The 126,956-nt window shown below is 35.7% G+C and overlaps 1 protein-coding gene and 2 pseudogenes across 5 annotated transcripts; all 3 read left to right on the top strand.

Moving 5' to 3' along the window:
• The first annotated feature begins 7,084 nt into the window (after positions 1–7,084).
• LOC109008597 lies at positions 7,085–9,546 on the top strand (annotated as a pseudogene).
• Positions 9,547–25,828: 16,282 nt separating this feature from the next.
• Positions 25,829–26,980, top strand: LOC109008592 (annotated as a pseudogene).
• A 15,151-nt stretch (positions 26,981–42,131) lies between these two features.
• On the top strand, positions 42,132–95,954 carry LOC109021023 (very-long-chain 3-oxoacyl-CoA reductase 1-like). 5 transcript variants are annotated; one of them, XM_035689970.1, is made up of 3 exons: positions 42,132–42,904; positions 44,739–44,808; positions 46,079–46,611. In XM_035689970.1, the coding sequence occupies exons 1-3, from the start codon at positions 42,264–42,266 to the stop codon at positions 46,340–46,342; spliced, it is 975 nt and encodes a 324-aa protein (XP_035545863.1). In that variant the 5' UTR covers positions 42,132–42,263; the 3' UTR covers positions 46,343–46,611. The 5 variants fall into 5 exon arrangements, with proteins under 5 accessions (XP_035545863.1, XP_035545862.1, XP_018844306.1 ...); XM_035689969.1 differs by lacking the exon at positions 46,079–46,611 and adding an exon at positions 89,748–90,133 and having other exon boundaries at positions 42,220–42,904; XM_018988761.2 differs by lacking the exons at positions 42,132–42,904; positions 44,739–44,808; positions 46,079–46,611 and adding exons at positions 87,408–88,092; positions 89,208–89,277; positions 89,748–90,129.
• The last annotated feature ends 31,002 nt before the right edge of the window (positions 95,955–126,956 follow it).

Genomic DNA, 126,956 nt, shown 5'->3' with positions numbered 1-126,956 from the left:
AAATAAATATACTTAAACATTAAGGTGATGTGTCCGAACGGTATCCGTAAACCGTTCGAAAGCTATATTTGCGTTTGAACTTATGAAATGCACTTGAAACAAAGTGATATGTCTGTTTGCATGCCAATTGGGTGATATACATTGTCAAGGAACGAAAGGCTACATTTTGTGAGTGGTTGTAGAAGATTAAATTACCGGATGGGTATGCCTCGAATCTAACAAGGTGTGTGCGATAAATGACTGAAGAATGACTGGACTAAAAAGCCATGATTGTTATGTGTTTTTACAGCGTATCTTGCCTGTTGTATCTGTGGGTTCTTGACCAGAGATGTGCAGGTTGCGTTAATTGAGTTGGGTGTATTTTTTAAAGATTTATGTGTTAGAACATTGAATGTAGAAACTTTGGATCGTATGGAACAAGAAATTGCACTAATATTGTGTAAGTTGAAGAGTATTTACCCACCGTCATTCCTTTACTCAAGAAGCATACCAAGAGAGTCAACCTTCTTTTAACTTATTTGTGAATTTGAGCTAGTATAAGATGATCCCATTATATAGGGAAGATATTGAGGCTGAAATAGTTGAGGTGACAATTAATCAAAGTGTTGAGTGATCTAAAGTATCTACAGATTATGAGAGCGAATTTACAAATGAAATTGATGCAGATGATTGACCGGTTTTATGTTCACATTATACAGTATCTCACAATTATGCCACCAAAGAAGAAGGAAGTTCACATCCCATCTCCACTTGTCCCTAGCTCTCCGTTTGACTCACCATTAGAGACTGATTCTATGGAACAAGGTAAATAGCTAATATTCATTTTTTCAATTAAGATAATTGATAATTGATACGAGGTAAATAACTAATATTATTTTATAGAGATAACAGTACAATCTTGTTAAGGACAAGGCTCTACTAGAGGCGTGACGTTGGAGAAATAACGTAAAGTAGGTAAGATTAAGCTTAACATTCCTGACGAACATACTAAAGGCGAGGGACAACAAACAGTTTGGCTTACATCGCATGTGGGTGCTCTTACACGGACTTATGCACATTTGGTTACAAGTTCATAGCATAAAGTCTCGCAAGATGTGAAAGAATTTATAAAGAAGCGTTGTTTGGTACGTAATATTTAAATAATAAATTTATATTGATATTATTTAATATTCTAAATGATAATATCTTTGTGTATATACTTTTTCAAATATGACTTCAAACTAAATTTTGGTCGAAGAGAGAAGCGTAAGACTGTAGAAGAGCTGATGTGTACCGCAAGTATAAGGCGATGTGTCATGAGCATTACAAGAAGTACGAGAACAAGGAAGATGCACGCCAGCATCCTTTTCAGGATGTCCGACCTGAAATTTGAGAAAAACTTTGCGACATGTTTGATGATCCATCATATAAGATAAATTAAATGAATTCTTTGTGTGTCATATTTGTAATTTTCACTTATTAATTTTTACAACTTCTATACATGAGCGAAACTTAATAAACAAAACAAATTGATCGAAGTTGAAGATTCATCATCATGTAGATTCAAGATCTTTCCATCACCTTTCTCAGAAATTAGTAATGTACTTTTTTTTTTTATTCTATATAGTTTGTTTTTAATATTGACTTTATATCTTAATAAAAACTCTTGTAGAAAAAGTCAAACATCAATTATGATTTGACAAAATTATATGATAAATCGCATACTAATGGTAATGGAGAGTGGACTCATCCCAATGCTCATGAGAATTATGTAAGTATTATAATTTATTTTAATTAAACATATTTAAATTATTGTGTCAATATTAATTTATATGTTTTTTGTAGGAAAAAAAGGTTGCCCTCTGTGCTGAAGCTAGATTAGATCAGAATTCATCAATAAGTGATGTTGAAATTTTTACACAAGTTCTGAGTCAACATTCAGGATATTTGAGGGGTTTGGGTCGCTGTGTAAAACGTTCAGGCTCTTCATCAACATCAAGTATTACTACCATTGTGTTAGAGAATGCAAATTCTGTGATCGAAAAATTGATTGCAAAACAACACGAGTTATAGGCTTAATTGATGAAACAAGCAGAAATGAAGATGCGCATAAAACAACAAAAAGATCAACAAAGAGAGATGCAACTCCAAATGCAAGATTAACAAAGACAGATGTGGCTTCAAATGCAGATGTTTATGCAACAATTCAGGCCTCTAAGCAATTGATTTTCGTTAGAAGTGTTTTGAATATTGAACAATTATATATGTACTGATAATATTATTAGTATTATTACTATTTTATTTATTTAGCTCTGATTTATTAGATTTGTTTTATTTATATTGAACAATTTGTAATGTGTTTTTGAAATATAAATATCTATTTGGTTTTAAATTAATATTGTCCATGAAAATACTAATCCTTCGAATTCTCATCAAACGTTCGAACATATATACATTAGACACAACCGTTCGAACCTCTCAAGTTAGAGTTCGAATGGTAAAAAAATTTACGCCTTGTTCGAACACATTTGAAATGGAAATTCACTCTTTCCGTCTCAAACATGTTCGATCGGCTTAATTTACGTTCAATCATCAATTTGTTTGTTCGAACGTTTCATCATGTATATTTGGTCAAACGAACTGGTATTGATCGACCGACCATGAAGTACCCGTTCCAACAAACATATTGTTCGAATGTTATTTCTACCGTTCAAACGACTTTCCAAAACGAATTTCAATCGTCCCAGAAAAAAAATTCCATTCGAACGATCCAGCTAAATTTCATCCCAAAAGATATTTTTTAGGACGAATTTATAATTTTCGTCTCAAAATACCTTTTGGGAAGTTTTATTGGGATGACCTTGAGACTTTTTTTTCGTCTTAAAATATATTTTGAGATGAAATTCTAATCTTTTGGGACGAAACTTTTCCTCTCAAAAAATCTTATTTGCTGTAGTGGTAGTCACTTCTTTTTTCCCACGTATTCAATATTAGTAAGCTAGATTCGAATTAAAACAAAATAAAAGTTTGGCCACCACTTCAAAATTAGTGTAAACTTGATTGATTTCTTCAGTATGAAATTAATAAAGATATTAGCTAAAAGTCAAAACTTTTTAATTAAAGTGTTTAGGTAAAGTTATAAAATACAATAGGGAAAAACTTCCAGTCGGATGGATTTAAAACCTAATTTTACACCAACTAATAGATGAATGACACGTAAGCACTTCAAGAAATGCTTAGCTGAACCCGCGTCCACCCAATTCCCCTTCTTTTCTTCTGAATCCATCTCCCTCCCTCCCTCCGAATCTCTCCCCATCCCCCATCTCTGCACGCAAGCTTTTCTCAGACACGCCCTCCACGACTCACACCAATGGGAGACTCTTTATGGACATTTGCTTCACAGGGTCTCGCCTTTCTTGACAGTTGTGACAATAAAGTTTCAAGTATGATCCCAGCTTCTCCTACCTTGTGAACAAATCTAAACAACCAAGAAGAGTAGACATGCTACTGTTTCCATCCGGTTTGATAGGCTTGTTAGCTATATTTGTTGGAGGGAAATTGCTTGTGTCTAGGTCAAGTGAGACATCCACACATGGGTCAAAGGTAGTTGAAGTGAATCCACAGGTCATGCAGGTGACATCTAATCTCAGGAGCCCAGACAATACCCTATGAGCGATACATTGGCAATTCTCCATTATCTGTAAAAAATATTAATGATTTATATAAGAGGCATAACCACTAAGAACCAAAACAAAACTATCCATCTTCTTAAGTTATACCCACATTTTCGCTGCACTACTTCAAAAAGTTCAAGGAACCTTTTTGTTTATGTCCAAAAACTTGTCTGTTCATTCATTTAATAGGATACTTCCAGTCCAAACTCTCAATTGTAGATACTACATGACTAAGAACCAGACAAGCCTCCTTTTTCTTGGGAATTACATAAACCTAATAGATGTCTAATTTTAATTACCTTTGCTTTGGTTCCATGATTTGCCCTCTTTCTCATGGATCCCATCTAAGACTGAAATGAAAAACTCATGAGCATCCTGCTGCTCATGACTTGCTAGATTTGCTGAATGCCGCCACCAACTTGAAACGTAAACAAAGTTTATCATTTCAAAGTAGTTTTATCTCCAGAAATTAGTTACGGAGAAAAAAAAATTAAAGAATTAATAAAATATCCAGATCCAGGATCCCATCGAACAAAACCAATGACATCATAGTAAGTGATTCCGTGCGACTTTCAATTCAGCGTCGAGTGGGGCTTCCGTCGTGAGTTGTGGTGGGCGTTTCATCGTGAGTTTGGTTCGTCGTGGAGGAGGTGATTTTTTCGAGAAAAGCTTAGGACACGTTTGGATTCGTAGGACATCTCAGCTCATCTCAACTCATCTCACTACTATTCATTATTATTTAGTAACTTTAACTCACAAATCTCACTACTATTCACAACTCATCTCATTATTATTCACAATCCATTTTAACTTATCTCAAATCATCTCAAGTCATTTTCGAATCCAAACGTCTCCTTAAGTGCAAAGATAGGGGATGGAGAGAGCTTCAGAGGGAGGGAGATGGAATCAGAAGAAAAGAGGAGGAATGGGGTGGACGCAGGTTCAGCTAAGCTTTTCCTGAAGTGCCTACGTGTTGTTCATCTATTGACTGGGTGCCAAATTGGGTTTTAAACCCATCCTTCTGCAAGCTTTTCCTAATATAATATAAATAATATATTTTGTTTAAGTGAAGTAGCACGGAAGAGACTCGAATTCAATCGAATATTAAATGAGTTGTTAATAAATTTAAAATTTAATTCGATGAAATGTTCCGACTCGATCAACTCATTTTTGAATAAAATTTAGAATAATATTATATATAATTGTGAAGTATATAAGCATCATGTAGTTGTTTTGAAAAATAATAGAATTTACTGTTAAAAAATTAATTTTTTATATAAATTTTGTATTCATTTTTTTTTTTAAGGTGATTATGTAACGTTTATATATTCACGACGATAATTATCATTCTTCTAAAAATTAAATAAACGAAAAGTTTTACCACACACTATTCACTCGTACCTAACTCGTAATTTACACCCCTAGCCACGTAGTCTTGTGTAGGTTCTTAAATTTGCAACTTATTATTCTAATCTCCGAAACCAAACCTTAATTTAAGATCATGATACGGAAAGTGACATTTGCAATGTAAACTTGATCTAACCAGAAATATGGAATATAAGGTGATGTTTGAATTGTGAGGTCATTTTATTTTATCTTATTTTATTTTATTATTATTATTTTTTTAATTTTTTATATAAAATATAATAAATAATTTAATATTTTTAAATATTAAAATAATAATAATATTAAAAAAATAATATTTTATTTAATTCATTAAAATTAATTTATTTTTAACTGAATATTCAAACGGCACCTAAAACATAGCAATGGCAGATGGCGGCTTGTTTTTATCGAACGGAGTAATGTGTACGTACGGCGTTTCCATTTTTGATTGGTTATAAGAAAAGAGTATCCGAGCTTGATGGCTAGCCGACCTAAAGCTCCTAGGGGTGCTACATCCACCAACACTCGGGAAGGTAAATTATTATTATTTATTTATTTTCAAATAATTTTTATAAATTTATTAAACATTTTAATAAAAATAAAAATTACAAACTTAATAAAAAATTAATTATTAATTAAATTAAATAATAATAAAAAAATCGGTGAGATACTCGTTGAGCCCAATATTATTCTTTTGGTATTTGCTTGAGAATCCAAATTGTTAAGATATTTTAGTTATTGAATGTATGAGATTAATTTAGTTTAATCTAAGTTTAAATTGAGTCTAATATCTAAATATTTAATTTTTAAATTATTAAATATCATTTAAATCAAAACTTCTTTACATATGAGATCCACAATATTTTTTAACTCAACATCTCTTTATACGTAGGATTTACAATCTTTTTTAACTTTTTATAAATACATCTAAACTCATCTTAACATCTAAATATATCTAAACTCATCTTAAATGAGTTCTATAAAACTTATTCTACCATCTCAACTCACTATTATTCATAAAAAATTAAACTATTTTTAACTTAATTCAACATCTAAATAAGACTTTAAATGTTAGAAAGCGATGTGTTTAGTATGCAAAGATTATACTGAAAAACAAAATTATAAAATAGAAAATATATATTATATTTTAAGTTATAAAATATATTTTAATATAAAGTACTAAATTTATAAACCTAATAATTTAAATTACCTAAGCGCATAAAAATTTATTTTAATAGATTTATCACTTCTCTTGTAAAAAAATACAATTAGACAATTTATCAAAATCAGATTCTTTAAAATTTTTTTTTTTTTAAAACAGTCTAGATCATAAATACGATACAATATAATTAAAACTTCCCATCTAAATGTATTTCATCTATTGATCATTAGAATATATTATTTTAATACAAACAAAAATTAATTTCTATGATAAATGTTTTTTAAAATTTGTTAATCTAAAATAATAATTTAATCTCCCCTCCATTTCTTTACTATTGGTCAAAAACTTGTTAACGTTTTAATCAAAACATTCCTCAGCATTACCTCATTTACACATCTCTCGCATAGTATGTGACAAATTAAGCAATTGATTGTATCGACTTCCGTTGTGGTACTATGTCATTGGGACCTACTCCCAAGCTTTAATTATCAGTAAAATAATATTTACAGTCTTAAATTATGTAAGTTTCGCATATTATTTTAAAAAAAAATGAATAAATTTACGATTCACATAAAAAATCTTTTTTTTTAGTGCGCTCAACTTTTTTTCAAAATAAAAAACGTTTGAGATTTACACACGTTAAGATTGCATCTAATATTATTATTTTTTTTTAAAATGATATATTATTAAAATGATATATATCAACAACAAAAATTTAATAATGATGATACCTTTTGTGCTAAATGACATGACAAGTTTTCGCATCAGTGATATATTTAGTGTATAATAAGAAGTATATAGATTTTCTTATCGACAAAAAAATGCTATCATTTCAATTATTCAATCATTTGACATCGAATCTTTGATACATTCTTTTGTCTCTTGCTCATCAAAGATGGGAGAAAGGACGACCCTCCAGTTTGGGGTTATTGGCGCTCTGTTCCTTTCAGTGGCATCATCCGTCTCCATTGTTATCTGCAACAAAGCTTTGATGAGTAATCTTGGCTTCCCTTTCGGTAACTAGCCCATCCTTCTCCTGACCTGGATTGTAGTTGACAATTAACAGAGGTGTTGAACATAAACAAGAGTAGTCCCCTTGTGATTTCAAAAGCTCTGACAAAGTACTAACAAAATTTTAGTTTCACAGTAATTCCTATAAACTGATCTACTTTTCTTTCCCATTGCTATCTTATTTTGACAACATTTTCCTTTGCTTCTCCCAATGTTTTCCTTGCTTTTGTTCTTGTTGCAGCTACTACGCTCACTAGTTGGCATCTCATGGTGACATTCTGCACCCTACATGCGGTGCAACGCTTGAATTTTTTCGACTCGAAGTCAACTGACACAAGGACTGTAATACTCTTTGGCCTTCTAAATGGGGTTTCAGTTGGACTTCTCAACTTGAGTCTTGGTTTCAACTCCATTGGATTTTATCAGGTTAAGTTCAATTATTCTATTTAGAATCTCATATATGTATATAGGATCATAGAGCTCTTATTTCTGGTCCCAAGATTACTAGTTAATTAAGTTGGGTCTGAAAGACTAAAATTACAAGATGAATCCTAGTTTCTTTCTGCATGTTGTCAAATATCAAAATGAGAAACTGAAAAACTTTATTGTATATATATTGTATAGCATGGTGTTAATGGCCTGGTTTACAAATTACAGAATTGGATAAAAGGGTAACATTAGAAGATATCTTAGGACATGTAGCTTTCTACAACAGCAATAATAATAGGCTTTAAGCAGCAGATTAAACTGCCCTCTTCATGAAATGAAATAGAACTTACTGTAGATTATGGAAACTCAACCTTAGAGTGTGATTTATCCATCATCTTCCTATTGTATAAAAGTCAGGGGATTCACATGTTTTTTTGTTGGTTTACCTGTTGGCAGATGACAAAACTTGCAATCATACCTTTCACTGTATTATTGGAAACTATTTTCTTGAAAAAGCAATTCAGGTATTCTTAAGACTTTGGGGACCTGTTCCTTACAATTTTCAAACAGGATTCTCAAAGCTGAAAGTAACCTTTCCCATTCTAATTTGCAGCCAGAAGATAAAGTTCTCTCTCTTCCTCTTACTGATAGGAGTAGGGATTGCCTCTGTGACTGATCTTCAGCTCAATTTAGTGGGGACTGTTATCTCTCTTTTAGCCATCATAACAACCTGTGTTGGGCAAATTGTATCCTTTTGCTTCCACTATTCTATATATGGTTTTGTGGTATTTTAACTTTTAGTGGTTTGCATTTGCATATTGAAATATATGGGCATTCTTAACCTCAAAATTAGCTGACAAACACAACACAAAAGAGGCTGAATGTCTCTTCAACTCAGCTGCTCTACCAGTCAGCTCCATTTCAGGCAGCCATTCTCTTTGTCTCTGGCCCTGTGGTTGATCAGTTCCTCACCAAGAAAGTGTCTTTGCCCACAAATATTCTCCTCTAGTTTTGGTAAATTAATGCCTTTCTTTCTCTTTCTTCATGTCTGCCATGCCTAACATACTATAGATATATCAGCAAATGCTACTCTTTATCCTTAATTTTGTCCTTCCCTTCCCCGTCATACCTGCTGATGTAGCTATCATTTGTTAACCAACTAAAATGGGCCACATCAACATTTATGACTAGAGATGACAAAATTTAGGATGAAGAACAGAAATTTTCAATATCATAATATGGCTGACTTCGAAGTGAACATGTGAACAGTTATTCATTGCTCTTTCGTGCCTCATAGCCGTGGCTGTGAACTTCAGCACCTTTCTGGTTATTGGCAAGACTTCCCCGGTTACATACCAAGTGCTAGGCCACCTAAAGACATGCCTTGTTCTTGGCTTTGGGTATACACTACTCCATGATCCGTTCACAGAGAGGAACATCATTGGAATCTTAATTGCAGTTTGGGGCATGGGATTATATTCATATTTTTGCACCCAGGAGAGTAAAAAGAAACAATTAGCTGATGCTTCAATGGTGTCTCAGGTACCCACCATCTCTCCCTTTCTTTCTCATCATTCGGCAAGTTTTTTACGAGAACTGGAATTGAAGGATTAATCTTTCTGTTTTGTTTTGTTTGTTTTTTGTGTTCTTATTTTCCAGATTAGAGATAAAGATACAACACCACTTTTGTCTGGAAAGAGCATGGGTCACCAAGATAAGGAAAGTCAAGAGACTAAGATATCAACCAAGGACTCTGCTGTTTAAATGATAGGCAAATATTGTTACCAAAGTTTCTATGTATTATGGTTCTTTCCATATTCAAGACATTTTTTCCCCAGATAAACTCCAGACATTTTGCTGAGTGTAAATGGTTTTGATTCTTTGAATAAATTCTCTCTTTCAGTATCTCTCTTCTTTTTTGCATTATTTCCATATTGCAAACTTTCTGAGCAAGCATTTCACCTTATTCCCTATTTCTTCAACTTTCTGAGCTAGTTTTCTCAAATTTTCTTTCTGAAATCTAGGAACTAGAGTAAAAAGAAAGATAATCATACGTTTTTTATTGAACATTTAATATTGTCCAAAAAACTATACACGGTGTTATAATTGATGTGGATGATGTGCTCTACACATTGGCTCGTTACAAATCGCATTCCAGCAATCATGAAAATCAAGTATGATCTCAGCACCACAAATGCAGCCCAAAATGAATCTGCTGAAGATATGACTCAAGACTCCCAAAATCGATGGCATTGCTTTACTGCATTATGCCATTATTCACTGCTGTAGTTTTCCTTTCTTTCCTTAACTGTTGCATTATTTTAGCATTATTGTACAGTCCCAGAAATTGGATTGAATATATTATATATCCTTGTAATATCCAAATAAACAAAATGCAAAACGTACTCTATCTCATCTCCTGAGATAGGAAATCCTCAAAAGGCTTTATGGTATCAGAGACATTGGCGAGATAGAGAGCTTTTCACTCAAACATGATGGAAATTTCTTCTAACTCTTCATTATCTTCTATTTCATCCACTACTGACTACCCACACCTTGTTACACAAAATGTTACAAATTCTTGCCTCTAAAAAACACAAATGCTTAACACCCTTGAGGGTTATGATCTCCAAGGATTCATAAATGAGAAAAGTCTAGCACCTCCTCAGCTGTTTGGAAGTGATGATTCCAAATCTTTGCAAAACCTTGCATCTGTAAAATGGCGGTGATCATATCGCCTCATTAAAAAATGGGTACTGCTACTATGCCGCCAAGCTTTAATTATTAGGTGCACCCCCTAGTGTAAGTTGCACTTTTTTTTTTCTTTTTTTCCAAACATTTTTTAAATATCTTTAAATATTTAAAAAAATCAATACACTAATAATTACTTCCTTAATCATTAAGCAAGAAATACAATTAAAAATAAAATAAAATACCTGAGAGATCAAACTGAATGGGCAAAATTAGTAAAGATATTAGCACAAAATCAAAATTTATTAGTCAAAATGTTTATCTTACATTATATATAATTTATTTTATTTAAGTGAAATAGCTAATGAATAAGTTCGAACTCACTCGAATATTTTTGTGAACATAAAACCTAACTCGATAAAAAGCTCGAACTTGAGTCAGTCAAGTTTGAATAAAAGTTAAACGACAGAGGTTTGACAACCCACTACTAGCTTCAACTAGATTCGTTTACACTCCTAACCACGCATGTCCTAACCGACCATGTGTAGAATTAAGTTTTCTGTAAGGTTTTCTTAAGTATATTTAACATTTTTCTCTATATATATATATATATATATATATGATATGCATAATTATTTTCTGCTCTCGATCCATGGGTAGAATACTAAGGCCCTGTTTGGATATAGAGATGGTTTCATCTCATCTCATCTCATCATTACAATTTTATCAAATTTTCATATAAAATATAATAAATAATTTAACTTTTTCAAATTCTAAAATAAAATAATATTCTAACAATATTTTATTCAACTCATTTTAAACTATATATCTCATCTCATCTCACATTAAATTAACTTTAATGTGGCAGGATAATATCATGTTTTGCTGTTGACTGTAGTTTTGTTTTGATGTATAGTTTGCTGTACTTTTAATATATTTAAGAAAATATAAGCTGAAAAGTTTTGCAAATACTTGACTTGTAATGATTTGGATTGCTAAATCCTGAAGATGTTATTAAAGTTTGTACTTATGTAAATTTGACATTAATAAAGTTATTTTGTTCGAAATGAATACAACTATTTTATAGCTGTATTGATTTAGGTTGAGATAAATTTATTTTATATCAATTTATTTTATGTTACAGCCTAGTAAAAATGTAGATAAAAAATAATAAAAAGTTGATGGGTAATACCACCTCAATATAGCGGTCGGGATGAAAATATGATGGAGTATGGTACATAGTTTTGTTGAAAATTATGAAATTATAATTAAATTTAAAAATAATTTTAAAAAATAAAAAATGTACATTAAAAAATTAGATAAAATTAAATAAGAAATAATATCTTATTATTATAGAGAATGATATGACTAATATAATGTAGAATTTAAATTTTAAATGGATAACCAAAAGCGAAAAAGTGACATATTAACCCAAATTTTGCCTAAATCAATACTAATGCTCTTAGTATCACTATTTGTACACTAAAGTAAATTTGACTTTTAAGGATGAAATTATTTAGGGATGAACTAAATTTCTTCCCTACAAGTAATTTTTTGAGATAAAATTTAAATTTCATCCTAAAAAATTGATGACTTTACAAAACCATTCGATCGGATAAATATCCGTTCGAAAAGTATTTTTTATGACTAATTAAATCGTCTCAAAAAGCTTTTTTCGTTCAAACGGACAAAAATTCGTTCGAACAGTAAAATCTTGGCAGTGAAGTAATATATTATGCTGAGGAAAGTTCAAACCCGTTCGAACGATAAATTTGTTTGTTCGAACGGAAAATATTTGGTGGCAAAACCTGGTAGGAAGGTTTCTAAACCATTAGAACGGAACATATTTAGCTCGAACATATTCAAACACCACATTTATACATTTGAATGTATAATATTAATCTCTGTACATAACTCAAAATATAAAAAATATATATCATATATACAAATTCATAAATTAATTTTATGTAATTAATTTAAAAATATTTTAATGATTTATTTTATATTAAAAAAGATTTTTAGTTAAATAAATATTATTAACCATACACCACATAATATAAATCAATAATTATTCCAGAAAAAACAAAATATTTAATTTATAACTAAAGCAAATTATCAAAACACCATATATACTGTCCATAACTATAACAAAAAAAAAATATAAATAAAAAATAGAAACTACTGTGATGCGAGGTCTCTGCACACATCCTCGACTGCAGCTAATCATGTCTCTACCTGTGTCAGTCGAGTATTGAGCATGATCTGAGTTGCATTACTGGCATTAATCTCTATATATAACTTATTAATCTATGTACATAACTCAGAGACGCTAACGGTAATCTCTATATGCAACTCAGACATGGCAATATGCACTGCATCGATCACCGCTAATGTGTGTATGCCGATCTCAGCACGTAGTATGTTGGCCATCTCCTCACGAGTAGATGTGAGTGATGCCTCAACCTATGTAGATGCCTCACTAGCCGATACTCCGGTATCTCCCGACTGTGCATCTCTCTGAATATTAGTCTTGTCAGGAATAGGTCCACGAGAACGAAGTCTCGAGTGTCCCGTGCTTCCTGACAGGGTGGTGCTGTTGATCGGTCCCATTGGCTCCCATGCACGTTCGGCAACTTCTGGCACGACCTCAGAATGTAGCAAAAATAGAGTGATTAGGATCCCAAACGACTGTATATCTGTCGTAATGTACCGAGCTTCTGATTGAATCCTTTCAAATATTTACCCCACGAGGTCGATCGGAATGCCACGAGCAGCCCGTATCATAAATCTCCCTCGATTCATGCCAATATTGGTCTTGTTTTTTTCTCACCATTTAGCAAGTTTTTTAGGAGAACTGGAATTAAAGGATTAATCTTTCTGTTTTTTTTTTTTTTTGTGTGTTCTGATATTCCAGATTAAAGATAAAGATACAACACCACTTTTGTCTAGAAAGAGCATGGGTCACCAAGATAAGGAAAGTCAAGAGACTGGCCTCGTTTGTTTTGAGAAAACATCTCATCTCATCTCATCATTACAACTTTCCCAACTTCCAATACAAAATAAAATAAACAATTCAACTTTTTCAAATCTCAAAACAAAAATAATATTAAAAAATATACTCTAACAATATTTTATTCAACTTTTTAATTTTAATCTTATCTCATCTCATCTCCGAAAATAAACGAGCTATCGACCAAGGAATCCGCTGTTTAAATGATAGGCAAATATTGTTACCAAAGTTTCTATGTATTATGGTTCTTTCCATATTCAAGACATTTTTTCCCCAGATAAACTCCAGACATTTTGCTGAGTGTAAATGGTTTTGATTCTTTGAATAAATTCTCTCTTTCATTATCTCTCTTCTTTTTTGCATTATTTCCAAATTGCAAACTTTCTGAGCAAGCATTTCACCTTATTCCCTATTTCTTCAACTTTCTGAGCTAGTTTTCTCAAATTTTCTTTCTGAAATCTAGGAACTAGAGTAAAAAGAAAGATAATCATAAATTTTTTATTGAACATTTAATATTTTCCAAAAAACTATACACGGTGTTATAATTGATGTGGATGATGTACTCTACACATTAGCTCATTACAAATCGCATTCCAGCAATCATGAAAATCAAGTGTGATCTCAGCACCACAAATGCAGCCCAAAATGAATCTGTAGAAGATATTCCTCAAGACTCCCAAAATCGACGGCATTGCTTTACTGCATTATGCCATTATTCACTACTGTAGTTTTCCTTTCTTTCCTTAATTGTTGCATTATTTTAGCTTATTGTACATTCCTAGCAATTGGGTTGAATATATTATATATCCATGTAATATCCAAATAAACGAAATGCAAAACGTACTCTATCTCATTTCCTTAGATAGGAAATCCTCAAAAGGCTTTATGGTATCAGAGACATTGATGAGATAGAGAGCTTTTCCGTCAAACATGATGGAAAATTCTTCCAACTCCTCATTATCTTCTACTTCTTCCACTACTGACTACCCACACCTTGTTACACAAAATGGTGCAAATTCTTGTCTGAAAAACACAAATGCTTAACACTCTTGAGGGTTATGATCTCCAAGGACTCATAAATGCTTAACACAAATGTTTGGAATTGATGATTCCAAATCTTTGCAAAACCCAGCATCTGTACAATCGTGGTGATCATAATGCCTCATCAAGGGTTGGCTTACAACCACTCTTTCTGAAAAAGTTTTAGGCATCATTGTTTTCACCGGAATGGATCATTCTTGAATGATAGGACTGTTTCCCCCTCTTCACTATGCTTGTCTCGCCTAAGGAAAGATACAACAAAACTACTGCAACAACTTTCGATTTATTTGTTACATGGTGGTGGAGTGATGGAATTTCAAATCTCTCTTCGAGAGTAAGGACCTCCAGAAAAAGAGAGAAGAGAAATAGAGAGAAATTGGTTTTGTTGTATTTTGGCATAAGGGAATAATTTTCACTACACTGTGAGCTATAGGCTCTGATTGTAACAAACTCTATGAAGTAAAGACAAGGTTACTGTGCTAGGTACCAAATAAAAACAACAGATACCCTCTGAAGGCCCTACACTAATGTGGACTGAATTTAACCATGGGCCTAAGCCTTACATACACAACCAAATGTAACACCCCGCCTAATTAATCAAGATTAACCCTTAAACACTCTAGATTAAGTTTTTAATTTTGGGTTATTATTAACATCAATGTTGATAGTCAGGTTATCTTTAACCTTGGCACTTAGCATCATTAAGGAAATGATTAGAGAAGCAAGCCCATTTTAGTGGATCTTGAGGTCACTTTTCAACCCTCAAAATCTGGAAATGAGGCCCACTCTCATTCAAGGTCAAAAGCTCATAAGCTATCAACCCACACACTTGGCCCTTTTAAGCCCACAAGACTCAAAGCCATGTTTGGGTTTATTTTACTATTCAAGTTGAAAGTCCAATACACCATACCATGAGTTTCCTTAAGCCCATATCATACCCTAAATGCCGAAATTAAGTTTTGAAAGTTGGCTACAACCATTAATCAACATACATGACATTAGTGATCTTTAAGCCATGCTTTGAAGCAAACCACCTCATGAGACCCCTTCAAACCTAGAATAAGTTTTGGAAGAAATTGGTTTCACAAACCAAACCAAAAAGCCAAAGTGATTGCACCCTTAGTCTAGTTGAGTGGGAACCAGTTGGGTTGAGATTTAACCAACCATCTGCTTTGGTTGAGCCACCACCCCATGCCACCTCCATCACCACCCAATCCCCAAGCGGTCCCATGGCCATCATGAGAAATTTGGCTCAGTTTTCCCCCAAGACCACCAAAACTGAAGCTCCAAAACTGCTTAAGTAAAACCACTTGAACCTGCAAGTTAGCATTGGCGGTTTTCTTGACCTTATGTCAACTAAACCATACCCCACGACCTGGACACATCCACAGGAGCAATGTAGCCACAGTAAGGAGGAAATCATGGTAGTTTCAAGCCATTATTCCCCCTGCACAAGGTGACATAAGTCGATGGAAGAAAATTGGAAAATTTCATACTCTTGCACACCATCCACTTCACCCAATCACCTTGCACCAAAGCCAATGTCTCCATCCCTTTGGCCACCTATAAATACCTCCCTCACTTTCTCATTTCCTCCACACCTCAGCTTCAAGCTTTCTCTTGAGTTTTGAGAGCACTTCTCCCCCTTAGAGAGCAATAGAGTCAAACTGAATAGGTTTTTGGTGAGTTCTTGAGTGTTCTTAAACAATGTTGTTTTGAGAGCTTTGAAGTTTTCTTGACTGTTTTGAGAGTCAAACAGTGTTCTTAAACAATGTTGTAAGTTTTCTTGCTCTTGATCTTAGTTTGCATGTCAAGCTTTGTTTTCAAGTGTTGATTTGAATTTGATATGATTTATTATTATCTTAGAATGATTATGGAAGGCTTAATTTTCCAATAAAAGCATGCCATGATAGGATTTAATTCTATCTTGTTTTGATAATCAAAGCATGTATTGGTTTTGAATAAGTTGGTGATTAAGGATTCTTAGCCATGATTAAGTGTTTGGATGAACTTGATTATCTAAGAATTAGCCTTCATCATATCATTAAAAACCTTAGTGATTGTTTGTGATTAAAGAAGATCTCATATGCATGCATTCATAGGGATCAATAATTGAAAACACACTTAAACATAAAATAGAATGAATGCCATGGGTTGGGACTATTTGAGCAAATTCCATTTTGATTTTTAGAAATCCAAGGGTATAAATGGTTTTATAATGCCAAAAATAAAGTCTATCAAGTTTGGTTAAATTTGGAGTTCGTATGCAATTAGTAAAAAATTAGTGCCTTAATGGCAATTTTTTAAAGTCTAGAGGCATTATTATAAATATATATTTTTGAATCCTTTGATTTTGAACCTCATCCATAGTAATATTAATCCTAACTTAGTATGCACTTGATTTCAGCTGCTACGACAGTTTTTTCGATTACTTAGGAAGTTTGTAAGTTGGCATCTAACTTACACTTTGATAGATTATTTGTGAATTATTGATAAATATTTCATTCATATTTTAATTATCATTTTGAACATAAAATATCATGTTATATGATACATCGAGTGCATACTTACATGACATGTGATTTTTTTCACCATTTTTTACATATTGCATCTATAAATGTTATTTTTACATGAAAGCTTGCCACATATGCACATGTCATGAAAAACATTTTTCAAGTATAGCATGAAAATAATTTTGTCATGAATCCAAAGGCTAGGATGGATAATTATCCTAGTGGAACTCTTTTGTCCACTCTGAAGTGTTTAAGAATGGAGTGGTAACTTCTTGGTTGACAAAGAACAGTCAACTGTCTTCGAATGGTTTATTTTTAAAGAATGCCGGAGCGAAATCAATATGTTATGACACTTAATGCTTGTGGGTGTACACGTTATGATGCTATGTTATATTTACCAATGCATTGAGAACGAATTTATAGATGACGCAATCTCAACATGAGTTGTACTGCAGTCACCGGCAAGTACTCAATGCATATGGGGAACAGTGACGTTACCACACGTTATGATGTTATATGAATTGTTACTAATTTTTATGATGAAATTATGTTTTCAAAAATGGAAGTAAAATTGTTCATTGAATGAAAACATGTGTCTCCATTTCTCTGAAAATGTTAAGGAATCTAGATGGGAAATATGCATACTTATTTTTTCTTCATTTCATGCACTGCATATTTATTATTCTTCGTGCTTAATTTATCTTTGTGCATGTTGGTTGTTTAACTTAATAAGATTTCGAGTAAATCTCACCCTTTATGGGACTACTATCATTCCACTCGGAATGGTAAAAATTGTGTTAGGTCTCGGGACGAGTTAGATGGAGCGCTGGATCCAACTGATTGAGGAGGAGCCGGACCTTGAGAGGAGATTGGATTTAATTATGATGTTTATAGCCTAAGTCCTTCATGCTTTAGAACGCATGAAGCAGATGATTTGACTTTGACCCTTAGTTATACTAAGATTATGTTACATTTGGTGCTTTGAACTTGATGATCACTAATGAATTTGGATGTTTTTATTTATTCTGGAATAAGTTATATTTTCACCTTTATTTCCGTTGCGATTATTGCATACTGCTAGTTGCATACTAGGATGTATTGTATAATAATTGTCATGTACGTGAGTATGTAACCTTGTGTTATATATCCTGATGCTCTAAGTCTTTGTTCCATCCCAAGCGGAGGTTGGGGCATCACACCAAATGAACTGACTCTTTATTTCTAATAGACTCAAATAGAAAAGGGCCTAAGCAGATGGAAGCCCATAAGCCCACAACCACTTGACCTAAGCACATCGTCCTTAAACCAACTTCAGTTCTTCCTTCTTCAACCCCAAGTCTTTCCACCTCTGGCAGTACCCTGGTAACCTCCATTGACGGTGGATTAGAGTGTAACAGTGCCCCTCCCTTAAAACACTTTGCCCACAAGTTGTTGGAAAGCATTTTTCAGTTTATAGTAGTTCTCCCAAGTCTCATCTTCGTTCCTTTGACCTTGCCATCACACCAATAACTCTGTCACTAGACTATTATTTAGGGGTCGCATCCTTCGATTCAACACTTCATTTGGCTCCGACTGTAGAATCCAGTGGGGGTTTACCAGAGGCAGTACCATTGCTGTCGTTACCATCTCTCCCAATTGACGCTTGAGTTGGGAAATATGGAACACTGAATGGATCTACAAGGTTGGTGGCAGATGCAGTCTATAAGCTACCTCCCCTACATGTTGTTCCACCAGAAATGGTTGCTAGAACCATGGGGCTAACTTCAGATCTTGTCAATGAGCAATCGAGGTCTGTCGGTAAGGCTAAAACTTGAGGTAAACCTAATCCCTAACCTTAGATTCCTGTTCTTTCCTTTTTACGTTTGCATAAGTGATCATCCTTTCCTGTGCCTTGTTAATATTGTGACAGAGGAGTTGGGTGATGTAGTCTCTAGATCTTAGTTATGTTTCCACTTCCTCTGCCCTTGTAGTCCTTAGTATGTAAGATGTGATTTTGGCAGGGGATACCATTCACATCCTCGAAATGAGTGAGCTCTGTTGCTAAGTGGTTGAGTGGTATTGTACCACCACTCAGCTAGAGGCACCCATTTCACACAATCATTGGGCCTATCCCCCACGAAACACCATAGATAAGTCTCCATAAATTTGTTCACCTCCTTAGACTGCTCGTCAGTTTGTAGGTGGTATGCAATACCAAATTCCAATTGTATGCCTTGGGCATTGAATAGTTGTCTCCAGAAAACACTGATAAACGTATTGTCTCTATTCGAGACAATGGATTGTGGCAACCCATGTAACTTAAATACATGTTTAATAAACAACTGAGCTAGTGACTTAGTAGTGTCAGGGTGCCCAAAAGCTATAAAATGGTTGTACTTAGTTAAACGATCCACTACCACCCATAGGTTACTAAGCACATTAGAGCTGGGTAACCCCCCTATGAAGTCCATGGTAATATGGGTTCATGGTTGAGAGGAAACTGGCAGGGGTTGCAACAGCACATTGGAAAAAGAGTGGTATTATTTCTATTGCTGACATATCAAACAATTCCTTATAAAGGCCTTTACTTCAGATTTCATTCTTGGCCAGTAGAATTCCTTTTGGGCTCTTTGAATAGTTTTATCACCCCTTGAATGTCCCCCCATGTACTACTATGTAGAAATGGTAGTAACTTGGCCCGGACACCTTTGCGGGTGTTTGGGGGGGGGGGACCAGGTGGGCCCTTGTCTGCATTTTCCTCGCCCTTCCCATGTATATATATATATATATATATATACATACAACAAAACAACGTTGTTTTGTTTCATGCCAAAACCTCCTCCCTTTCTCGTGTAACACACAGTTTAGATATATGCCAAAAAATGACATATGTCTAAACTTTTACCTAAACCAACGCTAATGCTCTTAGTATGTCCCATTACGTAGGAATGCAGATTGGTTTTGGAGTTTGAAAAGTGCTAGAGATGGACACTGATGGCACTGGCAGTGCATGGGGGGACCTTTCTTATGTATGAAAGTGATGTTGGATATCACAAGGCCTCTAATTCGAGGTAGGACATTGAAGATTGATAATAAGCAGATCTGGTTGCAAATAAAGTACGAAAGACTCCCCTTTTTTTGCTTTCAATCTGAAGTCATCAAACACAAGGATGGAGGCTGCTCGAAGGGTCCTCGAGGAAAAAGAAATGAATATGGCCCTTGGCTTAATGTTAATCCACCAAAGGCAGGCAATATTGCCAACAAGAGGTATGAGGGTGGTGGCTGGAATTCTGAGCCGTCGCAACAGCAACAACAACAGGCAGAGGGGGAAGGTCATTTTGGAAATGTTAATCAGTTTCTTGATTCTCAGGAATCTCCTTCTGTTAAGCCAAAATGCTCGGTTTCCAAAGAGATTCCTTTATAGAAAAGGAAAGTTGACTTGCCATATAAAGAAAGCCTCGAGGATAAGACTGGAGAGATTTTATTTCTGCTATTTGTTAGGAAGGGTCCTCAAGTAGTGGAAAGGTGATTGAGAAGGAATATTTTGAGGGAGGAAATTTGGGAGAAGCCATTACAAGATTGAATGTTGTTGATAAGGGTAGTGGGCCCTCGGGTGATTCTGCTTATGTGGTTATGTTATCTACTGGTCATAAAAAAGATTCTCATAAAGTGGCACTTGGGCCCTTGATAGCCTCTCAGGTAAATTATTTTAACCAGTTTATGTCCCATAAAATTTAGCAGTTATCTCTGGCTAAGAAAAATTCAAAATGGAAGAGAAGGGCAAGGGAACATCACTTGCAACTAGTTGATAGTGATTGTGATGAAATAAAGAAGGGTCGGAGCTTAACTCCTTTGAAGAGGGAGGTTGAGACTACTTAAGATGTATCAGGTTTTCCTGAACTTCATAAAAAGAAGAAACTTAATGTGCCTTCAATGAGGGGTGTTAAGAAAGAACAGTTGGTTGTGGCTGCTAGGCATCACCCCCGACAACCATGAATTGTATAAGCTAGAACTGCCGAGGGCTTGAGAACCTTCGAGTAGTTCATGAACTTCATCTTTTGGTGAAGTCTAAGTTCCAAAGTCTCACTTTATTAATTGAGACTAAATGCAACATGTATAAGGTGGAGAAAGTGAAACATAAGCTAGGCATGCCACATTATTTTGTTGTGGATGGCAGGGGTGCTAGTGGTGGACTGGCTTTCATGTGGACTGATGTAGTTAATGTGGTTTTGACATCTTACTCTCAATTTCACATTTCTCTCAAAATGAATCAAGGGGGAGGAAAGGAGGAGTGGATCCTGACAGGTTTCTATGGCCATTCGATGGCCTCATAAAGGAAAAATAGCTGGGAGTTATTACAAGCAATCAAACCTGAGGAGAACTTACCATGGTTTTGTGTAGGGGATTTCAATGAAATCTTGCACAATGGAGAGAAGTTTGGAGGTGGGGTCATACCTTACTTTCAAATAGAAGCTTTCAGACAAGCTTTAATTAATAGTAGTTTGAGTGACCTGGGCTACAAAGAAGACAAATACACTTAGTGCAATAATCAACAAGGGTCTCATTTCACAAAGGAAAGGTTGGATAGGGCTTGTACCAATGAAAAATGGATTGAGATGTTCTTGAGGACCCTAGTGGATCAGAAACTGCCCACAAATTTGATCATAGACCCTCAGTCATTTCCATTTCCTCAGGGTGCCAATTTTTTGTTAAAGGGGAGAGGTCTTTTAGATATGAGGCTTGTTGGGCAAGTAGGGAGAAGTGTCACAAGGTAGTGGAGCAAGCCTTGAAAAGACCTTGGATGGCCAGGAACAAACTAGAACTAGCAATGACAGGCTTGATTAGATGCCAAGATAAGCTCAGAGTTTGGAGTAATGCACCAGTTGGGGAATCTAAAAAGATGATCCAAGCTAAGATGAATCAATTGTCTTATTTGCAAAAGTCTAACAATGGGGACTTGACAGAGCAATTAGGGCCACAAAGCAAGAGTTAGATCAGCATTTTGAGGAGGATGAAAAAATGGTGGCAAAGGGCTAAGCAGAGATGGTTGAGGGAGAGATAGGAATACTAAGTATTTCCACCAGTGTGCAACTCAGAGAAGAAAGAGGAATTTCATAAGGAAGGTAGCTTATGAGACTGGTGTTGTGGCAGTGACAAATGATGATATCAATGCAAAATTCCAGACTCTTTTCAAGGAGCTATTCACGACTTCCTGTCCTGATAACATACTAGTTTGCTTACAACATTTAGGAAGAAAGGTTACTGATGACATGAACTCTAAGCTTCTTAGAAAGTTCACGAGGCAGGAAGTTGAAGAAGCTATCTTTAGCATGAACTCTCTGAGTTCTCTAGGGCCAGATGGTTTCCCGCCAGCTTTCTATCAAAACCATTGGAGCTTAGTTGGTCAAGAGGTACGTGAAGCTGTCATTTTCATTCTCAATTCTGATGGCTTGATTGATGATATAAATGCTACTTATATTGCACTCATTCCTAAGATCAATTGTCCCTCAAAAGTGTCTAACTTTCGACCTATAAGCCTATGCAATGTCTTGTATAAGATTGTGTCCAAAGCAATTGCAAATAGATTGAAGCTTATCCTACATGACATTATTTCTCCTACACAATCTGCATTTGTTCCAGGCAAATTAATATAAGATAATATCATAGTGGCCTAACACTTCATGAGTAGTAGAATAAAAGGAAGAGAGGGTTACATGGCATTAAAGTTGGATATGAGCAAGGCATATGATAGAATTGAATGGGTTTTTCTGAGAGAGGTGATGAGAAAAATGGAGTTTGTTGAGGAATGGATCGGGCTTGTGATGAAGTGTGTGGAATCAGTGTCCTATTCCATCTTACTTAATGGAATACCTTAGGAACCCTTTAAGCCTACTAGAGGGATTAGGCAGGGAGACCCATTATCTCCATACCTCTTCATCCTCTGTGCAGAAGTTTTGAGCTCAATTCTGAATCAGGTTGAAAGGACCAAAGCAATCTCGGGTGTTCCTATTGCAAGAGGCATAATTCATATCAATCATCTGCTTTTTGCAGATGATTACCTCTTTTTTTGTAAAGCAAATTCCCTAGAATGGAGTAGAATGATTTTCTTGCTGAATACATATGAAAGTGCATCAGGCCAACGTTTGAATAAAGAGAAGACCTCTATACAGTTTAATAGAAACACTTCAATGGAGAATCAAGATATTATTTTGAGTATTGCAGGGGTAAGGTCAAGTCAACCTTATGAGAAATATCTTGGCCTTCCTGCCTTAATAGGAAGGTCAAGATTTCAATATTTCAAGATTATTTTGGATAGAGTTAGACAAAGATTGAGCAACAATAAAGTTAAGCTTTTGTCTCAAGCAGGAAAAAAAATATTTCTTAAAGCAGTGGTGCAGGTAATGCCAACCTATTGTATGACAGTCTTCAAGCTCCCTATGTCCCTTTTGAATGAAATAAACAAAGTAATGAGGAATTTCTGGTGGGGCCAGATTGAGAATGAAAGGAAGATCCATTGGATCTCTTAGAATTCCATGGGAAAGTCTAAAGAGGTAGGTGGGTTAGGCTTTAGGGATTTACACAGTTTTAACCTTGCAATGTTGGCTAAACAAGGATGGAAGTTGTTGCATCACCCTCAAGCTCTAGCATCTCAGGTATTGAAAGCAAAATACTTCCCTCATAGTGATTTCTTTCAGTTCAAATTGGGAAGTAAACCTTCTTTTATTCGAAGAAGTATTTTGGATGCAAGAGAGCTATTGAATATATGGCACCAGATGGAGGGTAGGGAATGGTGAATGTATTAAAATTTGGAAAGATAAGTGAATTCCAAGACCGTCTTCTTATAAAGTTCCGAGTCCAATGAGTAGTTTGGGTCTTGAGGCTACTACCAGTATCTTAATTGATCCAACCACAAGATAGTGGAAGAATCGTATGGTGGAGGAAATGCTCTCACTCGAAGAGGCAAGGTTGATCATGCAGATTCCCATTAGTTACAATAACAATGCAGATAAGTTAATTTGGATAGAATCAGCTCAAGGGTCCTTCTCTGTGAGAAGTGCCTATCACTTGCATAAGAAGATTATGGATGCTAAGAGAGGTCAGACTTCAAGTAGCACAAATCCAGGAAGGTTTTGGTCAAGAATGTGGCAATTACAAATTCCACCTGCAGATAGGATGTTCCTTTGGAGAGCCTATCATGACGGTTTGCCAACTTACCAGAATCTTTACAAGAAGAAGGTAGTAGATAAGCCCCTATGCCCTATTTGCTTGAAGGAAGAAGAGTCTGTGATTCATGCTATATGGAATTGTCCTGCCTCTCAAGATGTGTGACACTAGTGCTCAAGGCAACTCTAGAAATATTCTTCTTTCAAAACTGCTATTAGGGACCTCATGGTAGAATTGGATCCAGCAGGTGGTAAAGAGCTCATGGAGGAATTTGCAATGGTTGCAAAGAGAGTTTGGATGAGGAGGAATCAATTTTTATTCCAGCAAGAGTTCAGGTGCCCTAATTCAGTAGTTAAATTTGCCAAGGATACTTTGCAAGAGCTGAGGGTCTCTTCGATAGTTGCATCAGATCAGCAAAGTTTACTGCAGAATGTGATCACTACATGGAATCCCTCCCTGTGAATGTCTATAGACTCAGTTGGGATGCAGCAGTTGACAAGGTACAATGCATGATTGGCATAGGCTTAATTCTCAGAGATTGGAATGGGAGGACTTTGGCAACATCAAGGATACTCATGCCTCTTTTCCCTGATCCATTACTGGCTGAGGCACTTGGGGCAATGGAAGCTTCATGTTTTGGCTTGCAGATGAGGATTAAAAGGATCATATTAGAAGGGGATTCAAAAGAAGTCATAACGGCTATTAGTAGGAGGAGTGAAAACTGGTTAGCCACAGGTATGAGTATTAAAGATGTAAAGAACCAGTTGAGCTTTTTGAGGATTGGTCAGTTCGCATGTTAGAAGAGAAAGCAACAAAATTGCTCATGCGCTTGCTAGGGATGCTTTGTTAAATTCCATTTCTTCTGCTGATGTGGGGGATGTTCCCACTTGTATTCTTGACCTTTGTTGATTTATGATTAAGGGAAATGTTTTCCTTTCAAAAAAAAAAAGTAACGCCCGTCTCCACCATTAGTGCGTGCTTGATTAGAAAAACAAGAATAAAAGTTTATCCACCATGTCAAAATTAGTGTAAGCTTGATTAATGTCTTCACTATTATTATTAAAGATATTAGCACAAAGTCGAAATTTATTAGTCAAAATGTTTATCTAAAATGTTTAGATAAAGTTATAAGATACAATATATATATATATATAATTTATTTTATTCAAGTGAAAATAAAATAAAACATAGACTTATCTTTCAAAAAAATGAAAATATTCTAGCAACAAAGGAATTACATAAAAATAAACTCACAACCTAACATGATTTGATTTTGTGTGTGATATTGTAAAATTAATTTCATTGTCAAATAGATTTAATAGATCTCATTAAACCACATCAATTTATAAATTTATTTTTATATAATCTCTTTATATCTATTATAATTTTTTAAAAAGGATAAAAAAATAGGAGACAGCTACACCAACCTGAGACCGAACAACAGCCTATCATAATTTCAAGGGTAACTTAGGAAGCTGTCTCCCTCTAGTTGTCGGGCACTTAGATCCACGCTCTGCTTTTAGCCCATGTTTGGATGTAGAAGTTAATCATGTAAACGATAAGTTAATTTCCACCTTTCAGAGGTGACAAATTATGCAATTATTGATTGTATCTTTAGATGTCGTATTCACTGGGGACCTACTCCCATCCTCCAAGTATTGTCAAACTCATTTTTATTAATGTGATAATAGGTGTGGACCTGTGTTACAGAGGTCCTTGTTCCCTTCCAAAATTCCGGGCTACCTTTGGTAATTAAGAGATTTTCGCTATGATCTTAAGTCGATCAGCAATGGAGTCTCAAGATTTCATCCTGATAGTGGCATGTTCTTTAGGCTTCATCTCTCTCTGCAAAACCTTCATCCGATTTCTGAAATGGGTCTGGGTTTCGTTCTTCAGGCCTGCAAAGAATCTCAACGAGTATGGCTCTTGGGCTCTCGTAACTGGCTCCACCGATGGAAGCGGAAAAGCCCTTGCCTTTGAGTTAGCTTCAAAGGGCATTAACCTAGTCTTAGTTGGTCGCAACCCTTCAAAACTCGAAGCTACGTCGAATGAAATACGAAAAAGGTTTGCAAGAAAAGCAGACGTGAAAGATATTGTTATAGACTTAGCAAAATTCAGCGGGGAAGAGTATCAAACATGGTGGAGGAAGGGATTAAAGGATTAGATGTTGGAATTTTGATAAATAATGCTGGGATGGGACCTGATCCTTATCCGATGTTTATTCATGAGGCTGAGTCTGAGGTTTTGGAGAGCTTAATGAGGGTGAATATGGATGCTGCAACTTGGGTGACGAGAGCTGTGCTTCCAGGCATGCTGCACACGTTTCGCCTTCCTTCTCTCTCTCTCTCTCTCTCCATTCTCCTCTGTTCTTCACTTCAGTAATGTCGATTCTCGTTCTCTGCTCCATCAAATTCCATTTCGGCAAAAGTTAGTATGCGGAACCAACGAGAGCGAAAAGGACAGCACTCTCAACTCTTGGGGAAGTTTATTCAGGAGACAAGACAGGTAGAATTTCCAATAAACACAGACCATTGAAAATGCAAAATGAGACTATCCAATTTGGAAGTGAAAAAGTATGAGTTCCTCAACATAAACCCCCAAATTGACCTCATAAACGGTGACACTAAATGAAGATCCCGACTCAACATCCTCCACAGTTTACAATTTACTAGCTTTCTTCTTTCTTTTTGATAATTTGCGGAGCTTGCCATTGTCTTGAAGCACAGGAGAACGGTATTGGCAGTCGTCGTCTGACCAATTGACTTGGACAACAGATTGCTCGTGCCTGCCCATTCTGATTTGCCTGAAGTTGTTTGTCCAAAAGGAAAAGCAGGGAGGTTTTCGCCCAAGAGTTACTGTTGGGTCTCTGTGTCCATAGGAATCCAACTGCTCTAATGCATCGTATTGCCTTTATATCAATTTAAAGGAGATTTGGGGGGAGATGAAAGATTGAGTGGCCTGCATTGAGGAAGAGGAAGGGAGATGAAGTTGATGTCTTCTCTTTCTATTCTCTTCGTTTACCCTCTTCCTTTCTTTTCTTTTCTTTTTTTTTTTTCAAAACGCCATCTGAAAAAATAGTCCCAATTGGTATGCAGTTGGTAAGCCAAACCACTTGTACTTAAAAAAATAATTTGTTTATTGTGTTTGTTTAAAAGTTTAGAAAAGTTATAATAATTAAGCAATGATTAAATAAAAAAGTTAAATATTTATAATTAAAAAATATCTATATTTATGATATTTGAATATTAAGAGAAAATATAATAAAATGAAATGAAATGATTTCTATCAAATTAGACCAAAATTATAAGGGTTTTTGAATGGAGAGAAAGTACTGTCGGCTGTAAGTTTTTTTTTGCCTCAATTATAAGGATCATTTAGATAGTAAGATGACATGAGATTATTTGATCCAGTTATGAATAATAGTAAAATTATTAATTAAAAATAAAACAAAATAAGTAGAAATGAAGTTATAGGTCAATTGAACTCAGCCATCTCACCTCGCCTAGGCGAGATGGATTCTCAGCCATTACTCATGATCTTGACCTTGTCGCACGTATCTGGCAATGTTCTCGAGATGCATCGGTTTGGAATATGAGGAACACGCAATAGATGTTCAGTGCCAGTTTCTATATTCCTATAAGAGAGAGAGTGAGAGAGGCAAAAAAATTGACGATCGGGCATTTTCTCTCTAAACCCAAACCCAGACCGCAACTTTCTCTCTAAACTCAGCTCATTCAGACTAGCTAGAGGGGGTGGGGGCTTCGGCTCCTTCCCCCTTCACTCTTTCCCTCTACTTCTCTGATTTTCCTTTATATTTTATTTTTTTCTTTTTCGTTTTTCAGACCAAATAAAGGGAGAATCGCCATTCGTGGTCTTCGGGGTCCCTATAGCCAACACGCGCCCCACCAGGAGATTGCCCAGCCGCCGATATACACGTCCACCGAACACGGCCCCAACCGGAGTGGAGCGTAGCCTGCACGCGCGGGACGAAAATTCTGAAGCTCGTCGGCGCGTGGCCCTCACGCGCCACCAGGAGCTCTCTGCCATTGCAACGCGCGGCAGCTCCCGAACCGGCGACTCTGGATCTCCCAAGACCGACCGTCGGCTTTCCCTTCCGAGGCGTTTTTTGTGCACTGTTTTTCTCTTTTTACAGTGTTTTCTCTATGTAATTTATTTATGCATTGTCTTTATTTTTAAGAAAACAAAAAAATCCAAAAACATTTGTCCCTTCGGGCCTAATTGTCCCCCCTCCGCTTAGTCGATGATGTTGGGGTTTGGTTTCTCCATACTCAATCTAGTTGGGTATGGAGTTTTATGTTTGGTTACTGTGAACTCTGTTGGGAACAGAGTTGTGCTATCTCTTAGACTTCAGTCTTTAGAGATAAGCCGTCTGGACTAGACCATATCAGTCACATTAGTGTACTGAGATTCTACTAACGTTTGTAATTGACTTGTTGTTTAAAGTCAAAGATATATGTCCTCTTAAATGAATGAAATGAGATCTTTTTTATCAAAAAAAAAAAAAGGTTCTATATTCCTATGTTCCTTTTTTATTTACAAAGAAAAATAATATTTTGACGGATTGTAAGATCCTCCACCCAAACAAGCACTTTGTGAGAGGAATATATAGATCATTCCCACGTTGTTTCAATTTTAATAATTAAGTATATACTCTCGAAATATGGATTGGGTGATACTCATGTCATCTTAACATTCGATTCATGCTCTTGAAATATTTACATAATTTCAATTTTCTAACGATTATCAGAGATAGATGGTTTAGAATACCACACCGACAAAATATCAAATAATTACTCCCACTAGGTCACATAGGAGACGTTGTGTGGTTCCCCATTTTGTCATATATAACCTTGTACTCTTTTGTTGTCACATTGGTATTTTTTATTTTTATTTTTAACTTGAATTATTTAAAAATGAAGATATTGGCGTGACAATGTATTCTTAGAGATATATATATATATATATATATATATATACAGTTTAATTAACCGTTTCATGATCTTCTTATGATGATCATATAATATATATATATATATATATATATATTTATATTTGTGAATAGTTCATGCTAAATGTAGCTGAACACTGTAGCAAAATGTAAACTAGATTTGAAAATGAATGATCCATTGGAGGCACTTTTGAGCTACTTTTCTTCAAATTTTACATAAAAATAGGTTTTACAAAACCCATTGGGGGGTGCTCTTATATATATATATATATATATATATATGTATATATATATATATATATGTATATGCGGTTTAATTAACCGTTTCATGATCTTCTTATGATGATCATATAATATATGTACGTATATATTGCATGTAGGTTCAACTATTTGTGGCTGCAAAGATGATAAGAGATTTCAACACAGCTTCTTTATTCACTCCCTCACCGGAAATGTATAGCAAATCAAGCATCCGATGCATCGGTTATGAATATATCTACACACCCTACTGGTTGCATTCTGTGCAGTGGTTTTTATTACAAAGGTAGCCAGATGCATTGTTAAATAATTGGTACCTGTTTCAGTTCTTCCTTAAAATAAGCAAAAGAAGAATGGAGAGTTATAAGTACGAGGTTTCGAGTGTGAACCACTGAAAACACTATGCATTAATGGAGTTGTTGTTTGATGATCAGGAAGCAGTATATATATTGTATGTTAGTTATCTACGAATATTTCCTACTAGTATATCTTGGAATATTATTTCCATGATTTCGTGTATTTTAAAAATATTCTTAGGACAAAATATGTTGCCATTAAGCTTTGATTGTATTTGTATTTATGCCTAGCTAGAATTTCTTTATATACCACATACCTATTCAACTATAAATAGGCATTTCCTGTACATGAAATAGATACACTTGAATATATAGTTTTCGATATTGTATCGAAGAATACCCGATCCTGGTATCTCTCATAGAATCGTTTGTGTCCGTGCTCTATCGTTTCGTTAGAAGTCGTGTTCCTTCCACTTTGCTATTTGTATAGCACATCACGTCCATTTTAATTAATAGTCTTTTATCACTTGACAACTATGGTTCTTTACACACTAGTCACATCCATTTTTCAATCTATATATTCTCATATCAGACAGTCAATCGACTATACAAATTGTCGTCGACATTTCGGTACAAACGTCACACATTCCAATAGACCACACGAGAACCTATTCTCAGTATGGGTTGGTCTCAATATGGTCACCATAAATGTCTTACCATACGCGTTACACGTCAGTTTCCTCTCATTCGGTCTAGCCCACCTTCTGCCTAGCCCATCCAAAGTAAGCTTCTCTCCCCATTTTCCCTTGTATTATTTTTTTATTATTGAAATTACATTCACCCTCTATAAGCCCACACCACTTAGGCCCACCTAATCCAACGAACCCTCAAACTCATGCTACCTCATCTATCCAGTCACCCGTCCAGTCAGCAGCCACATTGTCAATTGACCGTTGACAAAAAAAGAAAAACAAAAAATATCCTAGAGAACTTCCAGCCTTGATAGCATTGTTCGTTCCATTGAAAATATCTTGGATGACTCTAACTACAATTATGTGTCTCAAAATATGGAAGTTTGTCTTTGAGGGCGCAAATTGTGGCGTTATGTATCTTGTGATTTTCCTACTCCCAAGCAATATGGTGGTGAAAGTATTGAATTTTTTGCATGTCATCTTGAAGATTGGCATAGCATGCATTATAAAATCCTTTCTTGGTTTCTTAACACTTCAGTTCCATCCATTCATAGTTTGCTTCCAAAACTTGGAAACACCAAAACTACATGGGATTTTCTTGCTAAATGCTACAATTGTACTTATGATGATCCCTCGCAATTTCAACTTGAGACTAAAATTTATCAGATGTGTGAAGAATCAAACCAGTTTATTGCTGATTTCTATTTTCAAGTTAACAATCTTTGGGAACAACTGTCTGTTGTAGATACTCAACTGAAATGCTCTAGGGATCTTGAATTGTTTGAGACATGATTGCCACAATTTTATGCATTTCACAATGGCTCTTTGTAAGGATTTTGAGCCAACTTGAGCATCTCTCCTGAACACACACCGCTTCCCTTTCTAGAGACTGCTGTTGTTGAACTCATTTATGAGGAAAACTGACGCTCCACTATGAAGCTATAAACCATTGATTCTGTTGTTGTTGCTACCTCTTCACCTACTTCCAAATCTACTTTTGGAAGTTCATCTGGATGTTCCACTTCGCAATCCTTTTCTAAGTTTTTTTTTTTACAAATATTGCAAACATCCAGGTCACTTAGTTATAGAATATCATAAATTACAGCACAAGAATCAGTCACAAGCCCCTTTCTCACATACTACTACAATAGCTTCAATTGCTTCTTCTATACTTGAGTCTTCTTCTAAGCAATCCACTACTCTCATAGCTAGTAATGTTGAGGCCTGAATTCATGAGGTTTTATCTCAATCTTCTTCTGCCTTGTCTGTCACTTCAGGTACATCTCCTTAGTTTATTGATTCTGCATCTTGTAACCACATCCCTTTAGATCCTACACTATTTTCCCTCATATCCTCTCTGTCACCCACCCATTCCAACACATTTCTACCACTCAATTGTTAGTTAACAATACATACCTAGTTCCAAAATTGTCGTTAATCTTCTTTCAGATCTAGCTCATTGGGACAGGTTGTAAGATTTGACGACTTTTTGAGCTCTCTTCTCTACATATCCCTTCCTCTACCTCTTACTTGGTTGCTACAATGACCATCTCTTATAGTCTATGGCATTCTTGGTTGGGTCATGTCTCTCGACCACCTGTTCAACTTTTGGTTTCTCAAGGTCATCTAGGTTTTATAGATTTCAAGTCCTATGATTGTATATCTTGTCAACTTGGCAAAAAAAAATATTTATCCTTTAATAAAAGTGAGTCTTTTTCTTGTGCACCATTTGATTTGGTCCATTATGACATTTGGGGTCCTATTGTCTTTTCTATTGAAGGGGGTCCCGTTATTTTGTAATATTTGTTGATGATTATTTTCAATATACATTGCTCTATCTTTTACATCATCGATCTGAACTCGTCCATGATTATCAAACATTTTATGATAATCATTTTAAAAAATGGTCCAAAAAAATTTCTCACGTACCATTAAAGTGTTCCGTTCAGATATTATTGTGGAATGTAATGACAAAGTCTCTTCTTGAATTTTTGATCAATAAGGCACAATCTCTCTTCGCTTGTGTCCTTATACTTCTCAACAGAATGGGCATGCCGAAAGAAAACATCATCACATTCCTAACACAGTAACAGCATTTTTACTTTACACTTATTTATTAGCAAAATCTTGGAGTGAAGCTGCTCTTACTGCTATATACACCATCAATCGGGTACCCTCACCCACACTCAATAACAAGTCTGCATTTGAGCTTCTCCATGACAAAATTCCTAATTACTCCCTACTTCGAGTCTTTGGTTGTTCCTGTTTTGTCACTTTTCCTCCCCATGAACGTACCAAACTTGAACCACGTTTTTGGTTATGTTACTTTCTTGGTTATGACTTAGCCCAAGAAAATTATTGCTGCTATGATCCCATAACCAAACATCTGCGAGTCTCTCGTCATATAGAGTTTTGGGAACATAGACTCTTACGAGCCCTTCCTTGTTCTCTCCTTCTTCCTCCACACATTCACTTATCTTCATTAACCCCTCCATTGCTTTATTTTCTGACTCCTCTGCAGAGACTACGAGCTTCACAGACTCAAATGTCATTCTCCTTCCAGTTAATGCGTTTGAAGGTTCTCCCACACCAACACCCTTCCAAGAGTCCTCTTAGCTTCATCCTCACAGCTCTAGTCGGGTAATTGTTATCCGTTTTCATCTTCAGGATTATAATTGCTTTCCGGCTCTAGCTGCCCTTCATGAACCTCACAATCACCGTGAAGCTCGTGCTGACCCTTTTTGGTAGAAAGCTATGTCTAATGAATAAGATGCCCTTACCAAAACCAACACTTGGGACCTGGTGAACCTGGCTCCTGATGAAGCAACAGTTGGATGTAAGTGGATATATAAGATCAAGATATGGGCAGATGAACCAGTTGAATGCTACAAGGCATGCCTTGTGGCCAAGATTTTGACCCCAAGAATACGTTTATAACAACCCATTCCCGTAGGTTAGGAGTGTCACATATTTTTCATAAAATAAATCCGGCAAGAGATATCGTATTTAATAACATGAAATTAACATTTATTTCATAAAAGATTTATCTAATAAAATGTCTTCCAAAAACTTAAATGAATAAACTGAATAAATTTATGTCATAAAAGCAATTTTAGCCTAGAAAGTTTGAAACTAAATCAACTACTCCTTCTAATCCTAATCTGCTTGCTCGTGTTTATCATCCTCACTTGAGTGGTTAAAAGACATGAAATAAATTAAAATGCGTCAAAGACTAAGCAAGAAATCTATCACAACGTAAAACATAATAAACATAAGTTTTTCATAAAAGTTTTCATGCTAAGAACTTAAATTCATGACTGTTCATAATGAGGTTTATGCAATATATGATTGATTTATCTGAATTAACTGACTGATCTGACTGGCTAATACACTTAACCATGTGTGCGAGGTTATGCACCAGCCCCACGTCCCGCGGCCGCAAGGGGAGTAGCTGATAGTATTATGGCATACTATGGTGGACCACACTTGAGTGTGTGGCTTGCACATCTACCCTGATCTAAACTGCATTGGTACCATGCATCTAAATGGTCATCTGGTTAACTGATCTGATCTTATCTTGCACTTGAAGTTAAGATAGCTTACGTGTCTTATGCACATGAGATGCATGAGATAATACATACGTAATTATAATTTCTGAATATGAACATGATGCAGAATGACATGATCGTATGCTATGTTGAATGACATGTTTGCATATGACATGAGTGGTACATAAAAATGGCTACCAAAGAATTGGTGCTAATGATAATCTATATAAACTGAATTGTGATGATCCTAATTTGTGATCAAATTACTTACCTCGTTGCGCTGCTTCCTAAACCTCACTTCGTAGCTCGTCACCTATACGAAGTATTAAATGTCACTAAATCTGTTTAGGAAAATGTGTCCTAAAATCCCACTTAATTAAATTCATACTACAGGAAATAATCAAATAAATATTCTTTTAATACCAAAATGAATGAATGCTAATATCTTAAATTATTTAAAATACTAATAACATATTTTTTACTTTCAAGATATAATTTGGTAAAATACTTGGGCTATATTCATTCTGTTATAATAAGTCATGAAAACCTAAATTCATAAAATAGGCTTACTTTCTTATAATGAACATAAATATTCAATCTTACAAGAAATCTAATAAATACTAATATCATTTAAATATTCATAATATATTTTTTTTTATTTTCAATTCACAACTTAGTAACATAATTATGACAGCATCTATCAAAGTAAACAGTAGAAGTTCGTTTAATAAAATAGACTTAATCAGATTAAAGCATTCAAAATAAAATTAAACACTTATTATTGTTGCTGAAATTTAAATACTAATATGATATCTAATCTTTTAAATATAATTTAAATATATATGGATTTTTGTATCTAAGTTTATAAAAATAATTGGTGGAAACATCTTATTAATAAAAATAGACTTAATCATATTTAATAATAAGATTCTAGTAAACTATTATTATTGTTTACTCATAATTTAATGCTTAGTAATTTAATTTAAAAATCCTTAAATATTTTCTTAAAAGTAAATTTTTTGGACTAACATATTATTTAATAAAATTAAACTCAACTTAAAATATTAAGCCCAATCCAACTTCAAATAAAAAATCAAGCCCACATGAGTCCAAGCCCAAATGAATTAAACCCACTTAACTATTAGAGGGCGGTAACGTAATTACACAAAATCCTCAAGAAGACTTTACGGAAGGAGCTTTGCTGCAAGAGTTTTAAGGGCATCTTTGTAATCTTATTAACATTTGTAACTGAAAACCTAAAAGTACCTTTAACTTGTGAAGCAGACAATCACTCGAGAGGTTGTGCAGCAATGCTTGCCGAGAGCAACCGAGGACCTCTAACATCGTGCGGAAGGGGGAAGGGCACAATGAAGATAGTGACCGAGGCCAGAACCATGACGGCTATTGGGCTTTCCACATGCATGGTGGAGGATCTCACAGCGGCACGATTGAGGCTAGCAGAGAGTGAATCGGTGACACTTTCTGGGCTATCCGAAGACTCGTGAAGATTGGACAACGTTGGCTTACGATGGAAGAGAGGGACTGCGACGTCGGCTTGCTAAACTCGGCTTCGGGCTTCACATCCGTGGCTACTACGGCGTGCCTTGGTGGCTGAAGGTGGTTGGACGATGTTGCCTGTTGATTCCGTGCATTGGGTGGTGGCTATCCAAGCTTCGGCTTCATGGCTCCCTAACGCAAACTGTCATGCATGGGGTCTATTGATGCAGCGATGTGGTGCTTTGGCTGGTGGTGCGAGGCGAGGTCACGGTGGTGGAACTCTCTTCACAGTGGCGTGCACGGTTGTGCATGGTCTGGACAGTTGAAGCGACTACGATGGTTTTAACGTGAACCAATGGTTCACAGTGACGTTTTTTAAGGGCAGCATGAGCTCTATTTTCGTATTGAAAAATAGAGGCTCTCGGTTTGGACGTGGGACGCTTGCTTTGATTTCAAAGGAGGTGGTTTGTTGCGAAGAAATATAAAAGGGCTTCTACGCGTTCATTGTCGTCGGTTACAAATTGATAACATGCATAACCATGATTCATGAAGAGGAAGAATGTGAGACGGTTTAGTCCACTACATTCATTCTATTAATGGATAATAAAAATAATAATAATAATAACCTCAATTAAAATTACACATTACTAATAGAATTTGATAAAAATTCATAATAGTAATATATGTAAAAATAAAATATTTTTGCTAGTATTTTAAAATTAAATAAATAAATAATATATTGTCTAATTTAGGCTCAGCATGACACCAACCTAAATAAATAATAGCCCATCAACATTCGATAACATTGGCCCATTAAACCTAATTTAGGCTCAATAAGATTATCTATATATATTCCAACCTTAGAAATATTGGGTCGGGTCGTTACAACGTTATTGACTATGAGAAAACTTTTGCTCCTGTTGCACGACTTACCTCTATTATATCCTTGCTTATGGTGGCTATTATTTGAGATTGGGAACGTTTTCAAATGGATGTTAAAAATGCATTCCTTTCGGGTGATCTTATTGAGAAAGTCTACATGCGGCCACCACCTGGCTTTGAGCACCCTACCCCCCCCCCCCCCCCAAAGTTTGTCATCTTCGGCGAGCTTTTTATGGACTCAAGCAGGCTCCTTATGCTTAGTTTGACAAATCTCGATATGTGGTTTCTCAACAAGGCTTTGTTACGAGTTTCTACGACTCTACACTTTTTCTTCGTACTATTGGGATTAGTACTATCTTCCTTCTTCTTTATGTTGATGATATGATTATTACTGGTGATGACATTGTTGCCATTTAACATCTACAAGATTTTCTCAATTAAAATTTTGAAATAAAGGATTAAGGACATCTTAATTATTTTCTTAGTCTTGAGGTTACTTCCAATACAGATGACTATTATTTGACTAAGGAAAAATGTGCTTCTAACTTGCTTTCGAAAGCCAGGTTGACATATAGTAAAAGAGTAAGTAGTCCTCATGAGTATAATGATGGACTTTTAGCCACAGATGATACCCTACTCCTCAATGTGACACTATATCTACAGGTAGTTGGCAGTCTCATATACCTCACTGTTATTGGACCTAACATCTCATGGTAGTTCCAGCACCGAGGCTAATATTGTGCACTCGTAGACATGGCATCTGAACTTTTATAGTTACAATGGCTTTTGATAGATAGGGGGGCTCCCCAACTGATCATTAGCTCTTGTGTACATTGTGGTAATCAGAGTGCCGTGCAAATAGCTCACATCGATGTGTTTCATGAACATACTAAACACATTAAAGTTGATTGTCACTTTGTATGCCATCATCTTCAACTATCCTCCTTCACTTACATTTTGTCCCCTCCTAAGAAAATCTTACTGACATACTCTCGAAATCTCATCCACCTGATCGGTTGGGTGATCTTGTTTCTAAATTCCAGTTGACTTTGCCATCTCAAATTTGAGGAGGATGTTAGTATTCTAGGAATATTTTCTAGTATATCTTGGGATATTTTCATGTTAGTATATCTAGGGATATTTCTTCGTATATCTTCGAATATTTCATGATTTGATGTATCTTAGAATATTTTCATATTAAATAATATTCTCAGGACATGATATTTTGCCGTTATACCTTGGTTGTATTTGTATTTATACCTTGATTGTATTTTCTTATTTACTACATGCCTATTCTTATTTACTACAAGCCTATTCAACTATAAATAGATTTTCCTATACATTGATGCTTGAATAAACACACCTAAGTATACAATTTTGTAAATAATAAAATCTGGATTTAGGAAATATACGTACGCATCAGGCAGTTGCCTGTTGGGGGAATCATTTTTAGAGTATTGTATCTTGATGCTAAGAGGGCTCATTAAGTAAATGCTAAGAGTGCTCATTAAGTATGTAAGTGTTGTGTGCGTATAAAGGGCTCGTTTGGACACTTAGGTTATCTAAGAATCATGTAAATGGTAACAAATTACTTTGTAAATAGTAGTGAAATGATTTAAGTTAAGATATTTTATTCATTCAATTTTGGAAAATAAAATAGTAAAACTTAGATAAAAATATTACAAAATTAAGAAATTGTTTTAATATAGTTTTTTAATATTATTTTTGTTTTGAGATTTGAAAAAACTGTATTATTTTCTAGATTTTGTTTGAAAGTTTTAGAAAGTTGTATTAAATTTTGCATGGATAATTGATTAGGTAATTATTAGATAAAAAAAATTAAATATTTGAAATTGAAAATTGTTTTGTATTTGAGTGATGTTTAGGAGAGAGATTTTGAGAAATTTTGAGAATATCTAAACAAGCCTTGAATAAAATGCTATTAGAAATAGTAAATTCATAATTCAATTGATAGTATTTTTCATAACAATAAATCACTACGGACCAAATCAATATACTCCATACCAGTTAGAAGTCACCACTTTCATGATTAAGATAAATCATGATAATTGGCACGTTACAATTTTATCAGATAAATTGCCCTACTTGATCATTGACTACAAAGTTACAATTTATAGGTTGCAAGACATGTGATGTCACGCCCCGTACCTTGGGATGATTATTTAACCTAAAATCTACAATATAATAATATAATAAACTCGTCTCATCTAATCATTACCTTGTGGTGAATTCTTTAACTTGAGATCTGTGACTTGTCTGAAAAAAGTAATGATAAAATATTGAATAGTAGTAAAAAGTAATGAATAACACTCCACTACCCAAACGGAACATGCCCTGTTTGGATTCACAATTGATCTCAGTTGATCTCATCTCATCTCATCTAATCATTAAAACTTTCTCAATTTTTCACACAAAATATAATAAACAATTTAACATTTTTAAATTCTAAAACAATAATAATATTAAAAAATAATATTCTAACAATATTTTATTCAACTTTCAACTTTCATATCAACTCATCTCATCTCAACTCACTATCCAAACCTCACTTAAGGGTAATGCTACAATCCTGAAGTGTCCAGTCCCCATGTATTCCCTTTGGAAACAAAAGTGGGAACCACCATTAAAAAAATGATTTTAATGTGAATTCTAGATTTTTCCACTTTTTTCAAATGGAGTACACAAGGAATGTATACTTCAGGAATGCAAATATCATTTCTCAAAACTTAAATACAAAACAAAATCCTCCAAAATCAAATGCCTAAAAAGTTCTTCCAACTAAAATAAACTAAACGTTGGCAAAATTTCTCTTAACGCAAACAAATCGACTAATGTCAGCTTACCCTTATCTCACATTTCTCTTATAGTCCTTTGGTGTGCCATCTACTCCAACTTTCATAACCATCAAAGTCATCAGAAAAAAATGGTGGAGATAAAGGGGTGAGTCCACCAACTCAGTAAGCAGCGAACCTATGCTAGTGATGTAAATATGAGTTAGTTACAGAATGCTGAAACAAGTAGTTCAAAAAAACAGCAATGATATTTTTAGAAACATTTTATTTCAATAATAAGAATTTATCCACAAGCATAATTGAAATAGCATCATAAGCATAAACAAAGACAATGCTTACCTCTGTGGCAGGGTTGTTCATATTTGCAGTTAGTAAAACAGAACAAAAATCACTATTTTGTCACTAAAGTGAGTGCACTCAAAATATAGGCCATAATTACCCTCGTGACAAAGTTGTGCATTTTGCTGAAAGCCAAACAGACCATAAACAACCTTGTCAACAAAGTGATTGCACTCAGAACATAGTCTATTATTATATCCCATGACAAGGCTAGAAACCATAGCATAAAAGAATCTTATGCCTTAGGGTTTTCAGATACAATGCAATAACAGAAATAGTATGTTGAACAGATAATACTATAGAATCTAATAAAAAATTTCAGATTTCATATTCACAATTTATGCAATAGAGAAATAAAGTACAAAAATTGCTCATCTCTACACCACTCATAATAAATAAAAAAAAAAGTTGTATTTCAAACTTTAGATACAAAGACTAGTACATAAAATAAACAAGGTTGTTATCATAACAAAATATACATGTAGGCTTTTCACAAAATCAACCACACTCTATTTTAGGCAAAGTCTAGCGTAGAAGCACTACTTAATCCTTGTAACCAAATAACAGCACTATCAAAACCTCGACCTAAAATCATTACTAGTCTATTAATAACTCATAACATCATTAAACCAACATAAATAACTAAATTCTATAATTTGGACTACAGCTCCAATAGAACCAAGTCTTGAGCCCATAAACAACACATTCAATATCTATGCCTAGGGTTAATAATGGCCCAAGTATAATGTGTCCTAAGAATATAATTTCACCAAATAGTCAACCCAACCTCCTTGAATTTCACAAAAACTCCATACAAACCCAACATCATAATTCACATTCACCACCTGAACGTATTTGAATATTGAATTCAAGGTCGGAAACCACTTCCTCCTATGTCCATGATATCTCAAAACTGATCTCCACTCAAACCAACCTGATTACACAAATTTCACAAACACAATCTTAATCCACAAAATTATTCAACCATTTAAGACATTTAACCACCCGAGTTAGCCATAGATGGGATGACAATTACCGCGACGAAGTGAGGTGGAATGGCTGGATTTCGGCGATGAGGGGGACGCCACAAGGAGGGTTAGAAGGACTGAGGCGGCATGGCTAGACAACGTGTGGCGGCCTCCACTAGTAAGAGTAGCTGGCTTAGCATGGAGAGAGAGAGAGAGAGAGAGTGTGTGTGTGTGTGTGTTATTGAGAGAATTGTAGAATTGGCTCCTATATTCAAAGGTGAAGGCCAACGTATTTACATTGATTTATTTCTAATGAGAATGTTAGCTCCTATGTCATATGTGCATCAGAAATGGGGTTGAAGTGAATAAGAGTTGGTGAACTTTTCAGTTTGTAAATCAGAATCTGTGATTTAGAATGTATTATTATAAATCTGTGATACCTTAGAAGTTGGAATTATTTACCTATTTCACTTTGTAACTATATTGTGGCAAATGATGAATCATTGAATTATTTATAATAAGAATGTTGTGAATAAACAATGCTATGTAAGTTGTGTATCAGAGATGGGACTGAAGTGAATAAAAGTTGGAAGACTTTTTTTCTACCATTTTTTTAGTTTGTTTTCCTAGTTGATGCTATAATTAGTGATCTACTATTTGAAATTTTAATTTATTGTGATACCTTAGAAGTTGGAATTATTTACATATTTGTAACTATATTGTAGCAAGTGATGAATCATTGATTTATTTACAAAAATAATGTTGTTTAAGTAATGCTACGTCATGTGCTGTTGACTGTTGTGCATAAGAAATGGGGCTAATTCGGCTGAAGTCATGAATAAAAGTTGGAGGACTTTTCTTCTACCATTTTTTTAGTTTGTTCTCCTATTTGATGCTATAATTAGTGATCTAGCATTTGTAATTGTAATTTATTTTCATGTATTTGAAGTTGAGATTATTTACATATTTGTAACTATATTGTGGCAAGTGATGAATTATTAATTTATTGCAATAAGAATTTTGTGAATAAGCAGTGTGAATCTATGATAGTCATGTGCTACTGACTGCTGGAGTGTTATGCATCAGAAATGGAGATGATTCGACTGAAGTCATGAATAAGAGTTGGTGGACTTAATAATTTTCTTCTACCATTTTTTTAGTTTGTTTTCCTAGTTGATACTATAATTATTGATCTACCATTTGAAATTGTAATTTATTGTCATGCCTTAGAAGTTGGAATTATTTAAATATTTATAAGTTTGTAACTATATTGTGGCAAGTGATGAATCATTGATTTATTTGCAATAAGAATGTTGTTTAAGCAGTGTGATAGTCATTTGCAATAAGAGTTCAATCTAATATTTATTATCAAAATCCTAGTTAAAATTCATTAAAAGAAATAATCTTATTTGTGCATCAAATTTAACCCACGTTCGAGCTCAAGCTCGTCGTATCAGCTCGTTTATTTTTGGTATTCAAGTTCGAGTCAAGTTTGATCTTAATATATGTTAGGCGAGCCGAGATCCATCATAAATTTCTAATACTTTTTGAGCTCGAGTTGAGTTCGAGCATATATACATACTAATCGAGCTTGCGACCCCTAGTTCAAATTCGACTTGACTCGACTCGTTTCGTTTAAAGCAAAGTAAATCATGTAAACTAGAGTAGTTAATTTCGATCTTCCGTAGGTGGCAAATTATACAATTATTGATTGTATCTTTAGCTGTCGTATTCATCGGGGACCTACTGACCTACTCCCAACCTCCAAGTATTGTCATACTTATTTTTAATAATGTGATAATAGGTGTGGATCACCTGTGTACGTTACAGAGGTCCTTGTTCCCTTCCATAATTACAGGCTACCTTTAGTAAACCTCGACAAACGTGGGAACCAACCAAAAAGCTTGCCATCATTAATTCATTTCAATCCTCGTGCACTTTATAAATTAAGAGACCTTCGCTATGATCTTCAGTCGATCAGCAATGGAGTTTCAAGATTTCATCCTGATAGTGCCATGTTGTTTAGGCTTCATCTCTCTCTGCAAAACCTTCATCCGATTTCTGAAATGGGTCTGGGTTTCGTTCTTCAGGCCTGCTAAGAATCTCAACGAGTATGGCTCTTGGGCTCTCGTAACTGGCTCCACCGATGGAATCGGCAAAGCCCTTGCCTTTGAGTTAGCTTCAAAGGGCATTAACCTAGTCTTAGTTGGTCGCAACCCTTCAAAACTCGAAGCTACGTCGAATGAAATAAGGGAAAGGTTTGCCAGAAAAGTAGACGTGAAAGATATTGTTATAGACTTGGCAAAATTTAGTGGGGAAGAGATATCAAACATGGTGGAGGAAGGGATTAAAGGATTAGATGTTGGAATTTTGATAAATAATGCTGGGATGGGACCTCCTTATCCGATGTTTATTCATGAGATTGAGTCTGAGGTTTTGGAGAGCTTTATGAGGGTTAATATGGATGCTGCAACTTGGGTGACGAGAGCTGTGCTTCCAGGCATGCTGCAGAAGAAGAAAGGAGCGATTGTCAACATTGGTTCTGGTTCCTCCATGGCCGTTCCTGCTTTCCCGTTATGCACTCTTTATGCTTCCACAAAAGCGTAAGTTTCATCTGGTTTTTGTACATCATTTTCTGTTTTTTTAATTAAGCCATATATTGGGATATTTGAAATATCTTATAATTTTTAGTGAATGATTTCAATGAAAATGTTTTATTATGTTTTGAAAATACAATTAAAAAACTTGAATAAAAATATTATAAACGAAACAAATTATTTGAATATATTTATTAATATTATTCTTGTTTTGAAGTTGGTTTTTCTATTTTGCTTTCAAATTTAAAAAAGTTGTATTAGTTTTTGTGTTTAAATAATGATTAAATAAAAAAATTAAAATTTTAAAATTAAAAAGTATTTTGTGTTTGAAATATATTTAAAAATAAAATTATAAAAAAACTTTTAGAATTTGTGTATTTCTGAATAAATCTTTACTACTCTCGTTTTCTACACCATCATTCATTATTTGTTCAGCCTTTCGTCCTAGTTTGATAGTAAGTTGAGAAAATATGAGTTGATATAGTTTGTAAATAGTAGTGAAATATTTGAGTTGAGATGAGATTATGAGATAGAAATTATTTGAGTTAAAATGTTTTATGGGTTGGTTTTGGAAAAAAAATGAAAAAAAATAGAATTAAAAGATTATAAAATTAAAATATTGTTAGAATATAAATTTTTAATATAATTTTTATTTTGAAATTATAAAAAGTTAATTTGTTTATTGTGTTTGTTTGAAAGTTTGATAAAGTTATAATAATTAAGTAATGATTAAATAAAAAAAATTAAATATTTATAATGAAAAAATATGTATATTTATGATCCTATTGTATATTTATGATATTTGAATATTAAGAAAAGATATAATGAGACAAAATGAAATGATTTCTATCAATTTTTTTTTTTTAATTAAAGACTTCTTTCATTCATATAATAACTTTGAATTGCACATGAGAGTTGTCTAACCAAACATGCTGGCAATAAAAGAAGGAACATAATGAATCCACATTTTCACATCTTATACTTTCCAAGCATGTCTTGTTAAAAAAATGAGCCACTTGATTTTTCATGCGTGAAACATGTTGAACCATAAACTCTTGAAATTGATGAAACATTCTCTTCACATCATAAATGAGGTTTCCTAATACTGATAATGACCCCCTTCTGTTGTAAGGCCTCCATTAATATTACACTATCACTTTTTAAGATTATTTTAGAAAAATCCAGTCGAGAGCTGAACTGTAAACCTATAAACATAGCTAGTACTTCCATTTATTCATGCACCTTCCAAAATTACATGTATTTTTTCATGGAGAGAGTGCACTGTCGGCTCTAAGAGCATCCTCATTGGCTTGGCCAAATGAGGAGATTAGTTAAAATTTAGATAATTTGTACCAAAAAGACTCTACATTGGATTAGTCATCTCCAAAATAATTTAAATTTCTGCTACAGTGATTGGCCAAATATAGAGAACCACAATTGGTTCACCAAACATTAAATAATAATTTCTCACTCCAATTAATTTTAATCTCAATTTTATTTTATTAGCATTAAATGAAATTTAAAAATATGATTTTTTTAATATTAATTTAATTAGAATATAATTATTATTAATATTAAATTGGTAGAATTATAAAATGTGATATAAATAAATTAAATAAAAAAATTATTAATTTAATAATATTTTATTATTATATAGAGAGTGAATGACTAATCTAATATGGAGATTGAATTTAAATGAAATAGGCAAATGTAAAAATATGTGATATTAGTGAAATTTTAAAGATAAATTTAGCCCATCTAATAAGAATGTTCTAAGATGTTTTGGTCCCACTTAGTTGGAGATTCTCTGCCATCACTAATGATCTTGACCATGTCGCAGGTATCTGGCGATGTTCTCGAGATGCATCGGTTTGGAATACGAGGAACACGGAATAGATGTTCAGTGCCAGGTTTATACTCCTACGTTCCTTTTTTATTTACAAAGAAAAATAATATTTTGAGTCATACTGTACACTTTTTTTTAAAAAAAATTAATATAAATTTATAGAAAAAAAAAATTAATTTTTTAATAATAAATTTTTTTTTTTTTAAATTCATTATGATTTTTAAAAAATTTATTAATTTAAACAATCTATAACTATATTTAGCATTACTTATTTATAAAACAACAATTGTAAAATATTTTTTAACTCAATAGAAATTGCTGGAGAAAATAATTATAAATGAGTCGCGGGATCTAGTCTCGAGACATGCATGTCTCTATTTATTGATCTCAAGTACTATCTCAGAAGCTATCTCACAAGACTATAAAATGCATGTTTCTATTTATTATTCTCAACTAATTGAATATAGAGTTTCAGTATTTATGAGGAAATTAAAAGGAGGAAGATGACATAAATCTCCTAATAATTACAAAAGTCCCTTAATATATATATATATATATTATAAACAATGAATATTGTTTTATTCATAGGAAAAAAAAAAAGATTACATCATTACATCATGCCAGATGAATTGTGAAACAATTTCTAAAAAAGAGTCTCACCAAATCACTAGATCATCAATATGTCATGAATGTCTTGCCAAACAATGAACAATAACATTGACCATGTGGCCTCTATGCTGGACTGTAACCTTTGAAAATCTTAGTAACATTCTCCTAATCTCATGGATCAAGTTTTCCCAAATAGACATAGACTCCTGATGTATAACAAACAAATTATATATAAGTTCTTTGATGTTTTTGCCAAATCATTCTTCTACTTTGATTTATACGGAGTTTTCTAATTGGTTACTAATGATAAAATAAAGTTCAACAAGAAACCCGTTTCCACGACAAACCCTTGACCTCGTTCCTCACCCCCTCGTGCATAGGGAATGACAGATTGTAAGAACCTCCACCCAATTAACAAGCACTTTGTGAGAGGAATATATAGATCATTGGATCCCATGTTGTTTCACTCTTAAAAAATATTAATAATTAAGACTCTCGAAAAATGGATTGGGTGATACTTCATCGTAACATTCGATATCATGCTATTGAAATATTTACATAATTTCAATTTTCTAACGATTATCAGAGAGATAGGAGACATAGGTTATATATGAATTATTATATATATATATATATATATATATATGCGGTTTAATTAATTAACCGTTTGATCATGATTATCTTCTTATGATCATATATATAATATATGTATATATTGCATGTAGGTTCCACTATTTGTGGCAACAAAGATGATAAGAGGTTTCAACACAGCTTCTTTATTCACTCCCTCACCAGAAATGTACAGCAAAGCAAGCATCCGATGCATCGGTTATGAACATATTTGCACACCATACTGGTTGCATTCTGTGCAGTGGCTTTTAATACAAAGATTGCCAGATGCATTATTAAATTGGTACCTATTCAACTTATTCCTTAAAATGCGCAAAAGAAGAATGGAGAAGTACAAGGTTTCGAGTGTCAACCACTGAGAATGTTCTGGGCAATGGAGTTGTTGTTTGATGATCAGGAAGCAGTACTATATATATTGTATGTTAGTTATCTATGAATATTTCCTACTAGTATATCTTGGATTAATATTTCCATGATTTCGGGTATTTAATTAAGAATATTGCGATATTATAAAATATTCTTAGGACAAAATATGTTGCCATTAAGCTTTGATTGTATTTGTATTTATTTTCCATGATTTCGTGTATTTAAGAATATTGCCATATTATAAAATATTCTTAGGACAAAATATGTTGCCATTAAGCTTTGATTGAATTTGTATTTATGCCTAGCTAGAATTTCTTTATATACCTCATGCCTATTCAACTATAAATAGGGCATTTCCTGCACACTTGAATATAAAGTTTTCAATATTGTATCGGAGAATACCCGACCCTGGTATCAGAATACCCGACCCTGGTATCTCTCTTAGAATTGTTTGTGTCTGTGCTCTATCGTTTTGTTAGAAGTTGTGTTCCTTCCACTCTGCTATTTCTATAGCACATCACGTCTAGTTTAATTAATAGTCTTTTAGCACTTGACAAGTATGGTTCTTTACACACTAGTTACATCCATTTTTTAATCTATTTATTCTCATATCAAACAGTCAATTGACTGTACGAGTTTCCGTCGACATTTCAGTACAAACGTCACACATTCCAATAGATCACACGACAACCTATTCTCAGTGTGAGTTTTCTCAGTATGGTCACCATAAATGTCTTACCATGCTTGTTATGCTCGAGTTTCCTCCCATTTTGTCTAGCCCACCTTCGACGCAACCCATCTAAAGTAAGCTTCTCTCCTCGTTTTTCCTCCTCTCTATTATTTTTTATTATTGAAAATCCATTCACCCTCTTTAAGCCCACACCACTTAGGCCGACCTAATCCAACCCAACCCTCAAACTCATGCTACCTCATCTCTCCAGTCACCCATCCACAGCCATGTTATCTATTGACAGTTGACAAAACGAGAAAAACAGAAAATATCCCAGACGACTTCCTACCTTGATAGCATTGTTCATTCCATTGAAAATATTTTGGATGATTCTAACTACAATATGTGTATCAAAATATGGAAGTTTGTCTTTGAGGGCGCAAATTGTGGTGTTATGTATCTTGTGATCTTCCTACTCCCTAGCAATATGGTGGGGAAAGTATTGAAATTTTTGCATGTCATCTTGAAGATTGGCATAGCATGCATTATAAAATCCTTTCTTGGTTTCTTAACACTTCAGTTCCATCCCTTCATAGTTTGCTTCCAAAACTTGGAAACACCAAAACTACATGGGATTTTTTTGCTAAAAGCAAAAATTGTAGTTATGATGATTCTCTGCAGTTTCAACTTGAGACTAAACTTTATCAGATGCGTCAAGAATCAAGCCAGTTTATTGCTGATTTCTATTTTCAAGTTAACAATCTTTGGGTACAACTGTCTCTACAGATCTTCAACTGAAGTGCTCTCAGGATCTTGAATTGTTTGCGACCTGATCGCCACAATTTTATGCATTTTACAATGGCTCTTTGTAAGGATTTTGAGCCCACTTGAGCATCTCTCCTAACATCACACCGCTTCTCTGTCTAGAGGCTGCTGTTGTTAAACTCATTTATGAGGAAAACCGATGCTCCACTATAAAGCTACAAATCATTGATCCTATTGTTGTTGCTACCTCTTCACCTACTTCAAAATCTACTTTTGGAAGTTCATTTGGATGTTCCACTTCGCAGTCCTTTTCTAAGACTATCCTTTGAAAATATTGCATTCAGATCACTTAGTTAAGAATATCATAAATTACAGCACAAGAATCAATCACAAGCCCCTTTCTCACATGCTGCTATAGTAGCTTTAGTTGCTTCTTCTATGCTTGAGTCTTCTTCTGAGCAATCCACTACTCTCACTGCTACTGATGTTGAGGCCTTAATCCTTGAGGTTTTATCTTGATCTTCTTCTGCCTTGTCCGTCACTTCAAGTACATCTCCTTGTATTATTGATTCTGCATGTTGTAACCATATCCCTTCAGAACCTACACTATTTTCCCTCAAATCCTCTTTGTTACCCACCCGTTCCATTTACACTGTTGATGGCTCTCATTTGCAAGTCAGTCACCTAGGGTCTATTTCTACCACTCAATTGTCAATTAACAATACATACCTTGTTCCAAAATTTTCGTTAATCTCCATTTAGTTGGTCAACATTGGTGTGTAAGATCCTCAGATAGGACAGCTCATTGGGACAGGTTGTAAGATTTGATGGCTTTTTTAGCTCTCTTCTCTGCATATCCCTTCCTCTACCTCTTGCTTGGTTGCTACAATGAACATCTCTTATAGTCTATGTCATTCTTGGGTGATTCATGCCTCTCGACCATGTGTTTAGCTTTTAGTGTCTCAAGGTCATCTAGGTTTTATAGATTTCAAGTTCTATGATTGTGTATCTTGTCAACTTGGCAAACAAACACATTTATCCTTTAATAAAAGTGAGTCTTTTTCTTGTGCACCATTTGATTTGGTCCATTATGACATTTAGGGTCCTACTGTCTTTTCTACTGAAGGGGGTCCCGTTATTTTTTAATATTAGTTGATGATTATTTTTTGATATACATCGCTCTATCTTTTATAGCATCAATTTGAACTCATCCATGATTATCAAACTTTTTAAAAAATGGTCCAAAAAAATTTCTCACATACCATTAAAGTGTTCCATTCAGATATTGCTACGGAAAGTAATGACAAGACTCTTCTTGATTTCTTAATCAGTAAGGCACAATCTCTCATTGCTCGTGTTCTTGTACTTCTCAACAGAATGGGCATGCCGAAAGAAAACATCATCACATTCCTAACACAGCAAGAGCACTTTTACTTTACACTTCTTTATTAGCAAAATCTTGAAGTGAAGCTGCTCTTACTGCTATATAAACCATCAATTGGGTACCCTCATCCACCCTTAACAACAAGTCTCCATTTGAGCTTCTCCATGACAAAATTCCTAATTGCTCCCTACTTCGTGTCATTGGTTGTGTTTGTTTTGTCACTTTTTCTCCCTATGAAGGTACCAAACTTGAACCCCATTCATGGTTATGTTACTTTCTTGGTTATGACTTAACCCAAAAGATTATTGTTGCTATGATCTCATAACCAAACATCTGCGAGTCTCTCGTCACATAATGTTTTGGGAACATAGACTCTTTATGAGCCTTTCCATGTTCTCACCTTCGGCCTCCACACATTCACTTATCTTCATTAACCCTCCATTGCTTTATTTTTAGACTCCTCTATGGAGACAGTGAGCTTCTCTGACTCCAATGTCATTCTCCCTCTAGTTAATGCGTTTGAAGCTTCTCCTGCACCAACACCCTTCCAAGAGTCTGCTTAGCTTTCTCCTTGTCACACTAGTCGGGTATTTGTTATCCCTTTCCATCTTTAAAATTATAATTGCTTTCCAGCTCCAGCTGCCCTGCATGAACCTCACAATCACTGTGATGCTTGTGCTGACCCCTTTTGGGAGAAAGTTATGTCTGATGAATAAGATGCCCTTACCAAAACCAACACTTGGGACCTGGTGGACTTGGCTCCTGATAAATCAATAGTTGGATGTAAGTAGATATATAAGATCAAGACTTGGGCAGATGAATTAGTTGAATGCTATAAGGCATGCCTTGTGGCCAAGGTTTTGACCCAAGAATACGTTATTGAATATGAGGAAATTTTTTCTCCTATTGCACAACTTACCTCTCTTATATCCTTGCTTATAGTGGCTGCTATCCAACATTGGGAATTTTTTCAAATGGATGTTAAAAATGCATTCCTCTGTGGTGATCTTATTGAGAAAGTCTACATGTGGCTACCACCTGGCTTTGAGCACCCTACCCACCCCCTAAAGTTTGTCATTTTCAGCAGGCCTTTTATGGAATCAAGCAAGCTCCTTATGCTTGGTTTGACAAATCTTGATTTGAGGTTTCTCAACAAGACTTTGTTTCGAGTTCTTAAGACTCTACAATCTTTCTTTGTACTATTGGGATTAGTATTATCTTCCTTCTTCTTTATTGTGATGATATGATTATTACTCGTGATGACATTGTTGCCATTTGACATATTCAAGCTTTTCTCAATCAAAGTTTTGAAATGAAGGATTAGGGACAACATAATTATTTTCTTAGTCTTGAGGTTACTTCTAGGGGTGTAACCGGTTCAGTTTAGTTCCGTTTTGAACAAATTTTGGGATCAAATCGGTATGTACCGGTTTTGCATTTTTAAGATCCAATACCACATCGGTTACCCTCCTAACTTGTACTTCCAGTTTTACCGATTTTGGTCCGATTTTTCAGTTCTTAATATATATTAAATCTCTAATTTCTTATACTTATATATATATATATTAATATATAAATATTAGTAATACACTAATACTATTATTATATAGTAATACTATTGGTATAGTACTATTAATACATGTTAGTGATAATATAGCAATTAATATACTAATGTATATTAGTATTACTAATATTTTTATCAAAAGGAATATGGTGACAGCTTATTAAGCCATAAAATGTAATTAATATATATTTTATATTTAAGACATATGATCAAATAAATTTTCATGTTTAAAATTAAAATTTTATGCTATAAATTATAATATAACATTATTTCAGATATAATTATAGTTTATAAAAATTATATATAATATTAAAAACACACCTAAGTATACAATTTTCTAAATAATAAAATTTGGATTTAGGAAATATACGTACGTGTAGGGAAGTTGCATGTTGCGGGAATCATTTTTATAGTATTGTATCTTAATGCTAAGAGTGCTCATTAAATATATATGTAAGTGTGTCGTGTGCATATGAAGGGCTTGTTTGGACACTTAGGTTATCTAAGAATCATGTAAATAGTAACAAATTAGTTTGTAAATAGTAGTGAAATTGTTTGAGTTAGAATATTTTATTCATTCAATTTTGGAAAATGAAAAAGAAAAAATTAGATAAAAATATTATAAAATTGAGAAATTGTTTTAATATAGTTTTTTTATATTACTTTTGTTTTAAGATTTGAAAAAATTGTATTATTTTTTGAGTTTTGTTTGGAAGTTTTGGAAGGTTGTATTGAGTTTTGCGTTGATAATGATTAGATAAAAAAAATTGAATATTTGAAATTGAAAAGTGTTTTGTATTTGAGTGATGTTTAGAAGAGAAATCTTGAGAATTATGAGAATACCTAAAAATATCTAAACAAGTCTTGAAGCAAATGCTATTAGAAATAGTAAATTTATAATTCAATTGATAGTATTTTTCATAACAATAAATCACTACGGACCAAATCAATATACTCCATACCAGTTAGAAGTCACCACTTTCATGATTAAGATAAATCAGGATAATTGGCTCGTTACAATTTTATCAGATAAAATGTCCTATTTTATCATTGATTACATACTTACAATATATAGGTTGCAAGACATGTGATGCCACGCCCCGTACCTTGAGGTGAACTATTTAACCAGAAATCTACAATAATAAAAATATAGTAAACTTATCTCATCTAATCATTACCTTTTGGTGAATTATTGAACCCGAAATATGTGACTAGTGGTGAAGAAATAATGATAAAATATTAAATAGTAGTAAAAAGTAATAAAAATTATGTAGAAAATAATGATAAAATAATGAATAACATTCCACTACCCAAACAGAGTAGGCCCCGTTTGGATTCATAGTTAATCTCAATTCATCTCATTTAATCGTTATGCATTTTCCAAATTCTCACACAAAATATAATAAACAATTCAAAATTTTCAAATTCTCAAATAATAATAATATTAAAAATTAATATTATAACAATATTTTATTCAAATTTCAACTTTCATCTTAACTCATTATTCAAACCTCACCTTAAGGGTAATGCTACAGCCCTGAAGTGTCCAGTTCCCATGTATTCCCCTTGAAAAAAAGTGAAAACCACCATTAAGAAATAATTTTTTTATGTGAATTCTAGATTTATCTACTTTTTCTAAAGGGAGTACGCGGAGGATGCATACTCCAGGACTGTAAATATAATTTCTCAAAACTTAAATACAAAACAAATCCATCAAATGTCTAAAAAGTTCTTCCAATTAAAATAAACTAAACATTGGCAAAATTTCTCTTTACTCAAACAAATCCACTAATGGCACCTCACCCTTATCTCACATTTCTCATATAGTCTTTCACGTGACATCTACTCCTACTTTCATAACATCAAAGTCATCTGAAAAAAATGGTGGAGATAAAGGGTTGAGTCCACCAACTCAGTAAGCAGTGAACCTATACTAGTGATATAAACATGAGCCAGTTACAGAATGTTGAAACAAGTAGTTCTAAAAAATAGCAATGATATTTTTAGAAAAATTTTATTTAAATAATAAGAATTTATCCACAAGCATAACTGAAATAGCATCAAAGGCATAAACAAAGACCATGGTTACCTCCGTGGCAGGGTTGTTCATATTTGCGGTAGGTAAAACAGAACATAAATCACTATTTCGTCACTAAAGTGAGTGCACTCAAAATAGAGGCCATGATTACCCTCATGACAGGGTTGTGCATTTTGCTGATAGCCAAGCAAACCATAAACAACCTTGTCAACAAAGTGATTGCACTCAAAACATAGTCCACTAATATATCCCATGCCAAGTCTAGAAACCAGAGCATAAAATAATCTTATGCCTTAGGGTTCTTAGATACAATACAATAATAGAAATAGTATGCTTAATAGATAATACCATAGAATCTAATAAAAATTGCAGATTTCATATCACAATTTATGTAGTAGAGAAATAAAGTACAAAAATTGCTCATATCTACACCACTCATAATAATAAAAAAAAAAGAAACCATATTTCAAAATTTACAGACTTTTCACAAAATTAACTCCAGTCTATTTTAGGCAAAGTCTAACGTAGGAGCACTATTTAAGCCTTGTAACCAAATAATACCTCGACCTAAAATCATTATGTAACACCTCGCTCCTTCCTTCTAATGTAAGGCTCCTTATTTCTTAAGTAAGCAAATTTCGAGGGCAAAAATTATGCAACAGTCTACCCTTCTCTCTAGCGACTGCGAGCCTCATTATACGTGCCAAACCTCGATGGCATGTTTTAAAAGATACAATGTGAATTCTAAAATACGCTCAGTGTTTTAAATGCAGTGAAAATATTTATATGAGGTATTTCCAGTGTTACTCAACTAAGCTTGATTTTAAATATGACAATTATAATATTTTTGAAGAGCTCCAAAAATGTTATAATTTTTGAAAATCATTTTAATATTATTATTAAAATGATTTCAGTTACGTAAAATATTATGAGATTTAAATTATGTTAGAAACTCTAATTAATTAAATAGTTTTATTCTTTTAAAGATATTAAATAAGACTTCATCATTTATTAATGATGGAGGAATATTATTTTATAAACTAAAGTTTAGTTTAAATAATATTCTACCTTAATTCTTCTTAGTGCTTTGAATTAAGTTAATGTTTATGTATTTTCAAATCAGTATTTTAATCATCCACCATTAAATCGTTTTGAGGATCCCAAGATGAAAGGATCAGGATTAAATACCCAAGCCCCTCTTTCTCCCTCACTTTTCCCTTTTCCTCTCTCTCTCCTCCCTCTCCCCAGCGTACGCTGTAAATCTCCCCTCCCTCTCACCGATTCTCTTCTCCTCTAGACCAGCATCCCCTCACGATGGCGAGCAAACCAGCTACCTCGAACCACCTCCATGCCCAACCCTCTCTCTCCTCTCACGATAAACCACCGATTTACCCATTTCTCTTCCCAAGCTACACCGTGACCGTGTAACATCTCCTGATATTCCGCTCTGTCATTTCTACGCCAACTCCTAACTCATCATGAGTACGGTCCCTTACGTACTCCTTTCACCTTGTGACATCTCATCACGTTTCTACTACACCATTCCTATACTAACTCCTCACCCATCACAAGCACGACAGCCAGTAACCATGTCACTTTGTGACATTCCTCAGTTATGCTTCCGCTGCGCACTCTTACAATTATTCTGCCACTTCACGCATACTTCTAGCCATAAGTCAATCACGGTGACACTTGTCACCTCAGACTACAAGTCACATCACAGCTACTTCGGGACTCTATTCCACAGTTCACCCCAACACTACTCTAAATCCACATGCTATTTGACGTGACGTAATTGAGTCTTGTCATGTTAAGTGTTGGGGTGAACTGTCAAAAGGGACGGGTAGCATGAAGAGTCATGCTAGCCGGGTTAAGAGAAGGTTGGTATTGGAGTATGGCGATGTCCCTATGAGCATGTGATCAACGTGTTATATGTTGGTCTTAGGTGATGAAGGGGTAAGGTACATGTGTAATCTGGTGAGACACATGTGCCAGACAGATTCACCATATGTAATGGGTAATCTGTCCTAAGCATGGTTACACAGTGCTTAAGCTTCAGAGTTGGCTTAGAGCCGTGTGGCGTGTATGGATGGGAATGAGGATTTAGTGTGAGCTAAGGTGCATGGAGGTAGTGACGGGTGTATTGTCTAGGATTGGGATGCGTGATTCCGTCGGTCAAAATCATGTGCCGGAATGTGGTCAACAGGAAGAGTATGACGAAGGTCTTAGTGTCTTAATCCTAAGGTGAATTATGGGTTCACCTTAGGAGATGAGCACTCAAAGTAGAACGTCGAGTTTGGAAGAGGTAGTGACCATAAGTGGTCCCCGAAGGTTTTAGCATGGTAAAGGACACGTAAGAGCACAAGATAGAATGAGTGTTCCAAGTGAAGTGTAGCTCTATTTATAGTTTAAATTACTTATGCATTAGATAGAGAATGACGCTAAGGTTATGGGTATGCATGTAGGTTGTCATCTGACACGCACATGAATGTACTGCATGATATGAAATAAGCATGGAGTCCAGGTAAGTGTTACGTTCATACTCTTCTAGAGTTTTCTAAAATACACGAAATGAAAACGAAACACTTTTTCTTTACGATGCCTTACGAAACAAAACGAAAGATGTTTTTCGAAAAACGTGCTAAGTATAAGTGTTCAAAGGTATACGTATGTACGGCCCTCCTTGCAGCCCATTTTTACGCACCCAAAGTATTATTTGTACGCATGTGGATAGATGACTATACGCAGTATCTATTGTATGTAATTTCTAAGAAAAGAAATGTTGAGGCTTGTGCCTCGAGCTTTAAATTGATGCTTTGATTGATGTGAAGAAAATGTTTTAAAAGGTCCCTATGAACTTATGTTTTAAGAATGCCATGAACTAATGCTTTAAATGATGCCATGAAAGATGATGTTTAAGCCCATACTTTTAAATGACGTTTTTCATCAATGAACTGTTAAATGAAAAGGACTGAATGAAAGGAATGGACTGAAATGAAAGAAAGGACTGAACGTTTAGTGTATGAAAATACGTAACGGCCATATGATTGACTGAAAAGGGTACAGAAGGAATGGGCAGATTGTAATGCCGGGTAAGTAGTATTGGTAGTTCACCCAGTGCTGCCCCCTGACTGAAAAAGGGATTCCCAACCCATAGCCACAGGCGGAGTCAGGGTCCAAAGGAAGACTGATAACCCTAAACACACGGGGCATAACAGTGTATACTGGCAAATGAAAGTGATAAGAAAGAATGTATGAATGTATGAATGCATGAATGCATGAATGCATCGCATGCTTGAAGAAATGAAGGCACTGACGGTAGAAACGTTTTACGAATAGAAAGCCCATTTTAAAAAAAAAACCTCATCCAGTGATGTTTTCAAATGAATGCATGTATGCATGTATGTATAATATGTATGGAATGATGAATGCATGAATGAAAACATATGTTATTATATTTTAACTGTATGAAGTAATGCTTACGAGTCATCAACTCATTTTCGTTTTTATGCATGTCTCTCCCCCAACAGGGATTGAATAAGCAGCATGAGTCAGGACGGACACGGCCCATGGGGAAGAGCACGGAAGTCTAGGCATGAGTGTTTAAATGTATGAGATGTCTTTTATTATTAAAATTGATGTTTTCCGTTGTAAACCTCTTTTATTTTCAAAACACATTTTATTTTATAATGTAGAGTCTTGTACCCTGGCTATGAAAGTAAAAAGTTTTAAATCGAACAGTAATTCCCGTCGTCCTTTCTAAAATCATTTTATAAAAAGTCTCACCACAAGAACAGGCGTTACACATTATTAGTCTATTAATAACTCATAACATCATTAAACCAACATAAATAACTAAATTCTATAATTTGGACTACAGCTCCAATAGAACCAACTCTTGAGCCCTTAAACAACACATTCAATATCTAGTCAAATTAGTGCCTCGGGTTTATAATGGCCCAAGTATAATGTGTCCTAAGAATATAATTTCACCAAATAGTCAACCCAACCTCCTTGAATTTCACAAAAACTCCATACAAACCCAACATCACAATTCACATTCACCAATTGAACAGATTTGGATACTAAATTCAAGGTCGGAAACCACTTCCGCCTATGTCCATGATATCTCAAAACTAACCTCCACTCAAACCAACCTGATTACACAAATTTCACAAACACAATCTTAATCCGCAAAATTATCCAACCATCTAGGACATTTAACCACCCGAGTTTGCCATAGATGGGATGACAATTACATGATAGAGAGAGGTTGGAAAACATTTATCGCAACGAAGTGGGGTGGAGCGGCTGGATTCCGGTAGTGAGGGGGGCGCCGCAAGGAGGGTTTGATAGAGCGAGACGACATGGCTAGATAAGGTGTGGTGGCCTCCACTAGTCAAAGTGGCCGGCTTAGCATGGAGCGAGAGAGAGAGAGAGAGAGTTATTGAGAGAGAGGGAGCCAAAACCTAGTGAGATAGGCAAATCGAGAGTAAGTGGGAGAGAGATGAAACAGTAGTAGAGAGAGAGAAAGAGAGACCAACCTACGGCGTCATGTGGTGGTTAGGAGGAGTGGCATAAACGTGAGGCCATGAGAGTAGAGTCAGAGATTGAGAAATATAGGGGGAGAGAGAGATGGATAACTGAGCAAAAGAAAGGCAAATGAAGTGGCTTACAAGGCAGTGTGGCATGAATGGTGTGGGGCTGGGTGTGGCGGTGCGCGATGATCATAGAGAAAAGAGGGAATGGAGGTGAGGCGGAGGAGCTTTATGGCAGCTAGGGGTGAACCTGGTTCAAACTGGGACCAAACTTGCCGACGTTAATTTCATCAATCTCTTACCACAGACCAACCAGTTCTTTGCAAGTTTTGGCCAGTTCCTGACTCTAGTTGCCGGTTCACGTCCACGACGATCAGTTTCTTCGATTTATGTACAACCCTAGTGGCAGCTAGTGGTTCTCGAGCGATGGTGCAGCCTAGGCAAGAGACCAAAGATGAGTGGAAGAAATTAACTGCGAGAGGGAGAGAGAGATGGAGACTGAGAAGGGAGATTTTGATCGGGGGAGCTGAAGGTAGATGAGGGTAGAAGAAGAAAGACGAAAAAATAATGAAAATTGGATTTTTGAGGAACTTGGGCTGGGGCCGATGTGTCGGGTCGTTACATGTGACTTATATCTTTTCTATATTAATTTCTCTAATATATATAAATAATTTTATTTGAAAACCTTTATACCACACAACATCCACATGACATTATTTGATTTCGAAGAAAATTTTAAAATTTAAATCTTACAAATCAAATTATACTATGTGGATAGTGTGTGGTATGAAGGCCTCAAATAACATTACTCTATATATATGTACATCATATACAATACAATTTATGGACTAAATTAATATGCCTAGTGTTTGTATAAGTTTCAAAATAACAATATTTATTAAGTGAAATATTACTACAAAATGTTACTTAAATTAAATTATTAGAACAGTAATTACAACAATAAAAACAAGCAAAAATACATGATCACTTAGGGGCAGATTCTTTAAAAATTTTAAAAGATAAACATAATTTGCACTCTCAAATATTAGAAATCTCATACATTATAATTCAAATGATCAAAATTGATACATTGCACTGTCCTCAATTGTAGCAAGAGCTTTGAGAGGCAATGAGAGATTATAAAATCACTGAATCTAGTAGATTTTACCCCCAAACAATCTATGGACATAGGCTTTTATGCAGAACCATGTAAATCTCTGTGTCTTTCTCATTATTTACAATTTATATGTTTTATTTATCATTTATTTCATACATGAGCATCTGAGTACCATATCAATGCCCAAGTCAGCTTGGCACCATCTTTGGGAATATACAAATCTCTTCGGGCAGGTTTGGGGGTGAGATGAGAATTTTGTGTTTTGTTTTGAAGTTTAAAATATTATGTTTTAATATTATTATTGTTTTGGAATTTGAAAAATGTGTATTGGGATTTGAAAAAATTGAATTATTTATTATATTTTGTATCGAGATTTGAAAAATGTGTAATAATGAGATGAGATGAGATGAGAATTTTGTATTTTGTCTTGGTTACCAAACCTGCCCTTAGAACAATAGGTCGCATGAACCCACAAAAGCTAGTTAAATGTAAAGCAGGCACTGCATTTAACGAAGCGTCACAACGGGAGAGGAGAAATAGAGTCCCAATTACTTTCTAGCTCATGCCCTGGAGACTGCTTTACACATGGCCAGTAGCTAGGCCCATCGTCAAAAAACTTCTTTCACCACCCAGGAACTCCCATGTGACCACGTTCGAAACCATTGGAAAAGCGGTCCCGCATGTCCTCCACCGTGGTCGTGGCCTAGTCCACATCGAACACCTCTAGCCAGAAAGCTCCATGCATCGCAACACCACAAAACTAGTCAAACCGCAACCCCTATTTTATACCACATAAATAGGTTTATACAAGGTTTCTAAAGGAACACACAGATGGACATGCAGGCACTTAGCCTATATAAGCACACGAATGAATGGACATCCAGGCACGATTGCTCGCCTTGAGCAACGACGAAACTCCATAGGAGCAATCATGCACGCCCCAAACAAAAAGGAAGGATAGTTGCTAGCAACAATACTTTCCCATGAGTGAAGCCTAGATGAGCAATACTGCTCGCCTCAAGCAACAAGAAACAAGGATTGTGGCCGAATGACAATGCTCACCCTAAGACACAAGGGAAATGGGCAAGTAAGATCGCCCAAGCCAGAGAGAGAGAGAGAGAGAGAGAAGAGAGAATTTGCCAGACACCTTGCCCACTATCGCTTGGAACCTCATGAGCTAAGCTTTAGGCATAGCAAATAGTATCCAGTTGCTCGGGTTTCTTTCCATCAAATTGGATTTTTAAATTTATTTGTTCTAACAAATTTGGTTTTTGGAGGCTCTTCCCAAGCAACGAGACTCGCTTTGAGCAACAATGCTCTCTTAAGCAATAAGGCTCGCCTGAGTGACAACGCTCTCCCGAGCAACAAAGGAAATAGCCAACCAACTCAATAAGTCCCTGAGCAACAAAGGAACTAGTTGAGGAACAAGGAAACTTTGTCAACCAACAATGCTTGCCTTAACAACAAGGGAACTCACCAAGCAATAGTGCCCTCTCAAGCAACAAAGCTCACCTCAACAACAAGGGAACTTGCCAAGCAGCAATGCTCACCCAAGCAACAAAGGAACACTCAAAGCAACAATGCTCATCCGAGCAACAAGGGAACTCTTCGAGCAACAATGCTTGCCTAAGAAATAAAAGAACTCACCAACCAACAATGCTCGATCGAGCAGCAAAGGAACTCGTCGACTAACAATTCTCTAACGAGCATCAAAGGATTGCCCCGAGCAATGGCATTCAACCCAATCAACAAAGGAACTCATCAAGTAAGAAAGGAACTTGTCGGTGACAATGCTCACTCAGAGCAACAAAACTCCCCATAAAATAGGTTCAAACAATCTAGATCTCAAACAAGAGCCCAAGGCACATAATTGGAACAAAGATGATTCACACTGGTGATGCCAGACAAGAAGCTTGGAAACCTAGCCACCTGAACTGGAGCACTAGTTGCAGGATAGACCTCGAGCACCGCTTGGGTATGGAATTATCCTAGTGATTTCAAAGAACATTATTCACTTTTTCATTTCAAAAACATGACATTTTGAAAGAGAACATTTCATACCTCATTGCTTTAAAAAATCTTTTCATCATTATTAAAGTCATCATTAACATAACGTATGGTATCATCACAACTCCCCATTATGCACTGTGAGTACCTATCAGTGACCGTAGTACAACTCATGTTGACACTACGTCTTTGTCTACAAACATCGTAACCCAATGCATTGGTCATAACATTTCATCATCATAACGTATGCACCCACCAACATTAGGTGTCATATATGACTTTGCTCCGACATTCTTTAAAAAGTAACTATTCAAATCTCATTGATGGTTCTTTGTCATTCTAGGGGTTACCACTCCATTTTTACTCACTCGAGAGTGGACATAGGAGTTCTACTAAGATAATTCTCCATCCTAACATTTGAGGTTGTGAAAAATTTATTTCTATGCAATACTTGAACAAAAATGTATTTCATGACATGTGCTAAAATTGTGGAAATTTCACATGTCATGTAACAAGTAATCAAATTCTCAATGATGTAACATATAATGTTTCATGCTCAAAACGATATTTATAATATGAATGTGGGGCTTATACAAGAATCATAAATAAATTATCTAAGAGTAAGTTTGAAGCTAACTTACAAACTGTCCAAGTTTGAAAAAATCGTAGCAGTTGTAAACAAGGTTATACTAAGATAGGATTTGATCTTCTAGGAAATATGTTCATAATCAAAAGGGGTCAAATATAGGCACTTACAAAAATACCCTTAAACTTTTTAAAATTGCCACAAGGCCTTAAATTTACACTATTTGCAAATGAGCCCCAAAATTAATTAAACTTCGTAAAACTCATATTTTCTATGCTCTAAAACCATCTATGCATTTATAATTTCAAAATTCAAAGTGCAACTATGCTAATCACACTCAACCCATGGCATGCATTCTATAAATGCCTAAGTGTGTTTTCAACTAATTAACCCCTATGGATGCTTGTGTACTAAAATTCATCAAGTGCCAATAGTAATTATAACCTTAGGGATAAATTAAAACTTAATATTAGGTCATACAAGTTCATTCTAACATTTAAACATAGCTCAAGACCTTAATCACTATTAAATTATTCATTAAGCATGCTTGATGTTTCTAGCTTTATAGACCAAGAGATGTTTCAAAAACTTAATCAAATCATGTATTTTCATTCTTATCCCAATCACAAGGCTTTTCAAAATGCACATTATTCAAGCTTAGGTAAATTAATCAAAACTTTCATAAGTTAAGCATAAACTAGTCAAAACCGTGCATGCTTTAGATGATGAACACAAGGTAGAATTAAAGCCTATTATGACATGCTTCCAACTTTGAAATTAAACCATCAAAATATATTCTAAGACATTTATGAGTCATATAAAATTATACTAAGACATGCCATAACTGGAAATTCAACCCAAAATAATCAAATGCAAACAATATCTCTCAATTAACCCATTTTTGAATTTAGCATGCTAACCTTATTTAAATTCAATCAAAATTAATTCTCATGGCATAATTTAAAACCTAATATTCTATGCTAATACTAAAAAAAGATTAGAGCAAGGTTACTTACAAAATTCATGGCCCTTAGAACTCCCAAACACACTTCACTCAAGAACACTCACACAACTCACTCAGTTTCACTCTTTTGCACACTAAGAGGAGAAAAACTCAAGGACTCAAGAGAAGGCTTGGAGAAGAGGTGTGGAGAAATGAGGAAGTGAAGAGGGTATTTATAGGGTTCAAGATGGGAGGGGGACGTTGGCCTCGGCTGAATGAGGGCTTGGGATTGGTTGAGTGGGCGGTGGAGTGTGGTGGTGAGGTTTCCAGCTTGTGTCATCACATGTGTAAGTGAATAGTGCCCTAACCCCTCATGATTTTTTCATTTCAGGTTCAGCAATGTTCTAAGTTGGTGCAAGTGCTACCACGGTGTGAAAATAAAAAGAAAAAGAAAAAAGAAAAACAGGACATGAAGTCATGCCATGATGTCGTCGGGTAGTAGTCTGAAAATCTATCCAAATTTTCATATCTTGCTTGCATCATATTTGTTTTATCTTCGTGGCTTATTAGTGTAGGTATCATGACACTCTTTGAAGGCTTTTTCAGGTGGTGGATGGTGGAGGATTGGCTGCCAAGTGCTCAAGCATGTGCAACTTGAGGAAGAGGGTGAAGTGATGTTGCCGAGTGATGTCTAGTGCAAAAGCCAATCAGTTTGGCTCTCTTTGAGGGATGACTTGGGTCAAACTTCCCATGATGACTTGAGGGGCTCTTGGGGAGTGGAGGGAAGGGGTGGTGGCTTGTGAGAATGGCTCAAGCAAGAGTAGAAATACATGACAATATGATGGAAATGGCGTGGGCTAGGGGCTGATTTGGTGCAATGCACATGAATGTGCTCATGTGTGCCGATTGGTGGTGATTGTGCATTGACATGGCTTTACTTCTATAGATATATGTTGGATCAAGATTAATATTCTAATTTGGTCTAAGAATGATGAAAAACAATAATAAAATAAAGAAAGTTCAGATAACAAATGTGGGAAATAATTAAAGGAAACTTAAGCATAAAACATGGTTTATTGGTCACTAATCATGTGTAAGTTGATTAATGCCATTGACTCAAGTTAGAAGCTCAATTATGAATGAATGGGAAACTTAGGGGTGTGTGACACTTCTTGTGCTTGAGGAAAATCAATGGTATGGTGTATGTGTGCTTCAATTCGAAGTGTAATAACGGAAGACAAGGCTTTTGGCCCTTGTTGGGCTTGTAGGGCCTTTTGTGTAAGCCTCTTGGTTGGGGGCTTTAGGTGTGGGCTATTGAGTGGACCTTAAGTCCAGATTTGAGGGTTCATATAAAGCTTCAAAGATTTACCAAGATTGGGTAAAAGAAACATGTCTTTCTAAGGTTGGGCCTAAAGGTTTCAAGTATTTCTCATACTTGGGCCTAATTTCTAAGACTCTTCAAGAAAGGCCCATAACTCCATAAAATCTAATGGATCTAGGCTTATGGCACCTATTCTTGGCCCATCACATCATTAGTGATTGAGGGCCCATAATTAAACACTTTTGGGCTCATACCTAAAACCATCCATAATTAACTTTTTGCTTAGCCCAATAATAATGCCAAGTGTAACTCCACCATTGGCTTTATGACAAATAATCTAAAATAAACTACTAGAACACTTCCAAAAATTTTGTCTAAACTCAAAGTGTGATTCTTAAGCTAAGAATAATCCCCAAAAAAAAATGCTAACTAAGATTAAGGGAGCCAATGGCTAAGTCTTAACGGGCTTTTTAAGTGGGCTCTTATACCTCGACTCCCTATCTTCACAAGAATAGGACACTCTAGAGCACTCATTTGAGCACACTGGATCCTCATTATCACTAAGGCAGGGCTACTCTCAAACCTCATATGAGCACCCTCGAGCCCTCACAACACTCTAGCAAAAACAAGGAGGAAAAATCCTAACATCGGGTTTGATCCAACCATAAACACACTAGAAATCGAAATCCTCACCAAATATCAGGCCACTTGGCTCAGGTTTGCAAGTCTCAATCTCGTGGTTTAGATTATTATTTACACTAACTGGTTTGGTTTTCAGTAAAAACTTCTTATGAAAACCCGGTAGCCCTAGAGTCAAGCACTTGCCCCAACATAAAATAAGCGACTAAGGCTCACAAACCACAATTGTGTGGTTAAGCATGCCTCCCGCCACACCAACGCAGTCGAGCACGCCTCTGGTCACAGCAGTACTGTTGAGTAAGCCTTCCACCAAGCGAGAAATGTTAGTGCATGCACAGGCTAACACTCGAGGTTAATGCACGTGCATGCAATCCGGTTAACACTCGCACTAAAAGTTTGCTCGCCCTAAGCATCAAGCACTTGGGTGCCCCACAGAACAAGAGATCAATGTTAATGCACGCACATGCGACCTGGGTTAACACTTGCCCATCAGCAAAGAAGTCAAGCAATCCTTCCGCTACCTCAGCTTGAAATATTAGCGGATGCAAATGTGATCAAAGTTAACACTCTTGCCATAACTGCCGTAAGTGGTTTACCCTCAAGAGCCAGCCTCCGAGCACCATAACAGCCTCGCGTGGGTTGCCCATGGGAACGAGTCAACAGGTTCGACAACTGCTTGGCATAGACCCAAAGGGTCATGGACTCCCTGACCACTTCGCACGGGTCAAACTTTGATGCCAAAACAACAACACCAATGTGAAATCACCTCAAAGGGCACGAAATCCTCTATCGCCTACGAAATAAAAATGATCACCAAATAAACTTTCCGTGCTCTTTGATCAAGAATGATAAACTATCATACACAAATGAGAAGTCATAGCTCACACAAACAAACTTCCTAGAGGCCCATCCTTAGAGGACCTTACAAGGAATTTCGCAATTCTCCTCAAGGACCGCCCTTATAGATTCTCAGGGACAAGCTCCTGGAGTTTATTTTTCTGCATTTCTACGTATGAGATCTTCATTGCTTGACTCAAACAACAAAAAAGAAATCAATGGCAAGTCCTCATATTTTATTTTTTCTATAGTTTTGTAGACTATTTCTACCGTGATTGACTTTTATTTTGAATATTTTCAAGGCTTTCTTGTTGGGTAAATTGACCTTAACAATCGCGAGTATCTATTGGATATGAAATAAACTAGGGTCTAACCCATTGAAAGCCCATTACTAGGGATAAAATGAAAGTTGATTGATGAAAGTGACATAAAACAACTATGACTCAGCTTCTCTAAATAATAAAGGAGGTCTCTATAAAAGGAAGGGACCAGTACGAAAGTGGGGGGATTAGACTCTCTCTCCAGAAAGGAGGCAACTTCTCCAACCTTCTTGAAACCCTATTTCCTATATTGTATTGGAAGCTATAAGAGGCCACGAGAGACTGTAAAATCACCTTATATAGTGGATTTCAGCTCCAAACGACCCGTCGAGGTAAGCCTTTATGCCAAACCACGTAAGTATCTGTCCTCTTTCTTTATTTACATATGCTTTATTTATCATTTATTTCATGTATGAGCATCTGAGCACCGTATCAACGCCCAAGGCATCATCGTGGGACATTCAACTATATTTTTGGACTTTGATCTTGTTGAAAAAATATATCAACAATATGCATATGCATCCTCGCACACAGATTTACACACTCTACACACTTAATCATCATTGATAAGTTTGACCCAAAGTCAAAATTTATAGTTCTGTTATTGCATATAGATGTAGGGGTGTAAACTCAAACCGGAAAACTGAAAAACCGGACCGGACCGGACCGAACTGGACTGATTTTACCGGTTTTGAACCGATCCGGTCCGGAACCGATTTTTAAAATGTAAAAACCAGCCGGTTCAGGTTCCGGGATTTTTTGGATCGGACCGGACCGGTTGATTAAAAAAAATAAAAAATACTATTTTTATATATAAGTTTTATACAAAATATTTTATATATATTAAATATTAATATATATAAGTTTTATATATAATGTATAATTATAAATTTTTATGTGAAATTTTATATATAACATATATATTCATATTTGAAATAATTTCTTATTATAATTTATAAATTTTTACATAAAATGTTAATATTAAATCACTAAAAGTTTATAACTATACCAATAGTCTAATATTAATACTATTATATAGTCTAATATATTAATAAAAGTATAAAACAGTTTTTTTAAATCAATTTTTTTTTTTTTTTATAAACAAATTTTTAATGACAATTTGTGAAATTTACATTTTAAAAAAACCAGAAAACCAGACCAGACCGGACAGGAAATCGGTAAAACTGGAAGTACCGGTTTAGGAGGGTAACCGGTGCGTAATCGGTTTTGAAAAATACAAAACCGGTACATACCGGTTCGATCCTAGATTTTATCCAAAACAGGACTGGACCGGACCGATTACACCCTTATATAGATGCATGACATGATCCATGAGGGCTTATATGCATTATAGACATTCTGTATAGAACCATAGACTTTGACTTATTTATCAAATATATAATTTGGATATGTATAAATTAGAAAATTGTGAAGAAATGTTAAGAGGTTTTTAGAAAATTTTGGAGATATAGGTTTTATTAGTTTTGTGAAAGTTTTGGGAATTTTTTGAGTAAGAATTTGTGAAGATATGATTTTTATTAGGGTTGATGAGAATGGGCTAGGTAGATTTAAAAAAAAATTCTAAATATATTTTCAAGAATTTTTTTTGTACTTCTACTTCTATAAATGTTGTTTAATTTTTTTAATTTTGTATTTGTTCAGTGAAGTCTAGCTAGGTGATTAGACGAAATAGTTTCTTCAAAAAATAAATTGTTTTCTTAAAGACTTAAAAGATATTTAGATTATGGATAAAAACCTTTATTAAAAAATATTGGAAATTTTGGAACCTGTTTCATATATTCATATATATATATATATAAGAAATAGAATTCATTCATATGAAATGAAACATAGACAAAATAGTTCAATTACAATGCAGGATCCAACAATACCCTAGACATAATAAAAATCTGAACATTGATGCCACCATTGAACTGTATCTTCCACTTGCCTAACATGACGAGCAAGCAAATGAGCAGCCTCATTACCCTGACGACCAATATGAAGAAGATTCCCAAGATATTCCTATATGTATTACAAGAATATTGAGTTGGGACGTGGAGTTTATTCTCCAAGAAAACTCCAAGATTGCCTTTCTGGAGTTTGTTCGTTCTCACTGCCTAGGGTTGCTGCATGGCGGTAGCAGCCGCCTCTCTGGAGTCTCTTCCACCAGAGGGGAATCTTGGTACGTCCTTATCATATTTACAGGTGGTGTTGAAGACTACTTTGTCTTCCAATTACAAATTGCCTATGCGTTTCCCTGTGGATGTTGATGGCTAACCAGATTTCGTGTTCTCAGAGGCCGAGATGACAAGGGCTGCGAAGGATTTCCATTATGCTCTGGTTTTGAAATTCCTACGTTCACGTCCTTCCATTGATACCATTCGGCTTGTAGTGCTTAAGCCGTGGGGCTTGCTGGAGATTCCTGTCATCAGCTTCATGGATGCTCATCATGTTTTTATTCAGTTGAAGTTTGAACGGGATTTTATCCATGCATGGGCGAGGGAAGGGCGAGTTATTGAAGGATGTGTATTTCAGTTGTTCCGCTGGATGAAATAATTTGAGTTGAAAAGTGAACAGACTACGGAGCCTCAATGGATTTTCTTGCCAGGTCTTCCCCTCCACCTGTACAAAATTGATTGTTTGCAGATCTTGGCATCAAGATTCGGCAGGTTCTTGGGTACTGATAATGCGACTACAAACAAGACTCGTGCTTCCGATCCAAGATTATGTGTAGAGGTGGATCTTCTTGAGGAACCAATAAAAGGATTCCCTATAGTCTATAGTGGTTTCGACACACAAGAAAATTTGGCAAGAGGTACGTTACGAGAAGAAGGGGTCATATTGTAAGCATTGTTGTCGCCAGGGCCATACAGAGGTAGTTTGCCGTGTTGGGGTCAAGAAGCAACCAGATGATCGTGCGGCTCCAAAGAAAGTAAAACAAGATGTTAGGGAGGAATGGCGAGTTGTACAAGCACGACCTAGTAAGGAGCAGGAGGATCAGAGTGTTGAAGTGCCCTCTAGCATTCCAGAGCAATTGGTTATTGTAGAAGAGCCCCTTGAGGGCCCTAGCGCAGATCCTGAAGTGCAGGTACGGGGGGAACCTTTGGCTAGTGGATCGGTGGAGTGCATTAGGAGTGTGAAGTTTGTTTCAGAACTTAAAGGAAAGGGGGTTGTTAGTGGTGACTCAATTCATGGTGATGAGGTGCAGTTTGAGGAGGTGTAGTTTGATGAGGTGCGGTGTGATGATGGACAGGTTTTGGCGCAAGTGGTTACAAACGATATGCATAAGGAGTCTCTCAATGACTATGCATGCGCTGAGTTGTAGATGATTCTGAGTAAATCTTTAGAGAGGTCCTGGGAGGCTACGGGTGTTATTGCCATGCAGGAGGGAGTCCCGTTGGTTCGGTAGGTTGAAGATGGGCATCAGGATCTGGTTTCCGAAATGTTAGCGCTGGAGAATACTGCCACAACATCTGGGGTAACTGATGCTTATAGTTCGGACCAAGAAGAGAGTGAACCTTGTCATTCTTTGGCAATAGAGAGAGGTTATGGCTCGAAGTCAGATTCAAGTGCTCCGGTGTCTGCGATGAAGAAGTCAGTAGGGCTAGAATTGCGTCACTCTCGGCGAGTTTGTTCTCGCCTTGTAAAACTTAATATATGATTGAGAAGATTTTGGTGTGGAATGTGGTGGCTTGCGTACATCTAAGAGTAGATTAAAATGTCTGGTTAAGGATTATAGGTCTCCAATTCTAGCAATTTTGGAGCCATTTGCTGGTGAGGCTTCTATGGAGTTCTGGGCGCAGTTTCTTGATTTTCCTTCCTAGTGTTCAAATGAGGCGATGGGTGGTAAGTTTTGGGTGTTTTGGAGTGATGATTTAATTTTTGAGGTGCAGAATATGTCGGATCAATTAATTCATGGGTGTTTTGTAAAGGAAGCTAAGAGGATCTATATTTCATTTGTGTATGCTAAGTGCTTACAAGTGGAATGTAGGGATCTTTGGCAGGATATTGTGGATGCTCAAAAGGATGAGGCTCCCTGGCTTGTAGCAGGGGATTTTAATGCCATTCAGGATGGATGATGGAGAGAGGATAGGTGGTAACCCAAGGCCTTTATCAGATATGGCTGAATTTAATTCATGCATTTATAATTCGGGACTTGTGGAGATTGGCTTTAGTGGCGGTAGAATGACATGGTGCAATGGTCATAGAGGAACATCTAGATGTTGGGCATGCTTCGATCGGGCATTATCTAATACTGTTTTGTTCCAATGGTTCTTGAAAGTTCATCTTGAGGTTCTTAATCGTAAGTCATCAGATCATTGTCCTATGTTAATCCAATTTGATAAGGAAGTGAATTCTTATGGTCCTCATCTGTTCCGCTTTCAAAGCATGTGGTGTACACATGAAAATTTTAAGACATGCATGGAGGATGTTTGGAGGGAAGGGATAAATGGTACGGGACTAATCCGATTGGCTGCCAAGCTTAAGAGTCTAAAAATGGTTTTGTGCACATGGAACAAGGAGGTTTTTGGCCGAGTGGATTTTTCCATTAAAACCACATAGGACCGCATGGAGTTTCTTGAATTCAAGCTTCAGGATGAGTTCCAGTCGGACTTGGAACATGAATATTTAAGTACCAAGACTGAATTGGAGGTGTGGGAAAATAGAGAGGAACTGAGATTAGCACAGCAGGCAAAAAGGAAATGGCTTGAGGAAGGTGACCATAATACGAAGTTTTTTCATGCCTTTGTGAATCAACGCCGAAGAGCGTCGGCTATTTCTAAAATGACTCTTCCTAATGGGATTTGTTTGGATTCACCAGAAGTGGTTCACAATGAGGCGGTTAATTTTTTTCAAAATTTCCTTACGGGAGAGGGTCCTTCTGTGCAGCCAGATTTAACGGGTCTAGTCTCTTCAGTGGTGAATGATGAGGAGAATATCTTTCTTTGTCAAGAACCAACTGAGGAGGAGGTTTGGAGGGCTTTATCTTCTATTCCAAAAAATAGTAGTCTCGGGCCAGATGGCTTTGGCTCAGTTTTTTATTTAGAGTGTAGGGATATGGTTAAAAGGGACGTGGTTGAAGCTACTCGGGATTTCTTTTCAAGTACGCCTCTCCCAAGGTTTTATTCGGCATCGTTTATTGTTCTCATTCCTAAAGTGCAAAATCCGCAAAGCTTTGATAGGTTTAGGCCTATTAGCTTGTGTAGTGTTGCATATAAAGTCTTTTCAAAAATACTTGTGAATCGTTTGGCTAGTTTTCTTTCTCGCATGATCTCATGGGAACAAGGTACATTTGTTCCGGGGCATAGTATTTTTGAGAATATCACGCTGGCACAAGAAATGGTTCATTCACTTCATCGCAAGAGTAATGGAGGAAATGTAATATTGAAGATTGATATGGCAAAGGCATATGACTGAGTTGATTGGTCTTTCCTATGCTTGGTTTTGAAGGGCTTCGGTTTGTCTTAAAGGTTTTGTAGTTTGGTGGAGACGTGTATAAAGACCCCTTGGTTCTTGATCATGATAAATGGAACATATAAAAGTTTTTTCAAACCAACTCGGGGCCTACGGCAGGGGGATCCTCTTTCTCCAAATTTGTTTATTATCATGCAGGAAGTTCTCACTTGGTTATTGTGAAAGGATTTTGAGGAAGGAAAGATTGGTTCGTATTATCATCCTCGAGGAGCCCTTTTAGTATCTCATCTTCTATATGCTGATGATCTTCTTATTTTTGCCAAGGGGAGAAAAAATCGATTAAAATGTTATTGTTGGCATTGGAAAAATATTCTTCTTGGTTTGGACAGCTAATTAACAATGATAAGTCATCTATATTTTTGTCCAAACAGATTAATTTGTCCAGGAAATGTGGCCTTCTTAGAATGACAAGTTTTACGGAATGTACTTTTCCAACTACTTATTTGGGGGTGCCTTTGGTGACGGGGCGTCATACGGCTAGAGCCTTGGAACCTTTGGTGACTAAAATTTGGAGTAAGGTTGCGGGGTGGAAATTAAAAATTTTGTCTCAAGGTGGTCGTCTCACTTTGCTTAGGCATGTGGTGTCTTGTATGCCGACACATCTTTTAGCGGTGCTTAATGTGCCTAAGGTTATTCTCACTCAGATAAATTCTATTTTATCCACTTTCTTCTGGGGTGAGTATAATGGGAAGGCAAAAAAGAAGTGGGTTGTATGGTCGGCTATTTGTAAACCGATCAAGGAATGAGGCTTAGGAATTCAGGACCTAGATGAAGTTCAGCAAGCCATGCATATGAAATTTGCTTGGCGTTTCTTAACATTAGATAATCTTTGGACCCAGTTCTTCCGAGCTAAATATGTGAAGGAAATCTTCTTTTGGCGGTTTCACGTGTAAATGGTTCACGTTTTTGGAAATATATCATGCAGGTTTTTCCAGAGGTTTATGAGCATTCTAGGGTGCGAGTTAAGGAAGGAAGAGTCTTTTTTTAGCATGATCGATGGCTTTCGAGTGGACCTTTTAATGTTGAAGCCCATAATATTATAAACTCTAATCTCCAAGTCAAGGACCTATGGGTTGGTAATGTATGGGATGAATCTACCCTGAAAAATTTAATTGGAGAAAATAAAGCTCTTGAGGTGATTCGGTCAGTGGTGGCAGGTAAAGAGGGGTCGGATGTTCAGAGATGGTCTTTTTTCCATGTCTTCCGCATGGGACATTATACGAGTTCGTAGGGAAACCTGTCCATGGACGGATTGGTTCTGGCATAAACTCCTCCCTAGACGTGTGGTTGTTTGTGTTTGGAAGGCATGGTTCAAGTGCCTCCTAGTGGATGCTCATATTATAACTATGGGTATTAATCTTGCCTCTCATTGTGATTGTTGTACGAATGGAAGTTCCGAAACTTTGGATCATGTTCTGTGCTCGGGAGATATAGCTACATTAGTTTGGAGGAAGGCCTCGACGACATTGGGTGTTCAGTGCATGATAGCTTCATCATGGCGTGTACGTATTTCCTGTTGGTTCAACTGTGCGAAGCATGCATCCCAGCGGGGTGTACTTGTAGGCTTGCTTCCGTGTCTGGTTACTTGGAGACTGTGGGCAAGAAAGTGTAAGGCTAGAATGGAGGCGACTTATGAATCGGCAGAGGAAGTTTGGCTTGCGGTTAAATTTTGGCTTAGCCAAATTTCTATAAACATGTCAAAGTGTAAGAGGCTTTCTCCGGGTGATTATGAGATTCTATCAGATATTAATGTGCCTATTAAGTAGGTTCCTGTGAGCCGTCCTAGTGCGGTGGTGTGGAGAAAGCCAGCGGCAGGTTGGGTGAAGTTGAATGTTGAAGGGAGCAGTAGGGGAAATCTAGGATCTTGTGGAAGGGGTGGAGTAATTAGGAATCATTTGGGAAATGTCAAGGCGGCCTTCTCTGAACACTTAAGTATGGGCATGAATAATGCGGCTGAATTAAGGGCCCTTCTGAGAGGTATCATGGTTTGCAAAGAGTTTGGCCTAAATCATGTGGAGATAGAGTGTGATTTTGTGTTAATTGTTCATTGGTTGACTTCGGATGCTTGTAATGTGTGGTACCTCTGGGACTATTGGGAGTTGTTGCTTGAATGTCTGGTAGGAATGGTTTTTTCCGTTTCTCATATTTTTCGTGAAAGTAATAAAGTTGCGGATTTCTTTGCCCGTTAAGGAGAATCAGGGATCACGAGGACGTATGGATCAAGTACAACTTTCTAGCTTCTGCTGTGAGGGGCATGATCCGACTGGATAAGATTGGTTTTCCGTCTATAAGGTATAAAGTTTCTTTTGAGTGTGGCATGTAGTTAGATGGTTTCTTGTTGGGCTTTGTGTAGGATGAGTTATTTTATTTTATTTTAATTTGTTTGATGCATGGGGTATTTTTGTAAATCCTAAGAGTCTATCTGTTACCACGGTATTCCTCCGCCACAAGTGAGGGTTTATTAATAAACTTTGGACGGGACTGCTATGTGGATGGCTACCGACTCTTATTAAAAAAAAAAACACCTCATAGTCCTGAAATATTGTAAGTAGGAGCTGAATTTCCATAATTAACGGCCCACTTAGTGAGATTAGGTGATATGAACCCGCGGGATTGGCCCATCTAGAACTTGCAACATATCTTTAAGACTAGGCCCACCTTGGTTTCCATCATTAGGTTTCTAGAGTTCATAACTTCAATGATAGATAAAGAGTCTCCTTCCACTATCAAACTAGATATACCAAAGTGAAGAATCATTTGTAAACCTCGAAGAGAAGCCAATGCTTCAATATCATCAACTTCAAACACACCCACTAATTCCTTCCTACTCATGCCCAATATAACTTCATCATTATCATCCCGAAGAAACCAAGTCCAGCAGTTGAATAATGTCTAAATAAAACCCCATCAAAATTCAATTTAACCTCAAAGGTGGTGGCTTCCAAGAGAGTACTCTTCCCTTATGAACAATGAACTGGTTATAGATCTAATGGTAATGAAACTCTCCGCATACCCAATACAATTATCAATAATCTCTTGAAGAACACAATTTGAATTTTCCAAATATGCTAAGATTTCAATATTTCCAAATACCCAACGAAATAGTGAGAAAGAGGAATAATAGGGACAACCTCCATTACAGTCCATAACAAGTCCCGAAACTCCATATCAATATGCAAAAACTGAAAAATCAAAGGCAACTAGTTTACCATACCAGTCAAGTAGACAAACACCACCAAAGAACATGACTACAACTCTCCACTTCCACCTGCATTCATCACAGATTGCATTGGGTAGAATGTGCCTTTGCATCAAAATCAACTTTATGAGCAAACTATTAGTACAAGCTTGCCAAGCAAAATTCTTCACTTTGTTTGGTAACTTCAGATTCCACAATCTCTTCCAAAACTCAAGATTGTTTTGTACATGGGAAGTCTCAACTCTACCATATTTATTCAACAAATTGAGAGCATTGTGATATCCTGACTTTACAGTATACACATCACTTCTATTATTACCCCAAACAAGCTGATCATAAGATCTTAACATCGAATGAATCTAAATAATCTAGTCAGCCACATATGAAGGAAAAACATTATGGATTAATGCCTCCTTCCAGGTAAAAGAAGCATTATCAATCAACACACAAACATTGGAATCCATCTGTAAAAACTAATCATTAGCTAGGAAATAAGGTAACAAACTTACTGAAACCCAATTGTCTTGCCAAATATTAATGGAATCCCCCCTACCAACCTTCCAAGAACACCCATGATTGAGAATTTTCTTTGCAGCAAAAATACTCCTCCAAACATAGGAAGGATTATTACCCAAGGTTGATTTTAAAAAAGTTGTGTGAGGAAAATACTTCGCCTTAAAAATTGTAAAAAATAAAGATTGAGAATAGTTCATAAGTCTCCACCATTGTTTAGCAAGTAAAGACAAATTGAATTTTCCAAGTTTTTAAAACCCATACCACCATTAAACCTAGAAATGCACAACTTATTTCACCCCACCCAATGCATCCCATGATCTGTGCCACGTTGTCCCCACCAAAATCTGGCAAACATCTTTTCAACTCCATACAAAAGGATTTAGGTAACTGAAAACAACTCATAATATAAATAGGTAGAGCTTGAACAACTGACTTTATTAAAATTCCCCTCCTTGCTTGTGAAAGTAGCTTTTCTTTCCATCCTTACAGTTGATTCCAAACTCTTGTCTTCAACTCCCTAAAAGTAGCATTTCTAGGCCAACCAATAAATGATGGGAGCCCCAAATAACGATTATGATGCTGGACAGATTGTACATTCCAAATTGCCTTAATTTCGTTGACTTCATCCTCCCCAACATTTTTACTAATTAATAATTCTGTTTTTTCTAAATTAAATTGCTGCTCTAAAGCATATTGATACCTTTGTAAAATCTTCCGAAGACACTCAATTTTAGACTCAGTAGCGTGACAAAACAATAGACTATTATCAACAAAAAACAAGTGGCTTATTGCTGGAGCACCATTGCACACCTTCACAACTTTAATTAATCTACTCCTTTCATCATCTTTAATAAGAGAGGATAATCCTACAGCACATAATACAAATGAATAGGGAGATAAAAGATCACCTTGCTTCAAACCCTTAGATACTCTAAATGATGAAGTAGGCACACCATTACGGATATCTTTATAAGTAACTAAAAGTCTGAATGTATACAAGATAGCACAAAATCTACCCATATTTTATCGAAGCCTAATTTAAGCATGACCTTTTCAAGAAAATATCATTTTACCTTATCATAGACTTTGCTAATATCAAACTTTAAATACATCACACCCTTTTTACCTCTCCTCCTTTTACAAATAGAATGTATAATCTCGAAAGAAACCAAAACATTATCAATCATAAGCCTCCCCGGAACAAAAGCACATTGGCTATCACTAATCATTTGTGGCAAAAGAAGTTTCAGCCTATTAGCAATAATCTTATCGACCGCATTACACAAGCTAATAGGCCTATAGTCAGTAACCTTCTCAGGCTTTTTCTTCTTGGGAATTGGAACAAGGTAAGTTTCATTTAGGTCATGAGAAACCTTACCTTGGTGAAGGCAAGGCAACGCTGCCTTAACTACCAAATCCTCCACAAGATGCAAATATTTCTGAAAGAGCATTGAAGGCATCCTATCCAGACCTAGTGCCTTTAAATGCATTTGAAACAAAGCTTATTGCACTTCATCTTGTGAAAATGGTCGCAAAAGATCATTATTCATAGCTGCTGAAACTTTAGGCTGCAAAGTGTCAAGTATTAAATCCATACCCCTTCGATTAGAAGTGGTAAATTACAACCCTAAAAAATATGACATTATAACTTCTTCCAAATATAACCCCTCATTCCACACACCCATATCATCCTCGAGCGGAATTATGGAATTTCTGACCCTTCTATGTGAAGCCTTGTAATGAAAGAACTTGGAGTTCTAATCCCCCGAATGTAACCATAAAGCTCTAGAGTGTTGTTTCTGCATTAGCTCCTCCGTTTCTAGTAACAGATTGATATAATTGATATAATTTCTTATGGATTTCACATCAGAGAAAGACAATGGTAAAGAAGGATCAACCAATAATCAATTCAGCTCTGTCGTTATAAATTTCAATTGAGACTGAATATTACTAAAATGAGTAAGCTTCCATTCATCTAAGTTATTACGACAATTAGACATTGCAGCTGCCAATTTGAGAACAACATCAGATTCCTACCTTACAAACATGGAATTAAAGATCACATCGGCACACCCTTCAACCCCTACCCACACTGCTTCAAATCTAAAAGGTTTCTTACCCCTTCTTCGAATATTGATAAACCAATGGGGTTCAGGATTAAGCAATTGTGATCAGAATAAGATGTAGGTAAGTTACTAACCTTCGAAGATGGAAACAGTGTGATCAAATATGTAGTTGCAAAAAACCTATCAAGCCTTTCCTGGATATTAGCTTCCCCTACCCGCATATTAGACCGTGTAAAATCAGAACCTTCCATTGATAACTACTGAAATTGACAGTAATCAATCACATCGCTAAACTCTTGCATCTATCCCTCCGATCTAACCCGACTGTCCTTCACTGACTTCAACAATGTATCAGTTTCCTTTGAATTCAAATTCAAAACAAAACAACAATCGTCCATGGTAACCGTAGTGGTTGGATTACAGTTGTTGGAACGTTTGCCACCACGTACACTTGGCGACCATTCGCCACTAGCAACTTCCTACGTGCCTTTCCCAGGATTAACGTAAGTATTCTCTGAAGAGCAATGTTAGATACAGTCCTTATTGGGGGACTGCAATGCAAGCCTAGGCAATTTTATCTTTAATTTTTTTAAAAATTACAAAACTATCCTTCATGAAATGAAGCTTTTTCTTATTTAATAAGGGGCTGCACATGCAAATAGAATTTCTCTTCTCTGAATCAATGGGCTTTGGATCGATCAACTGCAGAAGCCAAATGACCCTTATTCCGAAACAGACCACCTCCCACACACATCCAAGCTCCATATGGAAATCCTTCTTAAAAAGTTTCCTGTGACTGAGCCACAACTCACATTCACGATCAGAATGTCCCAATTTACCAAAACAGTAGCAAAAATTGGGCAAACGTTCGTACTTAAAGTCTCACCCATATTATGTCTGATTCCCCTAAAGAGAGACGTTTCACTCTTGGCAAAGGCTGTGTAATGTCCAATCTAACACGGACTCTTGAAAATTCACTCCAGACGTGTTATTTTCATGCATAGTTATATCCTCAACCTCACCGATAGCCTCACCAATCAAACGGACAACAGTAGCATTCGTGCATTTGAGAGGAACCACATAAAGGCGAATCCAAAATGAAGGTTGAAAATTTCCATTATATTCTTGTAGAAGAACAAGACTCTTCTCAAAAGACCATGGACCATGGAGAACAACCCTTTCTTTATCATGCTGCTCAGCAAATTAGCAAGGAAAAGACCATCACCCATATCATAAAACTTTACCTCTTTGTCTGGATTCCAGAATTTAAAAATTTGTAGAAGTAAGAAGCTTGAATAGAAGACAACGTCAATTCTTATGAAGCACCGAGAACTCCTTATTTTTCCCCTGAAGAACAACCTTTGACTTCGCATCAGACAACGTAAAATTCCTCGGACCAGACAAATCTTCATCCATGACATAGGTTAGGATCGGCCAACCAAACCTACGTAAGGAAGAACGAAAAACACTTGTATGGAAAACAAGAAAAAGACTCCCAAGTAAACACTCTGACAGACTAGGCCTGGTTTGTTTTGCAGATGAAACACAAACCATCTCACTTCGTCTTTTTTGTCTACGGAAACAAACGCCCACTTTAACCCCTCTTAACTAGTCTCTGAATTTTCCACATTGTATATTCACGCCCTGACACAGAACAATAAAAAGCAATCTGAACTCTGTCAACCGCAATCCTCCTTTCCCTTCCCCATCCCACCCCTTTCTTTTACTCGTCTTCACTAGACGCCTTTCCCTTCCCTTCCCTTCCCTTCTCCCGAACCCCATTCTATTCCCAACAAGCTTTGACTCCAACGCCGTCCCCATCCCAAACCCACCAGAATAAATTTCCCCCCTTGATCCAATCTGGCTGCATTCATTTCGTTGGCCGCAGCTGATACACCAAGATGCCCTTGGTGGTCGTGGGCAAGCAGCAAGGGCAGAGACATTCCTTCCCCATAAAGGAAACCCTACGGCTCTTTTTCCAGTCAAACTGTAAGAATTTGAGAGAAAAGAAAGAAACCAAGACAAGAAGTATTGAGGCAGAACTCTGTTCTCTATTTTATTGTCTTACCATACAAGGTTCTATTACACTTATATATACATTACAGAAAAACAGAAAACACTAAAAGAAGAGTCCTAAAGTTAACATTTTACATTCTATTGTTTTACAAGTAATCTATTGCAGTCTGATGCCTTTGACATTGCTTTTCATTTCTTTCATCACTTTATTGTTTTGTGTGTAGTCAGTGCAACCTTTTGAGGTTGATCTGTCGCCCCATACTTTCCTTTTGTTGCTTTGCTTTTTTGTGCCAGCATTTTACATCTTTTAGATGCTGCATTTGTGCTTTTCATCAACTTGGTTGTACCACTCTGTGGCATGGTACCTTTTGCATGTTGCATCTTCATATCAGCACCATCACTTGTTTGCTGCAAGGTACTTTCTGCATGCTGCATCTTCATATCAGCACCATCAAGATCCTCAATCTTCATGGTGGTGTAGTCGAGCATGGTCATCATGCTCTTTTTCCAGTCAAACTGAGCAATTTTGTTTTTTGCCCCATGCGAATCTGCGTATTTTCCCTCTGCAACATTTTCGGCGGTGCAATGGGCAAGAGATTCCCCTAGCCTTGGCAATTTGTCTTAGGGAAATCTTGCTTTTCAAAATTTCCATTATAAAAAACAGTCGTTGTCCGTGCCTTTAGTGTAGTCCAAAATCATCTATAAATTGAAAATGACGAAACTCAGGAAACCCACCACTACCAATGTCTGCGTTCCTCGCACCTCCGCCCCTACCACTACCAGTAAACGCCCTTTTGTATTCTCCACCACCACGGCTCCAAAGACACGGTCCTTCAAGGTAACCATCCTACCAGAGTCGTCCATAACCATTATCATTCATATTTTGGTTAATTTCTATTTCCAGAAATTACAAACTTGTATAAAGTTTCATCTTGTTTTCATATATCTGTTTTCATAAAGTCTCTCCACCTTGGAAGTTAATGGTACGATATATTTATAGAGAAGAAAATGCAAGAGTAGATTTTTTGACACGTTGGATTTCAGATCAGAAGAATGGTACGTGGAATTCATATCATGACGTGCCACATTGCTAAAAGGGATTCTGAAAGTTGATAAAGTTGGTCTTCATGCTATTTGCTTCAAAGCGTTAGATGGCTTGTTTTATTTTGGTTTTATGAAGGTTGGTTCAGGTTGTATTTGTCTTTTTGGTTTCTATAATGAATTTCTTGGCTTGTTTTGACACTTGGTTTTGAGGTTTAGTTTATAGTGTTATACTTTGTAAGCTCTCAAGTGTAATATTGTTATTACTATTTTCCTCTGCTATAAGTGAAAGTTTTGTTGAGACGGGATCGCTATGTGGGTGGCTACAGGCTCTTTGAAAAAATATATATGTTTGCTAGGATCCTCTATTTACCGTGTACGTAAATGAGAAGTGCACTATGGTGAATTTTTATATATGATGATCTATATATGTTTGATGTGTTTTATATATAATACTTCGATCGACTTCCAAAACCACGCACCATGGTCGATTGTGCGAAACTTTTTGATCATGTACTGCTACCATTATTATTATTATTTACATGCTAAATTGTTGGTGAAGTAAAAGTTGCTTAAGGTGGAGATTTTGGTTGAAACAAGTAAAGAAAATAGAAATATATGCTTAATCGAATCAATTTTCAACCTTTGAATTTAGTGTCCTTTCATGACACGGGGCCCTTCTTCTCTTTTAGAAAATGTCTTACATGGAAATCGAAAACTATCATCGTTTGGTATTGCTTATGCTGAAATTGAAAATATATAGGTTCATATATGCTGAAATCGAAAAACGTTCTTAGTGGGCTAGCTGAAGAGTGACCCTATAAAGGAGGAGTCTCTCTCTCTATCACTCAGGCTTTGGGAATTTGGTTTTTGCGAAGTTTTCTTTTTCGGGGGTGGGGGGAGTTTATTGAGTTTGAAGTTATTTTCCTCACTTGATACTGAGACCGACAGGGGACATATACGTACGGGCTCTGTAAACTCCGACGTGAAATGCTTTTTGGATGAAAATGATGTTTCTTTTCAGATGTTAAGAACTTGCTCTTTTGGGGTTAGTTCAAGATGAGCTTTCATATCATTCTCAGACATGGTGATCGCCTTGTTGAATAAAAAAATTTTGCAGGATAAGTTTACTGTTTGAGGCCCACTCCACCATTCCCTTTTGTAATTCGATCCTCACCATTCCAAATGTTATCTTTTATTCAATAATTTGTGAGGTGTTTTTTCCTGTGTTGCAAATTTGGTGTGTTCTCACGGCCAAGGCACCCACTGCACTTATGGCCCCCATATATGATGTTGCTGTTTAAATTTTCCTATTGTTTTCTATTGTAATTTATGCTCGTTGTTTGTTGCTGGATTTGTTGGCATAATATTGTCTATTTCTGCAACGTGCATGCTATTTTTGTTTGTAATTTATTGTCTATCTACTTTTTACTTCAATTATCGAGAATATGTTGCATATATGTATTTTGTGCGTTCTTAGTTAATTTACATGGATGATCCAGAAAATACACATACTAATAGTGAGTTATAGGCGGATGGGATGAAGGACATTTTTATTGAGATTGAAGATGATTTGAATCTGTTTTTGAATATGTGAAAATGATATGAAATTGTTCAGTATTCCATTTTGATATGATATGGCATTTGAAAACCTTTGGCATGATTTTATGATTCTGTATCTGATTCTATTTCTAGTCATGATTTGATGATTCTGATTCTATTTTACTCTGATATATGACCTTGTCACAGGTGATAATAGTGGTCTCTGGCCTTATCATGGGTGATAATAGTGACCTCTAACCCTATCACGGGACATAATAGTTACCTTTGACCCTCTAACATGACATAATAGTGACTTCTGACCCTGTCACGAGACATAATATTAACATCTGGCTCTATCACGGGATATAATAGTACCCTTTGGTCCCATCACGAGATATAATAGTGATATCTGTTCTGAGTGCAATCGCTTTGGTATCATGGTGATTTATGTTCTATTTGGCTTTCCGCAAGATGCACAACCCTACCACAGGAGTTAAACAAGGTTTCTGTATGATATGATACTCTGATATGATATAATATGATAAGATGATGATGTTCAGTCATGTTATGCCAAATGAAAAATACGAACATTTTGAACTGTCGCTCTGATATTCTGATAACATGTTTTTTTTAATTTATATTTCTGAAACTAAAATGTTTTATTCTGCATTCTGAACTCTGTGAAGAGGCTCATGTTTACGTACTAGTATATGTTCTCTACTTATTGAGTTGTTGATAACTCACTCATTATCTTCATAATATTTTTCAAATGATTTTAATATTTTAGATGAGAATCAAGATTATGGAGTATGGAGGAGATGATTTAAGCCTAGTAAATTAAGCATAGAAGGTTTATATGAGTATTGAAGAATTTTATTAAGTAATTTTGTCGTGTTCTAATGACTTGATATTTTAGGAGGTTGATTATATTGAGGTAATTGATTTGAAACAATAATTTTTCCATGATATTGAGAATTTGGAGTCTATAATTTTCCTATTACAAAAGACTTTTACTTACAAGATAAGTTTCTTTAGAAATTCAAATTTGAATTTCAAATTTTATGATTTTCAACAAATCAATAACTGACACGTATAGAATTAAGTTTTTAGTAAGTTTTTCTTAAATATATTTAGCATTTCTCTCTCTCTCTCTCTCTCTCTCTCTCTCAATATATATATATATATATATATAAATATATGATATGCATAATTATTTTCCCCTCTCGATCCATAGGTAGAATATTAAGGCCCAGTTTGGATATAGGGATGGTTTCATCTCATCTTATCATTAAAGTTTTTCCAAATCATCACATAAAATATAATAAATAATTTAATTTTTTCAAATCTCAAAACAATAATAATATTAAAAAATAATATTCTAACAATATTTTATTCAATTCATCTAAAACCATCTCATCTCATCTCATCTCATATTAAATTAACTTTAATGTGGTGGGATAATATCATGTTTTGTTATTGACAATAGTTTTATTTTGATGTATAGTTTGCTGTAATTTTAAAATATTTAAGAAAATATAAACTGAAAAATTTTACAAATACTTGACTTGTAATGATTTGGATTGCTAAATCTAGGACTATTCATCCAGGTTCTGGAACTTGGACTGAAAGTCGGATGAGTCTGGGTTTTAAATCCGAAACCCAAGCTTACAATCCGGAACCCTTTTTTTTTCCTCACCTTCTCCCTCTCTAGTTTGAATATTTTAATGTTTGAATGCTTTTTGTTATTTGATTTTGATTTTGTTATATTTATTAGTTTTGAATCTGAAATCTGGTGCATGCAAAAATTTTCCCCGCATAAAGCTTTGCATATGATGTGGCTGTGGAGTTGTTTGCTTTTTTAGACATAGAACTGTTGCTTAGTAGCTCACTGTCTTTCTTTGCAAATTGCAACCCTTCCTCGTGTGTGAGAGCGAGGTTTCATTCTAACATTCACTCATATCAGGCACGCTTTCTCTCTCTAAAGATGTCTTATCCTCAACTTCTAATTCTCTCTCTCTCGAACTCGCTTTTTGTGTTTTTATTATCCAGCTTGCTTTACTGGGGAAGCCTTTGTAGTCCCCTCTTGGTCACATAAGCATTCAAAGTTCAAACATCAAAATTTAAAAAAAACAAAAAATTAAAAAAAATTAAAAATTGGGTTCCGGATTTTAAACTCAGTACCTGAACTAAGTGTGTACTCGAGTTTTGCAACTCTGGTTCCAACCCGAAACAAACCGGAAATCCTGAAGATGTTATTAAAGTTTTTACTCATGTAAATTTGACATAAATATAGTTATTTCGTTCGAAATGAATAGTTGTATTGATTTGGATTGAGATAAATTCTTTGCAGACCTTTGGATTTGATTTATACCAATTTATTTTGTTACAGCCTAGTAAAAATGTAGATAAATAATAATAAAAAATTTATGGGTAATACCACCTCAACTTAGTGGGATGAAAATATGATAGGAGTATGGTACGTAGTTTTGTTTGAAATTATGAAAATTAAAAATAATTTTAAAAAATAAAAAATATAGACTAAAAAAGTAGATAAAATTAAATAAAAAATAATATCTTATTATTATTGAGAGTGATATGGCTAATATAATGTAGAATTTAAATTTTAAATGGATAGCCAAAAGCGAAAAAGTGACATATTAACCCAAATTTTGCCTAAATCAATAATAATGCTCTCATTTGGAACTTAAATTGATCTTAACTCATCATTACAATTTTTTTAAATTTTAACACAAAATATAATAAATAATTCAACTTTTTCAAATTTTAAAATAATAATAATAATAATAAATAATATAATATTTTACCAATATTTTATCATCTCAATTCAATTCAACTCAACTCAATTCAATATCTAAACACACCCGTATCACTATTCGTAGTTAGGGGTGTAACCGGTCCGGTCCGGTCCGATTTTGGATAAAATCTAGGACCAAACCAATATGAACCGGTTTTGTATTTTTCAAAACCGATTATGCACCGGTTACCCTTCTAAACCGGTACTTCCAGTTTTATCGGTTTCTGGTCTGGCCCGGTCCGGTTTTTCGATTTCTTTAAAATGTAAAATTCACAATTTGTCATTAAAAATTTGTTTATAAAAAAAAAATTGATTTAAAAAAAACTATTTTATACTTTTATTAATATATTAGACTATATAATAGTATTAATATTAGACTATTAGTATAGTTATAAGTTATATATTAATATTAGTTATAAACTTTTAGTGATTTAGTATTAACATTTTATGTAATAATTTATAAATTATAATAAGAAATTACTTCATATATGAATATATATTATATATAAAATTTCACATAAAAATTTATAATTATACATTATATATAAAGCTTATATATATTAATATTTAATATATATAAAATATTTTGTATAAAACTTATATATAAAAATATTATTTTTTATTTTTTTTAATCAACGGGTCCAGTCCGGTCTAAAAAATTCTGGAACCGGTTGGTTTTTACGTTTTAAAAATCAGTTTCGGACAGGACCGGTTCAAAACCGGTCCGATTCGGTCCAGTCCGGTCTGATTTTTTGATTTTTCGATTTGAGTTTACACCTCTATTCGTAGTCACTTCTTTTTCCCCACGTATTCACTATTAGTAAGCTAGATTAGAATTAATTAAAACAAAATAAAAGTTTGGCCACCACGTCAAAATTAGTGTAAACTTGATTAATGTCTTCAGTATTAAATTAATAAAGAAATTAGCTAAAAGTCAAAACTTTTTAGATAAAGATGAAAAATACAATATAAATAATTTATTTTGTTTAAGTGAAGCAGCACGGAACAGACTCGAACTCAGTCGAATATTAAATAAATTATTCTTAAATATAAAATCTAATTCGATGAAAAGTTCCAACTCGACTCATTTTCGAATAGAAATTAAATAAATATAATGTTATATGTAGTTCTAGAGCACTCAAATATTATATAATCGTTTTGAAAAAAATAAAATTTATAACTAAAAAATTATTATTTTTATGTAGATTTTATATTTATTTTTTATTTTTAAATAATTATACAATATTTACACACTCACAATTATAATTATTATTTTTTAATAAATAAACAAAAATTTTGACCACACACTATTCGTTTATGAGTAATATTAGAAAGAAGTTACTATAACAATACACACTTTACATTCACTGTGTGACTGCTTCTAGTTAATTATTTTTAATATTTACTTAAAAAAATATATAATCTAAATGATATCACATCATATATACAAAATAAATATTTTTAATAATAACTTCTATTTATATTTATTCATTCACTCACGTCACGTGCAAACAACTTATTATCCTGATATTCTTATGACCAAGCCTTAATTTAAGATCATGATACGGAAAGTGACATTTGCAATCGGCTTGTTTTCATCGAACGGAGTACTGTGTACGTACGGCGTTTCCATTTTTTGTTATTAGAAAATCCAAGCTTGATGGCTAGCCGACCTAAAGCTCCTAGAGGTCTGAAATTTTGGTACGAGTGCTGCTACATCCACCATTAACACTCCCCATCAAGACTCGAGAAGGTTAAATTATTATTATTTTTTTATTTTTAAATATATTTTTTAAAATTTATTAAACATTTAAGAAAAATAAAAAATTACTAAAATTGTGATTTTGGTATTTGCTTGAGATCATTTTATGTCCGGATAAGTTGTGATTTTTGTTTGAAACAAAAAGTTGACCCGTTTGAATGTTGAAATGTATTGGGATTAATTTAATTTAGTCTAAATTTAAGTTGAGTTTAATATTTAAAAATTTAATTTTTAAATTATTAAATATCACTCAACTCAAAACTTTTTTACATATGAGACTCATAATTTTTTTTCAACTCAACATCTCTTTACATGCGAGATTCATAACTTTTTTTAATTTCTCATAAATATATTTAAATTCATCTTAATATTTAAATACATCTAAACTCATTTTAAATATGCCCCATAAAACTTATTAAATTATCTTAACTCACTATTATTTATAAAGAATTCAACTTAACTCAACATCCAAAAGGAACCTAAAGATTTTAGAAAGCAATGTGTTTAATATGCAAAGATCGATATTGAAAATCAAAATTATAAAATTGAAGTATTTTGATATAAAATATAAAATATAATTTTAAGTTATAAAATATATTTTAATATAAAGTACTAAATTTAACCTAATAATTTAAATTACCTCAACGCATAAAAATTTATTTTAATAGATTTATCACATCTCTTGTAAAAAAATACAATTACTTGTTTGGATTCACAAGTCATCTCAGCTCATCTCAACTCATCTCAACCCATCTCACTACTATTCATTACTATTCAGCAACTTTAACTCACAAATCTCACTACTATTCACAACTCATCTTATTACTATTCACAATCCATCTCAGCTCATCTCAGCTCATCTCATTTCAAGTCGTCTTAAGTCATCTTCGAATCCAAACATCTCCTGACAACTGCACCTACCTAGAACCAAACTACAATTTATCAAAATCAGATTCTTTTTTTTTTTTTAGAAAAAGACAGTCTACCGCGTACTATTCGAAATAAGATAAATACGATACAATATAATTAAAACTTCCCATCTAAATGTATTTCATGATCTATTCATTAGAATATATTATTTTAATACAGATAAAAATTAGTTTCTATAATAAATATTTTTTAAAATTTTTTAATCTAAAATAATAAATTAATCTCCCCTCCATTTCTTTACTATTGGTCAAAAACTTGTTAACATTTTAAACCAAACATTCCTCAGCATTACCTCATTTACACATCTCTCCATAGTATGTGACAAATTAAGCAATTGATTGTATCGACTTTGGTTGTGGGTGTGTCATTGGGACCTACTCCCAAGCTTTAATTATCAGTGAAATAATATTTACAATCTTTAATTTATATAAGTTTTGCATACTATTTTTTAAAAAATAGATAAATTTATAATTTACAGAAAAAAAATTATTATTTTTTCAGTGGGCTCAATTTTTTTCAAAATAAAAAATGTACGAGGCACGTTAAGGTTGTATTTAACATTAATTTTTTTTTTATTAACATTATTTATTTTTACGCTTAACACCAAAAAAATATAGTTTAAAAGAAAAACTCTTTGAGATCAACAACAAAAATTTAATAATGATGATACTAATTATAATAAAAGTAGTGCTACATGTACTTATGGTTTTATTTACAATATTCATTTTGCTAGTTTTTCTTTAAAATTTTAAATTTAAATTTTAAATTTTATAAATTTATAATTTTCAGTATATAAACTAAAAAATAATTAAATTATTTTTATAAATTTTAAATTTTCACGATTTTCATGATATCAATAATAATACTTGCGGTACACTAGTGGTCCTTGTTCACGTGACTGGCGCCTCCCTTATCCCATCCCCATTCTAAATACATAATTCCCGGCTGAGAACGCTACAAACCTACTGGGAACCAGGCAAAACTTGCCATCATACTTCACTTTTCGTTATGATCTTCAGTCGAGCAGCAATGGAGTTTCAAGATTTCATCCTCATAGCGGCATGTTCTTTAGGCTTCACCTCTCTCTGCAAAACCTTCATCCGATTTCTGCAATGGGTCTGGGTTTCGTTCTTCAGGCCTGCAAAGAATCTCAACGAGTATGGCTCTTGGGCTCTCGTAACTGGCTCCACCGATGGAATCGGCAAAGCCCTTGCCTTTCAGTTAGCTTCAAAGGGCATTAACCTAGTCTTAGTTGGTCGCAACCCTTCAAAACTCGAAGCTACGTCGAACGAAATACAAGAAAAGTTTGCAGGAAAAGTAGACGTAAAAGGTATTGTTATAGACTTGGCGAAATTTAGTGGGGAAGAGATATCAAACATGGTGGAGGAAGGGATTAAAGGGTTAGATGTTGGCATTTTGATAAATAATGCTGGGACGGGATCTCCTTATCCGATGTTTCTTCATGAGGTTGGTTCTGACGTTTTGGAGAGCCTAATGAGGGTGAATATGGATGCTGCAACTTGGGTGACGAGAGCTGTGCTTCCGGGCATGCTGCAGAAGAAGAAAGGAGCCATTGTCAACATTGGTTCTGGTTCCTCCATGGCCGTTCCTGCTTTCCCTTTAGGCACTGTTTATGCTTCAACAAAAGCGTAAGTTTCCTCTCGTTTTTGCATGTCTTTTTTCTTCTTCCTTTTTTTTTTTTTTCTCTTCTTAAAAGAAGAGTCGGAAGCAACCCACAATAGTCCGTTCTAAATTTATTAATATCCCTTATTTATGACAGAAGAATACCGTAGTTATAACAAACAAGACACTAAGAATTTATATAGATATATATAGGATTTTCTTTTCTTTTGCTCTTGTTTTCTACAAGATCATTCCTTCTTTCTTGGCCATTTCTAAATGAGTTTTTGAATACCATTGGCTGTAATATGCTTTTGGTCCCAAGCTGGATTTTCATCCACCAATAATTATGAATTGGTTTGCCAGCATAATTGGCTAACAATATATAAAATAACTCGTGAATTCATCACCAACTAGGTATAAAATAATCGAATTTGAGTTTGAATATAAATGGATTTGTGTCAAAAACAGATTGATCTAACATGATTAATATATAAACGGGGTCAAATGTAGGTTGACCTGCAAAACCTACAATCAATTCATATAAAACGAATAAATCATATTATTAGGTTCTATATAAGTGTTTAGCTTTATATGCAGTTATTATTATTGTGATGTAATATTAATATTAGTATTTGACTATTTAATTATTTTAGAAAAGTTTTAATTTTCTTATCTATTATTGGTTTAGATGTTGAACAAAAATATTTATTATGAATCCAGTTATAATTGTGAATGATTTATATATAGTTATTCAACATGTATAATATACGAAAGTATATTAATTGGATCAAAAGTATATAGGTAAGCTCAACCGGCTATTTATATGAAACAGATTAAATGGACTGAAGCAAGCTAAATGGATCAAGTTCAAGTTAATCCAATAAAAATGAATTATTAAACGAGTTTTGCATGTTGTATCATACCGTATCAACCATTATTAATTTATATGATTGTTGATATTAGAGTTTTAGAATCTAACATATTTAATTAAACTGATTATATTTATATTAATCGATCCATAAAATCTATTAATATACATGAGTTAACACGTGAACTGAAAGACGTACACTAGGCAAACACGAAGTACCGCCCTTACTGCATACATGCATGCATCACGAGGTGTTTATGACCTTTGTTACAGGTATCTGGCGATGTTCTCGAGATGCATTAGTTTGGAATACGAGAAACACGGAATAGATGTTCAGTGCCAGGTTCTTCTATAGTCCTTTCCTGATCTACTATTTACAAAGTTATAAAGACTGCAAAATGTAAATTAAAGATTTTATATCGAGGAGAGTTGTTAAAATAAACGAGACTTTAATATTAGACGGAGAAAAATGAGGATCTTGGCCATATAGTATTCTCAATTACAGAATGTCTCTATTTATGAGGAAATTATTAAAAGGAGATAAATAATATAAATATTATAATAATTATAAAAATAAAATCTCTTATTTTTATTTGGATTCGAAGATGACTTGAGATGAGTTGATATGGATTATGAATAGTAGTGAGATGAGTTGAGATGAGCTGAGATGAGTTTCGAATCCAAACGTCTCCTTAATATCTATCTTAAGAGTAGTGCACACACACGTATAATTTTACGTGAAATATTATATGTATTGAGTCAAAGTCTCATTTTATTAGTGTTTTCTCATTTTATGTAAATATTTGCATGCAGGTTCCACTATTTGTGGCAACAAAGATGATAAGAGGTTTCAACGACTCAGCTTCTGTATTCACTCCCTCAGCAGAAATGTATAGCAAAGCAAGCATCCGATGCATCGGTTATGAACATATCTGCACGCCCTATTGGATGCATTCTGTACAGTGGTTCTTAATACAAAGATTGCCAGATGCATTGTTAAATTGGTACCTGTTTGAGCTCTTTCTTAAATCACGCAAAAGAAGAATGGAGAAGTTCTAGTACAAGATTTTCGAGTGTCAACCACTGAGAACATTTTGTTCGTGCAATATATAGAGGATGAGTTGTTTGATGATCTTAAAGCTTTTGGGACAGTCATTTTTAAGAGTATTTTATCTAAATGCTTGGAGATAAGAGTGCTCTTTAAGCCTCTGTTCGGGTTTGAGTTTAGAAGGTTAAAAAGTGATTATATATATCAGCCTAAAATTTCTTTTAAAGAAAAGATGATATGTATATTTATTTTATAAAATGTACTTTAAGCACCTAAAAAAAACTCTTTTATCATTTTGTCAACAAGATGTTAGAATCACTTTGAACCCATTTGATGGTTGATTCTCAAATGTGATCTATTCTATACATTGATAGAACTTAAGTACTACATGAAGAACTAACAAAGTTAAATATACCCTATGAAACCATGACATAATTTAAATGAGTAAGAAAAATTATGTAATTACTTGATAATCAAGGTTTGAGAAAAGTCCACAGCACTTCCTCCGGTCATCCAAATTCATTTTTTAGAAATGTGTTTCGATTGCCTCCTCGAATGTCTCAAATTTCTTAGAGTGTTAATGACACCTACTCTTCTGACCATAAAATAATGTAGAAATCAACTCATTCACATTTTATATATCATTTTTTCTATAAAAAATGAGCTCGAATGCATCATAAGATGTGAAAACTTAAGTCAATTTTATGAAACAAAGTACTTATAATCATCAGAGGGCTGTTTTGCCGAAAGAGTATCCAGAGGCGTGTTGTCCTCAGTTGGCAAGTCCTCAGGTTTTGGACTTGGTAGCGAAGGCAAATTTTTTTGTTGCCTTTTAGGTGGCATTCTTCCAATTCATTGTCATTGTTAAATAAATCCAAGCTTGATGGCTAGCGGCCTACCTAAAGCTCCTAGAGGTCTGAAATTTTGGTACGAGTGCTGCTACATCCACAAACACTCCCCATCAAGACTCGAGAAGGTTAAATTATTATTATTTTTAAATATATTTTTTTTAATTTATTAAACATTTAAAAAAATAAAAAATTACTAAAGTTTTGATTTTAATTGGTATTTGCTTGAGATCATTTTATATCCGTATAAGTTGTGATTTTTGTTTAAAACAAAAAGTTGACCCGTTTGGATGTTGAAATGTATTGAGATTAATTTAATTTAGTTTAAATTTAAGTTGAGTCTAATATCTAAAAATTTAACTTTTAAATTACTAAATATCACTCAACTCAAAATCTCTTCACATATGAGACTCATAATCTTTTTTTAAATCAACATCTCTTTACATATATGCGAGATTCATAATTTTTTTCAACTTCTTATAAACACATTTAAATTCATCTTAACATCTAAATACATCTAAACTCATTTTAAATAAGCTCCATAAAACTTATTCAATCATCTCAACTCACTATTATTTATAAAAAATTTAACTTAACTCAACATCCAAACAGAACCTAAAGATTTTAGAAAGCAATGTGTTTAGTATGCAAAGATCGATATTGAAAATCAAAATTATAAAATTGAAGTATTTTGATATAAAATATAAAATATAATTTTAAGTTATAAAATATATTTTAATATAAAGTACTAAATTTAACCTAACATGCAATTTAAATTACCTCAACGCATAAAAATCTATTTTAATAGATTTATCACTTCTCTTGTAAAAAAATACAATTAGACAACTGCACCTACCTAGAACCAAACTCCAATTTATCAAAATCAGATTATTTTTTTTTTTTTTAAAAAGACAGTCTACGTACTATTCGAAATAAGATATATAAATACGATACAATATAATTAAAACTTCCCATCTAAATGTATTTCATCTATTCATTAGAATATATTATTTTAATACAAATAAAAATTAGTTTCTATAATAAATATTTTTTTAAATTTTTTAATCTAAAATAATAATTTAATCTCCCCTCCATTTCTTTACTATTGGTCAAAAACTTGTTAACATTTTAATCCAAACATTCCTCAGCATTACCTCATTTACACATCTCTCCATAGTATGTGACAAATTAAGCAATTGATTGTATCGACTTTGGTTGTGGTAATATGTCATTGGGCCCAAGCTTTAATTATCAGTGAAATAATATTTGCAGTCTTAATTTATGTAAGTTTTGCATTTTAGTTTTAAAAATAGTAGATAAATTTATAACTCAAATGAAAAAAAATTATTATCTTTTTAGTGGGCTCAACTTTTTTTCAAAATAAAAAACGTATGAGACACGTTAGGGCTGTATCTAACATTATTATTTTTTTATTAACATTATTTTTTTTATGCTTAACACCAAAAAAATATTAGTTTTTTAAAAAAAAAACTCATTGAGATCAACAACAAAAAATTAATAATGATGATACTAATCATAATAAAAGTAGTGTTACATGTACTTATAGTTTTACTTACAATATTTATTTTACTTGTTTTTCTTTAAAATTTAAAATTTAAATTTAAATTTTATAATTTTTAACATAACAATAATTGACATGTGAGAAGTAATGAAACTGTTTTTATAAATTTTAAATTTCACCATATACAAGATATCAATAATAGTATATAAATGCTTTGGATCTCCAATTCGGAACTCAAATAGTGTTCCAATGGATTTTTTATGTTTTTTTATTTTTTTATTTAGTGATTAAGAATGTATTTTTTAAGAATATATATATATATTTTTTAAAATATTTATAATGATTAAAAAAAATATAAAAAATAAAAAATAAAAATATACTATTCGATGACTTATTCGAGAGGCAAATTCGGTGTTTGTAGCACCGCTCATGATAATACGTGCGGTACACTAGTGGCCTTGTTCACGTGACTGGCGCCTCCCTTATCCCATCCCTATTCCAAATACATAATTCCCGGCTGAGAACGCTACAAACCTACTGGGAACCAGGCAAAACTTGCCATCATACTTCACTTTTCGTTATGATCTTCAGTCGAGCAGAAATGGAGTTTCAAGATTTCATCCTCATAGCGGCATGTTCTTTAGGCTTCATCTCTCTCTGCAAAACCTTCGTCCGATTTGTGAAATGGGTCTGGGTTTCGTTCTTCAGGCCTGCAAAGAATCTCAACGAGTACGGCTCTTGGGCCCTCGTAACTGGCTCCACCGATGGAATCGGCAAAGCCCTTGCCTTTCAGTTAGCTTCAAAGGGCATTAATCTAGTCTTAGTTGGTCGCAACCCTTCAAAACTCGAAGCTACGTCGAACGAAATACAAGAAAAGTTTGCAGGAAAAGTAGACGTAAAGGGTATTGTTATAGACTTGGCGAAATTCAGTGGGGAAGAGATATCAAACATGGTGGAGGAAGGGATCAAAGGGTTAGATGTTGGAATTTTGATAAATAATGCAGGGATGGGATCTCCTTATCCGATGTTTCTTCATGAGGTTGAGTCTGAGGTTTTGGAGAGCCTAATGAGGGTGAATATGGATGCTGCAACTTGGGTGACGAGAGCTGTGCTTCCGGGCATGCTGCAGAAGAAGAAAGGAGCCATTGTCAACATTGGTTCTGGCTCCTCCATGGCCGTTCCTGCTTTCCCTTTAGGCACTGTTTATGCTTCAACAAAAGCGTAAGTTTCTTCTGGTTTTTGTACGTCATTTTCTGTTCTTTTAATCTTGTCTTCTGCACCATTATCGTTCCTTCTTTGTTCAGCCTTTCTAAATGAAGAAACTGTTGGCTGTAAGATGTTTAACCTCTTTTATGATTTGTTTGGCTGCATACATGAGAGGTTTTTTTAATGATCTCGACCTAATTGTCGCAGGTATCTGGCGATGTTCTCGAGATGCATTAGTTTGGAATACGAGCAACACGGAATAGATGTTCAGTGCCAGGTTCTATATATATTCCTAATTTCCTTTTCGATTTACAAAATTACAAAAAGAACAGCTGTAAAAGATTTTATAACTTAATATAAATTGTTCGTGAAAGATATGAATGAGAGGGACGGATCGAGACATGTGCGAAAGCTATCCTAATTATAACATAAATCTCCTAATATTGATTACAAAGACCAAATCTCTTAATATCTTCAAGGGGTTAATAAAACCAAGATTTGCTTTAATTTCATCACTAAAGTAAGAACTAAACCAATTTAGATTAAAAGTTTTGCCCAATTGATTTTAGTAATTTTTTTAAATCATTTACGGAACCGCTTCAACTGATTTAGGTCGATTCAGACTAATTCTAAACCGATTTGAAACGATTCAAAGCGGTATCTTTTTTTTAAATTGTCTAATAATTGAATTTTTGTTTTGTTTTATATTTCTTGAGCAAAAAAATTATATAAATAAATATATATTAACTTCTTTTATCATTGTATTCAATTATAAGAAATGCAGAAAAATTGAACCACAAAATATGTATCTTTTTTTTGGTTAGTTGAATAAAAAAAATTAGGAGATGAATTAGTATTTTGTATAAAATTTGTGGTTGTACATAAAATATTACATTTGCCATGTGCTTATAACTTAATTATCTTTCTCTTCTTCATATACGAGGCAAGAAAATGTCAACACTAGTAGAGATTAAAACATAAATTACATGTTTATTGAAATTATTTAGATTATATCATATTATTAAAATTAGTAAATAAATTCATATTTTATATTTTTTAATACATGATATTAAATGTTTAAATTGTATTATATATTATTTTTAATATTTTTTATCAGCGTTGAAATAACCCATTTAATGTTGTCATGAATATCCCAAGTCAACTTGTTAAATTATTTTATTAATTGACTTGCTCCTTTCTCGATTTCGATTTTTCGAGCCTAGCTTGCGAGAAGGCCTCTACCTCTCGTTCCAGCATTAATGGAAATGATGGGTTGCAAGATCCCCCCACCCAGGCCAGCTAGCAGTCTGTGGCAGAAATCTGAACGGATTGATACTATTAATGACTAAAAATAGATCCATTATTAAAAAAATGTTAATTATTAAATATTTTCAAATACGAATAGATTAATGATACTGTCACCATAACATTCGATATCATACTATTAATATATTTACATAATTGATATATTTACATAGTCGTAGATATGCGGTTTAATAATATATAGTGAAATGATAGTTTCAGTCGTGAGTGTGCAAGCGTTGTGTAATCATTTTGAAAAAAATAAATAAATATGAGACCCACATATAAATAAAATTAATTTTTTAATAGTAAACCTCACTATTTTTTAAAGTAACTGTACGACACTTACGCACTCCACGACTGTATGTAGCATTACTCTAATATATAACCGTTCCATGATCTTCTTAATTATGAGCTATGAGCATGCATGCAGGTTCCATTATATGTGGCAACAAAGATGATAAGAGGTTTCAACACAGCTTCTTTATTCACTCCCTCACCGGAAATGTATAGCAAAGCAAGCATCCGATGCATCGGTTATGAACATATCTGCACACCCTACTGGTTGCATTCTGTGCAGTGGTTTTTAATACAAAGGTTGCCAGATGCATTGTTAAATTGGTACCTGTTTCAGTTCTTCCTTAAAATAATTAAGCAAAAGAATAATGGAGAGTTATAAGTACGAGGTTTCGAGCGTGAACCACTGAAAACATTCTATGCATTAATATAGTTGTTGTTTGATGATCAAGAATAAATTTAAGCACTGTATATGTAGTAAAATGATCTGGAATTTGTATATGTACGTACATGTAGGGAATTAAGCTGCATCGTGTTGGGGGATCGAGTCATTTTTAGAGTATATTATCTAAGTGCTAAGAGAATAGAATGGAGATGAAGTAAATTCTAAGATTGCGTTTAGAAGCTAAGTTGAGTTGAGCTTAATTTGTTGAGTTTTTTATAAATAGTAATGAGTTGAGATGCTATCCACAATTCATGGGTTTAGGTGAAAGTGGGTTTCTCAGTTGTGGGGCCCAACCAATGGGTTCAAACTTGAACTGCACTCACTTGACGACCCACATGTGTTTGGATGTTCAAAGCAGCCTAAAAGTGAAGTGCACTCAGCTGCTCTATGCATCCAAACGAGCCCTAAGAGTGCTCTTTAAGCTGGATGTCCGTGTGTCTTGTGTGTATTAAGACGGAACCGAAGAAAAAAAAATAAAATTCAAGAAGCACTCTAATGGGTCTCAAGCTTTTAATTATTTAATTATTAGTTTATATGTAATTAAGTATTTATTAAATGTAAACAAATCAAATTCAACAAATACTGGATTGGTCAAGTTCTGTTAATTTTCATTTTAATTTTAACACCAGTTGAGATATAGCTAATTATCATTGAGATATATATGTTTTATATTCACAGATAACTTGTTTATTCTTTTAGTGAGTTCAAACTTGTTCAAGAATTACTTATTAATAAATTAGGTTATTTTGATGAAAAACTTTGGGTTTTTATATACTTTTATCTTTATATGGTTTAGCAATACATGTATCAGTTATTTGTATTTATAAGAATTCAAACAGTACATATTTTATTAAGAATGTGATTTCCTTTTATCTTTTATAATATTAATTAAGATATCTTTTTGAAAGTTAAAATTAATACTATAAAAAATTATATATAAAGTTAATTGAGTTTATGCAAAATTAAATAAGTTGAGTCAGCCTTTATACAAATTGCATCATTTAATAACCGATTAAATTAATTTTATATTTACAATTGACTCATTTAAAAAACCAATAAAGTTGAAGTCAAGTTTGATCAAATTAAACATAAGAGCACTGGCATTGGATTAGTCAAATGCTAGCCAAATCCAAATTTTGACTAAATTTTTCCAAAATCAATTTCAATAATGGAGACTAACCAAAACACTTCAAGTTAAATTATGAGAAAACAAAAGTCATATTTGGTGAGTTACTATTCACCAACCAAAAGAATATTTTATTAAAAGTATTCCCTTTTTCTTCTTCATGTTAAATAATTTGTTTGGATATTAAAAATTCTATTATTAATTAATAGTATTTGTAAAATTTTTAAAACAATTATTAAAATATATAATACTATATTATTATTTTGACTTTGAAATTGGTAGTCTAACGTGGATTAACCTCTTCAACTTTTAGTCAAAATTTAGACTTGGCAATGGCTAAGTGGTTCACTGGCTTGTCAAGTAGTGAGTTAATTTAAAATCGTAATTATGATTGATTCAACTATAAAATCATTTTTTTTTCTTTATTAAAGAGAAGGTAGTCACATGTCCAATAGTGACCCCTGTCCGAATTTATTAACGAGCCCCCACTTATAGTGGAGGAAAATCGTGTTAATAATCACAGTACTTGGTTTTATAAAAAAAATTGAAAAATAAAGACAATAAACCCCAAGTACTCAAAAGAAAAATACAAAAAAAAAAAAAAAAAACAAAAACAAATTACACTACCAAATATTCTAAATTTACATTCTGCACTTTCAAATCTGAGGTAGACCACATGCATCTGTTCTGATGATCCCTTTCAGCAAATGTGGAAGCTCCATTTCACCTACCCACACATGTGAAACTACTTCCTAGATGTGCCAAAAAATTGGCAGCCATATTTCCTTCCCGATATATATGACTAACATAAAAATTTATCTCTCCCAATATTCCAACTATTTCTTCCCAAAAATCCTATAGATACCAAAGAGTACATCTTCCATTCTTAATCCAATTCACTACAATTAAAGAATCCATCTCAATGACAAGATTATTGAACCCCCATTGCTTACAAAATTTAAGACCTAACCATAGAGCCATAACTTCCGCAAGATTATTACTCCCATGCCCATATGACTCGAAGAAAGCATATACCACATACCGAATTCATTCTTGACAACTCCTCCTGGCTGAATAATCCGAAAGACCCAAGAGCATGGGAGAGTGATCTAAAGACCTCCTGGGCAAATAGTGATTTTGAACCGAAGGAAAAAGCTCAAGGAATTTGAGATTGCATAAAGCTCTGTCCAGTTGTGCCCATGAGCGAGCCATCCCCGATTGCCCATTGCACCATGAATATTTGTTCTCTAAAAACGGCATCTCCACCAATCCACCATTATCAATAAACAAACAGAGGTCATCCATTGTCGTGAGCAACCTCAGACAACCACCACGTCGTTCACTGTCATTCCACACTATATTAAAATCCCCCAAGATCACATGAGGCAACTGCAAAGTATTGATAGCAAGCAAATCCTCCCATAAAAACCGCCTATCTAAATACCGGCACTTAGCATATACAACAGAGATCAAAACAGTTGAATTAATCATCAACGAGATATGCTGATATGATCCTCCCATGACATCCACCCGTAACCCAACCGTCCAAAAACACCAAATTTTACCAGCCTTGTCCGCATTAGAGAGACATTCACTAAACGAAAAATAATTACTCCAATAACTCAATTGACTATCATCCTTGAATGGCTCTGCCATTAATAGAATAGAAGGCTTATGTGCCTGAACCAATGTCCGTAATCTCTTTTTCGAAGTGCCAATCCCTCTTATATTCCAAAACATAATTTTGTTCATCATTGAATAAGTTTAGCGGGTTTGCTTGGAACCCTTTTAGAACTTCTTAGCATTCGTTTAGGAATTACCTTCGGTTTCGTTAATTCAGAATCAGAACAGCCATCCTTCTCATTTGCTGGATGCGCCAACTCAGCCTCATCTTTAGACTTAGATTCCATACCAATATGATCTTGGTCAAAAATCATCAGCTGCAAATCCTCCGAACTAAGAACCTGTGTACCTCCTGTGTGCACCTCAGAATTATCTTCCAGTCCATCCATATGAGACATAACCACAGGCTGCAAAATCTGGTCATTGCCCAGAACCAAAGCCAATTCTCTAGCAGATTGAGCTCCACTTGATTATGCAACCATTGTCAAATCTTTCTTATGCACCAAAGGCTTAGCTCTTCTTCCTCAGCAAACTCAGTTCCTTCCTTATCAATCTCAGCTTCTAAAGACACCACCCCTACCTTACTTCCGTCTTTTAACGTCTGATCATTGGCCTCTAAATTTTGAGTAACCAAAATAGAGGAAGAGTCGATAGTCTGACCTGGCGGATCTTTCTTGGCATTGACCTCAGCCTCCTTCTCCTTAGGAACCTAAACTCTATTCGATTTAATACTCCTCACGTTCTTGGGTTCTTTCCCTTCCTTGAACTTAGTCTTACACGTTTTTAGGTTGTGTTCTTGCACTTTACAACAAGAACAAAAAGCTGGCAAAGTTTCATACTCCACCTCTTGAAAAAAACTAGTAGGGTGCTGTGGCGTTCCAATCCAAAAAGCAGATATTGGATCTTGATCAATGTTCATCAGCACGCAAACTCTTGCACCATTAGTTCTAGTCGCACACCTTGTTGCATTATCCCTATGTAAAAATATTCCAAGTGGAGCCACTATATTCCTAAGATATGATTCTTGATATAGGTTCGGAGGGAGACCAAGGAGCATAATCCACATAGGTACCTGCACTGGTTCCTCATCCTCTTTAAACTCTATCATCCATTGAAAGGCCCGGTGTGCAGCCCCTTCAATGTCGGAGCTTTCATGTGAAATGGCTTTCAAGAAGTCTTCTTCATTTGAGAACCTCACAAAAACATTTCGTGGCCTGCGCATCACAGACACCACTGGCTGCGTCGAAAGGCCCCATCGGCTATGTATGAATCCTCTAATACGATCCAGAGATGGCCTTTGCCGTAGGAACTTCAAGACCAAAGAAAATCGAAATGGAATAGTAGACTGATCCAATTCTTCCTTTGTAAATTGCACAAACACTTCGCCCTCCACATGCTTAGGCTGCCGAAAAGGAATAGATGCCTCAAGGATAGCCTGAGGTGTATTTTGCAGTAATTCCACAAAAGTCCTCTGTCAGACTAGGTTTCGTGGAGGGGGTTGGGATCCCCCTACATCAGCCATGCACGTACGTGAGAGCACTCCTTAGTCAGGGAGCAAATTCCTCACACATGTTCTTGGAGCGTACCCCATCTATTAAAAGCAATTACTTGAATAAAGTCATAATTGCAATTTAAATTTATTTAGTTTGAAATGAGTTACTGTTTATAATATGTTGCAATTGACATCTCTATAAAATAAGAAAGAAATAAAGCATTAATGAGAACGAGGGGGAGAAAGAGATGGGGGAGAGGCAGTCTTCGTGTGTCGTCTTGAACGGAACAATTCATTTAGTTAGAGGGAAACGATGCATTTCATTTTCCACTTGGGCACCGACTCCCCTGCATTTTCCCTAGCCGACTATATCAAGCATTTTTCTAAAGAAAATGCTAAGGTTTTTCACCCTACACGCCAAAACGGCGTCGTTCTAGGGGGAAAAAATTGACTTCCGAAGCCACTAAACGGTGTTGTTTTGAAAGAGGGGGCTGGGTTCCCAACTAGCCCACGGGCTGGGCCCAGTTCTCCTCTCTTTTAGGCCTATAATTTGGTCCACAACACCTATAACAACCCCAAATAACTCACAACCAACCAAATGGGCTCATCAAAAAAAGAATAAATAAATAAATTACCTTAAAGAAAATAAAATAAAATAAAATAAAACACAATAAATGGGCACATGTGATCTAATATAGCATTCTACTACCAATCGACCTAAGCATTCCAAATGCCGAAAATAATATCAACATATCAATGGTTAAGGTTTTATCGCTTAAAAGAGTACCTAGAACATCATTTCCAGCAGTTCCCTTGAAGTGATCTAAGAACTTATAAACCCATACACTAAGTCAAGCCCATGCAGGGGATAGGGTTGAGTAGTCAAAATAAAGCGGTCAGAAGTCTAACGTGACGAGGTGCAGGTCGGGTTTTACTCTAAGGTTTCCCAAAGGTGAAAGAAAATCGATCCAACGAATGAAGTCACAAATGGTTTGCTCTGCCAAGTGACTAAGGAAAGAACTTGATTTGTAATGGAACTGAGAAAGTTGCAACAAGGTAACTGGGTACAAGGTTGGTCCAAAACTCTTCTGAAATCACCAAGTTGCCAAAAGGTTTCACTGAGTTGAAGAAAGAGGCTAAATTCACAAAATAAGTAGAAAAGTGAATAGACAAAAACAAAATAATAAAATTCCCTTAAAGCCCAAATCTAAAAGGATACAAAAGTGGTGGTCTTCTTATGTCATCACCCAGAAGATTTATAAGGGCGACTTAGAAACTTTTAAAGAAAAGAACCACTACTTAAAAACAAACTAAGTCATGCCATGCAAACCATTTTGCAAAGAATCCATGGAATGATCCTTTCGAGGAAGTTCCAAGCATGAGCATAAGGAGCTCTAAATAATTGGAAGGAGTCAAGTCGATAACACTTGAGAGCGAATCCCACTATCACTATACCTAAAGCACTCGCAGGGGAGGAGATTTTGATTATTTTGTCAACTCCTACACATGTTGGTGCATATTTAAGCGAACAACTTTATGTCGGAGGTAAATCAACACCAAACTAATCCAAGACACTCCATTAGTCAAAAGTCCGTACATCCCACCTAAAGTAGGCATTGAGCTTTAAAGCCCAATACCATCTCATCCGAAAAGTTAAAAGCACCCATAAATTATCTCGGCAACATTTACTTAACTACTCGACACCCCCAATTCTAACTAGTATTTATCCTAGTCGTACTAAACTCACTATCAAATGCCACTACAGTCCACCAAGACCTGATCTTAGACTAACTTGATCATGTTCTATACCATCACATAAATGCTAGACCTATATCCTTAAAATCAACAAGTATCATTTCCTAAACTTGCACCATCTATAATCTTTAAATTCGATAAGAATCAATTCCTAAAATCTGCTAACCCTATAACCTCAAATTTGATAATAATAATTTTCCGAACTAAAACAATACCTTCAAACCTCAAAGAGAAATTCGCTTCTTGTAAATCTCCACATCAAAAACTGAAATTTGATCAAAACTCAAGTTTTAATGGTTGCAGACTACTTCCACATTGATGAAGCTTGCATACCAAAACTGCAGAGTCTTCCACATTGATCAAGCTTGCATACCAAAACTGCAGAACTAAAAACTCAAATCTTATTATAAATTAGTCCTTAAAGTCTGCAATTATAAAACCTTAAATCATATAAGAATCATATTCCGAAGTCTGCAATATCAATGACCTTAGATCTAATAACAATCGTCTCTTAGACCTTGTGGATTCTAAAACCCCTATGTTATCAAATCAATTCTCAAAGTGAGCAAAATCTAAAACTTCCAATTCAATTAACTCCTCAAATGCTTGTTGAACCTACAACCTCAAATTCCATAAACTCAATTCATAAATTCTATAAAATCTCAAACCTTAAATATCTTGCGCATTTATAAGCTATTACTTTCAATAGCTCATGCCTTCAGCCCTTGCTTCGTTGAGTTTGACTAGACCATGTCGTTTCCCCTTCAAGCCTCGATATTTCGAAAACAAAATTGCTAAGAGTTCAAGCCTACTATACTGAATATTCATACCTATCATGCTAAAAACAAATTCCAGCCAACATCGCTAAAACCCAAGTCTAACTTTCCAAAATTTTCAAGCCTATAGTATTGAGATTGAGGCCTAGAATTTTGGTACTGTAACTAAGTGACTTATAGATTTACCCAAAGCCGAACAACTCTGATACCACATGTGGTGCCCTCAACCCCCACATGTGCTTTGGCGGGAGTTGCAACGCCAAGGTGCTGATCGCACGAGTCACACACTCCAAGCGCAAAGTGAAAGCCAGTGCGTGCAAGCATGCAATATATATAAATGTACATTTTTAAACGTAGTGGAAAAATAAAAAGGGGCAGACTGACTTGCTGATAGTACCAAAAAATTTAAATTACAACCCCACGCAAAATACCCATAAGCCACAAGTCTCCCAATCCCCGAAAAATAAACCCTCTATAAAGTTATTACCATCATCCCGTCGAAACAAGGTGAAGAAATAAAAAGGTCTAACAACAACGATGAAAAAGTCCAAGCCATCACACCTGAGGTGAGGTCGGTCCCTCCTGCTCATTACCCATCCTCTACATTAAAGTCTACGATTCCATAAAACGGAACTATAGGTAGGCATACCACAATGAGATTTCTCAATCTCAGCAAATAAATCAATAGAACAACAACCAAGAGATTCAAACATGAAATTATACAAGCAAACATGTTCAATAGTCATGAAAGCAAATTCCCAAAAATAGCCATTTTTACAACCTTCCCAAAAATCATTTAAGTACAACCATTCACTCAAAAAATCCCATTTGTACCCAAAACACAACCATTTTTACAATGCACACCGTAGTCTCCCCTCGGGACCACCTGCCCACCCTGGTTCCCTTTGTCAAGCCACGGGTAACGATCGCTTGTGTGACTTCATTATGAGCGATGCTCGACTCCGCGCCCGGCACGTAATGTGACCAAGCATCCGCTAGCCCCCACCAGCAGAGAGGCTCTAGAGTCATACCAAGAGCGTTACCATCTTGGACAAGCCTGTTGTCGCCCAATGAAGGCCCAGGGGATGTCACTCAGTTTTACACGCTTCCAAGTGACTAGAGGAGCTCTACCGAGATAATACCTCATCTTGGCTTGGAGTTGGGACACGCACGCACTCACACAAAATATATTTTTCTTCAATGACACCAAAAACCAGTTTCAGCTTATGCAGCATAGCATAGAACATAGCACAATTGAATAATACATGGTGGGTATTAATAACAATGAATATGCAGATTTATGACAGGCAGTTTATTGGATGGCACGACATATCACAAAACAGGCAACCATACAAAACATAAAAGTCACAATTCCATAAATCCACAAATCCCAACCACACACGTCTCCAACCGGCCCTTGGCCCATATTTCCAACAACAACTACGTCATTAAAACCCAACACTTCACTGGGCCCCAGGCCACTTTTTCATCACAACCAGACAGCAAGAAAGTTAGTGTTAATAACACATTAGGAAATCAAATGTTGATCTGGAGATTTACCTACCAATGCGAAGGAGATTTCTAGATGATCGCAATGTGCTGAGTAAATGCGTGGGTGCAAGCACCCACCGTGTAGTGGCATCTAGAGAGGCAGAAAATGGTGGTGGCAGTGGCAGGGCATAGTGGGCAATGGCGAATCTGGGTTATGGTAGTGGTGTTACAATTAGGAACGAGATGTAGACAATCTGGTGAGAATAGAGAGTCTTACATAGTGAAGCTCGCGGTGGCTGGTGGTGTTAGAAAACCCTAGGAGAGAAAAAATCCGAAACCAAAATAGGCTTTTTACAAGGGTGAGGTTGAGAGGTAGGGCGGAGGTGGTGGGTGGTCTAACGACCTTCAATGAGCACTTGAGGGAGACAAACCACAGCGGCACACAGAAGAACCCTAGGAAAAGAAACAGAGCAAGAAGAGAAGTGAGGATCTAAGAGAGAAAAAAGGGAGGGATCTGACGGATGGAGGTCGAGAAGAGGGCACCCACCACAGCTAATGTTGGATGGCAAGGCAAGCGATGGCAAAGGAGCTACGAGATATGGAGGCCAGCGGATTTGAGAAACAAAATGACATCGATTGATCTGCTGGCGAGGATGCCGAGTGACGATGAATTGGAGTGACTGGTTGTGATCCAAGGTAGATCTGAAAGGCTCGGTGTAGTGCTCCTCCGAGGTGATTAACGACAACAATGGGAATGGCAGCAACACACATATGAAGATAGTTCAAGAAAAGGAGAGAAAATGAAGGGAGGGAGAGAGAGATGGAAAGATAGGGAGAGAGGGCTTACCAATGACGGAAGATGGTGAGATGCTGAGATGAGGTGCGGCAGCAGCGAGGTGTTGCAGCGAGAGGTGGCGTGGCTAAGGCTAGCTACGATGGCGACAGCGTGGAGGCTATAGGTCACGGGTGTGGGAGGAGGAAGGAAGAAGAAGAAGAAGAAAAGAAAAAAGAAAGGAAAGAAAGAAAGAAAGAAGGGTGATGCGCCAAGGGGGGAAAAAGAAAATGCTTGGGTTTTTCACCTTACACTCCAAAACGTCATCATTCTAGGGGGAAAAAATTAACTTCCCAGGCCAATAAACGGCGCCTTTTTGAAGGAGGGGGCTAGGTTCTTAGCTAGCCCATGGGCTAGGCCCAGTTCTCCTGTCTTTCAAGCCTATAATTGTCCCACATCACCTACAACAACCCCAAAAAACCCACAACCAACCAAATGGGCTCATAATAAATAAATAAATACCCTTAAAGAAAAGAATAAAATACAATAAAATAAAATAAAATACACTAAATGTTTGGGGTCTCACATTCTAACTCAAATTATCAAAATTGTCTCCCATCACTTATTTTCTTTTATTCATCTTAAAAGTTAGAGTTAGACTATTGTGCAATGTTTAAGTTTTTAATAATTGGAGGTGTGAGCTGCAAAATTAACTCTAGATAGTTGTGCAAACTGAAAGCATACTATTTCCAATTAGTTTGGTCATTTACAAAAATTATTTCATTATCTATAATGAAAAATTTTCAATTTCTTACACTTAAAAGAAACTTAAAGTTGTGAGTTTTTTTAATTTGAAAATCTAGATCAGGTGCTATAAAAAAAATGAAAAATTTTGTATTTCTCTATAAATGCTTTGTAACGGGTGTGAGATACAACACATAATAGGCCTTCCATGCATGATACAATATGGAAATATGGAAACTAACAATGGGATTTCATCTTGCACCTAAAGCCTACGAATTGATAAAACGGATGTGGTCCAAAAAGGCAAGAGTTGGACATCATGCAATCTAGAAAATTCTGCAAGTAAACTTTCCCACTTTTACACTCCCCTTCAAGTTGGAGTGTGGATATCAAGAATGCCTAACTTGCTTAACAAAATTGTGAAAGCAACACTTCAGGACTTCGTAAATATGTTGTGGTGATCAAGGCAGATTGAATCTTCTTGCCAATCAAATGATAATCTAGCTCTATATGTTTAGCTTGCTCATGAAAGACTAGGTTCATTGTAATATGCATGGTTGCTTGATTGTCACAATAGAGGGTTGTTGGTTTTGAGATAAAAATTTGTAAATCTTTCTAGAGATAATGCAACCAAGTGACTTCGAAGATGACAACAGTCATAGCTCGATCTTCTACCTCATATGATGATCAAGACACAATGGTATGCTTCTTGGTCTTCTAAGAAATGAGGGAATTTTCAAGATATATACAATAGCTAGTGACAAATCTCCTTGTGGTGAGGCAATCTGAGTCACAATATACTCTGAATCTCAAGTTGTTTTGCGAAGAAAATAACAGGCATTGTCCTACAATCCCTTTAGATAGCGTAAAACATTCAATGCTACATCAAGGTGTGGTTTACTTGGTTGATGCATAAATTAACTAAGAACTTGAACTGAATAGACCACTATGTTTAATCGCGTAATGGTAAGATAAATTAGGTGATGTACTATTCTTCTGAATGTGATGGGTCATGTTGAGCATCACCATCAGTGGGAGTCAATTTCAAGTGTTGCTGCATAGGCAAGCTAGATGGTTGTGCTCCAAGTAAGCCCATGCCATCAAGTATATCCAAAGTGTACTTGCATTATGATATGGAGATTCTTTTTCTAGAACGTACAACTTCAATTCCCAAATAATATTTAAAATTACCAAGGTCTTTAATTCAAAACCAATCATCCAAGAACTTCTTGAGTGTATCAATAGTTAGTAAATCATTCCCTGCAATGATCATGTCATCAATATGAATGAGTCTAGCAGTAAAAAACCCACCAAGCTTACGGGTGAAGGAGTAATCTGCCTTAGATTGGCAAAAGCCTGCATCTTGGCTAGAGAAAACTTTGAGAACCAATTGCATGATGCTTGAATTAACCTGTGAAGTGATTTGTTCAACTAACACACCTAAGTCCCCCTTGTGCTGAGGCTTGGAGGTGGGCATAATTCATAAAGGTCCCTATGAAGAAGACATTTTAAACATCCAGTTGATGAAGAGACCAGTTGTGAGAGGCGATTAGAGCCAAGAGACACCAGAGCAAATGCTTCATGATAATCCAAGCCTTCAGTTTGTGTTTAACCTTAACCTACCAGATGAGCCTTGTATTGCTTAATAGAGCCATCAAATTTGTACTTAATTTTACACACTCATTTACAACCAATAGGTTTTCTACCCTAGGCAAATAATTGAGAGCACATGTATTATTTTGCTCAAGAGATTCAATTTCAGAATTGATGGCTTCCTTCCATTTTGGATCCATCACAGCTTGAGAAAAGTTATTAGGTTCAACTAAACAAGAAATATGGGAAACAAAAGAACGATGAGATCATGACAATATATTATATGCAATGAAGTTAGACAAGGAATAACAAGTACCTTTTGGAGGCGTTAGTTTATGAACATTTGTAATCACAAAGCCAAATGGAAGGTTGTATTGGTAGCTCTAAAAGGTGAGGAACAAATTTTTCTGTTGGAAGTACTAGTATGAGTGTTAGGAGAAATTGACTCAAAAGTGGTTGAAGTTGGTGGATGGGTAGCTACTAACTTGGGAATGTTATTATCAACAATATCAATGAGATAGTAGGCGCAATCCATCACATTGTGTATTTTGTTCATCTCTTAAGAAGGGGAAAAAAGTCTTTATGGAATGCCACATCCCTACTAGAAAACAAATTGTCTGGTTGTTAAGTCATGCAATCTATAGGCTTTTTGACCAAGTGGGTATCTGACAAAAATACAATTATGGGCACCCCGATCAAACTTGTGTGATGGGCTAAAATTTGTTGAATAACCCAAATGTACATAAATGATTGTATTTTGGGTGCACTTATAAAGGACTTCATAAGATGATTTTTCAGATAAAAAAGGTATGGGTAAACGATTGATTAGATTTGTGTTTGTGAGAACACACTCTCTCTGGATAATTAAGGAAAGATTAGCTTGAAACCTAAGTGCTCGTGCAACTTCTAAAATGTGCCGGTGTTTGCGCTCTACTACTCCATTTGGTTGGTGAGTAGAGATGTAAGAATTGTCCACAATAAAAAAAAAAATAAGAGAACCAAAATGAGCATTAGTTGTGTAAGGACCCTAAATGTGGCACCCTAGCCCCCACTTGGGCTCAAGCAGAAGTCGCGACATCAGGATGTTGGCCGCTGGGGTCAAACACCCCTCGCATAATGTGAAAGCATAGTGTGTGCTCGCATGCTCAATAAATGCATACAGTGAATTCGCAGCGAAAAAATAAAAAGGGGCAATCAATCAACAATACTAGAAATTCAAATTAAAACTCCAACAAAATAATCCATAAGCCACTAGTCTCCCAATCCCCGACATAAAAGTTTATACAGTCATCGACTAATTGAAAAGGAAACACCAAACAATGCTACATAAGGGGAAAGGTACCCAAGTCTTCACTCCTTAGGTAGAACCGATTCTCCAAGCTCATAACCACCCTCTGCATCAAAATCTATGGTTATGCAAATTGGAACCGCAGGTGGGAACACCACAATGAGATTTCACAATCTCAGCAAGTAAAACCAATAGAATGACACACATAAATACAAACACAGAAAAAGTGGACATATCACAACATTTGAAAAATGAGATCTTTCAACAGTGCACGAAATCAATATCCTTCTCAGCAATTTATAGAAAATTCCATGCACACCAAAAATCCACATTTCCATTTTTTTTAAAGCACCCATTTAATTACACATGCACCATGGTCTCTTGTATAGACCATCCACACACCCTAACTCCCTTCGCCACAGCACAGGTAACGACCGTGAGTGTGACTTCGTAACGAGCGATACCCAGTTCCACACCTGGTATGTATGTGACCAAGCATCCTCTAGCCTCCACCAGCAAAGAGGCCATGGAGTCGGTACGAGGAGCATGTGTACATGACCAGGGGACGTTACTCAATTTTACATGCTCCCGAGTAACCAAATGAGCTCCACCGAAACAATGCCCCATCTCGACTTAGGGTTGTGATACACACCCACCCACAAAACACGTTTTTAATAAATGACACTAAGAACACAGTTTTCCAGTATCACAGCACAAACAGAGAACATAGCATAATTAACAAATTAGTTACTTTTTATTTATTTATTTATTTTCCTCTCTCAGTAGAGGCTCCTCTCCTGTCTTTGTACAAGCTCTTCCATTGGTTTTTGTCTTCTTCGTTTGCTGCCTCGATGGCAGATGACCTAGAATTTCTGTGCCAACATTTGTCTTTATCTGAGAAGGAGAAGGGTGAGATTTATGTGGAATCTTCTCTCTTAGAATCTAATATTACACGTGGGGAACGTTGTTTGGTGATGTCCTTGTTAACTGATCGTTATTATAATCGAGAGGCTCTCAAGAACACGATGCGAAAAGTGTGGCAACCTGCATGCAAGGTGCGCGCTTTAAGGATCTGGGATCAAATTTATTTCTGGTGGAATTTGAGGATGATCATGATAAACAACGTGTTTTTCGGGAGGGGCCTTGGTCGTTTGATTGCTATCTTGTTCTTTTGAAGCATCTGGAGGGGGACTTACAAGTAACAAAAATACAACTTCATGAGGCTGCGTTCTAGATCAGATTGTATGATTTGCCCTTAAATGCTATGAATGTATAGGTGGGGAGACTCATTGGAAATAAGATTGGCACTGTGGAGGAAGTTGATGGGGAGCAGAGTGAAGTTGCATGGGGTGAGTATCTGAGGATCAAACTAAGGATAGATATCTCTCAGCCTCTTATGCGGGGTATCACTGTGTAGCTAGGTCAGTTTGGTTCAGGTTGGATTCGGTTTGCTTATGAACATTTGCCAAATTTTTTTTATATGTGTGGTAAACTTGGTCATCAGCAGAAAGATTGTGAGATCAGTTGGAATCAGGACGCACGAGATACTGATCAGCTTCCCTTTGGTCCATGGTTGCGTGTTGGAACTACTATGGGAAGAGCGAAGGACATTTCTGGCCAAAGGCGCTCTACCTACCGGGAATTCTAGTCGGTTTCTTCATCGGAGACTGAAAGACAGCCAGCTGGAGTTCAGGCTGGAAATCAGGAAATTGTTGTGAACAACTTCGTTATTAATGCTTCGGGTATGCATAATTCAGAGGAAGCCATTACGGAAGGTATTAATGCAGGAGGTAGGAATGGGATGTTGCCCTCTGGGGTTGTTACTGGGAGGGATTTGGATCCCTTAATTGATGCTCAGAAGATTCTTCAGTGTAATGCAGGAACTGATTCCTTAAATGATAATGACATTAATGTAGGGGTTGTTTCGTCTGTTGATGCTACTGCGATTTTCACAAATAAGGTAACTCAAAATGATGGGCCTAAGGTCCTAGCGGAAAAGGGCTTTGTGGATCAAGTTTCAAGGCCCAAGAGGGGAAGGCCTAGCTGGAAGTGGACTAGAGTTGGTCTTCCTTTACAATTGAACCCAATTGATGTCATTTTGAAGCAGGATGTTATGGGGAAGAGGAAGGCAGTTATGCAGCATGCTAATGTTTCTAAACGAGGGAAGACTATTTTGAAGGAGGATGGGGGTATTCCAACGGTGGAGGCTATTATGCAGCCCTGCCGAGAACAATGAAAACTATAAGTTGGAACTCTTGTGGGCTTGGGAACCCACGAGGGTTTAGAGCACTTCGTGACTTGGTCATGAGGGAAGGGCCCAAAGTGTTGTTTTTGCAAGAGACTAAGATGACTGTTAAGCAGATGGAACGTGTACATGTTAGAGTAGGGTTTGATCGTTGTTTTGCAGTAGCTTGTGAGGGAAGAAGTGGTGGTCTGGCAATGCTATGGATGAATGAAATCAATTTATCCATTGAGAGTTTCTCTTCCTACCACATTGATGCAAAGATTCAGGATGATGATAAAGGGTTGGTTTGGAAACTTTCTGGTTTGTATGGGCACCCAGAAACTGAGAAAAGAGATGAGACTTGGAGATTGATACGAACTTTGAAAGAAGATGGGGATATTCCATGGCTTGTTTGTGGTGACTCCAATGAGGTGCTATGTCAATAAGAGAAAATGGGTGGAAGGCTTAGATCAGACAGATTAATGCAGGCGTTCAGAGGTGTGCTTGATGATTGTAATCTTATAGATTTGGGCATTGAGGGTCCTATATTTACTTGGTGTAATAGAAGAGATGAGCAACAGGTGATTAGTGAAAGACTTGATAGATTTGTTGCTAATATCAATTGGAAGGAATGTTTCCCTCTCTCTCGAGTCATTCATGGTGTTGCTGCTCATTCAGATCATGTGCAATCATGTTATTGCCCACTTTTGAACTGAAAAGGCCTAGACATAAACTTTCCAGGTTTGAGGCTATGTGGGTTGAGGATGAGGAGTGTGGTGATGTTATTTCAAGGTTTTGGCAAGGAGGTTTTGAAGGGAGGTCAATGGTAGCAATCCCTGACAGATTAAATAGTTGTAGCAGGGGACTAGAAGCTTGGAACAAGTTGAAATTTGGGCATATGCAGATGAACATTAGAAGGGCTCGAGCTAATATTCAAAGATTGCAATTAGAGGAAGCTAGAAGGGTTTCAAAAGAGGAATTAATGCAGGCTAGAAACAACTTGCAGGCTTGGTTGGAGAGGGAGGAAATTCTGTGGAAGTAAAGAGCAAAAGTCTTATGGTTGAAAGGAGGGGACAGAAATTCAAAAATTTTTCATCACAAAGCTTCTCAAAGGAAGAGTAAGAATTGGATTAAAGGGTTGAAAAGTGAAGATTGGACATGGAAACATGAAGAGGAAAGAGACCAGATTATCTTAAATTATTTTCAGTCTTTGTTTCATTTTGAACAACAGAGCTGTAACTTGGATTTTCTATATGGTTTGAGTGGGAAAGTCACTGCTATAATGAATGTTGATTTGTTAAAGGAGTTTTCCCGTGATGAAATCAAGATAGCTTTGGATCAAATGCATCCTACCAAGTCACCTGGTCCGGATGGTATGGCTCCAATCTTCTTCCAACAATTTTGGCACATTGTGGGGGATGATGTCACTAATGCAGTCTTACAAGTTCTCAGAATTGGTACTCTTCCCTCCTCACTGAATCATACTTGTATTACTTTGATCCCTAATAAAAGCAAGCCTGAATTGATTTCTGAATTTAGGCCTATTAGTTTATGCAATGTGTTGTATAAATTAATCTCCAAAGTTCTAGCAAATAGACTTAAAAATGTGCTTGAAGAGATCATATCTAGTTCTCAATGTGCTTTTGTCCCTGGTCATCTTATAACAAATAGTATCCTTGTGGCTTATGAATTGATGCATTTTTTGAGAAATAAGAGGAATGGCAAAGATGGCTTCATGTCCATTAAGTTGGATATGAGTAAAACTTATGATCGTGTGGAATGGTTCTATCTAGAAGCTATTATGGACAGAATGGGATTTAATGCTCAATGGATTGCTTTAATAATGATGTGTATAAAGACTGTCTCTTTTTCAGTTTTGATTAATGGAGAGCCTAAAGGTCCTATTATCCTTTCGAGAGGCATTAGACAAAGGGATCCACTATCCCCTTATTTGTTCTTACTTTGTATTGTGGGATTAATTTCTTTGCTCAAAAAAGCTGAGGGCACAGGTGATGTCACTGCTGTCAAAGTATGTAGAGGGGCTCCTCGAATATTCCACTTACTTTTTGCTAATGATAGCCTTTTGTTTTGCAAGGCTACTGTAGAAGAAAATTAGAAGATCCAAGATTTGTTGAAATGTTATGAGGTTGTTTCTGGTCAAAAGATTAACAAAGAAAAAACAGGAATTGTGTTTAGTAATAATGTTCATACTGCTAAAGAGGAGGAGATACTGAAGCTTTGGGGGGTGCAGCAGAGCTAGCAGTTTGAGAAGTATCTTGGACTTCCACCTTTGGTTGGGAGGTCCAAATATAAGGCTTTTTCTGATATTAAGCATAAAGTTTGGAAGAAATTGCAAGGATGGAAAGAAAAGATGCTCTCGGTTGGTGGAAAAGAAATCTTGATTAAAGCTGTTACACAGGCCATTCCTACTTACTCTATGAGCTGCTTTAAATTACCTTTTTCTTTATGTAATGATCTGAAGCAATTGATGGCAAACTTCTGGTGGGGACAGAAGAAGGATGAACATAAAATTCATTGGATAAGTTGGTCCAAGATGTGTGAGACCAAGCAGGATGGGGGTATGGGTTTTAAGGATCTTAAGGTGTTCAATGATGCTCTTTTAGCTAAGCAAGGTTGGAGAATTATGCAAAATACTGATTCTCTTTTGCATAAGGTCTTCAAAGCTAAATATTTCTCTAGAGACCAACTTCTGGATGCTGCACTGGGTTATAACTCTTCTTTTGTGTGGAGAGGTATTTGGAGTACTTTACATAAACTGAGAGCTGGTTGTCGTTGGAGGATTGGTTCTGGTCAAGGTGTAAGAGTTTGGAAAGATAATTGGGTACCTGGGGTGCCTAAACTATCTGCTCTAGAGAGTGAAAGTGGAGCTACAACTTTTGATGAAGATGCTACTGTCAATATGCTAATGGATGATGTATATCAGGATTGAGATGTTGGAGAAATTACTGCTATGTTCTCTCCTAAGGTGGCCTCAAATATTTTGAATATTGTTTTGAGTCATGGAGGGCTTGATTTGCTTTGTTGGTCTCAGGAAGCACATGGTGATTATTCTGTTAAAAGTGCCTATAGGCTATTTCGATCTTTGAACCAAAGCAGGCAATGTGGTGAATCTTCGAGGGAAGCAAGTTTAAAGAGGTTATGGAAAGAAATTTGGTCTATGCAACTTCCTCCTAAGGTGAAAATCTTTACTTGGAAATCTGTTAAAGGGATTCTACCTACTAAATATAACCTTATGAAGAAACGAGTGAGGTTTGAGGCAGGATGTACTTTTTGTGGTGCTGAAAGAGAAGATGTCCTACAGGCTCTTTGTTGTTGTCCATCTGTCAAGGAAGTTTGGTCTAATCATTTTCCCACCACACTACAGACCAGTAGAAATGAGCTGTTTATTGATGTTGTGCTACGCTTTCTTCAAGACAGATCTAAAGATATGTTTGAACTGCTTTTTCTAATTTGCTGGAGTTGTTGGTATAGAAGAAATATGAAGATCTTTGAGGAGAAGTGTGTAAGTGCAGCAGCAGCGATGGGAAATGCATTGGCCATGCAACAGTCTTTCAAAGAACTTAAATGTAAGCCTATTCTTGCTATCAAGAATTATTGCAGATGGGAATTTCCACCTCCTGGTTCTTTTAAACTTAATGTAGATGGAGCTTTATCTTCAAATGGTTCAATTGCTAGAGTTGGTGTAATTCTAAGGGATTCAAAGGGGGAAGTTATGATGTCTACAGCAAAGAAGGAACAAGGTGGGTTGAATGCAGTGGAGATTGAGGGATTGGCTATCCTGTGGGGTCTTCAGTTTAGTATTCACCTTGGTATTCATAATCTAGTGATTGAAAGTGATTCCTTGTTAGTAGTTAATGAGTTTACTAGACAAGGATCTTCAAAGGCAGTAATTGGAAACACTATTAAGGAAGCTAGGGAATTGATGAGGCATTTTAATTCTTGTGTAGTTCAATATGCCAATAGAAGTTGCAATGTAGCAGCTCACTCTCTTGCCAAGTTTGGTTTATGTGTTAAGGATATTAGCTTATGGTGGGGTTCATTCCCTGATGTAATTTCTAATATCCTTTGGATTGATTCTCTTGTATAAGTTTTGGTTCTTGATGAATGAAGTTGTTTCTTCCTATCAAAAAACAAAAAAGAAAAAAATTAGTTACGACACAGACATAGATGTGAGCACAGTTAATACAATCAAGATAATTAACAATAATAATAATTCAGATACGTGAACAGGCATATATTAGATGACATGGCAATAATACATCAACCAATGGCTAAACAACACATCGGTTCACATATTCACAGATCACGACTACACGCGATTCCCAACGCTTCACCCAACCCTAAGCAACAGTTCATCACCAACTACAGTTATTATCCCAAAGCTCCATAGGCCCTCGGCCACTTAACCAATCACAACCAAACTGCAATAAAAATACAGTTTTTCAATGTAAGTATTCTAAGGGTCTATCTAGGGTTTTACTTACAAAGCAGGATGACAAATTTCTGGATGATCAAATGCGCTGCCTAAGGTATCCCATGCGCGCACACGTCGAGTGGTGGCATCTAGAGGGAAGGAGTACCACATCAGTAGTGAAGTATACGGAGACGCTTCAATTGAGTGTGACAGTGGGGACTTGCTGTAACAGTGGTGGTGACTTGTGGCTAGCAACTGGCAACTATAGGTGGCGAATCTGATGAACTCAGAGGATGAGAAAGGACAAGGGTGGTGCTCACAACGGTGTAAAGACAAAACTGAAGATAGGGTAGAGGCCAAGATGAAACATCATGGGATTTGTATTTTAGAACGGTGAGGGGCGATGTTCAACACAAGGGTGTCTGATTACGACGTATTAAGGTGGTGACTAACCATTGGTGGCAGAGATGGAGAGAATAGAGAGAGAGAACTATTGAAAGATGCAAGGGTGATGAATTTGGAAAAAGAAATCGATGGCACTGTGGCATGGGCGTGGAGGATACCGTGCGACGACAGATCTGAGTGGCAGGTCAAGATCCATGGCAAATCTAAGTGATGAGCTGTCGTTGGTCTCAAACCGCTACCTTTTAGGCTTGGTGGAGGAGATCGAGAGGAGAAACCACAAATCTGAGTGGCTCGGCATGGTGCTCCTCCGAGGTGGTCGACTACAGCTACGGGAACGGCAGCAACACAGAGTGAAGATGGTGCGAGAAAGGGAGATAAATAGGAGGGAGTGAGAGCGAGATCGATAGATAGGGAGAGGGCTTACCAATGACGAAAGGTGTCGAGATGTAGATGGTGGCGGCGATAGCAAGGGGATGGAAGATGGAGACGTGGATTTGCAGAGGGGGAGAAGGGATCGGGGAGGGGGTGCAGCGCATGGGAGAAAGAGGGAGGAAGAGGAAAGTGCTTAGGGTTTTCTCACCCTTACACAAAACAGTGTCGTTTTAATGGGGAGGGCTGGGCTTTTCTCATCAGCTTATGGGCTCACGCACAGGCTAGGCCCTAATCTTGCCTCCACTCACACTAAAAAGAACCCACTTAATCCACATATTTGGGCTCCACCTCACTAAAAAAACATGCATTTCCAGACTTGGGCTTCACATGGGCTGGGCTTCACACTAAATATCACAATGGATTAAATCAAAAGGTGTGGTACTAGAAATACAACTAAGACCAAAAGGGAATCTAGTTTGTTTAGCTGAAAGACAAACATCACATTTTTTATTGTAGCTAAATGAAATGTCAATATAAGATTTAGCTAAGTGATGTAAACTACAGATTGACGGGTGAAGTAGTAAAGTCCACCAAGCTGCCTACCCAGTCCAATCATCTTCTTCATTGCCAAGTCCTGCAAGAGATAGAAATCATGGAAGAATGTGATAGAAAAATTGAAGGGCCGAGTGAGTTTACTAACCGATAATGAGTTAGGATGGAAGGAATTAACACATATCAAATCATCATAAGTCCATGTTTAGAGTGGTAAATCTTACGAAAGTTATGGTGGCTTTTTTTCCATTGGGCATTTTTACGCACAAGGATAATGGTTGTGAGTGATTGTGCAAAAATAAGTGTGATGATGCAATTTGGTCCGTTGCACCATTATCAATGACTCACTTATAAGAATTAGTAAGACCAATATGTGAGGAGAAACAAAATCAGAATTGACACACCTCCGACATTTGCTGGAACTATGAATCACCATTATTTAGAAGTGCCAAGATTTGATTGTATTGCTTAGTGGTGAAGTTGGGAACCGTGTTTTGAACATTGTGAGCAGATGATTGCTTTTCTCCATCAATATGTGAATTCTTCATTGATTTTCCATTTGACTTATGAAATTGGTGACTTGGTGGGAATCCATGTAAAAAAGTTTTTCAATGGTGTGATTATTCCCATTGTAGTGGTCACAATGAAGCTGCTCCTTTTTGTTTGCGTGAAACTTTCCTCGTCTATTCTCGTTTCCATTATTAACAATCATTTTCATGCATTCGTGTTGAAGGCATGTTCCAGCAAGCTCCCTTTATTTCTCTTCTTGAAGAATAAGCAAATAAGTGTTGCTAAGAGACGAGATAGGATATGCATCAAAAGGATCTACCTATGTATTGTTGAGTAAGAGTCATTCAAGCCCATGAGGAATCTCTATGTTCTTGTTTAGCATGTGCCTTTATAGCATCATATGTACAAGTGGACAGATCATTATAAGAAGCCAATTCATCCGAAACCCTTTAATTTGGTGAAGTAAACAACAACATAAATCTGGTCTTGTTTAAATGAGGCAATATTTCTTTGAATCTGAAATATTATTGTTGTGTTGCTTTGAGAGAATCATTCCTGAAGGTCCTTCCAAATTTTGAACACGGATTTGGCATAGATAACCTTGTTGGCAAGATCACTTTCTAGTGATTTGATCATCCAAGACAATACTATGTGGTTATGTTTCAAACAAGGCACATTAGTCCCATAAAAGCATCTCAAATATTTGTTGTAACTGTCCCCTTCAATCTCAAGTGTAGCCCAGTTGTCCCGTTGGACATGAAAATGTTGAAATGACATGTGCCATGCATGTCAATACCATCGAGATGTGGGGCTCAGTCTATCAATCGGGCATCTTCACTTATTAATTGATTATTGCCTTTTTGTGAACTCTATGATTTATTTCTCTCTCTCTCTTGGTTAAGACCAAGAGATCGAGGTTTAGGAACTTTAGGGAAGCGGCTTCCTCCAAAGCCTCTGAAGTGCTCAGAAACCCACATATTGCCTTGCATATATATTTTTCGAAGAGTATATTCGGCTAGATTTCTCATTGGTGATGGTTTTTGAATCAAACCATCAATAAACCCTAGCTTATCTTTGTGTTGAGTGCAATACTCATAGCACGACTCCAAGTGCCATAGTTTTCTCCATTTAATGCGTTTGGAACCAAAGTCATGCCTAGGTGATTCGAGTGATGAATATAATATCAAAAACTCTACATTCACTAGGGACAGGTACCCCCCATATACCTGGGGTTCCACATCCACATTAATTAAACGGTGCGTTTGCACCTTTTGATTTACTTCTGAAATTCGACTCCACCCCCCACAAAGACAAATCAATCACCTCGGCACTTCACCTTATAGAGAAACACCCATGGAACCCCATAGAACACCCCGCACGGAAGACTGCTATGAATCTCAATCTTCACCTCACACGGAACAGCTGGAAGTGGTTGGACCTGGAGGATGTTTTTGTCTTGTAGAATGTCTCATAGCTGGAACTGGTTGGACCTAGGTGCAAAAACAAAAAACTTTAAGTCATATTCTAGAAGTGGTTGGACCTAGGCGTAGAAACAAAAACTTCACCTCGCACGGAATAGCTGGAAATGGCAATCGCAAGATCAAGAAGTTTAAATCATATTCTGGACCTTTAAAGACTAGGAGTAAAAACAAAAAAGCTTATATTCCTTCCGACGGGTAGCCAAAGATATAGAAAAATAGAAGAAAAAAAACTGCATAAAACAGAGCAAAGGTCCTTTCGATGGGTAGCCAACCGAACTAAAATATATGAGCTATCTAAGCATTTGGTCAAGGAATGAAGACGATGAAGACAAGTTCTGAGATGCAAAATATCTGAGATGAGTTTGCCATCTATGGGTTTATGAAAAAATCGAGTCTTTCTTCTTTTTTTTTTTTTTTTTAATAATAATATAAAGGGTGACGTGAGCCACGTCACACAATTCCGCAACAGGTACCAACGGCGGGTACCTGTAGCAGGATTGATATAATATAAGGGTTTGGAGGATCAATTGTTCCTTCTAGTCCTTTTCTCCATCTACCATAGTTGCAAACAAAATAAACAACAAGATTAGAAATTGGGAGTAAAAATGAGAGACAATCAGGAACCGGGCTCTGATGCCATGAGAAAAAGGGAATGAAGAATTCTATAATTCTCTGCTAATTGCACTATTACGAGTGTAAGATACTGTTAAGGATAAAGACTCAAGGACTGCAAGCAATCCATATGCTAAGGACTCTGCTGCTTAGCACTTACTCTTGTAATAAGGTAGTATTAGATAATGATAAGTGACTCTTAGTGATAAAACAATATTAGATAATGATAAGTGTTTGACTAAGGAGCTCTTTGAATAGTGAGATGAGATGAGATGGTTTTAGATAAAAGTTGAATAAAATATTATTAGAATATTTTTTTAATATTATTATTATTTTGAGATTTGAAAAAGTTGAATTGTTTATTATATTTTGTGTGAAAATTTGAAAAAGTTGTAATGATGATATGAGATGATATGGGTTGAGAGTGTTTCTCAATCCAAACAACTCCTGAGTGATAAGTATTTGAGTAGTGATAAGTGTATTTAGATAAGTGTTATCACTTTATATAATTTTACTTGGATTCAAACTTTCTTATTATAAATGAAAAATTCTATTAATTATCCTCACACACCATACATTATTTTTTATTTTTTATTTTTTCTTACCAAATATGTGGTGTATGGATGATAAGTAGAATAACTCAATTAGTTCAAGAAGAATAAAATTTAAAAAAATAAAAAAAATAGTGGTGTGTGAGGATGATGAGTAACAAAACTTATTATAAATATACACACTCAACAACATTACAATGTGTGCTACAATTCCCATAACTTTCTTGTTTCTTTCATGGTACCAAAGCTTGCTTAGGTTAGCTATCATTTTCAAATCCTGTGGCTACCTCTCACACTTTTGTAGCAACCTATGCACCTAATGTCACTCAACTCACACCTATCAAGCTAGATGGCAAAAACTATCTATCCTAGGTCTCATAATTCCTCCCTACACTTTGCAGCAATAATGTGCTGGGAATTGTAAATGCTATTGTGCCCTATCCAGATCAGTATCTCACACTATCAAATAGTGAGACACTTGCCACAATCAACCCTTCATTTTTGGTTTGGCTAAAGAAAGATCAGTTTTGGTTAAGCTGAATCAATGCCAGCTTGTCTAAAAATGTCCTATCTTCAATATATGGATTTAATACTTCTCGACAAGTCTAGAGCTACCTTGCATCTAGGTTTGCATCTTAGTCCAGATCAAGGATAACACACATTAATAGGTAGCTACAGACACTTTATCAAGGAACCAAGTCTTGTCCTGAGTGTTTGCAGTATGCCAAAAGTTGGTCTAATCAATTGGCCGTTGTTGGCAAGCCAATTGAGGATGAAGACCTCATTTCCTATGTAATTGGTGGTCTAAACTCCACCTTTTATCCCTTCCTTATATCATAGCTTTGCTGCAAGGGACTTTACTTTATCCTTTGATCAATTTCAAGTGAAACTACTGAATTATTGACATCTTTGTCTAACCATCATGGATCTAGTGATCAAGATGTAGGTGGATTTGCACTATACTCTCAAAAGCCTAAATAGTATACCCAACAAAAGAAGACCTTCAATTAACCCAAGCAATAGTCACCTTAGCCACAAACCAAACCGGAAGCAAGGATCACCTAACACATCCTCATCACAACCACAACCTACTTGTCAAATTTGTGGGAAGAATGGACATGTGGCTCTTGATTGTTTCATAGGATGAATTTCTCTTATCAAGGTTGACACCCCCAACACAATTTATTCTTGCAAAAACTAACTTAGATGGTGACAAACCTGGTATGCAGACATTGGTGCCATAAATCATCTCACTGCTGACATGAATGACTTGCAACTCAATGAACAATATCTTGGAAGAGAAGTTGCAATAGGAAATGGTGTTGGTTTGTCAATTTCACACGCTGGCTTTTCCACCGTACACACTAACACATCTTCCTTTAAGTTAAACAATATCCTTCTCTACCCTAGTGCAGTAGTTAATCTATTGTCTATCCAAAAATTCTATCAAAATAATAATTGTTGGTTTAAAATTTTATGGTGACGGACAACCTCACAGGACAAATACTTTTGCAATGGCCAAGTAGGGAAGGACTCTATTAAACAAAGTTTCCATCTTCTTTCAATAAAGCTTGCAAATACACATTCTTTCTTGTTGTTTTAGCTAACTCTATCACCTGGCAATAAAAATGTGTGAGCCTTGTCAACTAGGAAAACGCATGAATCCACCATTTTCCTTGTCTTCAGTAAAGTCTCATATTCCCCAATGAACTTGTCCACTCTAATCTTTGAATATCTATTGCATCTCTAAGTGGCTACAAGTATTATATCATATTTGTGGTTGATTTCTTGAGATTCTCCTAGATATTTTCCATTAAAAAAAAATTGATTGTTTCACAACCTTTCTTAAGTTCAAATGCTTTGCTGAAAGCTAGTTCTCAGCAAATATTAAATGTATGCAATCTGATGGAAGAGATGAATAACTTTCCAATCAACTCACCAACTTTATATCCACCAATGGCATAATGCACAAAGTGTCGTGTTCACACACTCTGCAATAGTAGCAGAAAGGAAACATAAGCATGTGGCAGAAATAGGACTCACGCTCCTTACTCAACCCTTTTTACCTAAGAAACTCTGGGTTGAAGCTTTTAACACGACCCTTTATCTGATAAATAGATTACTTACTTCCATGTTGAATAATTTGTCCCGCTATGAAGTCTTACTTCAAAAACTTCCTGACTACACCACTTTTAGAACCTTTGGATGTTCCTATTATCCCCTTCTCAAACCATATACAAAACACGAACTAATGTTCAAGTAAAAAACATGCATCTTTCTCTAGTATAGCTCAAATGACAAAGGATATTTATGTATTGACCCTCACTCCAATAGAGTTTATTTGAGTAGTCATGTAGTGTTTGATGAACTGTAGTTTTTAGGAAAGGAACTATTTCCCTCTCAACTAGGACCCTATGCAAATGTTGATGTTCCAGAGGACAACATCTCTCATCATACTCAAGGTGAAGTTCAGGTAAACACTCACTTTCTTCTTATCACTGACCTTACAACTCAATGCTCTCCTACATCGTCTCTTGAATCTAAACTACATGAGCATGTATCACAACCATCTGCATAACCTGCACCTAATATTTCTTCCATTGTACAGTCTGAATCTCATAATGAGTCTTCATCTCCTTCACAAGTTGTACAACCCCAAACGTAGTCCATCTCCTTCACAAGTTGTACAACCCCAAACGTAGTCTATTCAACCTATGACTACCAAAGCCAAATCATGTGTCCATTGTCCCAAAAAATTCCTAAATTATTAGGTTTATTACACCATTAAATATCCTTCATATGAACTGCATGCCTCCACTATTCCTACCAAACCATCTTCTTACTCTGAAGTTGCTAAGTTCAAAAAGTGGCAAGCTGCCATGAGGGTTGAATATAAGGCACTACAAGCCAATCAATCATGGACATTGTGTCCTAGACCTTTGGACAAAAACATCATTCGAAGCAAATGGGTTTTCAAGGTTAAATAAAAGTCTGATGACTCAATTGATTGATTTAAGGCTCGACTTGTCACAAAGGGGTTTCAATAGCAAGACGAACTTGACTACACAGAAACAGTTAGTCCTATAATCAAGTCATCCATAATCATGGTCATCCTAACACTTGTTGTCCAGTTTCATTGCTTCTTAGACAACTTGATGTGTCTAATGCCTTTCTCCATAGAACATTGGATGAAAAAGCCTTTATGGAACAGCCTATAGGGTTTATTAATCCATGGTTGTTTCATCATATATGCAAGTTTAAAAAAGCCATCTATGGCCTCAAACAAGTGCCACATGCTTTGTTCAATAGACTGTCACAGTCTCTTTTTGGCTCTTAGTTTCCCAAACTCAATTGTTGATTGTTATTTGTTCATATATCATTATGGCTCTGTTTAGATCTTCATGTTAATATATGTCAATGATATCATGGTCACAAGTAGTAGCTTACCATTTATTATGTAGCTTATCCAAAACCTACACCAAGAATTTGCCATGAAGGACATAGGACCGCTAAGTTATTTCTAGAGCATTAAAGTTGACCATCTTGATATCCAGCTGTATCTAACTCAAAGTAAATATATTGTGGACCTACTATATAGATCAAGAATGGCTAGAGCCAAATCATGTACCACACCTATTGCCCATGGTGTAATGTTAACCCAATATGCAGATGATCACATCCTTGATCCTACTGAATATCAAAATATAGTTGGAAACCTATTGTATTGCACCCTTACCAGGCTTACGATAGCCTTCATTGTAAATCAATTGTTTCAATACATGTATGCCCCACATCAGTACACTAGTCAACATCCAAAAGGTGACTTAGATATCTCAAGAGATCACTAAGTTGAGGTCTACTTTTTAGCAAAGGAATCCTTGATTTACATGCCTTTTGTGACTTAGATTGGGATGGGAGTATTCATTATTGAAGATCAACTACTAGATACGTAGTCTTCTTTGGTTCCTACCTTGTCGCTTGGAGTACCAAGAAACAATCAGTTGTGTCTCATTCAAGTATTCGATCAGAATATAGAGCAATGACCTTAGTCACATCAGAACTCTATTGGCTGCAAATGCTACTTTGTGACCTTGGTGTCCATGGTTGCGGGTCAATTCACCACCCAAAACCAATAGCTTCAAACGTGCCATGGAGGAAACTCGGCCAGAAGACACCACCGGGGGAGCTCAGAAAGGAGGCTCCGAGGAAGAGTTGGCTGATCTTTCCAGAAAAAGAAAGGAACCTACGACAGCTGCTGTCATGGATGAAGGCATGCAAAATTAAGGTAATTTGGTGAAGACAAAGCTGACAAAGCCTGTTTTAAAGCAGGAGGATACTTTGTCAGATGGCATGCAGGTTGACCTGACACAGTAGGGACCTTTCTTTAATAAGCTAGACATCTTGTATACTCCCTCGAGGTAAAAAGTAGAAGAAGACTATCCCTTAAATGTGGGAGACCACCTTAAGGCTCCTAATATCTTATTGTCAGCAGCCAAGGAGAAGTCCACATCAGGCAGTAGCCAGGAAAGCCCTACCAAGTATTCCTCTTTGAACACTTCTATTCCTAGAGTCAGAACTAAAACCCTCTATAGATGGAAGAGAAGAGCCAGAGGTCTAAAGTCCCATGAGGGAGTTCTGCATAATTTGAAAGGCTCAAACAAGAGAACCGTCATGGACATAGGGGAACATATGGGGTCTTCTTTGAAACTTAAACAATAAAAGTTAGCTGGGAAGGTTAACATGAATGGATTGGTAGAGGCTACTTTGCAGCCCTGTAAATGAATCTACTATGATGGAACTGTCAAGGGCTTGGGAACCCTCGGACAGTTTGTGAACTTCAACTGTTGGTTAAGGAAAAGTTTCCCAGTGTGGTTTTCCTTATTGAGACCAAATGTAGGCGCTCCAAAGTAAAAGTCATTCGTAATAAACTAAAGTTTGAACATAGCTTTGTGGTGTACAGTGTTGGGAGAAGTGGTTGCCTAGCAGTGTTGTGGAAAGCTAAGATTAATGTAGAATTACTCATCTATTCTCAAAGTCATATCTCTCTGTATATGCATTTTAAAGAGTGGGACCATAAATGGGTGTTGACTGGGTTTTATGGGAACCCTTTGGTTGCTAAAAGGGTGGAGAGTTGGAATATGTTGAGGCACATTAAACCTAGTGACCAAGTCCCTTGGCTGTGTATGGGGTACTTCAATGAGATCATGACTCAAGATGAAAAAGTTGGCTCTGCTCTTAGACCATATAGACATATGGAAGCTTTAAGGGAAGCATTAGAGGACTGTGGCTTGAGTGATTTGGGCTTTGAAGGCTCTAAATTTACCTGGTGTAATGGCAGAGAAGGTAGAGAATTCACAAAGGAGAGGCTGGATAAAGTGGTTGGGAATAGAGCCTGGAATTCTCTGCATGGACACACTGACATCCATGTTCTCACAATTCAATGCTCTGACCACTATCCTTTGCTTATCTCTTGTGCCATTTCCATCAGAGCATGTAGCTCTAAAAAGAGAATGTTCAGATATGAGGCCAGCTGGTCGAGACAGGAAGAGTGTTCTCACATCATTAAGCAAGCGTGGACCTCTACTCCCAACTATTCTAGCAGTTCTAATTTCATTAGAAAATGATTGGTTCGATGCGAAAAGCACTTGGTCAGATGGAGTAAATCCCTCCATGGTGATATAAGGAAGCTAATTGTTGAAAAGAGGGAGAAGATCAAGGAGCTGCAAAGGTTGAATCAAGGGGGGCTCTGAGTCTATTAAAGAGTTGCAGAAATAAGTGGACAATCATCTCGAAGTAGAGGATCTAAAATGGCGCCAAAGAACAAAACAAATGTGGCTAAAAGATAGAGATAGAAATACCAAATTCTTTCACTCGTGTGCAAACCAAAGAAAGAAATCCAATACCATACATAGTATCTCTAATGAAGAAGGTGTTTCAGGCTTTCTACCTAAACCTTTTTACTTCATCTCAGCCCCAAGGCATTTCAAACAGCATAGCTCATCTTGGCATAACAGTGACAGCTAAGATGAATTCACAACTGCTCAAAGAATTCACTACTGAAGATATCAAAAAGGCTATCTTTGAGATGAACCCCATTAGCTCTCCAGGATCTGATGGCTTCCCTGCAGCCTTTTACAAAGACTATTGGGACACTATTGGCAATGATATAGTGGTAGCAGTTAAGGAATTTTTGAACTCTAGGAGTGGACTTGTAGTGTTGAATGAAACTTACATTACCCTTATTCCAAAGAAACATAATCCAAAGATGGTCTCTGATTATCGCCCTATTAGCCTCTGTAATGTATCTTATAAAGTAATTGCAAAAGTCCTTGGCAACAAACTGAAGTTGATTCTCCTTGTGATCATTTCCCCAACACAGAGTGCCTTCATCTTAGGCAAACTCATCTTTGATAATACATCATGGCATATGAGGCTTTACACACCATGTAGACCATAATGCAAGGTAGGAAAGAAGGCTTTATGGCTTTAAAACTGGACATGAGTAAGACATATGATCGAGTGGAGTGGGGATTTTTGGAAGCTGTCATGCAGCAGATGGGTTTTGACAGAAGGTGGATCTCACTTATCATGTAGTGTGTATCTACAGTTAGCTATGCCATCCTCATAAATGGGACCCCTCAGAGAAGGTTCCAGCCCTCTAGAGGAATCAGACAAGGAGATCTCCTCTCCCACCTCTCTATTCTTAGTGCAAAAGTTCTTAGTTCTATTCTGAACAATGTTGAATCTCTTGGCCATATATTAGGAATTCCAATGGCTCGAGGCTCCTCTAGCATTAACCATTTATTTTTTGCAGATCACAACCTCCTTTTTCTGCAAAACTAACTCTCTAGAATGGAGCAGGCTCTACAAGCTCCTTGACATTTATGAACAGGCCTCAGGTATGAGACTGAATAGGGATAAAACCTCTATTTTCTTCAGCAACAACACTAGACTAGAAGTGAAAGACATAATCTTGGCTGCTATAGGCGTGAAGGCTTCAAAGTCGTATGAGAACTACTTGGGGTTACCCTCTTATGTGGGCAAACATAAGTCAAAGGCTTTTAATTCCATTCTGGATAAGATTAGGGGCAAGGTGAGCAACTGGAAAATGAAATTCCTATCACAAATAGGAAAAGAAATCCTATTCAAGTCTGTCATCCAAGCAATTCCCATTTATAGAATAGGATTATTTAAAGTTCCAAAGGCATTAGTGAAGGAGATCAACAAGGTAATGCAGAAATTCTGGTGGAGACTTAGATATGACAGATCAAAGATTCATTGGCTTAAGTGGCAGCTACTGGGGAAAGCTAAGAATGCAGGTGGGCTGGGCTTTAGGGATTTTGAAAACTTCAACCTAGCTTTACTAGCTAATTAGGGATGGAGATTAATTTAGCTCCCACAGTCCTTAGCAGCAAGGGTTCTGAAGGCCAAATATTGCCCTCACTCTAATTACCTCAGTGCTAAAGTTGGTTATAATGGATCCTTTCTGTGGAAAAGTATCTTGGCAACAAAGCAACTACTAAAGGAAGGCTCGCTCTAGCAGATAGGCAAT

The sequence above is a fragment of the Juglans regia genome, chromosome 5, assembly GCF_001411555.2.
Source record: "Juglans regia cultivar Chandler chromosome 5, Walnut 2.0, whole genome shotgun sequence".
Lineage (NCBI taxonomy): Eukaryota > Viridiplantae > Streptophyta > Magnoliopsida > Fagales > Juglandaceae > Juglans > Juglans regia.
Note: the sequence above shows the minus strand (reverse complement) of the source record. Positions and strands in the feature narration are given on the sequence as shown.

What these genes read in the sequence shown, in the direction of transcription:
- LOC109021023 (XM_035689970.1), top strand. Translation starts at nt 42,264, where the DNA reads ATGATCTTCAGTCGATCAGCAATGGAGTTTCAAGATTTCATCCTGATA. An exon ending in CTTTATGCTTCCACAAAAGC is followed by an intron (nt 42,905 to 44,738) that starts GTAAGTTTCATC and finishes ACCATGTCGCAG; the next exon opens with GTATCTGGCGATGTTCTCGA. An exon ending in GAATAGATGTTCAGTGCCAG is followed by an intron (nt 44,809 to 46,078) that starts GTTTATACTCCT and finishes TATTGCATGTAG; the next exon opens with GTTCCACTATTTGTGGCAAC.